The sequence below is a fragment of the Taurulus bubalis genome (genome assembly GCF_910589615.1).
Source record: "Taurulus bubalis genome assembly, chromosome: 5".
Lineage (NCBI taxonomy): Eukaryota > Metazoa > Chordata > Actinopteri > Perciformes > Cottidae > Taurulus > Taurulus bubalis.
In genome coordinates this window covers 23,178,814-23,322,992 of record NC_136593.1, presented here as the reverse complement: position 1 = coordinate 23,322,992, position 144,179 = coordinate 23,178,814, and the positions used below count along the sequence as shown (strand labels likewise).

The window sequence follows — 144,179 nt, the reverse complement described above, 5'->3', positions numbered from 1 at the left end:
AAACACACACAAAAAAATAGTTTTTATTTAGTTCTGACCTTGAAGTTATGTATCTACCCACTTTGAAGTAGCGTGTTCACACGATGTTGTTCTCTGTTACCGTTTTCTGCATTAGTCAAATATAAAAAAAATAATTGCATAAAAATCTTTTGATGATCACCTCTTTTTATAGCTGAAAGCATCGCGCTCGAGCCTCTGATTAAGAACCGTCAAACCAGTAATGGTCTGAGTTTGACTTCAGCGCTGCTTTCACTCTTTTACTCCTGCACCAAAATCATTGTTTAGCATTTTGACTCGTTGCATCTTTCATTAGTGATCAGATAAATCCCCAAATCAGATTTTAAATGGGTTACCTTCTATGTGAGTTGATCAGTTTCTCCCTAACTCATGGATCGTGAATAGAATGAACTGCTGTCGGGTCCGACTGAACACTGATGGATGGATTGTGTGTTTTGGAGGCTACAACGCTTAATAAAACTCTATTATTTTAGTACAAGTTGTTTCTCGTTTGTTTATTTATCCCTCATCACACTGTACCACATGGAGGCATTAATATTTCACCCCCCCTCGCTCGCTGACTTGACTCTGCATATTTAAGGCTCTGCATTCATTTTTTAAGAGTTAGCAAATCTGCTCCAAATGCAAAACAGGCCAAATTACAAAATGATGGCTTGTAAGGGTTTTATTTTTTCCCTTGTGGAAAACTGATCCTCTGATCTGAACCAGTTCAGACTGAAGAAGATAATTACTCCAAAAAAAATGTATGAAACAATCCCAACTATCTTTTTCCAGAGCTTTCGACCACATTAGAAGAGTTGTCAAATTCTAAAGTGATGTGTGTGGGTGACCTTTGACCTGCAGCAGTACATATGAGAACAGTCTCCACATACGGACACGTAGCCTTCCTGCTGCCGGCTCTCTTCTCAAACAAAAACATTCAGAGACTAGTCGTAGGATTTCTTTGAATCTAGTGATGGGTTTATTATGATACAGGTGTAAGGCAGAATATTACGTTTTAGAATCTAATTTTGCGAAAACTCAAAGAACACACCACCGTTAGGCAAATATAGATTTGATGCATGTCAGTAAAGAAAAGAAAAAAAGTGCTCAAAAAGGTATATTTCATGAGGTAAACATGAAATATATATAATATGTAAACAGACATATGCACTCACTGGCCACTTTATTAGGCACACTTGTTCAATTGCTTGTTAACTCAAATAGCTAATCAGCCAATCACATGGCAGCAACTTGGTGCATTTAGGTATCTAGATGTGGTGAAGATGACTTGCTGAAGTTCAAACCGAGCATCAGAATGGGGAAGAAAGGGAATTTAAGTGACTTTGAATGTGGCATGGTTGAGGTGCCAGACAGGCTGGTCTGAGTATTTCAAAACTGCAGATCTACTGGGATTTTAATGCACAATCATCTCTACGGTTTATAGAAAATGGTCCAAAAAAGGGAAAATATCCAGTGAGTGGCGTGGACAAAAAACCTCATCTAACTCGGTACTAGCAAGGTGTACCTAATAAAGTGGCCGGTGTGTATGTACACAAACTGTATACGTATATATTTTTAAGATATCATGAATTAGAATTCATAGTGTTTATTGAGGACCGGGATCAGGACCAGGATCAGAACCAGAACCCCACCAACCAAAGATATTTGAGACTAGCAGAGTACTTAAAACAACATCTAACATTTAATTTATTAATTTTGGATAAATATCCTAGGTGTAAAACCAGCCTCATACTCAGCCATAAAAAAACATGTATAATGTGTGTGTAATTGATGACCCTTAAATGTCCAAACGGTACTGATCCATGATCTGTTTCCTCAGAGTTAACTAAGACCCCGCCCCCCAAAAAGTCACACAAAAAAATGACATCTTACATTTTATTATGTCATGATATTTGGCAAAAATGGCAAAAAAAAAAATTAAGCCTCTGTAATTACATAATGCATTTATTTAAAGGCTCAATAAAATAAACCTTTATTGTGATTCAAGCGTTACAGCAGCGCAAAGACGGAATAAGTACATTTAAATAGAAAAGTAAACATTCAAATAAGAATGAATAAAACATGTTTTACACACATATATTATTATTTATATACTGCATGTATACTTATATATAATATATATGTATATAGCTATATATATATATATATTATATATATATATATGTATCATTATATAAGTATATATATATATATATATATATATATATATATATATATATATATATATATATATTACATATATATGTATTATTGTATACATATTATAATAGTATATTATTAGTAACATTATCATTACACTTTGTAAATATCGTTATTTAATTGGATTATATATTGTTCTCAATTACGTAATGGTAAAATAATCTACAATTATCTGACGGGCGAATGTGATTTTTTTTAAATGTCTATTCATTGTAATAAAAGGCATTTTATTATGCCTGCGTTGATTCGCAGGATGCTGCTGAGAGGAAATAAAACCCGCTAAAAAAAACAAAACAAAAAAACAATCCGCAGTGTTGATGGATCCGGACATTCATTCATCTGATTTGATCATTTAAAACCTGCTCCCTGACGTAACTTTCACATTTCTGTTTTTATTATTTATTTATCTCGCCGCGGCGGCATCGAGGCTACATCTTTTCTCGCTGGCTCCTTAACGTGACCGCCTCGGTGCCGAGCAGTCACCAGGGGGCATGCACATAGTAATAATAATAATAATGCATTTCAGGAAAGCCCGCTAACACGACGAGCCTCCATCGTTCCCAGCACACGGCCGCGGTGTGATGGAGATGTGCGCCTAGGCTTCATGTGTCCGGCGGGTCTGCCCCTGGCTTTTTTTTTTCTTGGGGAAGATCATATTGGATCATATTGTTTGCAGGACGCCGTTCCTCCTGCAGCCCCCCCAGTCCATCCCGGCGTAGTTGTGAATTGAACATGGCGACTGTACCAGTATATTGCATCTGCAGATTACCTTACGACGTGACCCAGTTTATGATCGAGTGCGATGAATGCAAGGACTGGTTCCACGGCAGGTAAGACCGGGTCGCTCGCTCGCGGTTGGCGGCGAGCGGATTTTGTGTGGTTGTGTGTGGCGGTTTGCATTTTGTTTTAAACAAACAAAAATGGCGAGGTCTCGGCGCCGTTTGACAGCTTTGTGGCTCTCGGTCGCCCGTCTACATCTGAAGAGAGGCCGCTCGGAGAAGAAGAAGAAGAAGAAGGCGGAGTTAAAAGCATAGCAGACCGGGGTTGTGACATTTTTTCGAGAATAATACGAAACGTATTCCTCTTTTTAAAAAGTTCCGCTGGTTTATCGAGGGACGTCGGTGCGGGCTTCGTCTAATAACTGCAGTTAACGGTTATTAACGTCCCTGCATAGCCGCGAACTAATCCGCTCGCGCTGCAGCGGCAGCGGGGGGAAGCCTCCGCGGACTCGCCGCTCGTTTTCTCTCCCGTTTTACACCCTCCATAACCGCTTTCGTGGCCGACATTTCCTCCATATTGTCTGTAAAATATCACATTCAGAGCTTTCGCCGAGTGTTTTTTTTAATTTTTAAAATGTTTATTTAACAGAGCGTGGCTGGAAATCACGACCCGAGTCTGAGCTCAGCCCGCCGTCCCAGCCTTCGTTCCTGGCGGCAGCTATGGCTGACAATAGCCCGTACTGGATGCCCTTTAAGCTTCAGCGGGCGGCCGGGGGACGACACCAATATTCACATTATCGTATGCTTTGTCTGCACTTTGAGCTTCAGCGTGTTGCTATTTGTGTTTCACTGCGATTTAAAGGGGGGACGCATCGTCACTTTCCCCGCCGCACATAAGCTGCAGTGATCTCGGTGGAAACCGTGTTTTCTCTCCGCGCTACGTAACGTTTCCCTCCCGCCGTCGCAGTTGTGTCGCTGCACAAGTCTGTCCCTGCTCTCGGTCTTTGTGTTTGTCATGTTTCACGCTGTTCGGCTGCACTCTGCTTGTCTTTTTTTTATGTGTGGGTAGGGGGGGTCGTTTTGTTAATCGTGTTTTTTTTTCCTCTTCTCGTTTGGTGAACGAGCCCTTCAGAGCCATGAACAGTATTTACGCGCCTGAACGTTAACCCTTTGATGCTCCCAGCTGCAGGTCACTTCATCACATTACAGGATGTAATGTGATAAAGCGTCAGCATAAACCAGACATACCAGTATAATTACGAAAATCCCCATCTTCAAATTGAGACCGTAATTGTTCCCACATCTGCTTACTGCTGCTTACTGTATCATCTACAATACACAGTCAGACTTTCTATCCGTTCCAGTGGAAGGTTTATGTCCCCGATACGTTGCCGAAACCTGTGTTTTGTTAAAAAAAAAGTGTGTTACGATGGATCTCTCACTTCTCTTACTTCTACTCCAATCCAGTCATTCAGGATCCTGAGCTTGACCTCTATCAAGGGTTAAATGAGTAGTCCTGTTGGGCCGCAGTGGTGTGGTGGCCAGCACTGTGGCCACAGCAAGAAGGGGCCCCCGGGGGTTTTATTTTTTTCCGGGCTGGACGGGCCCCGCCGTGTGGAGTTTGCATGTTCTCCCCGGGTCAGCGTGGGGTCCCCTCCGGCTTCTCCGGCTTCCTCCCGCAGTCCAAAGACATGCAGCTTAGGTTAATTGATGAATGAATTCATATTTAATTCAGTTCATTGTTCGGTTATTTGCCCGTCGGTGTGAATATGAGCGTGAATGGTTGTCTGTGTGATAGTCTGGTGTTAAGCGGTTAAAAATAACGGATGGACTAAGTCATTTAACTCAAATACAAATGATCATAGTTTTAAAAAACTAACTGTAATAGCTGTGTAGTTTTGTGAAAAAAACAACAATGATGAGATTAGAGGATGTAATGGAGATACAGCACATATTTTTGTTACTGTAGTCCGATATCTGACGTGTGCATGTGGCAAGAGGAGGTCATAACTGGTAATAACATTGTCAAGTTCTCGAAAAAATCTAGTGGGTAGTTTGTGTGGTGTGGAAATATGACAAGATATAATATATAAGGTATTCGGTTGTGAGCATGCGTTACTTATGTAGCCAGAAGGAGGGAAAGGTCGCATTTTGGGGAACAAGCTTATTTGCTGTCATAGATAAGAAGACTGGTATCAGTTTATTTTTCCGTGTTAAGCTTCAAAAAGACACACAGCGGGGACCAGCTCCTTTAAAACTGGATAACAAAAAAGACACTTTCCCACAACTCCTAAGCTGTTATTGAGGAGTCGCCTCGGTTTCCACCACATTTGAGTCACGGCCGCGTTCAGGAGAGCTTCTTTTTTGCCCATCTGTTGTTGATCAGGAAATAGTTCAAACTCTTAACGGCTCCTAAAACCGCAAAGACTTGTTTTTACTGCACATTTCTGCTTTGAGTGAACACTCCACGACGAGGCCAAGGTTTTGTTTTCTGTGATCAGATGGATGCGCCAGACCAGAACGTGGCACGTGTCTGTGTGGGTGTGTCCTGTTGACACTTCAAGGCGACCTGACTGATCGGATGGTGATCGTGGTCAAAAGAGAGGCTTTAAAAACGATGGATCAACACGTTTAATTTCCTCTAAATCTTTCACAATAAAGGTCCCTTTTATTTTTGCTGCTTGTTCTTCATCCCTGCGGTATTAGTAGACTTGTTTTATTGAAGAAAAGCTGCAAACAAAGTTCTGAACGCAACAGGACTCAGACAGTTTAGCTGCTAGCAAAGCTCTGCTAATTGGGTGATGGTCACACTTTCCAATTTGCACTTCACTATAAAAGTCTCCCCGGTGACCGCGGGTCTCAGCTGTGCTCCAGCCCCGGTTTTCCTTCCCTATTCCCTTTGCTCTCCTCTGGAGAGGAACTCCCGTGGGGGGGGGGAAGGTGATGGAGACCTACGTTTGATGAATTGTTCTCATTGTATCCACATGCTGCCCACATCCCACTGAGATCAGAACTCAATGAGAGCCAGGCCACTACGGGGTCTGGCTCCCAGTGGGATCTCAATGCCAACGAGATCTGATCCTGGAGCGTACAGACTTGATAGTCGATGCGTTCTGACCTGATTGGATGACAAAAGACATTGTTGTTTTTTTTGGTATATATTTTGGTCACAATTCTTTAATAACAGAACAGTAAATACTTTTTTTATTTTAGCGTTAACGTAAATTAATAAACATTTGCTGATCTATAATTAACTAAAATGTCAATCTTCGTATCAGCCTCATTATCTGTCGAGGTCACCTTATTGCACATTTAAGCATGGGCTGGAAACATGACTCCAATGGGGCGATAATGTTGTTATTTAATGTGTAAAACATAACCTTTAAGGCCTTTACACACCAGGGATGTTTTTTTTCCTTTTTTCTTTTGCAAGATTAACTCCCATGTCAATATGTAATGTATGTGCAAACTGTTGTTCTTGTCATGAGTACTTTCACACGGATATTGTTGGACCAAAAAGCTGTGGAATCTTTTCCTTAACAAGGTTGATTTTTCTGACTTTTCTCACCGCAAATAAAGGCATCAACCCATCATGTTGTGTGGAACATGGATATTCCCAAAGTTACGCCTATACCTTCGGAGGATTTGAAAACTACACAAAGGCTAAAATTAAAATAGCATGTGCTGCGGGAGACAGTCTATTCTGCTAGATAATACACCCGGGGATCCTGGGCAGCTCCACCCAAGACAGATGAAATAAATGCTCTCTAAGAGGTTGCTTTGAGTTATAGAAGCTAGTGGCACTTTGACTATATTTTCACCGTTTAAAGTTGCAGAGGTTAGCGTGTTAGCCAAGAGTGGCCCACTCACACCTCCAGCAGACACAGAGCAAGATTATCATCCTACTGACATGCTTCTGGCCACCAGACAAATGGATTTCCAATATTCACATTTCTTTTATCTGTGTTTTGGTCTCCAGGAGCCCCATTGGGATGTCTTCCTAGCCACTGTGGGAGACAGCGATAGTAAATGTACCTTAAAAACAAACAGAATGAGCTAAAACTGCTTATTCTCTGTGTTACTCTGAGCAACCTTTTTAACACACACAGTGTTATTATATAATATTGGTTATTGCTGCTTAGCCTAATTTAATTTCACTTACTGTAACCGCAGGGTAACAGTGCACATGAGACAGATGTAGTATCTTCAATTGAGAAATAATTGTCAAAGAGTAGGGAGCTGCCAAGCATAAAATAAGTCAACGCTTCCCGTAGTTGCTTCAAAATAAAAGCCTTCTGGTAGTTCACCATAAAAAGGGAACCACAGGAAGGGCTGAGTGTCCAATGGCAGGGTATTAGGACTTTACCGTAGCTCTGAAAGCACAGAACAGAACTGCTGATCAAGAAATGGTGAATGAAGTGAGAAACTGGAAAGTAGGACAGAAAATTCCAACCAACATTAACCGCTACGTTGCATATAGGAGCTACAAAAGTGCTGCAAAAATGGGTTCTCTGTGCTTTATTTACGTAACCCGGTCAAGCCGAGAGTCCCAGCACCTCGTCGCTAGCTAATCGCTGAAGCTCTGCACGTAATACGGCCGAGCAGAACCCACAGCGTTGTTGAGAAAACGTAGCACCCGCCCTCCATTTCCCCTCCCAGGTTAGCACTGTTAGCTCTGTCAGCACCGTTGCTGTAGTTTGCACTTTTAGCACTGTTAGCCGCTAACCACCAGCTGTCAACTGTCGTCATGTTGAGCACCGCTCAGAGGCATGCTCCTCATTTGGAATTTAGCATCTGTAAAAACATCTTCTGGATTACCATATATATATATATATATTAAAAAAAATGTAAACAAATTCTTCCAGATTGATCTTTTGTAACACATACAGTAGCTTAAATATGTGAAGGTTTTTTGTCCCCCAAAAGCTACATTTTTTAAGGTTGATAGACACGTTTCTAAAAATCTATGTTTGGCCTTTAAAAAAAAAAAACACCAATAAATATCAGAAGGACCCTAATTGCATCAGTATCAGTCACAATGGAAAGCCAGTAGCCTGCACCCATCACTGCAGCTCTGGCACTCACCTGGGTAGACTATCTTGGAGATTGATAGATAGATACTGGAAATACAGACATAGTCCATATGAGGCAACTACAAAATGTTCCTTTCATATCTGTTCCTGTTTTTTAAAAGCACTGCTGAATCTGTCTTGACTTGACTGGAGGTCCACAAAGCCTGCCTGTCAGTGGATTATCTCTGGGCTTTCACCGCACTGACATTGCAGTGTTTGGGTTCTGGCAGTTAATCAGCTACTGTATTGATAGTGTGTCGTGTTAATGGTTACAGCTTAGTGGTGTCAGGCTACTTAGTTTTATTTTGAGGTATCTGGATATATTTGGAGACGAGCTAGATTTCTCCTGCCGCACCAATACAATGGAGGCAAACGGAATATCACTGGTTGCGCCGTCGGCATTTATGTATAATAAGTCTTTCCAGAAAAAAAGGGGAAACGCTGTTAACAGATTTCCATTGGAGCTTCTGTCTATAACTATCTCTTCTCATCCTTAATACAGTCATTCCTTCAGCTCCAAGTAATACGCTTTAATAGAAATGATCCGTATGGGACCTCACAGGCCAGCTATGTAATGTACATGTTGGCTGTCCTGATAGTATTGATCCTATTCTTGTACAGACATGTCTAGAGCAATGTTCCCTCTAATTTTTTTCAGCACTGAGCAAATCTTTTTTTTTCTGAGCGCACATTTCAGCACTGTGAGCAATTCACAACCACGCGACCTGCCGAAAATGACCACAAGCCTGCGTTAGCCATAGGGGATTCAAAGAGATGACAGCAAATGCATCAATATGTATACAAGGTTGATATTTATTCAATATCCTTTGTAATGGCTGGACTTTGGGAACATTTTAATGATGGTGTTTTACCAGTCAGTTTAGTTGAACTTAAAGGATCTTTGTTGAACTTCAATAAGGGGAGGTTATGACTGGTTCACTGGTTATGACTGATAATGATATATATATAAAAAAATAAAAGTATCAAAGGTGTTTAGTCATTTCGCAGGTACAACATTTAAGTGGAACTTCATTGAAAGAAACATGCTAATGCAGTGCTTAACAATAATTATAGGCATATTAAATTGACATGGTGTCATTTTTCCTAAAGGTAGCCTATATAAACAATTTAATAACTTCATATTTAAATATGTCTGAAAGTTTCATCCTACCCGTGTCAGTTTGGACTATTTCATCTAGCCACTCATGTTTGAACGTTAGGCAGACCTTTTTCTGGGGCGCCTGCTCTGCCTTTCTTTTCGCCATGGAGGCCTATAGCTGCTGGAGCAGGGCCCGCCAAGAGGAGCCTAAACAGCGCCGGCCCGAGCTCATGTGGCGCTTTGGGCGAGCTTCACTCCTGGCGCCCGGAGGAGGACAGCGGGGGTTGAGGGTGCTAACGGAGGCAGAGCGCTAGCAGAGGCACAGAGAGCGCATGTCGAGAAACGGGACGCTGATTGGCCAAGAAGACTCGACACGTCAAAGATCTTATTATTGCGGAGATGGCTCACTCCTATCTCAGAAACACTGGCGCAAAAAAGATTTTTAACCCCTGAAAAAAAATTGTTTGTGCGGTCTGACAAATGTGCGCGGTCTGAAAAATCTATTGCGCGGCCACTTCGACTGGCCACACGCTCAGCTTAGAGGGAACACTGGTCTAGAGCCCCTCTCACACTGGACTAAAAACCAACTAACCCCACTAACATCTGGCTTTTTTTTACAGTGGGAAAGGTTACAATAGGGACCAATGACTTGGGTGATTTGCAATACTTTATCCATAATATACACAATCATTTTAGTGGAAAAGGGTATAAAGTATTTCTTGTTTCGACAACTTAGTGACAACTCTTTTATCTAACGATATAGCTTGTTTAATGTTAATTGTAGTGTGTGTGTGTGTGTGTGTGTGTGTATGTGTGTGTGTGTGTGCGTGCATAATAGCTGACATTACTCGGTGTGCCTTAAATGACATACATTTTACAGACTTGTTGTAGCTAACGAATAACTAGCGACTAGCTAGCGCTCCTATCGGACTTCCTGACTTCTCTCTAAAGAGGCTAAAGAGACGACTTGTTTTGAAACAGCATCTCTTTCATGACATCATTCACTTTGAAATGCAGTAGAACATGACAACATTCACCGTTCTGTAACAGCACAGGTGGCTAACACTAGCAAACAACCTTCCAAAATGGCGCTAGGGGCGCCTCTATGGACTGTGAGGTACAGCAGGCGGTTCATGAGACTGACAGAGGTCACTGAGCTAGCGCTAGCTAAAAGCTCGACGGTGCTGTTGGAGCTACAACTGCACTGCTACCTTATAGATCATCGTTGAGTGTGGGTTCAGAAATGACAAAATTCTGTTATTGTTGAACTGACAAAGTCGATTTTAGTGTTTGCACGAGTCACATTTTCACAAGCTAGTGACCGATCTTTACTGAACTTTACATTTTTTTTATAATGATCACATTTGAACCCCAGAAACAGTATTTGTGTCAATGGTGTTTTTCCATTTCATTTGTATGTGCAGTTTTGCAATTGACATTGCACGTGCACATTTTTAGATGATGCTCATTTTAGTCATACAGATATAGCACAAGAGGGGGGAAACATAGAATAAACAACGAAAAAGAAACAGAATGAAACGAAGAACAAAAATATAAACAATGTATAACTAGGGAGTGATCTATTCTCTATTGTACATTCATTGATTTATGAAAATAAAATCAGGTCTATGGGGTGTTACGTATGTAACCCATTTTTCTCAATATAGCAAAGATTGTTCCAGTTTGTAGTTGACAGACACTGTTATCTTCTCCATGTTGTAAATACCCATTGTAATGTCCATCCATGTATTCAGAGTGGGACTCGTGTGATAACCATTTCCTAGATAGAGTCTTTTTGCAGGCCACCAGAAGTACATTTATTAAATATTTGTCTTTTTTCAAAAATGTTCTGTAGGCGGTGTGTATCCCTCTCCAATAGTCTGTGATAGCAGGGCAATCCCAGAAAAAATGATAATGGTTTGCATTTTGATTTCCACATCCTCTCCAGCAAACAGGAGGGTTACTATCATAGTGGCGGTTCTGAGAGGATGTAATAAAATACCGTATCACATTTTCCACCCCAACTCTCCCCATGTCTGCAATCTGGTGCACTTCCATTGAACTTTACATATTACTTTCCATTCTTCCTCAGATAGTTATTCCTCCCTCCTTCTCCCAGTTTGTTTTAATATAAGAGGTTGAATGTGTTTTTAAATTCAACAGACATTTATATATACATGAGATGATTTTACTGCCTATATCTGAGTTATATGCGTTTCTAAACAGTTTGATCCAGATATGTACTCTTTGTCATATTTTTCATCTTCGTATTCACAAAGAGTCACATCTGCAAGTATTGATAGAAGTCCTGTTTTTCTAGTGAGTGTTTTATGTGCATTTTAAAGTAACACCTTAGAAAAGCTGGATGGAATCTTAAAATACAATTACATTTCCTCAATTGCTCAAAAAGTTTAAACGTTTTTACACATGGTTTTTACCTCTTTTTTTTCAAAGTTGGTGCACTAAATTGGATATGGAAGTGACTTTGCTGAATACATTCTGATGTAGCAAATGTTTAACTCGCATGACCGGTCGGCTGTGTCTGGTTGTCGGCTTCCTGGATATTCCCACGACACTCACATGTTTGTCTTTGTCTTCAGCGTAACACATGCAAGCTGACATTGAGGAACAATTCAAACTTATTTGGGACTATTGCAAATGTAATGACATACTATTGACCTGTATGGTGTTCAATTGTACTCAGACACATGTCAATCAAATAAGCACAAGTATTAGATGTCCCTGGGGATATCACACCGCTGTCCAGTGTTTTGGTTTTGCATCAGCTTCCATTGCATTTGATTTTACATGCTTGTGTTTTGGAATGCAAACACAAATTATTCTTAAAGGACGATGAAAACCTTTATAAAGGGTGCATGTCTGATGTTAACATGGTATTGATGGGTTGTAGTTGGTATTACATGGACTTTATCATTTGTTTGACAATATTTGTGGTTTTATAGCATTTCATATTTATCAGTATGAATTCTTAACTCCTGCTTACTCTGACTAAAACACAAAAACCTAACACTGAATCAAATTGAGCATTATTTCCTCAATGGTTTAATGAAGAATTGAAAGTTTCAAGCAAGAATGAAGTGAATGGTCTTTGATTCGTCTTTGATTCATTGGATAGTGACACAGAAAGAGGAGTAACAGTAGTAAGGAAGGCCCCATAGCTCAATGTATTACTGTTTAGGGTGTCCATCTCAGTTTGGTGAAGGCCTTTGAATTCCCCTCCTATAGCACGTTACGATCACAGTATGTCATGTCGTCTGACCTTTAGTACTTACTGAGCAGCAGATATGGCAGTAAATCTCTTAAAGAGAGAGAGAGAGAGAAAGAGAGAGAGAGAGAGAGACTTTTAGTATGGACGATGCTCCAAAACAACTGAAACTTACACTTCCCATAATGCATCTCATTTGGGTTTGTTACACGAACGTTGTGTTCAAAATGTGTAGAATCAGAACCCAAACTGAGATAAGCACGATGACATCATCATGACATCTTCATCAGTGTATATTCTCCTACTTGAGAAAGCTCCACAGAAGATATTATACAACCATTTTCACATACTGAATAGTACTAACTGCGACATAACTGATCCTGAGTGTAACATTTAAATAGCATTGTCGACCTGTCTTCACTGCAGTGTATGTAGACTGTCTTTACTACGACAGCACAGCACTTCAGAGTGTATGACCCCCACACGTGTAGATCTTTACGAACATTAATGGCATAACAGTGATAAACATACGTTTTGTATTATCCAATAAAAAGAGTGCAGCAACGTATCGCATGACATTGAATCAGTCTCTGCAGAGGAGAAGTCATCTCTCTTGCACCCCGCAGAGGAAGGTAAAAGGTTGAAGTCAGTTCCTGAAGTGTTCAAGGACGACACGGCGGAGCTCACGAAGTGATGAAAGAACTCCGATGTGGTTCAGACCTGGCCTCGGTTAAAAAATACGTCCTACAACGATGAAATCAATTCTGAAACCAACTCAGCAGCAGCAATGTGGCGAAGTTGAAGCGGCGGGAACCTGATCTTATGATGTGCGTTTCACCTCAAACCAGAAACTTGTCAGCACAATTAGTCTGGAGCGGTGCCATGCTTTACTGTCGTCAAGGCGATATGTTTATATAGTTCTCAGTGTTACTGAAACTCAAACTTAGTTGGAAAAAAAAGAACATGCCCCAACCAAGTACCATGCACTTTGTCCTGCTACTTAGCAGAAACATTGACGTGACCACACCTCTCAAAACTCTCAATGGACTCTTTGATACCACAAAACGCTGTCAGGGAAAGAGTCTCAACATCTGGTTTTTATGTACATTTCATATTTAGTGAGAATTGTAGCAGTTGTCCTCAGGGCCACCACGTCAAGGTTCAGGAACAAGTATTTCCACGATGTCCAGACCCGCCCACTCCTGTATCTGCAGTTCACAAGGGTGGTTGAGGAGGGGTGTGTGAATGATGCATTCTGGGGGAAACTCCCAGCTCATTTGAGTTTGAGAGCAGCGGCTCCAAATGGGAGGAATTTGCTTGTGCAAAAAAAAAAAAAAAAAAAAGGCATCGACAGCTGCTGTTTGGAACAGAGCGGTGCATTCACTGTCATCATTTCTAACACTTGATTTCAAATGAATGGACTGGACCGGTCCTGTGTTTGCCTCAGTGCAGTTTTCTATTTCTTTCTGTCTTTTTTTTAAAGGAGACTTTTACATTTGAGTCACAAAATAAGCTTTTCTGAAATAAAAACCAAATTCTCCAATAATAAACTCTCAAATGTAGAGAGGATTATTACATCAAAGGCACAAACGGAGGCAATCTGACTCGCGCCAATTCAACCGGCACTTCCTTTCCCAGCCGCCGTTAACCACAGTGTTCAAATATAGAATGCGTCTGCAGTGAAGAGGCCTTTAAAGTCTGCTGGGTGGCGTATTGTCCCGTCCTCCACTGTCCTGTCCCCTTTGGTTCGGCGCTGTACTGCAGATGAGGACCCGGTCAAATTACGAACGCTTGAAGTTGGACGAACTGTAGAAAGTGAGATTTCCCATGTCCTCTTTTTCAAATAGTTTTTTTTATTGTAAAGCAGATCTAAGAGCCATCAATGCTGCGGAATATGAACGTGTTTCGTCCACACAGCCCGCATTCAGAAACCTTTAAACGAGCCGAAGGGACTAACGTGAGGTTGTGATGTCACCGGGAGAAGTGCTGCTATACTCTGTTCAGTTGACACACACAGTGAAGCTTAGTTTGTACTCTGTATAGACTAAGTTTAAACTAAACTCCAGTCTCCGGTTGATGCAGAGGAGCGGGAAATGCTGACCAATTAGAACAGACTGGGCTTTTTTATAGGAGGGGTTTCTTAAAGAGACAGGTCGCTAAAAGGGAGCGTTTCAGAGAGAGGTACAGGTACATTCAAACAGACAGTATGAGAAAAATAGTGTTTTGTTGAACATTAAAGCAAGAAAAACTTTTTGAGTAGAAACACCAAGTACAAGTATGAACCTGAAAATGAGCATCTCTCCGTTAAAGTTGCTCAAGGCCTTTGTGTGTTTTCTCTCCCTGGCCACCACTTATATCTGATCATGTCGCTTCACTGCAAATATCAGCTCTATACAGATGCTTTTTTTAATTTTATTTTTAGAAAGAGCTGAAATTCTATCTTTTGTAACGTTTCGGTGGAAACACTGCGACATCTCGACAACGCCTTGAGTGAACCATATTCACATTTGGCACGAACATCCACATTCAAGGATGAACTGATTGGAATTTTAAGGGTCAAAGGGCAAGGGCACATGTCGTCTTTGGCCATAACTCAAACATTCATATGCCCGTCTTGGAGAGGCATGGGTGTGAACTGGGCAGGCGGTACCTCTAGTTTATACTGCAGGGGAGTCGAGAGAGAGAACGTCCACACGCTTTGGGAAAAACGGGGTCCTTTAAGGTCACATTCCTTGACGTTAAAATGTGTTTCTCGTGTTGTTTCAGCTGTGTTGACGTGGATGAAGATGACGCTCCAAATATCGACATATATCACTGCCCAAACTGCGAGAAGACCCACGGTATATCCACACGTAAGTAGCGACTGAAATGTTGTTGTTTTCTCTCAGCGGAGACGGACGCGAAACACCTGCCGTGGCAAAGTGATCACTTCCCTGCTTCCTCGACCTTCTGTCACGGGATATAAAACTCTCTGAACAGATCAAACCGTTTTAAGAATAACACGATTTTTCTTTGAAACTCAATTATTATCGTCTTTTGTTTAATTTGTTTTTCTTTCTGCTCCTCAGTGAAGAAGAAAAAGAACTGGAACAAACATGACACGGGGCAAAGCACGGACATCAAAGCTGTTCAGAACGGCAGTCAGGTGTTCATAAAGGAGCTGCGCAGCAGGACCTTTCCCAGGTAAAGACACTGCAGACACCCCCACTGTGTTGGTACTACTCCCTGGGGAACTGTCCAGCTGTTAACATATGTTGAAATCATGTGACATCAAGCGGTAAACCCTCTCTAACAATTAAAATAGTCCCACTTAACTAACCGGGATCACCTTTAATGGATCCAATTATAACCACATTAAATGATTCGTCATGATGGTTTGGCCTCTTGTCAATATTATTCCTCACATTAGTAATACCTCCACTAGGGGGCACTGTCTAATAACGTTTTAAAGGTCGGCCTTCAGTTGCTGGCGCTGTACTCAGCCCGTTGCATTGGTTCTTCTGGGGAAAGCCCTTAACACACTCCCTCTGCGTGGGTTCCAGCGCTGACGATGTGGTGGTGAAGCTGAGCGGAGGTCAGCTGACCATGGACTACCTGGAGGAGGGCGGCTTCAACGAGCCAATCCTGGTGCAGAAGAAGGACGGCCTGGGCATGTCCCTGCCCGCTCCCACCTTCTACATCAGCGACGTGGAGAACTATGTTGGTAAGGGCCACAGCGTGACTATCTGACTACTACTCACGGCTACAAGGCTATGACATCACTGCTGTTGATACTGCTATTACTGCAGTGCTACCACTACTGCACTATAACTACTACTACTGTGAATACTATTACTACTACTGCTGCTGCTGGCTCTGTTATGGCAATAATCAGCTCTAATAATTCCACTATTGCTGCTAGTGTACTTGTACTACTTTTGTTTTGCCGTTTTATTCGCTGTGGCCTCGTATTCCTGTCCTCTATCTTCTAAGGAAGCAGCACTAACATGGCTAAAAGTGGAGAGAACTCAGAAAAGTCTTAAAAACAGTATAACACAGTTATAATAGTGCAAATCATTTAAAGAAAAAAAAAAAACTTCCATTTTACAACCTGTACTTACAAACCCTCCCTTGGCCTCGTGACTGTGGAGCTCAGCTGTAAATGTTTTTCAGAGGATGTGGTTTTTGCTAATTATTTATTTTTAGCAATATTCTTAATGAGACACTTTATTGAAATATCACTATTTTAAGCATATATTTGGTTGCTTTTCCGGAATGAAGAGTTTTGTCACAGATGATGCATTCATGGGCCGCTGGGAATTTGAAAATCCGACCATAGATTCTGTGTTTACAGACAAACAAAAAACAAAAAAAACAATATGCTTTTCGAACCTGCCAACTGGTTGTGGGGATCAGAGGGTTAACTAATACTATCACTGCTACTATTACCACAGGAACTGTTACTATTAATATTACAGGAATTAGTGGTATGAGTAAAACTATCACTACTACTACTTATGCCACTACTAACAACACTACTGATGCTAATACGGTTTCTTATTCGACTACTGCTGTTGCCACTTCTAATTAAGTAATTACGTGTACATTAACACTATAGCTAGTACTACTGTGGCCACTACTAGTGCTGTACAGTACTATTGCACTACCACTACTGTTGCTGCAACCGTTGTACTGCTTGCACTGTACTAGTACTAAAACTGGTCTCCTGAAGTACTACTTTACATCTACTACAATTACTGCTGTACTCACAGTATTAGGTGCAGTATTATGTATTAACAACTTTTACTACTTTACTTTACTACTGCTCCAGTATAACTATGTCTGCTATAAATACACAGCTAATGCTGCTATACTACTAAATATCCATATGAATATCTTCATTTATTAAGCAGGTCATTTGGAGCAGTGCTTTCAAAATAAGAGCATGAGCAATAGAACAGGGAACATCATCAATTTTTTTTTTTATTATACTTTTTTACTTTTTATGTTACTATAAAAATATTCTATAATTTTGTACAGTTAGAGTTTAATTTATTATTGACAACCAATAATAAAAAAGCCTTTGAAAGAAGGGAAATAAGCACAAGACAAACACTGAGCTATACCGCTTCTTATCAGTAGAGGGCGCCTCTGTCCTATATTGCCTCTGTGCTCAGTGATGAGATCACTTGTTACACATCAACAGCTCACTGCTGCTGCAGACATGTGTTGTTCCCCAGTTTCCTGTTTAAGGAGAGTGTTTAGCTTGTCGGCGGTTAGTGTTTCTCCAGCTTGTTTGACAGTCACTCCATCACTGTCTCCAGGTCCCGACGTCGGCGTGGACGTCGTTGACGTCACCAAACAGTCGGACAGCAAGATGAAGCTCAAGGAGTTTGTCGACTATTACTACAGCACAAACAGGAAGAAAGTGTTAAACGTCATCAACCTGGAGTTCTCTGACGCGAGGTAAAGTGGTGGCGTTTGAAACGGAGTCCGATTTTGGCGTTTGAAGTCTGGAACCCTCCCCGTACTGATTGACTTTTTTCTGGCACAGGATGAACTCGATAGTGGAGAGTCCGCAGATCGTGCGGCGGTTGTCTTGGGTGGGAAACTACTGGCCCGACGACGCCCTGCTCGGGAAGCCAAAAGTCACCAAATACTGTCTCATCTGTGTGAAAGACAGCTACACAGACTTCCATATTGAGTGCGGCGGCGCCTCCGTCTGGTACCACGTCCTGAAGGTCCGTCACACGTATGGTCGAATGTCATCAGAAATATGAGTTTATATAAAGCTGTGTGTTGGCAAGGACCTGGCGATACGACACATATCGTGATATCGGGGTTACGATTCTATATCAGAATCAGAATCAGCTTTATTGACCATGTGGGTTTACACTACATGGAATTTGACTCCGGTTTCACGCAGCTCTTCGTACTTATATACAAACACAATATACAATAAACAAGATAAATATAAAAAAAGACATTAAAGACAACAGTAGTCAGAGTAGTGCAGATGGAGGAGTCTGGGTAATTGTTCATCAGAGTGACGACCAGTGGAAAGAAGCTGTATATATTGATACTGTAAGGAAGGGGATATATATTGCATTTTTTATTTTATTTAGGAGAACTGTTAAAGTATAAAGAACACCCCCCCCATATGCATGAAAATCTAAGTTACAAAAAATACTTTTTGATGCAATCAGAACAGTTTGCATTCATCACGGTTCCTGTAGCATCCACATTTTATAGCATGCACCTTTTGTGCAATCTGAACTAAGGAATTAACAATTTTCCATCAGTAAAAGAAAACAGAATACGAGTGCTTTAGGCACACAAATTAAGTAAATAAAAAATGGACCAAGTATGGAATATAAATCAACGGTGTGTTTGATAATCGATTCATTATCACGCGACAAAATACTCAAGTGTATCAGTATTTTCTTACACCCCTAGTTTATACGACTGTTTCATTTCAAGACGTAATGTGGAATTCATTCAACTCCATCTCTCATACAATGATGATGATGATGATGATGATGATTACGAGGCCAGAAAACGTGACGGTGTCTGTGCTTGCAGGGGGAAAAGATCTTCTTCCTCATCAAGCCCACCTCCGCCAACCTGTCTCTGTACGAGCGCTGGAGATCATCGTCCAATCACAGCGAGATGTTCTTCGCCGACCAGGTGGACAAGTGTTACAAATGCACTCTGAAGCAAGGCCAGACGCTCTTCATCCCATCAGGTCAGAACACCCAGCAATGTAGACGACACCGCCGCCGCAACCCCGCGCCCGTTAGAGCCCGCCAATCGGAACGGTTTGCAATTGTAGCGGAGATCCCAAAGAGTCCAAACACAGAGCGCTGTGTGTGTACAACATGGCAGAGGAAACATTTACAATATGTCCATTGGATATGAGAGAATGTTTAGTTCTTAACAAAATAGCTGATTCCTCAGAATTGAATCATCGTTGAAGTCGTTATTTCAAGCAAAGAAAATGCTAAACATCCAGCTTTCTTTTCAGTTTTTTTAAACCACTGTGAATTGGATATCTTTAGGCTTTAGACGGTTGCTCCGGCACCATCATTATTCTAAAGTCTCCACTTTGGACATTTATTCACTATACACAAAGTAATTTATTAAAAACAGTTCGGAAAGAGATTTAAAGAGATTACAATACTTTACTTATCTTGTTAGTTGGTAGATTTTCACAATTATTTATTCATACTTAACAAAATGGAAATAACGTGCAGGTTTCTTTTTCTTTTTAGATTTATGAAACTATTAAGGTGTGGGAGCTATGTATCACATTACATGCCATTCTATGTCAAAGTAGTAATATATTGTACGTTGTGAAAATCAGGTGAGAGATTTGTTTATGGATTAAATAGCAAGACAATAGCAAGGAATATCGCAAACAAATGGCAAATTAATCTCTGTGGAATCTCTGCTGAGAGCATCCCCTACTGTCCGTCACCACGCGCTCCCATGTGGTGCAGAGACACGAGATGAATCAATGAATCAATCAAAAATAAATCTTCCATTATGTTGTTGCCCCTCTCTTGGTCACTGGTGGAAACGCTTCACGTTTGGCTGGAGATGAACTCTCATCTATCGTGAGGAAGAAAGCCTCTGGAGTTTTACGCCATCTGGGAAATGTTTTTGAGAATTTTTAAAAGGAAGAGGAATGTTTTCTGTCCTCTGTTCTATGTTTGAGACTGGATCCTTAATCTTTAGTTGTTGTTTTTTATTTACTTAATTTTTACTTTTTGTAGTTTTTTAGTTTTTGTTGTGGCTATTTATTTATTTCCAGGTTTATTTCCATTGAACATATGGCATTGTATAACATTATACTAATGATAATTATTATTGTTATTATTATGTTCAATTTAGGGGAAGTTTCAGTAAAAATGCACAATGTGTTACATTTATAAAATCATTAAATATATGTAAAACAAATAGCATGATGATGAGAATAGTATAAAAGTGTTTTCAAAAAAGTGTTAAATAATAAATGCTGGTATCGAACGATGTAGCGTGTAAGGGAAATATTGCATTAATGAATATAACTCTATTAAGTACAGTCACTGGGGTTGATCTGATTTTGCTTGTTGAAATGTGATTGGCTCCTCAGGTTGGATCAACGCCATCCTGACTCCGGTGGACTGCCTGGCGTTCTCGGGACACTTCATCCACAACCTGAGTGTGGAGATGCAGATGAGGTTTGGACACCTGTCTTAATTAACACACACACACATCCTTTATATGCTGTGTTTTATTTATTTTTTGCTCTTTTTATTTCATTTTATTCGCTGTGATCCACCATGCCTCCCTCGTCCTAATTTGGGGGATTAAGTGTGACTTGAGGATGTTGCATATTTGTCCTTGGCGGATCTTCCACAGTCGTTTCCACTGGATTCTCCGTTCAGGACGTTGTTTTTTGCTCCAGAGTCCACCCATCTGTTTAGGAATCATCCACGTTTGGAAAATACCTCGTGAATTGCATAGTTTGTTGCAGTAAACCTGTTGGTTTGTAGCTGAAACACCTCGGTGTATTCCTCCTCAGGGCTTATGAAATCGAGAAGCGGCTAAAGGTCAGAACTCTCAACCCCTTCCCCAACTTCGAGACGGCGTGCTGGTATGTGGGACGACATCTCCTCGAGCGATTCAAAGGTAAACTCTTAAATCAGTCGGATGCATTTGTAGATTCTTTTTTCAATATATTTTTTTTATTTGTGGTATTTCAATGTAAACGTAAACCCTCATTTAACTCGCGCTGCCCACAGAAGAATGCGTGAAAGCAGAGAAAGCACAAACACTGTCAGAAGCATGGCTGCATATCTGCTGCACAGATGAGGAGCTGGATGCTCTTAATATTATTTCAGTCATTAAATCGTTGAAATTGCCGAGTTCACAGATGATTAGCTTCAAACGGTTTGGCCCAGCTAGAATCACTTGCTCCATTACAAGCCTGTGTTTAAACTCCCCTCAGCTGGCTCGGGCCGATCTGTTTATGTTTCCACGGCTCTCTCTGTGTGTGTGTGCGTGTTAGAGCCAGATTGCCATTGTGTGCGATGCACAATATAACGTTATTTCCTCTTCACTTCGAGGTCAGCTCATTCAGCACATGGAGTTATGATGTTATGAATAATTTCCTGTTTTTGGTCCGAAATCCACTTGAGTTGATGGAGCTACTTAGACGTTTGGTGCTTTTAAACTGAAATTAAAGAAGAAATCCACATCAGCAGGAAAGCTGAATTTGCATACTTTCACATAGATTTTGACTGGTGAGTCTTTGCCAAAGGTTACAATTAAAATAGTCAATTGAAAGTTGCTATTGATAACATTAAGCCACTAGATCAGGGGTCGGCAACCTGCGGCTCCGGAGCCGCATGCGGCTCTTTAGCCCGTCTGTTGCGGCTCCCTGAGGCCTTGACAAAAAAAAAAAAGACAACTTTTTTTTTTTTTTTTGCCCAGTGGAAAAACTTTTAAAGGGAAGTCCTCTTATCTTGGAGTTTTAGGTGATATTGTGTCACTGAAAATAAAAATAAATGTTTAAATATTTATTATATTTATATATTTATTTTTTTTAAAATGTGCGTCACGTCGCTGTCAAGCCTCCGCCCTGCAGCTGCTACTCGTGATTCAGAGCCCCGCCCTCGCGCGCAGATGAGTGCAGAAGAGCGATTCCTCAACTGCTGCAGCAAACTAAACTGAGTAAAGTAGATCTACTTTCAGGAAGTGGATCACGTCTCCAAACTCCACTACTGCTGCTGGTTCTGTGTCAGCTCGTGAAACACTGAGGATCCGTCCTCCGTTTGCGGTGCTCTAGTGAGGAGGACGCTCAGTGTGAACGTAGCAAAAGATATGCGTTTAAAATGTAAAACTCACTAAAGAGGACAGCTATTGAACCTGCTACCTTGCAGTTTCAGGGCAAACACTCTACCACATGAGCCACAAATATAGATAGTAATGAAGGTCTGCATAGTTATGTTTTTAATTAATCTTAATGTAGCCGACACATGACTATTTTTTGTTTGATAGTTATAAACAGGTAAAATAGCAATACAATGTAAAAAAAAAAAGTCTTTATTCTTGTTCTATATTTTCATAAATACAACAAACTATAGTTTTTTGTATATATAATATGACTATATATAAAACTTCAGAAGCTGTGATATCAAATAATTTTTGCGGCTCCAGACAATTTTTTTTTGGTGGAAAATTGGTTTGGTCAAATGGTGGTCAAAATGGCTCTTTGGATACGAAAGGTTGCTGACCCCTGCACTAGATATTACCCCCCCTCCTTTGCATTCTCACCAGTCAGCGTAATCTATGGTAATCTTTGGGATATGGCTAGCTAACGTTTAGCTTGTTATCTAAGCAGTGGTGTAGTGCACTTGTATACTGTCATTGTTAGGTTCCATTTGTCGAACAGGGAAAATGCAGAAAGAATATAAACCTTTAATGTACACGGTTTTTGCCAATTGCTATTTTCCGATTCAAAATAGGAAGAATATGTAGACATGAATGTGTCACAGTCGGCAACACACAAATACCTTGAGTTTTTAAAGGTATCTGGTCATTATATTTCAGCAATGCAATCCTATTTCACTCGTGTTATTATACAGTTTTCAAATAAAACGTGGTTTGGTGGGTTTTGGGAGACAAAGCATACTTTTACGTCTGCGGTCCGTGGTGTGCAAAGGTGCGATCTGTGGGTGTGCTAAGTGCTGAAATACTTGTCCCCCATCTTGTTGAAAAGGCCTGTGGTGTATCAGTAAGTGCATACATGTGTGCGTTAATGAGAGTACCGTGCACACACTTAAGGCTCCCGGTTTGTGGTCAACCTGAGCTAGCTTAACTTGAAAGGGGCATACGTATTTCATATTCACTGAAATATTAATTTGGATGCAAAAAAGGCTTGTTTGTAATTTACTTTTCACAAAAAAGGAACAGCAGACTCCTCAGAGTGTCTTTTAGTGCAACGTGCTAAGCCAACAAGTCAGGTATGTTGAGCACAGACACCGATACCCGCTAATTAGTACTAATATATAGAATTAAATAATTAAAAAATGTCACTCACCAAAAGAACCTGGAGCACAGACTTCTTGGCAGCAACACCACAAACATGGCTAAGCTAGCAGCTAGCATGTGACTACACCACCCTGTTGCTCAAAGCAGCCACGCCTTAAATTATGTACAACTTTATATATATATATATATATATATATATATATATATATATATATATATATATATATATATATATATATAAAGATTAACTGACCTTTTGTACCAGTCTGAAAACATGTTTATTTCTGCTTTAAAGTTGGCCATTTTAACACGGCGGTCTATGAGGATTGCCTCTCTTATGGAGCCAAACCCAACTGGCTCTTTGAGGAACTCCAATTTTTGGCACTTGAGCGTTGGCAACATTTTTCATCCGCAGACGTTGCAGCTTGCTGCTGACAATTAAATACAGAAAGCAGTCAGGAAGTCAACGTGTATCTATTTTTCCTGCACTTTCAGTGCAATAAATCACTGAACAAAGGGACATTATCATTGTGTTGTTTGAACTTTATAGAAAGTCTGACACAAAACATACAAAACCACATACATAGTGTACACTCTACTAGAGTAGAAGTATGTTGTATAGTATACTGTGTATTTCTTTAAATAAGCTTCATTTCACACAGGAAAACTCACTTATTGTAGCTTCATATGACATTTTAGTAAGGAGCGGATGCACAGTGATCCAGAGTGAGTGAGTGAGTGAGCAGGGAGATGTTGATTGTGTAGCTCAAGAACGTGTACATGTCACTGTGTATGAGTGGTGCTCTGGCAGGACAGTTTGTCCAAACAGTCACCGAGTTGACAGAATCCAACAACTTCCCTTGCTGTTTCTTTTCTTCGTCAGCTCATCTGTTCTCGTGTTCGCGAGCGGCTCGTTCAGTTACATCTCGTAAATCTCCCACGTGCTCTGTGCATGTACATAACTTAATGGCTTTGACTTTTTCAAAGTTCAAAAGTCCAGATACATTCAACTCGATGTTAATGTTTGAATTTATTTTTGTCTGCAGGTTTACACAAAGCAAATAAGCAGCCAGCCCCGTACCTGATCCATGGTGCCAAAATCATCAATGGAGCCTTCAGGGCTTGGACTAAAAAACAGGTTCGGACACGTTGGGTTGCGTTTGTGTGTGTCAGCCGTCCATCTAAGCGGCTATGAAAAGCAATGACAGCTTTGTTTGTTTTCCTCGGATCAGGCCCTCTTGGAACATGAAGACGAGCTTCCAGAGAACATGAAACCATCTCAGCTCATCAAGGATCTTGCCAAAGAGATCAGACTGTCAGAGGTATTGGGATTTCATTTTTGTTAATATATGATCAACTGCAAGACGGCGATGTTGGCCGGATGTGCAACATGAGAGTCTCTCAATCACTGCTGTTGAGCTGCAACAACGGCATCCATCTACTGTGGATATTCATGGTCGCCAATGACTCTGATGAGTCCGCCGCCTTTTGTTGTAGTACCAAAGTCAAGTAAAGAACATTTCTTGATATTGGTCCATGCAGGGGTTAAAGTGGGATTTGACTAACATCACATAATCCAGTGGTTCTCAAACTTTTTTTGTCACGCCCCACTTTGGAGGAAGAAAAATGTTCAGGCCCCACAGCCCCAACAAAATTCTAACAAAATGGTCCATGCTGAATTTTGATTGAAATAACTTTTTGTGACTCCTCCATCCGTGCTTTTTCAAATAATAGAATAAAGAAAATTGAAATCACTTTCAAGTAAAACAGATTGCTCCATCAAACAAAAACTAATAACATGTGCAAATGTTCAAATAAAGTTCTATCGGTGCAAAAAATAACTAACATTTGGCAAACAAATTGCCTATTGTGGTTGCAATTAATAAAGGATTATAAAAATAAGTATTAAAAAAGAATGATACAAAAAACAGTTTGAGAACCACTGACATAATCCATGTAATTTGCAAGAACATTCGTGCTCCCCAGAGCAGAATCCTTTAACGTTTGCTTCTCCAGTCGGCGAACATAACGCACCCCTTATCCAAAGTCAACCAGGTTAGCCTCACCTTTAGTTAGCTCATTTAGCTAGCATTTCTTTCACACTGAAAACACGACAAGAAGCATCACTGAGACTGAAATGCTTCCTGACTGTTATCACAACACTTCTTAAAGGCAATGGAGTTGTTCTGACGTGAGGTCTGCTGCTGGACACCAATTTAACACCTTAAACTTAAATTGGCAAAAATAAGAAAAACAGAGGGGTCTTGTGAAATAAATGAAGTATTGATTAATCAAATTAAATAAATAATGTCTTTATTAATTGATTAATACATTTGTATGTATTTTGTAACTAATGATATACTAATTCCAGTGGTAATACAGTGGGGCTTCAATTGTCTCCGTTGGGGTTTGATTGCCGATGACAAAACTATAGTTCACTTTTTCCCATTTCCGTGCTTTATTTTCTAGAATGCAACAAAAGCCATTAAGAGTGAGCCCAGCATTAAGGTACCGGTGGAGGAGGCCCCGTCCACGCACTCGGAGCCTGAAGAGCCCGTCTCCCCGGCCCACGTCCCGTCGCCCAGCAGAGAGAAGGCCAGGAAGAAAGCTACCAAACCCCCGAAGCCTCCCAAGCCGCCCAAGCCCCCGAAGATACCCAAGGCCCCCAAGCCTCCGAAGGTGCCCAAGGTCAAGGAAGGAGGGAAGAAGAAAGCGAAGAAAGCAAAAGAATCGTCGCCGCCTCCGAAACCCTCCAGCTTCGCCGCACTTGAGTCCCATGCGAAAGACATCTTGAGTAAAATGGACCAGCCCAAAAAGACAAAGGTGAGCGCACGGCAACGCTAACGGAAAATGACATCGTTATTATTTTGTGTAACGATTATTTGTATCCATATGTTTCACTTTACGCGAGCCATTTTGCATCCCCTCCAAGCATTGTCAGAATAGTAAAAGCCACCCACACCCCGTCTGTCTGCTAATCACTGCGTCTTTCTTCAGGCTGTAAAGAACGTCCTGAGTATATCGGAGAAGGAAATGTCAAAGCAGAACAACATGGAGAAGTTTGACATCAGAGAGCAGAATAAAAACAAGACTGAAGCGAAATGGAAGTATAAGGTAAGAGCGTTTCAGCCGAGTCAATGGAATGACCGCTTGTTCCAGGCCAAAGTAAATAATATCACAATCCTTCACATGTTCAAATAAACCTTCGGTAAAGACGACTCAAACAGTTGTGAAGGTTACGAGCCGAAGAAAAGGAAAAAGAAAAAGCCGGATCATCCAGAAGTGATTTGCACACTTCACTTCAAAGCAATCAGGAAAAATAATGATGCGGCCCCCGAGTCGCACATTCGAGGCCTGCAGCTCATCAAGAGCTGCTCCAGAAAGAAATCCTCAATCCCAGAGTTTATCTAATGGAATTAGGCCACGTCCGAATCCTCTGCCTTCCATCTAAGTATTTACACATGCCCTCATCTTTATTACAAATAAAAAGACCCCTGTGAGGTGTTTACCGAGGTCACCGGGGGCCGCGTTGTCTCGGTGATCGTCGTCCAATCACGTGGAAGAGTTCACAGCTTCCCTGTTAAGGCCCGCGTCGCCGTCGGTTACCAAGAGCGCGCGCTCGAACGTTTACTGTCGGCTTCGGGTTACGCGGCGGCGGCGCACGCCTCGAGTTTGGAAGTCGAAACGGTTGCGGGAGTGAATATTTGAAAAATGCATATTCTTGGGTTTCAGTTAATTACACAGTCGGCTCAGTGGTGATTTTCTTTCATGGCAGCGGCGTTGCTTTCCTCTCCGTAACTTTGGTTCACTTTAAATTGGGTCAGAAAATGTCACCGGAGAATATCATCTGTGGAGATTTACGTCATGATGATTTCAGTCTTTAAAACAAATTATTAACAGCAATGGTTTTACTTTAATCAAATGGCTCCCTTCTACTATTCTACAGGGCAGTGTTTGTGTTGTGTGTTTTAAAATGAATTGAATAGAAAGTTACTGATGATACATTTTTTATCATTTCATTTTCGAGTCAAATAACATAAAATGACATCAGTGTTTACTTGATATGTTACATTTCTGACACTTGAGGTGAAAAGGTTAAAAACTAAAAGACATCACCATGAAACCTCCCCAGTTTATAACTTACTTTAAGAAAATATTATTTGTCGTGTAAATTAGTCTATGAATGATAATTAAACAATCCCCTTAAATAAAGAATATAGAGAGGAATGAAAGTGTAAAGTTTGGTGAATGTAAGGACTCAAAGTCTGAGAACAAACTACTTCAGTAAAAAACAACCTTTAAAGATGTGTTTTACAAATTAAAAACATTTTAAAGACACTTAGTGAAGAGCATAAAAAAATTAAGACAATAATCTTTTGCAACTGTTCTGTTTAAATAAGCAAATGAGGCATTATCTAGCGGTCACTTATGATGAATTTAAGAGAAATCTACAGAAGCAAACAGACAAAGCATTAAATGAAACACTTGAAGTGTATTTTGGATGTTTTCTATCCACTCCTTTGAAAGGAACCATGTTATGGAAGCAAAATAGACTCAAAATAAATGTAAGAAATGCATGAAAAAACATGTTTTTGCCTTAAGTGAATCTTTAATCGTGGATCCTTTGATCTCGTCACTAAATACTCTGTGATGTCATACGTGAGCGTGGCGATTTCATTTGTCGTGCGTGCTCCTCTGACATCGTTCCCTCTTTACTGTCTCTTTTTACAGAACAGTAAACCAGATTCCCTGCTGAAGATGGAGGAGGAGTGCAAGTTCGACAGGACACCGCTGTCGGGCAATAAAGACAGATTCAGCTTCACCATGTCGCACAAGAAGACGCTCGGGTACGTATGACGGGCCTCCTCTAGGCCTCCGGAGCGGACAGCGTGTTAACCGTCCTGTGGCGTGTTCCGGTGATTATAGAGCTATGTGGCGATCAGCACCACAGCCATTAGAGCCAATCCAAGGACTTCTCACGGCGAGTGCCCGGCTGAGCCTCGCATCAACTCCCTCATTGTCCTGTGGTTTTCCTTTTCAGCTCCAAGACGCTGAAACCTCAGACCAACTCAAGTGTTTTTGGATCATTACAAAACCTAAAAGAGGACAAATCCAAGCCGGTGAGAGACGAGTACGAGTACGTCTCCGACGAGGGGGAGCTGAAGATTGACGAGTTCCCCATCAGGCGGAAAAAGAACACCGTCAAGAGAGATCTGTCCTGTGAGTACTCCGTGTCGTGTTTCAGTTTATTTAAACCAGCGTCTCGGGCTGGGTAGAAACCTCAACACTTTATTTTTATTGGTGGCTGAAATGTATTACATTTAGAAAAGTGTTGAAAATCAGCATTAAATGATTGGTCAGATTATTAGAGTTGTTTATTCTTTGATCTGATATTTCCTGTTTTAAATTAGGGAATTTATCTAACTTAAGTATATATTTTATTTAGGTTTATTGTTTATTTTTTTACTAAAGCATTAAGCATTTTTGCACATTTGGGTTTAAAAAAACTCTTCCACTGATTTGAATAGGTCTGTTGTTGTGCTCATTGGTTGCTCATTTTCCCGGTTGGAGAAATAAATTGACCAATCAAAGCTTTGTAGGCGGAATTAAGAGTTCCTACACAGCTAGCTAGCTACGTAGCTACACACACGACAAATAGGAAAAGAAAGATGGGAGAGATTGTCGCAGCCCTACAGGTCGTTACGGAAATAGCAACTTCTAAATCAACAGGAGTCCTTGATCAGCATGAAAAAGCAGCTCCTAGCTACCGTAGCTTCACACAGCACACATGCATTTGTGTCGGTATTATATTAGCACTGATACCCAGCCAGACTAGTAATAATGAAAAGATATAACTTTAATCAACAGCTTTTGTTTTAGCTATTGCTTATTGGTGAATGCATTTTCTTCCAGTTTTGTCAGACATCAAAGAACCCATTCAGCCAGCCAAGAAACCAAAGTTCCAGCCCTCGGTGACAAAGGTGCGTACCATACGACACTTCTACTACTCTTTCTACACGAAGAGACGAAACAGAGGACAGCTTTGTCCACTTATGAGCTTCAGCACTTTACATCGGAACTTATCTAATAAACAATCGCGTTCCAGAGGATTTCATGTACAAGAACATGCAAAACACCTTTAAAACTCAGATATAAACCAAAGGAAAAACGATTGTAAAAAGTGAATTCTAGGTGAATCAGAAGAAGAAGCTCCCTCACTGATGAAGGAAATACCTGTGGCATGTACGGAGGAAGAAAAAGAAACAGACTCATAGCAGATTTTATTGTGTTGACTAGTGAGGTTACTGAAAATCATAACACAGTCTTATAGTTTACTTCAGATCCTCTGGGGTCTCAGAAGCCCCAAATTTATTGTGTATCTATTATTTTGTGGTCGATCAAATTGTTACCCCTTTTGTCTACATTTGTCAAAATTGACATGGTGCAAATTTCTAAAATTTCTAAAAACATTTGTGTGAAACTAAATAACCACAAAGTGTTGGTCGGGTCCACAGCACATGTTTGCCCCTGAGGCCCACAAGTGGGTCATTTTGTCCATGTTCACATAACAAACAATGAATCTGCAGGAAAAGAAATCAGTGGTTATCGTCCTGGTGACTATTTCCACTCCGTGTACAGACAGTCTATGAGAGAAAACAGTCAACGTTAATACCCAGAGATCCAACCCAGTCTAGAACCATCCCATTGGAAACGGGAACATTGGCTGCCCATGTCTGGTGTCTCTCAGGTCCACATTGTTCTGCTCTTCCTCCACTTTTTCCCAGAAGCCGACGGCGGACTCGTCAGACGAAGAGACTCTGCACATCGACACGGAGACCAAGCCGGAGGCGAAGAGTCGCAACTCTAAGGCCAAGAAAAAGGGCGGAAGCGCCGCCGGGATCCTCGACCTGCTGCAGGCGAGCAAGCAAGTGGGAGGGATCGACTACAGCGCCAACAGGTAGACCTCCGAGCCCATGATGTCACTCGGTTCCTTCAGCACCGATCTAAACACACTTTGGGTTGCGGCACATGCGCAGCGCTACTCTCTGAACGGCCCCCGCGGGGCCCTTTTTTTTCACCCCTCTCTCAGCAGATGAATTTTAGTGACAAACGGCACGCTCTTCCCCTTCGCCTTCTGCTTATTCGCTGCTGAGTCTTGATGGTCTGTTTCCACCACTTTGAGAGCTACAAATGAGCAGTGAAAGAAAGGCAGAAACATCGGCTGAAGCGATATTCATTTCTCAAATTGTTCGGCGGGGCTTTGAGCGAAGCGACCGTGGTTCATCACGGCGGCGTTTGACAGCCGCTTTCGCTCGTTGCTGCAGCTCGGCGGCTAACAACGTGTGTGAAGATATTTACGCAAGCGCTTACTTGGATTTTTTTAATTTGACAGTTTTGCGCTACAATCTCCCAAATGATAACGACACTCAATAAAGCACGACTGCTGACTTCAAAAGCCTTTTTTTTTTCTCACTCTACACCTCTCGCCAGCGTGCCGACTGCTGTGTAATGGCTGTGTTGTTGTGTATTCTTTATTGACGTACTTACAGTCAGCCACCTGCATCTCCCAGCACACAGGAGGCCATTCAGGGCATGCTGTCCATGGCCAACCTGTCGTCTTCAGACAGCTTGCAGCAGCCGTGGAGCAACAGCCAGTCCAAGAGCAACTCGCACGGCGCGCAGGCCGGCAAGAAGGCCGGCGGCGGCGGCGGCGGCAGCAAGCGGCCCACCAAGCGGCTCCCGAAGAAACCCAGGAAGAGCAGCAGCATCGAGAGTCTGGATTACGACGACGACCAGGACCACATTGACGCGTGCTTCAAGGACTCCGACTACGGTGAGCAGCAGCAGCCGACTCCTTCCTCCCTCTTGATTTGAATGAGAAAATAATGATTTTGCTACGCCCGATTCTCACCGCTGCTAGCAGGTGCTGTTAAAAACAGATTGACCCTTGATGGATCAACATGTGGGTCTTTAGTTCTAACTTTGGCCTTGTACTTTCCACCAGGAGAAGATGATAGGGTTTGTGTTTATTTTTCATGCCTCTTTTTCCAAATCCGCCCTTTATTTTTTTCTTTGAAACGTTTTCTTTGTGATTCCCGTCCAAACCCAGCTGAGTGGTTCCACCCAGCTTGTTAATAAGCCATTAAAGAGTTGCAAATTGTTATTTTACATGCTTTTTGAGCTTCTAATTAGTCTAATTAGTTGTTCGTAGCACGAACATTCCCGAGCTGCAGTCTTTGGGCCAGTGTGAAGCTTTTCTCACACACTGGCCCTCTTTTCTTCTTTCTTTTTATTTTTTTGTGTTAATCTTGATTATCCAATTATCCGATATTAAACGTCTTAGATGGAATTTGGGCTGTGAGCAGGCAGAGGGAGGGCGGGTAGTCAACAGCTGTCTCACAGCTGTCCCGCATGCTGTCACTGGAAACTTTTTACATGCACGGAAATCAGAAACGAGTGCACTTGAGTCACATTCCATGCTTTACATATGTGACAATAATTGGCCGGTGATGTTTAATGTCCTACATCCTCTCGCGTTAGTAATCGGTCGCATCTTTACGATTCTAGTCTACCCCTCGTTGGAGTCCGAAGAGGATAATCCCGTTTTCAAATCCAGATCGAAAAAACGGAAAAGCAGTGACGACACTCCGTACAGCCCGACAGGTAAAGACCTGCCTTTGTAACGCCAGTTTAACACTTTACATATTTAGGGAGTAAATGTGTTCCTAACCGTTACGTGGATGTCATCACAGCGCGCGTGGGACCCTCGGTTCCTCGACAGGAGCGGCCGGCGAGAGACGGAGCCCGAGTGGCCTCCGTAGAAACGGGTCTGGCTGCCGCCGCGGCGAAGCTTTCTCATCAGGTACGTCGTGACACTATTATGATGTGATGATGGTAGTGAGCGTACCTGTGAGCAGAGCCCAACAAAACACCTATCTGTCCTCAGGAGGAGCAGCAGAAAACTAAGAAGAAGAAGAAAAGCACCAAAAAGAAGGCAATAGTAGTAGTCGAGGAGCCCCCGAAACTCTCTCAGGACAGTAGCTCGCCGGAGCACAATCTGGACTCCCAAGATGGCAGCCTGACGGACCACGAGTTCAACACTGGAACAGTCAAGTCGCCGGGCGGCCCGCAGCCCATGGCGCCCGGGGTTTTCCTTAGCCAGAGGCGGCCGTCGATGTCTTCTCCCAACAACAGCACCAACACAACGAGCACCAACAGCAGCAGCGCGGCGAAGGGGGATCGCGCCGTGGCAGCAGACGCCAAAGGTGAGTCGTAAAAAGAAAGCGCCGTTCGTCTGTTATGCTGCGTTCACAACAATAGCGTTGAGAATTTTTTTCACGCGACAGTAGATGTCATGAAAGTCGATGCACAGACGGGAACAACGAGAATTTTCGTCTGATGTTCCGGCGTTTGTGGAATTTACACAACAAGTATAAAGCAGAAATAGTGGTTATTTCAATGGTGGATGGTGGAAATGGTAACTGTTTTTGCGGAGATAAGCCACGCCCCCTTTCCATCGCGAATGACGCTAATTAACCACATATAGCCGAGCGAGTAAACTCACGCGAGTAAAGTGTTTTGCGAAAATTCGCTTCACTTTTGGTGTGACTGCAGCATTAGCCGGCTTTCCTTATAAGGATCCAAACCATTTATTATTTATTGAGACGGGTGAGAACCAAAAGGCGAAAGCGGTGGATCTGGTCTGCGCTGCCGTGGCGACGCTTGAGAGGAGCAGTCAAATGTTCCGTCTTGGTTTTGAACCGCGGAGCCTCTGTGCTGTTGTCTACGAAGGTCGATGCCTTCATGAGCTTTATTGACGTTCAGATCAATTAAAGAAAAAGCATTGCATCACTTATTTTGACATGTTATATATTGTTTTGCCAAAGTATAATGAAGTATTACTTGGGATCAAATGGAGCGGCTCATTCAAGGAACATATTTATTCCTCTTATTTTCCCTTTAGAACGACATTCTTCTCAGGGAATTCTTCGGAAATCACAGGCTTGTAAAATACAGCACTTCTTGAATGGAATGAGTAATAAACAGTATGGCTTAGCAGCTGCTGCCTTTTATGCATGCAAAGCATATTCATCCCGTTAGACAGTTATATGAACTGCAGATGTGAACATGATTGGATGCAGAAAACACAAGCCTTCAGATAAATGCACCTTGTTTTCAAGGTTGGTACTCTGAGAAAGCCTCTGATCCTCAACTAAATGTGCATGGACTGACTGGTTGAAGCGTTTATTGAACGCATTTCAATATTACATGTAATCTGTATTCATAATCAAACATGAAATGAGCAAAAATAACAACATTCCTCTTAATTCAAAGGAACATGAACTAATCTGTGAAATCTCAGAAAGGAATTACAACACGAATGCTGTTGTGTTAGCGGTTCTACGGTAACAAGGTTATTAAATACACACTCCTACCCATTTAGACGTTATTCCACTGACCGCATTATTGAGCTAATTAACAAACCCGTGCTCCAGTATGACGGCGGGGGACAAGAAGACTCCGAACTAGCAACCTCCTAAAAATGACATTCCCATCCAGCGAAACAGCACAGTTACGTTTCGAGGGAACATATTTTCTCCTGCATTACATTTGTTTTTGACGTATCGCAAATACATTTTTGTCGGTCAAAACAAACTCAGGACGTTCACCCAGGAGGCCGCCGTTCGTGTCCCGGATAATTCGACGCTGACTTATTTTAATTTACGCCCGTAAATTCTATACATAACAAATAGAGGTGTAGAAAATATCAATGCACTTATATCGCAATATTATGTCATGTGATGTCGCCCTAAAAAAACAAATAGATTGTTGTCATGCAAAGATTTGTGGCAACGTGGTTCATTTTGTGATTGCATAAAAAAGTAAACTTATGTTACTCCGATGTTATGCAGATGACGATGTGTTCTTAATCAAAAAATTCTAAAATGAGATATTTTTTATTTTAATATATAACCTTGCTTACAGAATTGCAATATATTGAATCATAACCCCTATATTATGATACTTATCGTACCGTCAGATTCTTGCCAATACACAGTAACAAACGTACGTTATCTATTTTAAGCCAAACTATGATGTTTTTCTAAACATAACCAAGTAGATTAGTTGCGTTTTGGTTTCATTTAGTTTTCATTTCTAAGTCATGAGTTCAAAACTGCAACTGGAGAAAATGTTTCCCTCAAAAACGTAATTTAAAATGCAGTTAAGTTGTATCGGGAGGTCATTTAGTGGGAGGCGGGGCTTGTCGGCTGTAGCTCATGGGGGGAGAGTGGCCGTCCTGTCACCACAAGGTCGCCGGCTCGATCCCTGGTCTCCCCCCAGTTTGCATGTCGAAGTGTCCTTGAGCCACTGAAGACACTGATTGAGCAAGCAGGAGCACTAACTCTCCTTTCTTGTTCTCTTCGCAGCTAAGCGGCTAAAGAAAGGCATGGCGACGGCCAAACAGAGACTTGGAAAGATTTTAAAGATCCATCGAAACGGAAAGCTCCTCCTGTAGCATGCAGCAGCAGCAGACTGCTGTCGGACTGGGAATTCATGAGCTGGGTCACATCCCAACCTCACCCCCTGTTCACTGATTAAAACCAATAATGGAGAGAAAGAAGAAAAAAAACATCAAGAAAATCATGCATTTTTCAATTTCTAAGAAGAACATCACTCAAATAGGTTTTTGCCTCTACTTATACTTTATAACTTTCAGATATTAAAGTGTACAGAACCTACTATAAATATTTTTTAAGAGAACATGTCTCATTTTACTACAGCTGTCAGTTTATCAGGAGTCGCTAAAACATGAAGTAGAAGTACATTGCAGTCATTCCAAGATTTGTGAAAGTATCCCTTGCATGTATTCAGTTGCATGCTCCGCTTGGGTCAGGGTGGGGGGGTTTTACACGTTATTCCTTCCACATGGATGCAGCTTATCATCGCCACGGGTTGAATAAAAATAATTAATAATCCTTTCCTCCCAGTCCAGATCTCTTTGCGTGAACACTTTGCAGAGTATCAGCGCCGGAATTTATTTATTCGTGTCGAGTTCATAGATAGGAAGTGAGACTTGGAGGAGCAACTGTGAAGCACAAAGTGAAGCGCGAGGCTCGCTTAGGACTGAATGTGGTTGGGACTTGAACACGTGATGGGACCTGTGGCCGATGATAAGCCTCATCCATGTGAGGTCTGCATTACATGGGGATACTTTCTCTCTTCCTTTGCTTTCACAGGCAGCACCGACACCCTTCACACAGTGCAGTATATAGAATGTAGCTTGTACATAGCCTTTTAAATTACCACTTTTTGTATCCTTTCGCCTTATGGCTTAATTCTAAATTTTTACAGTTTTTTGCTAATTATGAATACATGAATACAAATATGTATATATATATATGGATATACATTATAGTCCGGATTTTTCAACTTTTGTTATAGTTTTCTTTCTTTTTTTAAACAGCAGAGATTAATTTCAACTTTTATTCGTTATTTTATTTTTTCGATTTTAAAGGTGTTGCCTGGAAAACAACTGAAGAAATGATACATGTTATTGTCATATGGCCTTACATACACAAAGCTAATTGTATTGTGATTCTGTTTGAACAAGAGACGGAGCTTTGAGGGGGAAAATTATATAAAAGAAAAAAGAAGAAAAAAAAACACTTAAAGTTTCTCTGACCAGCCTCTTGTTCGAGTTCTAGTATCCTGAAGGGTTTTCGGAATTATTTTACTAGCACCTTGTGAAGTGTTTCTGTGTCAGTGATGTAATTTATTAATGTTTGTAGCTTTTTTATACTTGTACAATTCTTAAAGAGTTTTTTCTTTTGTTTTGGAATATTTCATCAACTTCTTTTCTTGGGATGTGTGTGTGTTTGGAACATTTTACACACTAAGAACCTACATTAGCAAAACATTTTTTTTATCTCCATTCAGTCTTCACTCAATGTCAATGTTGTCATGGGAAACATTCCCAATGTGTTATTATAATTATAATTATCATTGTTAATATTATAGTTCTAAGCAGCTGCCATCACAACGTTTTATTTCGGTCAGGACATTTTGAGCCGCGGTGTTCGCGTCATCATGGGTTCGCTTCCCGCGAGGGACATGCGCTCCGATCAAACTGTCAGTGGGACATTTTCAGGTTTTAATTTTGTACAATATACGTGTGTTGCTTTGTGGTGGTTTATTTTTCTATGTCCGACCTATAAAAACGCGTCCACTGTGCCAGGGCAGGGATGCGACCTGTCGTAGCCGTCTTCCCTCGCTGTTACTCGCAGTACTAGTAAGTATCTACAACCCTTTCTGACCCGGATCTATATTTTTCTGTATTTAGATGATTCTGTTCGAGGTCACGGCTCATCTTCTTCTTTTTTTTAAAGACATGGAAAGAAATGGTAAAATTCCGAGGAACGAGCATATTGTTGTTGATGATATGACTGTCCGCCTTGTTTACTTTTTGCAATACAGATGTGGAAAAAACAGCAGCCCTATTGTAATGTGTTCCTCTCCCACTCTGCGATGTGACGTCAGGCTTCTGGTGACGACTAAACTGTTTGTTTTTTTCTGCCCGGCTTCACATGTTGTCTGCTTTCAGCATCACACTCATTACAAACTGCTTTTACTTTGTATTTTATTATTTACCCCCCCAAAAAAGCTAGACTCACTTTGGAGCTTCAGAGCAGCGGCTCAGCCAAGTCATTAATTAAAAGTAAGCCAAAGTCAACACCATTAAAAATGTATTCACGGTAAAAGGTCTCTCAAGTAGTCAGACTCTTTTTACTCGAGGACGCAGCAGGGCTCAGTCAGGGGAACAATATGCATATAAACATATATATACATATATATTTAAAAATATTAATTAAGTATTTTTGATATATACAATATATACTGAAAAACGGCCAATCTTTGCCACTAGATGGAGGCCAGAAATATATTAATATGTATATATTTATGTATAGTATATATTTGTATTTATATACATAATATACATTTATATATAAAATATATATTGTATTAATTCATATATTTTTTTATATGTATTATATATATTGTATTAATTTATATATAATATATACATACACTTTATATGTATTATATACATCTTTTTTATATGTATTATATATTTGTATTTATTTATATAGTGTATATATATATACTATATATTTAGCCAAGTCATTAATTAAAACTAATTAAAAATGTATGAACGTTAAACATGCTCTCAAGCATATATATTTACATTTATATATATATTCTTTTATTCTAAAGATTCATATCGAAGCAACAGCAAGCCTCTGCCACTAGATGGAGTCCAGAAATATATGAATATGGAAACAGATGCATGTTTTCAAATCATCTTCACGTTGTGTTTCAGTTCGATCTGCATGTTCAGGCTCTATACTTTTATATAATATGTATAATTACAGAAGAGGGATAATTGTATGAACATAAATGAGATTATCAGACCAGGAGATCTTAAATTGGAGCCCCACAATAAGGCAATTAAGAGTGTAATTAGAGAGGATGGGGTTCTGTGCTCGTTTGGTTCTAATGACACATCTGGACACGCGCACACAAGTGAAACGCGTGCACGACCTTCACGACTGCGCACGTTTCATCTCGCCTCTCGGTCGCATCCCCGGCTGTGTGAAGGAGATGTGGGCGTGCGGTGAAGGCGCGCGGCTGTTTAAGGGGTCGCGACCCCGCTTCCATCCTGGTTAGCATCAAAGTGAGTTGTTATTGTTGGCTAATTGTTAACACAAGAACGCGAAGTGCTGCGACTTCAGCGAAATGAAACAATCACATAATTTGTCCTCTCAGGATCATTTTCACACGCCGACTCTCACTGATGGATTTACTGTTTTCAGAGGAGCGAACATAAAAGATCTGGAACTGCAGGAAGATAAACGAAAAGCTGCAGGGACCATTGTAGTGACACAAATAATTATTCAGGTAATATTCAGGAATTTCCCAGTTTAAAATTGTAAATGAAAACTCTAATATTCTCTGAGATTAAAATGGTAAATTATACAAAATAAAAAATAAACTCATATATTCTCTGAGATTAAAGTGGAAAATGTACAAGAAAAAGAATCACAAATTTTCACAAAAAATAGATCAGTATGTGGTTTTCTTTTTAATGTGAAATGTATATAGGTCATAACACTGCAGGCATAAAACACAGTATGGGTTGGATCCAACCTTGCAGAGTGAAGCTATGTGGTTCCTTCATCCACTTTTTTTTAAAAATATAATTTAATAATCTCTGAGGATAATAGTTTTTTTCTTGTAAATTTGTGATATTTTTTAATGTAAATTTATCTCTTTAAGTTTTGTGTTTTAGTTTTTTATCAGAAAATGACCCTTCCCTGTCTTAACCTACAATGGCCCTATGACGTATTATATAGCGGCGCAGGAAATCTCAATACAAATTTATTTGCAGCAACGTTGCTGCAACAAGTTGATTTGAATTGTATTAAATTCAAAATATCTTCAAAATAATAATAATAACATTCTTACTTGAAAATCGGACCACATCTAAAAACAAAAACAAAAAAACAAGAGCCCTACATATCTTCTTTACTTATCAAATATCTGGTCCCTGAACGCCCCGTCCTGGTTTCTTTGTCAGTCGTGCAGTTGGTCCCCCTCGAAAGGGCAAGTGGGATCACAATTTAAATGTCAGTGTATTAAAAACAATGCCTGCGGAGTGTTACAGTCTAACTGCATTCAGGGCCGCGCTGCACCGGCTTAGCGATGGCAGATGTGAATGAGCCGCCCTCGGTTGCTTTGAAACCCCCTCCGGTCCTGTGAGAGGGTCCCCAGTGGTCAAGAGAAACGTGCCATGTGAGAGATGTCTTAATTACACAGGAATGTCAGGTTAAGCTTTGCCTTTGTGTGGCCGTGCAGCGACGCCCCCCCTCTGCTCTGCCTTTTATCCGTCCCATTCTCCCGAGTTCAGGGCTGTCATTAGCAATAATGCCACGGTGAATCCTCCGCCAACAGATCGGTAAAGCTTCAGAGATCCTTCAAACTGGGCGCGGGCCCCCGGGAGCGCCGGCCTCTTAAAGAAGGCCGCCTGTTTTGTGTGGCAGTTGTTGGGAAGTGGCGAGACCCGGGGAGCTGCACGGTGTTCCTCGGATCAACCGCTGCGTCAGCCGACAGGAAGCCCTCTGCTGGCGTCGCACTGGGAACGCGGAAGTGCAGAGAGACGTTTGGCTTCTGCCAAAACACACACACACACACACACACACACACACACACACACACACACACACACACACGTTGGTTTGGTTTGCGTCCCAAGAAAAACAAGAATGAAATCCCTCTTCAAAGGACTGATAATATCATTTGCCGGGTTATTACCATGGTGCACGTTGACATTCGGGACAGTAGGTAGAGTTTTGGAGGCTACCCGGACAGCACAGGTGGCTTTTTTTTTTGGGGCCTTCCAAGACACACCGCTGCCCCAGCGAGTGTATACCAAGGGTTAATTTTCTGCTAGTTTTCCATTCGAGGGCTTAAGGATCCTTCAGTAATGGAGCGGGAGGAAGCTCGAGCTCAAAAAGCGTTGCCTCGGCGTACAAGTGAACGTCCGACAGCTTGAGGAGTGCAAGTGAACGCTGCCCGGTCTCAAGGCAAACACAGGGGCTCTGTTTTTTACGGCGGCGTGTTTCCTTAACCTTTGGCAGGCCCGAGAGTTTGGACCTGGAAAACAACACTCCACCGTTAATTTTTTGACGCCCGTCAAGGAAACGAGTGTCACGAGTGAAGTGAGAGCCCACCCAACAGAGAGTATTATTAATGTGAGCGTGATCGAGGCCTCGTGGAAAGGTTGTTTTACTCACGGGACAGCTGCAGGAGGACGGGACGTTTGAAGTACTTGGTGTACCAACAGCACGGCAGCGTTTTGTTACGACTTCATCACGCGTTTAGACGTTCACGTTGGTGTGTAATAAATAAAGGCTACGTACTTACATATTCATGTTCAAATACATGATCATGACCAAGTACATTTGTACTGGTTCCTACCAGACAATAAATATCAAACTATAGAAGTGCATCATTTCCATTTGCAAATACAGACGCCGCATCGAACGGGAATTTTGTTTAATTCACGATTTAGCAGCAAAACAAAGTGTGGTTTTAGTGGTTTTGATATACATTTCTGAGCATCTAAGAAATCAATATTATTGTGGATTAATGTGTCGCATAAAAGTCCCTTAGTGTCGTCATTATTCATCATAATCCTACAGTTTAAGGTCAGTGGCAGATGGAATAGTTGTAAGAGGCCAAGAGTTGTGTCTCTCATTCTGCTCTTTATTTATAAAGGCCTAATGGACAATAGTTGTATTCACAGACTGCTTGTGTTGGTTGGAACAGCATGAAGTGTATTTATTAATTTATTGTCTATTCAGAGTCAAATAGATCATAAAGCAGGGTATGCTTTAGGGCGTGGCTACTGTGATTGACAGGTCTCTACCACAGTCATATACAGCGTCTCTACGTAACTCCGCATTCCAAATATTCGTAACCTCTGTTCTTTGGCTGCAAAAGAAACAACATGGCGACGGCCGTAATCCAAGATGGCGACCATGAAATCTCCGAACTCAAGGCTTCTAAACATCAGTACACAAACCAACGGGGGACGTCTCCATGACTACGTCCACTTATTATATTCAGTCTATGTAATTAGCAGCTAAATCAAATCATGAAAACCAAACACCCGATCAGCTAGTCCTGCTAGCTTAGCTAGTCCTGCTAGCTTAGCTAGTCCTGCTAGCTTAGCTAGTCCTGCTATTTTAGCTAGCTGACAGGAACTGCAATCTCATCGTTTTGAATCCTGTGGAATTTAAACTACATGTGGTGACTGTGATTCAGTGAGCAGGGTCCTCCTTCAATCAGAGGATCGGCGGTTTGATCCCTGGCTCCCTTGGTCATGATGTGTCCTTGGGAAATACACTTTCCCCCAAAAGTGTCCCCGTAGCTGCGCCTACAGTGTGTGAATGTGTGTGAATGTTAGTTAGTCCTGATGGGCAGGTGGCACCTCCAATCAGTGTATGAATGGGTGTGAATGGGTGAATGATGTCATGTAGTGTGAAAGAGCTTTGAGTGGTCGGAAGACTGGAAAAGCGCTCTACAAGTACAGGTCCATTTACCAGATTCAAAGGCATTACCATGAAGATTGTTTTTTGTTTTCGTCCGTATTAGAAATGTGAGATGGACAGACGGATACAACAAAACAAAGATAAGTTTAATCAACATGAAGGTTCGTTAAACAAACTAGTACAAAAGGCCCATTCGCAGCGTTCTCTGAAGATTGTCCAGTTTTCTTCTCAGCATGTGTTTTAAAATTCATGTTTTTATAGCTGCAGCACATTAACATCTTTCCACAGAACCCCGACTGCAAATGACTCTTTCATTTCCTTTTCTTATTAGCAAACCTCCTGCACATTATTTGTGTTTTGCTATCCAACTCCAGCCGCTGGCTCCAGCTCAGGACACATGTAGCTGCACGCCGTAAATAAACGTGTTCTGAGCTTTTTGTTTTCCAGTGTTTTTACAGCGTCATTGCGCCGAGGCCTTGTGCCGCAAACATCTATGATCGGCACTTTGTGCTCGAGCTCTGCAAACAGAGCCAACCGACAGATGCAACAATGCAAACATCTGTTACAGTTGAGCGGTTATTTTTAGAGGATCTTTGTTTATGAGAGCCAGCTCAAGCAGAATACAGTAGATTGGGAACAGCAAATCTGTTAGAACTGACTTTAGTGGTCGTTTGAGATTTACTTTACATAAGTTACTGCCCTGACTACTTTTAAAAAAAGTGATTGTACTAAAGTTTAGTTGGGATATTGTCATATTTTTTATTATTAATAGTTTGTTAATGAGGTTGTAGTTAATGAACTGTTATTTTTACGGTCAGCGTCATTTATGTTTCATTTGTAAAATGTCTTGCTGTGGATTGAGACTCAAAAAAACAAAGTCAAGAGATTCCTATCAAAACTGTAAACAAAAACCAAAGAAAAATAAATCACTGTAAATATGCCATTATCTCATTTTTGTAAATCAAATATCATTACATTTGCCTCAACATTAAGTATCAGTCGGGCTGCAATAACAGCAGTATTATTTGAGAGAAATGTTACTTGTATTGCTGTCATAACAGTTATCATAGTGGCTCTGATTGTGGATGACGTGGAAATAAATTACCCTCAGCTGGCACTGGGAGTCTCCCAAGTACAATTACTCTGTTTACATGCAGTAGTAGGGGAGGGAAATTGCTTTTGAAAGCGCTCTTTAAGGTCATGCTTTTGTTGCTGTGCGTAAGCCCAATGTTTACCCGAGTATTTTAAGGCAACTGAGAGCCACGCCACGCATCAACAAGTGTCTTAAACGACTGCACAAAGGGCCCGTTTTCAGACCGACTGAGGCAAAAGAAACGCTCGCCTAATCCTCTGGAAGAGGCTCCCGCCGCCGAGCACCCCGGCGAGGCCCCTTTAACAAGGTGCCGAAGTCTTTTAAGCGCCGAGCAAACAAACAAACAATCATTCGCTGCACTTCCTGGACTCGGTTCCCTAAACAACTGCACGCAAGAAGCATCTGCCCGGCGGCACGTCCAAAGCTGCCGCGCGGTCATCTGTGTGTGATTATTCCTTCTGCACGGGAATTCCAATGACGTGCTGCGCTGGCGAGGCAGTGCTACCCCTCTCTGAAACAAGCGGGGGTTTATTTTCGAGCCTCTGCCTTTTCTCCACGGCCAGATTGCCCGGAGAGATTGGCTTTCTCCGGGCTGTGTAACAGATACCACCTAAATCATTAGGGCTCATTCATTGCCATGTGCCACTCTGCGGCTCAGGTTCCTGCGACCCCGAGGTCAAGCGGCTGAGAGCTCCCTGACCTCCAGCACTTCCTCCGAATATTAACAGGGTAGTTATGTAGTCAAAAGCCCTGATATAGAACATTGGTTCATTTAGATAATAGCCAATCAGGCGGAGCGGCGAGGAGTGCAGTGATCTCCACAGGATGGCTGGGCCTTCATGTGGCTTACTGAGGGCATAATGACAGCAAACAGAGGAAGCGTAGGCCTCTCTGGCTGAAATTATGTGGTCACATGCCTGCTGGCTGTAATGCTTTCCTTTAACCCAGCTAAGTTGGGCTCCTGATGGGGGGACCAATCCAGCCAGGCGCTATTATGAAGATGAATGTTGTGCAGTTTAAGGGCCACCGTGGTGAAAAAGACATTTACCGTGAGCCTCCGCACACGGTGCTATTCCGAAACTAAAACTTTAAAGGACATTTGCGTGAGTTGAAACTTGAAATGATTACATTGTGGTGAGAGAAGTCTGTGTGTGCTTCATCAGCACGGCCCTGTTCCACTCATGGCAAATTACAACTCTCTGGTGTCGAAGCCTCTCGGAGGCGCTATGCCTCGCTAAAAGGAAATGGTCCCTTTTGAAATCGCAATGAAATGCAATCAGCGAAGCGTCTTTTAATAGTTTGATTGTGGCAATTCAGTTGGAAGTTATCTAAAGCAATCCTGTCCTGTTTGACTGCCAGCTGTTCACGCACCGCCACGCTATCGGGCCTTTAATCAGGGAAACATGGCTGTGTGTATGTGGAGCTGAAATGGAGCGTGGCGGCCGCTCGAGGCTCTCGGGAGACGGACAGCAACCACATTGTCACCCCTTTTGTGCTCAATCGTCCGTGTGCCGCAGGAGCAGAGATGTGAGGGGAGGGTGAGAAGTTGTCGGACAGCCGAAGAAAAGATAAGAAGTTGTTTTCTTTTAACTCACAAGCCAGTTAGAGAGAAACTGCGGGTTGATCACTACGAGTGACAACCATCCCCTCGCACATAGTCCATTAGGAGGCGACTTCTCTGGTTGTCTATAAAATAATGACCCTACTTTTCACTTGATTTATTACCTCAGTAGAAATTGTAAAGATCAGTTTATGTCTCAATCTCTAGTTTCAAGTCTTCTTCAATGCAGCATGATGTTCATTTAGTAAATTATAGTCCATAGAGTCAAATAGACCATAAAGCAGGGTACGCTTTAAGGCGAGGCTACCTTGTATTTTTCCTATCAGAGAAGTACACGGTGTATTTACCACAACATCATTCCTCTGCAGTCCAAAAATGGTCAACTCTGTTCACTGGTTGCAAAAAAAACAAGATGGCAACGGCCAAAATGCCGAATCAGGTCTTCGAAAGGCCAGTCCAGAACCCAAGACAACGACCTTGACCACTTCTTACACCCAGTCTTTGCTGTAGGCCTGGCTTTGTATTACGGTCTTACTAGGAAAAGAAATGGTGGAAAGCAACAGACTCAATGAGCTGTGAAGATATTTCTACAGCGAAGGACGACAGGTTCCAAAAGCGTTACTAGACTCTTTCCTTCTTGACGCCGTTGGTCACTGCCGAGCGGTTAACACCTACTCTGTGTGCGAAATGTTCCACTGGTTTGGGTTCATGCACCACAGTCACATCGGACATTCCAACTGCAGCAGAAAACAAAGGGAAGCAGTCATTCTGCAGAGAACGTGAGATAACGAGCCTCCCTCGTCGCCGTCGGACGCTCCCACACGGAGCCCGAGGGATCGCCATCCTGAGCCTGAATGCACGACAATTACAGCCCCATTCTCCCCCGACCTCAGTGAGTAAATAAACACCAAGAAAACCAGTGGATAATCATCGCGGCCACTTTTGTCTCATTGCGGAATCGAGAGAACGCACAGAGGCGGCCCTCCACTATAAATAGTCGGCGGCAATCAAAGAAAATAAATGAACTGTCAGAGCACAAGTATTCACAAGCACGACAAAATGTTAAGTAATTATAAGTAAATTTGTTGCATTTCTGAGTAAGTGGTAGCAGATAGGCCTCTGACAGGGAGGCAGTTGTGTGTGACGGGCTGATTTAGAACGCTAAGGCTGCCCGGCTCTGTGTAAACCCTCAACCCCAGCAACAACAACAGCAAAGAAAGAAGAAGAAAAAAGCCCCACTCCACATCCCACACTGACCACATCTCAACGGGGAGGAACGCTAAAGACCTCTGCATGGCCATTACACACACTTAGCCGCACATCAAGGAGCGCTCGGCAGCTGTGCCACTCCAGCTACCCCCCCAAACCCGCACAAATGGCTATTTGTTTGTCTGTTAACGACCTCGGGGCGTTTTTTTTTTTTTAGACATCTTCCACTTTGCTTTTCTTCGCCCACGTCTCCACGCTGACTTTCTTCAAAGTTGTTTACGGAAACGAATTTTGACTGACTGCGCAGAAAAAAAAAGAAATGCGTAATGGAAAATTGACAAGCATAACATTATCCGCGCTCATTTGAGAGGTCTGAAGAAAATGTAGCATTCGGGTGACTCGAGACGCTCCCCACGTTACCATATTTGTGCACCATATGACATGATTTATAGACAATCATGTGATGATTTACATCTTGTTGTTGGCCTCATTCATGTGGCTTACTGAGCAGGATTTGCAGAGCCCGCCTCGCTGATTACAGAGAGCATTGCGCTGTTAAAACAATGCAATGCACTGAGAAACTCTTTATAATCAAGGACTATTTTTAGCTATTTTGAATCTGAGAGTAATTGTGGCATTTGTTCAAAGTCGTTGTCAGAAATCTTAAACAAGACAGATACACAGTGAGTGACTGGAGCAGAGAACAGCAGTTGTGTTTAACCAGCCCAGTCACCAGAATAAGAATTTCTGCAAACCACAGATACAGTGAATGTGAATTTGTATTTTTTTTTTATGTGGACGTTTTGGCATTCTGGCAGAGCGAGTGATGTAGTATTATGGAGAGGCCATTATCGAGAGTTGCATGGTAAAGTGACGAGTATAAAGGGCGAGAACGTCCACAATGATAGGAGGGACTTTCACCCAGGAGAATATAAACCAAAAGTAAACGTTGACTTTATGCTTGTTACGAAACATTACGTAAGAAGGTCCGCTGAGGTCGGTTGGTATTTATTCACTTTGTTAGGTAGCTACCTTGTTACGCTACCATGTAAGGCAAAACTTTTTAGGCTACCTTGTTATGCTACCTTTTGAAGTTACTTTGTTTAGCTACGTTGTTATGCTACCTTTTTATGCTACCTTTTTTTGCTACTTTGTTAGGCTGTGTTGTTATGCTACCTTTTTAGGCTACATTGTTGGTCTATACATTACCTTGTTACGCTACCTTGTTACGCTACCTTGTTACGCTACCTTGTTACGCTACCTTGTTACGCTACCTTGTTACGCTACCTTACGTTATTCTCGCTACTCAAACCATAATGTTTTTTCAAACCTTAACCTAACGAGTGGTTTCACAATGTCAACCACATGTTGTTGTGCATATCTGCTATGTGAAACATATTAACAAAATGATTGTTTGCTTTAGAAACGTCCCCATTCTTCATGGTTTGCAGAAACAAACACTGCCAACATTCTTTTTGGACTGGTTTGGTTCACCTAAAGAGTGTAAAGGTGGGACTTTCCAGAGCCATGTGGCGGCAACCTCCTCCTCCCCACAACTCCTTTTTGGAGCTACTCAATGGGACAATAAGCAAATGACAGATAAGGAATGATTTGCTAAAAGCAAAACCTCAAAAATAAACAAACCATTACGCTGTGCCATGGGAGAGCTGGGTTAGCGCTTCTAATTCAGGTGAATTGCAGACAAATTTCCCCCGGCTGGCACGCTTACAGCTGTAATAATACAGAGCGGGCTGCAGAGTGTCCGGGCCGCAGACCGGCCTGCACAGTGTCCACACATGGCCAGAGTCTGGCAGCAACACCTCCCATGGCAGACCAGGGTGCATATTATTAACATATGTTATGTTCAAATGTAATTAAGGTACTTTTTTATATTACAGGTAACCTTTTTTCATTTATTTTTTACATAATGTCAATCCTAAAAACACGTGTAAATAATACACTACTTGGATTGTATGCGTGTGTGAGTGTTGCGCAAAGCATGGGCCGAACCCAGATCAGAAAGAATCAGCGGGGTTAATTTGTCCCGTGTGTTGTCTTTACCAGGAGCGGCGTGTTTATTTTCTGTTTCTTCGGTTTCAAAGCATGGGCACAAAACTGCAAAGGAAACACGACCGATTAAAAGTAAAGCGCTTTGATTGAACGTTGTGTTCCAGCCTGTGGCACAAACATCTGCAGTCTTTTGTCCTTTTATAGGGATCGTAATGACCTGTTGGGATCACTCGGCCTTAAATGATGTGTCGCAGGAATTACACTTCAGAGACATGTATGCCTCACCGTTACCCGGAGTCGCATTATGTAAAGCACATTTAACGGTTTGGATGTTTACAACTGCTAGTATTTGAAGCTTTGATCGCTTAAAAAAAAAGAAGAAAAAGCAGCTCTCACTTCTGATTAAGCTGAATGTGAACAGCGAAGTGGGAGTTCTGCAAAGATGCCAGATCATCCAGGACATGTTCACTTTGAATACCCCCCTCCCCAGTCAGCGGGGTCACACACTCTGATGCATATTTTTCACCCGTGGTGGACACAGTTCGGAGTCCGAGGAGCACTCCGCTCATCAGCGGGCCCCCGGACCGGCCCGGTGTGTGCGCCGCGCGCGGCGGCGGCGAGCAGAGCAATGACACGGTCCCAAGCGCCTTGATTGCAGGCATCTTGAAAAGATCTGTCCGGCTCGGGCTCACCACAGGTCCCCCTTTCAGTGGGCTGTCATTACCGCCGAGGTGAGCTCTCACACGCCGACCCACACACACACACACACACTGACGCACACTGGAGGATGAATGAGCGCACTGAGGCCTGGGCCTGATCAAGCGAGCGGCGGCTCGGGAGTTGGTGTAAGGAAATCCTCTGGTGGGACTCTCGGAGCACATTAGAGCGATCGGGCCCCGGCCCCGGCTCCGGAGCCGCGCAGCTGCAGGGGGAGCACACTGGGCCAGTATTTCAGCCGCTGCTAAACGCCCCGCCGCTTTCTTCCCAACATAAATACGTTAGCCAAATTGGTAGAGAGAAGAGAAAAAAAGAGGCTTCATTTACTCATTTCACAAATATTCTGTGTATCGGGGATTAATTACTTATGCAGACGTTCATCATCAAATAGCAAATGTGAGGCGGAAGCAAACAAGGACCCACCGCCTTCATCCAGGAGGCCGGCGGAGCGGATAAAGCTGCCCTTTCATTCAGTGTCACTATGTCATTCACTCGGTAGAGATCGTTATTAACGTCTGCGTACTTTCAGTGTGTGTGTGTGTGTCTGTCTGACAGGTGTGCTGCACCTCTCCCTCATAGACTTAACACATGCAATCAGAGACTGTTTGTAAACAGTCTGTCCTTTCTCAAAAGGGCCTCGGAGATTTGCTCAAGGAAGTGAAATTGCTGCAAAACGACCTCATTTGGCACCGGGCTTCAACTCGTATGCTTGAGTGAGCGTAATTGCTGGTGCTGGTGGTGGGGGTGGAGGTCCAGCTTTAGGTTTGCTATCTCTGGGCATTCCTTCCCCTAATAACAACTGCGAGTGAAATCCAAACCCGCTCCGTGTTTTGCTCCGAGAGAGGTGATTAGCCCGGGGGAAGTGAGGATTTCAGATGCCCCTCATCGGGCCGCTCTATTTACGCTCGCTGGAGATTTATCATAGAGTTTTGCCATTTCACTCTAAATGGATTAGGCCCCGCGCGTTCTGTTTCGGAGCAATTGCGCTCAAGTGGAGCGTGCGCGCAGCTCTCGGAAACGTGGTTTCATTATTGGACATTATCTTTTTCCGTTTGCACAACAAGCACGCACGGGTGTAACCGGCCTCCTCTGGTGGTCGGCGAGAGAAAAAGACAACGTTACCGTTGGCTCAAAACCGACCTCACTGTGGAGGCCGAGGGCTGAGCCTGAGCTTTCGTGTCTACTACTGGTGGAGTGGTTGTGTGTGTGCGTGTGTGTGTGTGTGTGTTAGCAGACGTGACCCGGGGCCAGGCGCTTCATGTCGGGGGTGTCAGGCCGCCCCAGCCGTAGCTGTCAACGGCGATGCTTTATGGGAGCATTTCCTCCGCCGCCCTGACATGTGCTGTCACCTCGGTGTGGTAGACACTTCCATCTGCCCGCTAACAGCCACCGCTGTCAGTAAACACACACACGCTCAGGAGAACACCCACTATCAGGTATCCCCCAACACACACACACACACACACACACACTCACACACACTCACCCCTGTTGTCTGCCAAGAAAACGATCAGGATATACGGGATTAGGACTATTTCAGCCGTTGACAGCTTTTCACCGGAATAATTTAACGACTTGGCTCTGAAGTCGGAGACATTTTTCATCACATATCATTTTGAAGTGTGTGTTGTCTTTGCTGCTTCGCAGAGTGCATTCACTGATAAGGGGGCATGAGGGCCAATATGGATGTTATTACTGAGAGAACTAGCACACGATATCAGCAACTGACAACTTCAGTCCGTCTTTATGTGTTCAAGGTTCTGTTTGGGGGGTTTTGCGCAGACACCTCCCTGATATCACTAAAGCACTGTGAATGGGTACCAATGCTGTTCTGTGTTTAATCAAGCCCTCCTGTCCTGGGCCATTCACAAACCACAGCAGGTTGTAATGTCTCCAGCCAGGAGGCACTTTCTCTTGCAACTTGTCTTTCTTAAGTTTCCATGAGAATCTGCTTTTGAGCACCTTTTACCAGGGTGGAGATGTGAGATGACATTTTTAAGGTGCTCTGTGAACATAAAGAACATAAAACGATAGACACCCCTTGTCCACACACCAGTGCAGCTCTTCTCTGAACTCAACGATCCCTCTTCGGTTCGGTTGGCGTCGAGCAGTAAGACGTCAGCACCGTACTGTGAGAATGTTGATGTCCTCATTGTTGATGTCTCATTGTTATTAGAAATCCGTCCGATGATGGTTTACATCTTCAAAAGCCTTTAAAGTTTTTCTTTGAAATGCTGTAGTTAACCAGGTGGGAAAGACTTTAGCCATTTTATTAGTGTAGCTTTAAGTGTGACAATGTTTGTCCACTAGCTTGACAGATTGTTCCAAACATCATTGAAAGGATTGAAATTGATCAAAACAAAAAGGTTACCCTGATCTATCAAAATAGGACGAGAGTCCCATCAGCTTCAGATTTGGCATTAATGCCAATATAGCCACATGATAAACTATAGAAAATGCAGTTAAAAGGAAATTTGAGAAATGTTTCTTCTGGATCAAACTGATCAAATGTAAGACAAAAAACAAAACCTAGGAAAGTGCAGAAGAGACGTATAGTAGAGTAAATATCTGCATGTAAACATTAATGTAACATTTAGTATTTTACTCTAACATAAAGTATAGCCTAGCATGATAACGGTACATAAGTACACAATAGGATGAACATACATTAATACATACACACAATATATTTAATTCAAGTGGATAAAAGAAAGTGCACAGCCCAAACACGAAATAAAAAAACCAAGAAATAATCCGTAAACTGTATTTGCTTTATGCCATACAGTATCTCAGCAAAGTGATGAATCCGGCTAACGGTGTTCTGAATGTGTTGAGTAGCAAACACCGGGATTTCAGTCTTTTCCACTTCCTGTTACAAGGGTCACCTCCCCGCCCCGGGAGGACCACCCCTCTGTCAGGGCCCCGGGAGGACCACCCCTCTGTCAGGGCCCCGGGAGGACCACCCCTCTGTCAAGGCCCCGGGAGGACCACCCCCCTGGAGCGGCAGGACACGCTGTTTGTAGAGGCGTGATGAATTGGCCGCATGCTTGAACCCAAAGGTTGGCAAATTAACAGTTAATTAGCGCTTGATAAATGACAGATCGACACAAGCCCTCCACCGCTGCGGTCCGCTCTCTCTCCCGCTATCTCGCCGAGGCAAGTGTTTATGTGCTGGTAACAAGTGTCGGGGCAGACTGTTATGTCTGCGTTTTGTCACACGCCGCGATTGCTCTCAGATGTGGCCCCCTCCTCCGTCCCCTTCACAGCCACCCACCGACCGACCCCCACCACCCAGACCCTTGTTCAGCCCTGCACCCATATACCTCTGGTACACCCCAATGGCGTGGACCTGCTCACCCTTTCACCTGGCTATGAACTAAATATTGTCAAAATGGTACAGTTCTATCAAGTTAAAGTTCCTCTCATGGCATTGATTAAACCCAGAAGAACTGCTGATTAAAATTAACATATTTAGCAATTGAATAATTCCATCCAAAATGGCTGAGATGTAACTCTACACCCAAGCTACTTGGGAACTGTAGTGTGCTAAGCTATAATATAAAATAATATAAAGTGATGAATCCGTCTTACGTTGTTCTAAATGTGTTGAGTCGCAGTAATCAACAAACACCAGGATATCAGTATTTTCCACTTCCTGTTAAAGGGTCACATCCATCTTTGGAAAGATCACGGTGCAGCCAAACAAAGGGAGCAGACGATCCATGATATAAATTATAATATATATTGTATATCCAACAACAAAAACAAATCATTGCACACTTAATTCTCTTAATTCCATTGACTAAAATGCTCCTAACTACCATGGTAGCACATCCAAATGACCTGCACTTGTGTACAGTGTACTGCACTGTAGAATCTAATATATGTAAACATTGTTACGTGTTGCGGACACGGCGACTCTGTCATCTAACCATCAAGTAAACACAAGCTGGCGGGTCGGCCTCACGGATGTCGAACGAGCAAATCCCCGCAGCAGAGATGTTGAAGGCACCGGTCCAAGGATCGGTTGGATGATGTGATCGTCGTACGGGAGCGGACGCAACAGTGCCAAGCTTCAATAAATGTGATGTGGAAAATGCATCTGTTTTTTCGGTGGGATATTTCTAAAGCATTGCTTTTGAAAACCTGACTTTCCTCTGGAAGATTGGCTGGAACGTTGCGATTTGAATATCCTCTCACACTCTTTGTCACCCTTATCGTGTTTGAGACTCATTGTCTTTGGTTACCAGCTAGCGGAAATGCTCGGCCATGGCGTTGATCGTTTATTTCGCTCACGTTATGTCTCGTAGCATAAAACCCACCATGTGGACATGTTAACAAGGTTAAAAACCTGATTTTCATTGGACGTCAACACGTCTGACGTTCTCTTTCCCTCCACGAGGAATGATTCTGGGCATGATAATTGCATTTCTGCTGCTGGATCGTGTTCCCACCATGAGTGAAGGAAGCCATAATTCCAGGCCTAATGATGTAAAATTGGAGGCACGTCCTGTGCTCTTGACATACACATGTGAGTGCAGAGGAAGACCTATTTAACCCAACAATGCTAGCATATAATAGTCGCTGGCAATGGGCTGGAAATGGCCTCGTATTTAGAGTCGTCGTGGCAGAAGTGAATAAGTAGAAAGACCTATTAATGTTAGCGGTCCCAAGAATTCATCTCCCTTTAAACTTCGCCTTGTGTATTTTTCCTTTCACGAAGAATTTATATGAACAAGACGGCCTTTCTTGCTTGTCCCTGTGAAAAAAAAGGAAAAAAGAAATGCTGGATATTTTGTTATTAGGTGCAAATTAGTGTCAGTTAAAGTCTGTTTCCTCCCCCGATGTGTTCTTTACTCAAGGGCGGGGAAGGTCACTTCCAAATGAGAAGCAAGCGAAATTACACAATAACACTGCGTTGGCCTCCCCATCTGTCACCTTAAATGGCGTTTGATTGAGTGCTTCTGAGGGGAGAAGACAGTATTGTGAAATACGTCTCAAACTGCTTTTGAGTCATTCATGTTTCAGCGCGGGGGGGGAGGGGGCATGTATGAACATTCATTACTGCGGACTTGGCACGGGAGGGGGAGAAATAATGTGTTTCAGCTCGGTGAGTGACTGCCAGAACAAAGTACACACACAGAGCACCTCCTGGAGAGGGCCGTGGCTATTCGCTGAATTCATGCGTCTTTGACGGCCTTGTTTTCCAATTCTAATAAAAACAGTTGGTGGGAAATCGACGCGGCCACACCTGATTTCAGCAAAACCTGATTTGTTTCAGGCTTTATTTCCCCCTCCTCGGATCATTTCTTTTGAAAAGGCTTATCGGGGACATAGCATTCATCACCTTTGAATTAACGGCAGCGAGAAAGCGGGAAGAAAAAAAAAAAGCAGCCTTCCAGCGAGCAGAGACCCAACAGACCTGGAAGGTGATCATCATCGTTATCCCAGAGTCCCTGACTCGTATCGCTCAACCTCGGCGAGCGGACACCGCCAGACTCCCGAGCCAAGCGTCCGCCAATGTTTGGGCCCCGCCCCCTTTTTACCCATCCGAAACGGAAACAATCTGGTTCTGTCCTGGACAGCGAGGCAAAAAAAAGGCCCCTGCTTGTGTGTTCTAGTTTCTGGGTGCCATTTTATGTTTGCTGAGCGCCGGCCGCCATGCGTCGCCAACCTCAGCAGCATTACTCTCATTGTTTCATGGTTAGTTTGACACGCGGCTAATATTCAGATGGCAGGAGTTGGAGCCAGCAGGCCGTGGAATATGAAGTGAAAATATGGGAGGTCTGCAAGTGTGTGTGTGTGTGTGTGTGTGTGTGTGTGTGTGTGTGTGTGTGTGTAAGAGAGTAGGGGAGGGGCATCTGGAGTCTGCCAAACAGTTCCTGACAGAACAGTGCCTCTCTTGGCCGTTTCCTTCAAACAGCAATCAGGCAGAATCAAAGCAGCTGCTCTGCTCTTGAATACTCCAATTGCGCTAATCAACTCCGTTTAGCAGCTCCTCGACCCGAGGGGGGTTCACCACACCGCCTGCTGAACACACACACACACACACACACACACTGGGTGCAGTGGGACTCAGGCCACCATTCCAGAGGCCGGTCAGAAATAATAACACTTATTTTATTAGGGCCTGTTGGAACACATGTTGAAGAGAAGGCGGGGAAACGGTGACTGTTACAGGTTCTCACAAATCATCCTGCTCACCTCTGGTAGAACGCAGCAAGGGGAGAGAAAATTGCCACATTATTCTCCTTGGGTCTGTTTCTCTGCAGCAGCTGTTGTGTCTATTGTACATGGCAATTCCAGTCCAAACAACATGGCACTAATCCGCCCAATTTCCATCCGCTCAGACGACACCAATTCAGGTTAATCTTGCTTGTTGAAAGCTGCGCCGCGGTGATCCAAACAAACGTCTGCTGCAGGTTTTTTCTCCCGTTCCTCTGGGATGCTCTGGTTAAAAAACAAAAAAAAACAAAAGAAAAACAGCGCTAATTGTTTGGACTTGCCGGGGCGATTTCAGCCTGCAAATTCATTTTGCGACTCGCTGTGATCACCGTTACATACATCCTAACATTTAGCAACGGCGGAGGAAGTGAAAATCGCACAGAAAGTGTTTCAATGTGGTCTGGCGGCGTAGCCTTGGCCCTGCGAGAGACTTCCTCTGTGAAGTATTTAATGTTGGAAGCGCTCTCCTCTCTCTCCAAACACAGAGCACCTGGGACAACAGCGGGCCGTTCCAGAGCCGGTGTTAATCAGCAGCAATGCAGGCTGGCAATCAGCGGCACCCACAAGAATACAATTAATACGCTATGCTGGCTCTCGGTACAGCCCTGCCGCCTCAGTTGTGCAAACAAGAAATTACAGCGTTAAACTGCGCTAAGAATTTGGGAGAATCTGTGTGGCACATCCAGAGAAAATCATCTTGATTGCTGCGAGGATTTCAAAGAGTTTGCATGGGAACTGGATGAAAGAGAGAGAGAAAGAAAGAAAGAACAAACACAGGCAGCTTTAAAAGCATTCTTTTGCTCCGCTGCAGTCAATTATTTTCTTCTGTTTCAGTCAGACAAAACACGTCCTCTGGAATTTGTTCAGTGTCACTCCACATTGCTCGATTTCAGGCAGAGGTATTTCTGACTCATTTCACTTTGAGGTGCCAGCGAGTTACAGGATCATTCTGGTTTATTGCCTTGTAACTTATTGTTTTATAGGTTGTGATCATTTCTGTCAATCATCATATTCTCCCCACAGTAATTCCTGAGATCCGGGGAAACGACGACATCGCTACGTTCACTGACTTGAAAGTAGTCGACAAAATTACAAGTTGAATGACTTACTATGGGATATAATGTTATGGCTAACGTGCTAGCAAGCAGTTGCCTATTTACACATATCCAGCAGACAGCAGCATTAGTCACAGACAGCAGCTTGGTGAGAGGCCCAGGCTTCAAACTATGACGCTTTACGTGCCCCTCTAGCGCCATTTTTGCATTACTCGTTACATATATACACTCTTTTAAAAATAAACTTAATAACAAAAAATATTGGTTTAGGTTAAGGAAAAGATTGTGGCTTGGGTTAAACTTTGTAAGTTTGTTATAGTTAAGTAGACTATGTTACGTAAGCAACATACTAACGTCATATAGCTAAAACTTAGTCAACTTAGACCAATGGTTTCACACGGGACATAAACACCTGGGTGAAAGTCCTGTGTTATCTAAGAACGTGGTTATGCTTAGGATTAAAATTAGTACATTGGTTACGTTGCAAGGCTACCTTATAGCGTAATTATAGCTTAAAATAAGTCAACATTATATTTTAGGTTCACACGGGACATGAACACCAGTCTCCTTGGTGAAAGTCCTGTGTTACCTAAGTAGACGGTTAGTTTTAGGTAACGATGGTGGTTTGGGTTAAAATAAGTCCATTTGTTTCATAGCTAAGTAGGCTGTGTTATGTAAGTGACATAGTACCATAACATAAATAAAATAAGTCATTGACCTTTGGTTTCCCACAGGACACAAACAGAGGTCTCCAGGGTGACAGTCCTTTGACAGTCCAGCCATCCACTCCAACCTCCTTTCAGCACAGATTTGATCCCTCTTTATACCACATCATCAAACTTCCTCCTTTAGCATGAGGAGCAGGGCTACTGACCAAGCTGCCGAGTTGTTTTTTGGAGCTGTAGGTGGCGTACTGCTGGTTTGAAGCCGCACGCTGGGGCTGCTGGGAACAAAGCTGATGAGAGCGGGGAGACAAGTTGTAGTTCGTAAAGCCGACACGATGAGCCAAAAGAGGCTAACACGCTCTACAGAGTGGAGGGGAACTGCATTAATCAGCTCTCTGTGGGTTCATCCCCACAAGTGACCCCTCTCCCATGACAGATGTTAAATAAAAAATATTGATTAGTGCAGCTTTAAAGGGACTCAGTGGCGTAACAGTTCTCACGCGTCTTATCACTTCGGTAAAATATTCCCTCTGTTTACCCTAACCTCATTATCGCTTGAGACCAATTTAATTGACCGTTACATTATGAAGAGAAATGAAGCGTAACATGACCTCAGAACCAGCTAAACTGCTGGGGATACCGCGGAGAGAGCACTTCTCAACACTGCACTACCCAAAAAGCTGCAGACTAATAGCCTGCTTCACAAAAAAAAGGAAAGAAAAAAGAAAAGTGCACACCGGCAGCGTTTTAGAGTGGTCAGTCTCGTCATTAAGTTAATGCTCGTCCACAGTTTGGTCTAAACACAGCTCCTTTCATGGAATTATCCTAATTAGTGTGACCATTAGCCTTAATGGGGAGTAATGGCCAGTTAGATGTTATTTGGTAAAACAACACGCCTGGAGGCTGGAGGTGTTTTATTACAGCGCTATATCGGGCTCATTTCTGAAAGGTAAAGAATGTTTCCAGATCGCAGGGCGAAAAGAAATTGGCCGGGCGCTAATTCAGTTTCCACATCCAGCAGAGCGGGGACCACCCACCGGGGAGAGCAAGGCGCTCGCCGCACGCTAATAATTGAGCCTGCAGTGACGGTTTCACTCAGGTTTAAGTTTGACGGATGTGATTCATAAACTCGATCCGTCTTCTCTCACACAACCACATTCTTGGATCTGGCCTCCACGGATTATTCTTTAAAACAAACCATTGCAGATATAACGCTAATTGAGTTAGATGAAACATGTGTCTCATACGATTTGATGAAATTACACAAAACGTGTGGCGGGTCTACAGAGCGCCTTCAGGGGAACCGTTTTCCCATTAGCTTCACAGGAGCAAACTTCACCGAGGATTTGCAGCTTCTTAAGCTAAACTCTTGGTGACAAAATGTTTTACAGCTTATAGTTTAGCAGCAGTTTGGAAAGCGAAGCCTGGGAACACTATAACCTCTGGCACCGCTCACACGGCGGGACCACGGTCTGCAATGTTGATCCTCTGTGTTTGCACGGCTCTCCCAGAGGGGTGCCACGCAGGCTGAAGCCGCATAGGAAATGTTTTGCGTATCTGCAGGGCTGCTGAAATCACACACGGGCAAGAAAGAAAGAAGAAGAAAATATCGCATTGTGAGACAATTGAACTCAAGTGTCTTCAAATGATTTCCAGATCGGGGCAGTAATCACCATTTCCAGGGGAATTCCTTCACACCAGAGCTTCTGTAAACACAGCCAATAACGAGTTAATTGCTTTTACGGGGTGAATGATAAGCAGCTATTCAGCGGCGGCGAAGTCCCGAGTGTGAAATGTGGATACAGTGTCACCACGTGCGGCGTCTCGGAGATTTATGACACATCCACAAACTAGTTTATTTCCAGCGTCGGTGTTTGAACGTCGCCACGGACCATTTGCCTCCCACGAGCCGCCATCATTCTTGAGCTGACTGCTTATTGTCTGTCTTTATGAATCATGTCCCGTGAACAGGACGTGTCCTCCCCTTAGATCAACCTCTCACGCCCGTGATGAATGGGGATTTAACTACATTTCAATCACAGATCTGTTACGAACACGCTTTATTGTGTTTGTCGTTGAGGTCAGTGGGTAAAATAAATCACTTAGGTGTTTTTACTCTTGATGCACAAATAAAGGTGATGCTATTGTGTGACTATTATTTTGAGCTTCTTTCTCTTGCTAAATAATGTTTAAAACAATATCGAACACAGCCTTTAATGAAAAATTAAGACGTGAACCTTGGCTTGAAGGGAGTTTCATGCTCATGTGGAGGGGCTCATTGGTGAACCTTTTCTCCAATTCGTTTTTTTTGCAACCGATGAATATCCAGAAAATTCCACATTGGCTTCACTCGGCAGAACGGGAGGTTGCCGCTGGCCTCCGGTGCTGAGAAAGGGATGCAGTTCCTCAAACGGCCACTTGAGGCTGACTCTAAAAGGGAGTCAATCCCCATAGACCCCCGTGTTAGAATGCCCAACTTAACAGCAGAAATAAATACGTATACATGTTTGGAATTGCTACTTGTGGCCACAAACTCGGCTGAATCTGAGGTTTTGAGCCTGGAACCGAGCAATCGGCCGGCTCCAAAGATTACATTACATTTCATTTAGCTGACGCTTTTATCCAAAGCGACTTACAATTAGTGCAATTCAACCATGAGTACAAACTCAGAACAACAAGTACCATTTCTTCAATAAAGTTAAACCACAAAATGCTATCAGTAAGTGCCATTTAAGTGCTACTAAAGTGCTACTACGGTGCTACCTTCCTTATTCAAGGTGTAGTTGAAAAAGATGTGTTTTGCAGCCATTCCCTCAACAGCTCTGTAAGTAACACCTCAATAGCGAGGGCCGAGCAAAAGGCCAGTTCCGAACACACATAGAGAATGTGAGATGTCAATGACATTTGCAAAATCTCTGAACTTCTGCGTCTCCTGAATCCTGTAAACTGCACCCCGCGTGCCTCTTTCCATCAATCCAGCAGGTCTGTGCTGATCTAATCACAGACACAGAACAAGAAGAGCGTCCATAATCTGACATCATTATTTATTTAACCCGGGTTGATGCTGGAAACCCTTTTCACAAATGGGACTCAAACTGAGGGTCCATGTGAAACTGGAAGAATGAGATCACGTTGACCACATGTTGAGCCTAACACACTTCTCATCAGGCCTCAAACTCCACCCAGCTCCACTCAACAGAAACTCACATGTGGTGATTTCAGTCGTCGGACAATCAGAGACACGCCGGTGCCCATCGGACATGTGCTGGCTTATCAATTTCAATCGTTCTGCTTTTTCAAACGTATGACCCAAAGTCAACTGGAGAATCATGTGGATGCTCTGTGATTGTCAGGATACTTCATTGAGCGTGACTAGAGTTTCTGCACACTCTGATTCAAGAGGTGCACTTAGAGCCTCTGTGGGTTCTTTGGCTACTCATCATCATTAAGAAGAAGATCTGCTTCGCACTAAACATGCTTACATATTCTTTCATTCAAAATCTGCATAAACAAGTAGGCTTTATGGCCGGTTAGCCAATACTTTCCCAAGAAGTGCACTTCCTTACGATTGATCTCCGATCAGGCATCTTTGTTTGCCTAAACCAAACGTTGTTTTGTTTCAATTCACGATGTTAAGTTTCACTCGTGAATCCAAAGCCCACCTTTTTGCGTGGCGCCTCAGCGTACGACGTCAATGCAAAGACGCGAATAGACGCTAATCTGAGCCGGGCGGCGGGAAATGGCGTCACCCGAGCATCGGCGTGTTGCGATTTCACTAAAGGCCGCCGGGCGTTGAGATTCTCCTCCTGTCGTCCTGCCGTTGTTGGTTCAGAACGGCTGGGGGAAAGGCATCCGTCGGCACCCGGCAATAGCGTTAACCACTGAAAGCGCCCATTCAGTGGGCTCATAACATTCAAAATGGCTGGATTTGAGGGTGCGTGTAGTTTCCCTTCAACAAAATTCATGTGAGACACAATTGTTCATGGTGAGAAGTTGAGTGAGAACAGGGGCTTGAAGAGTACATGACAGTTCAAATTAAACAAACTAAGAAAAATATATTCTCTAACTAGCCCGGTGGAAAGTTTAGATTTTAATTATTGAGGTTTTGAGATATCCGAGCTCTGTGGAGTATCATGTTCAGTTATTTATCAAAATACCATTCCAAATTGTCTTGAGAGGGAACCGAAGATTTTAGAAATACATATCTCAAAACCTAGACAAAGAAAAATGTATTGTTTCTATGAATATATATATATATATATATATATATATATATATATATATATATATATATATATATATTGGCACATTTGAATAAACTAACCCTTCATCAATTTAACAAGAATGAATTCACGACTACTGACTGAAGTTTGTGTTTATTGCACACTGAAGAAGAGCTTGTGTGACTTCAAGTGTTTGATGCACAAAGACTCATCTCACTGTGAAGGACTGACGCTTCATTTGATTTCATGACAGTTATCTTGACATGAAAAGAAGATCAAAAGCTCATTAGGTACACCTGTCTGCTCGTGTTGAAAGCTTTTCTTCAGAAGTTGATCACTCATTATCTCTTCTTCTACTGTCGCTTCCACCTGAGTGACTTTAGCCTTCGGCGCCGTTATTGGCCTTTTTGCGCTCGTCTTAAAAAAAAAAGGCAAATATGTTTTGTGTCATGAGAGCAGGATGATGAATTTGTGATTGTGAGACGACAGCAGGCAAAGTTACGCAAGCTGAAACTGAACCGTGTTACCTTATCACCTACTTAAGTAAGACGCTTGATCTTAAAGGGGCTTTCCCTAATTTAAATTGGCAGTCTCCATGTAAACGGTTGACTAAACATTGATTCAGTTCTATTTTTTACGTTGAAAATTGAATTAAAGAGCAATTGTGTGTATGTATATAAACTGTATATATATATATATATTAGTTTTTTTTAATAATGTTTTTTGGGGGATCTTTTTCAAAACCTAAAGCATTTTTTATACTTTCGGAAAATCCATTGCTCAAAATCCCATGAATTAATTAGTTTTAGTTGTGCCAATGACACAATGTAAATAAATAAAAAATGAGAAAAATGTAATACCTGATAAATTACTTTCCAGTACATTTCTCAAAACACTTTTTATGGGCTATTCCAGCCCTTCGATAGTAACATAACACATTCGATAGCAACATAACTTGAAACCCAGCGCTGGCTGATCAGTTAGAGCTCAACAAATCCTCAGGAGCGTGTGCGTCGGTCAGCTTTACATCCGTGTGGAACGCTCATGTTTCAGACTGGAGCTGGCAGGCACACATTTGTTTTTCATTTCTGGGCGTAAGTGGAGGAGAATTAATGGCTGCACAGTGATAAGTAACTCTTGTAATGAAATGCTCAGTATTTCACACAAACTCAAATAATTTGAGACAAAATATTACAAAACATGTCATACATCTGTATGCCACACAGACTGGACACTGCAGTATAATTATTTTTGATTTCATGTTTTTGTAGAAAATTTTGAAAATGTGTGTACTTATTATTTAAAATTCGGCTTTAAATAGTTCTAGTTCATGTAGAATTTCTTGATCCACTATACATCGTCCCAGTAATATTGTAGATTAAGAATTTACAATATAAGATTGTATAAAGTATGATGCATTATTTATTGGAGCTAATAGCTATTGTAGATATATATTTAATATATTTTATATTAAAGGCAGTTGTACACCTCAGTTACACAAATGCTGTATACAATATTATAAAACTCTGCAAGCAGCCATGAGTATTTAATACTTAAACAAACACAGGACTTTAACAAAGGAGACCGTGTTCAAGTCCTGTGTGTCACCAAAAGCCAACGTTGAGTTTAAGCCTGTATGTGAGAGTGAGATATTGTTATTTATTTATGCTATTTACCGTTGTAACATTACATTGTTACGTTGCGTTGTTCAGTTATTTTAAAACAAATGATTTTCTACCTCCTGGACAGTAGGACCCTAATTTTTGCTATTTTTACTTTAATAAAAGATAATGAATGATAATGATAAATAATACAGCCTCCTCTGTTAGACAGCATATGCATCATTTATGTTTCTAATGTTTCCACTTCCTTCTTTCTTTAAAATTAGTTTGAAACCACTTTTCATTGCGATCTATTCATGTAGACAAAATGACATCCATGAAAAGGATAATGATAAACTTTATAAACCGCATTTAGATTCTTCTTTAATGACTCCCGTGAGGAGAAGGGGTCGTTGCAGTAACAGGATAAACACTGAATGTACACAGCGGAAACAAATGCTGTAAATAAACATAAACCACTTTAAACTTGTATATAATTTGCGGTTCGATGGCATTATTCAAAGTAACATCAGAATGCAGGATACGCAGTAAAACACGTCATAATAATGTGACACAATGAAGAAATAATGTCACATCATCCAGTATCACAAAGTAGAAACATATGTGATGGCTGATCTAAAGGCGAGGATAGGATTTGTAAATATTTCACTGTGATATTTAATAAAATTAAAACATTGATATCATGTTAATAATACACATCTGATAATATGTTGGAAATAATCCAGGCCTCCTAAATCACACTTCTAGTTGTACAGACTCTCCCGACACTTTGAGTCTAATTTATTTTCCAAAAAAGAGACAAAACACACTAAATACAAAGATGAATTTGACTGATAGCATTATTTATTTTTAAATCTCCAAATGTTCTGTAGATATTAGGAAAACATTGTTTTTGTGATTTATTTTGGCCACAATAAAGCTGAATCTGATATTGTTACAGCCACAAAAGACACGTTACGAATAACATAAAACAAATAAAATACAAATAACTAAGATAAGATAAGATACCACCAATACATTTAAAAAATATAGTTATCATTAGATCATCTCTATCGTTAGATAGTTAACCGCTCCAATCTGTTTTATCTATTTTAACTGTGAGATTCGGCAGGAATCTGGAGCATCAGCTCCAGTTGCTGTCTCTGCATGCGTCTGAGGTAATGCCTGACGTCCACGTGCCGCAGCGAGGCCGAGCGGGGTCCATCTGGGATTGGTCAAAAGTCCCTCCAGTTCCCCCTGGAGACGTTTCTGATCTTCCCTGATTACATGTGGCAGCCTCTGACCTGCATGAAGGCCCCTCTCCTGACATGGGGGATTGACGATTATCGATGCAGAAACCTCTGTTAATGCAGCAAACTGCTGCAGCTGGGTAACTGTTCTTAACCTCACTCTGACTGAATCAAGTTTATTTTGGGATAGAAAATGAGCAACAATGGTTGTGAGGTATGATTTTTAGTTCATTTAATATTTGTATGCTCCACAGCTCCAGTGTTGAGCTTGTAGCTCTCTGATGCTGCGTGTAATTCCAGATTTAGTGCAGGGCCTGTGGAAACTGGAGCTCCCGCTTTGATTGAGTGAATCACCTGCTGTGGAAATTATAAACACCGAGCAGGAATTTACATTAGGCACCCAGTGGAAAAGTGCACTGTGCTGATGGCTTTGTCTGAGCGACGGAGTAATAAAATCTCTTTTGTATACAAGACATATTTCATCAAGGTATCTGCACTTCTTCACTCCGACTCTTTAAAAGCCATTTCATCCATCTTCAAACAGAGCTGCGAGAGCCGAGTGTGATGATGTCGAAACATTTGAACCGCGAGGACACGGCGCCTTTTTGTGCTGAGCTTTTTAAAAGGGAAAATTGCCGCCCTTCAATCTCTTTCTCGTCGTAGTGGAGAGCTGAGAGTGGACACGATGAAACGTCTTCAATTAAACTGTGAGTGATTGGAGGCTCAGTTCAACTGAGACCAGGCACCGAGGAGCACGTAGGCAGTGGGGGAAAAAAAAGTGTTTGGGCTGTGTGGTCATGGAAGCCTGTCGAAAACTTCCTCCTGATGCAAAAGTGACTCTGCACGTTAAAACACTTACAAATAGCAGAATAATCAGTTTGTTGGAAATCATGTGAGCAAAAGGAATCAAACTAAAGTGGATATTTTGTCGATTCTTAGTGTGATATTGGAGTCTATGAGCGGCTCTCTTTCGCCCCAACCAGCCAGAGGCCTTCTGCCCTTCTACCTCTGTGACTCAACTCATGGCGGCTCAGTTCACCAGAGGGAATTCCACCAAGTTTATTTTGCAGTTTTTTAGCCAAAAGCAACTGAAAGAAACCCTGGGAGCGCACAGAGCTAAAGTGTTGCAAGGTCTAATGGCGAAAATGAATGTTGTGAGTCTTTTCCCTCACTGCTATCGGGGAGTTATATGTTGATTATGTGGGTTGTCTGCAAAAACAAAAATAAGCACCATTTGAAAAGGCTTTTGTATGACTCTGATTGGTTTTACTCTCAACAGTTCCATCATCAATCACTAGATTGAGCCCTTTTAGCTTGTTAGCTTGGTGCTCAGAATAAGTGATGCGTTCATCCGCTAGTTAACTGTCCGGACCCACTCCCTGTAAGATAGCCAACACGCTCGCCCCATTGTCAAAGTAACGGAGTGTTTTTACTAACTCTAATGTAATGATTGATTTTCAAATAGTAATCCCTGAAATATATTTTTTCTGCTTTAAAGTGGTTTGTATCCGTCTGCTTGGATTTGAAAGATCGGTTATGTCCCATTCTCTTGGCCCTCCCTAGCTGTGATGGAAAAGCTCCACCAGACTCCACCAGACATAGAGAGCGTCTTGTGGCTGGTGATCTCTGACCAGCAGGTCTACGTCTCCAAGTCTCCACAGTGTCCCCTTAAACACATGCAGGACTTTCACCAAGGAAACCACTGTTAGTGTCCTTTGTTAATCCAAGTCAACGTTGATTTATTTTACCCGACTTTTGTAATGTAACTTCCGTTATTCACTAATGCCAGTTATGTAACAGGCACATTTGACCTACAAGCATGCTTATTTTAACCCCAACAACAATGTTTTCCTTGGTCTAACCCAGTCGGTTTGTTTCCTAAACCTAACCCAGTTATTTTGTTGCCAAAGCCTAACCCAGTGCTTTTGTTGCCTAAACCTAACCCAGTGCTTTTGTTGCTGTAGCCTAACCCAGGGATTTTGTTGCCGAAGCCTAACCCAGTGCTTTTGTTGCTGAAGCCTAACCCAGAGCTTTAGTTGCCTAAACCTAAACCCCTAACAAAGTACTTTTTCTGCTTAACCCTAGCCAAGAGCTTTTGTTGCATAAACTTAACCAAGTAGTTGTGTTGCCTAACCACTGCCAAGAACATTTGTTGTCTAACTTTAACCAAATATTTTGTTGCCTAAGTAAAACTCAAGAACTATGTCGACCTACATAGGAAGACACTATGCATGACAAGCGGAAACAGACTTGACACGTCCAGAACCGACACAAGAGGAGTCGATAGAGCGTCATCCTTTGAAGCGTAGGGCCTTTGATCAAGCGTCAGCATTTGACGAGTTGAGAGTGAGAACGTGTTGGTTAAATGTCACTGGGAAGTAGGACGGTGATATAATCTGATACTCATCAACCTGAAGAGGTCCCACTAGTGTGTGGGCTTTTCATGAAAACAATGCGTTCTGACGCTTTCATTCACATCATTGGCCGGCCTCGCTGAAAAAAAGTAATAACATGAATGTAGCATGTCGGTCAGTAATGCTTTTCTACTCAATCACCTGTCCTTTTAAGCTTTACCCTGACAACATATTCACCAAACCAGCTTTTCATCGTGGTTTGAGTTTAAAAGTAATTTGTTGATACTGGTCTGTTGATACTGGTCCAGATCGAGGATTTAGCTCCACCATTAAGACTCCGTCTGAGCACGAGCTACAGTTGCCGTGTGCAGCTCCTCGGCAGCAACCCCCGGGCCCTGGAGTAAAGCGCAGACATTTAAATCCACACTTGCTGTCACTTTAAGTGCACTTGAGGCCTCATTTATTGCAGAGCACTTGTAAACTTTCCCATTTCCACAAGAACGAAGAAGAACTAAAAACAAAGTGTGCGTCGATTGAGGATGTTAAGTGTAGTTTTCCATTTGTCAACGGCTGGGGAAGCCGCCAGGCAGATGTGCGCGGCGTCCGGCCCCACCGGAGCCGGGCTTTTCCCTCTGAAGACATTAGCGCGCCACGGCGAGAGAGCACTCTCATCCTAAAGAATTTCAATGCTGCGATTAATTGCTGAGCTGCTTCAGCATTTTGACGGATTTCCGACGAAATCCGGTGTCCGTGAACATCTCACGGAGACCACCAGACACAAGTGGAGAGTGCGGGAAGAGGCTGACAACATAAATGGGCATAACAATGTTCTAAATATGGCATTATGGTTTGAAAATCTTCCTAATTAAACGGCTTTGGCTTTCACTCTGAGGGGTTACTACTAAAACGGTTTCCAGTGTGGTGAAGGCCGGGGGCAACTTGATAACATAAGAAAGAAATAGTCGAGGTTCAGTTGGATTGAAATGGCAGAAGATGGGTGAGAGGGAGCGGAGTACACTCCCTTCCGCGAGAGAACACATGGATTTGGGTCTGCTAAACGTCAACATGAGTAAGCCATGTATCACTTAGTTTCCATGATTCCTACACAATTAAATCATTAAATGTCATTAAGGGACTTGTGTAATAGCCCCTCTGGTGCTGGCGGAGGACTGCAGAGAGATCTAGCTCAGCGCCTGCTGCTATGCCCATACTATACTTTACTTGTTAATCTGCAGGTTATTACAACATCGTATCTCCGTTATGAAGCCACGTTAAAGCCACACACTCGCTCCCATTGTGGTCCTTGTGAAAATCTGAACTCGGCACAATCACTGGGGAAGTACGAAGTTTTACTGTAAATGTTGTGACGGCCGGGAGAGAGAGAGAGAGAGAGAGAGAGAGAGAGAGAGAGAGAGAGAGAGAGAGAGGGGGAAAAATGTTTTTTAAAAAAGGAGGAAAAAGGGGTTTAATGTTCTGCATCCACTTTGGCAAAAGACCCGAGAGCTGCCGAGGCCAGGTCAACATTCTGGAAAAATGAAAGAGTGGTTATGACTGGAACCACTTGTATTTAGATCATTACTTCACACGGCAATTATTACATATGGAGCGTAGTAATGAGTCATTGCGAGAAGATTAGCTCACTAATCTCCAGGAAACATAGTACCTGGAGGACGCCGAGCGTGCAGAAAAACATCCAGGATTATCGAATAATGTTTCACGATCGCTATTGTAATCGAGTAACCGATACTAGTCTGTTTTTAAAAAAAAATGTTTTTATAAAAAACTAAACGCCGATGAGGGCCTCGTCCGTGCCAAAGCTCTGGAGAACATTTGCTGAGGAGGAAACGTAAGCTATGTTCCGTCCTGGCTCATTTTGACATTAAAGACACTAACGGGAAGCATTACGAGCTGCAGTGTCTCGCCTCATACCTCTGCTAATGAATAGAACTCTTCGATTACACCCTATTGGGGAACAAATGGCTTTTATTCCAACGCAGCATTATGCGCGTCCATGCAAAATGCCTTGTGTACTCGCTGCTTGGGTAACAAATTGCCATATCATGTGTTACAATTACCTCCCCAGTTAGGCCAGCCAATACATCTTCCCCAATGGAATGAGTTGAAAGCTATGAATTATGGCCATATTTCAGTCTAAAAGAAACAAACCACTAATTGCGACGTGGCCTCTCGGTAATTTTCAACAAGGAGGGCCCAGAAAAGGCACTCCGGCATTGGGGAAATCATTTGCTGCTGCTCCTGCTTTATTTTGGTTTCAAATAACAGACACTACTAATTTGGTGTGGGCCTGACCCCTGCACCCAACCCCCTCATGCCCCGTGGGGGAAACTCCAATCAGCCCACAACTCCACCAACTTTTTCCCCCCCTCCTCCCTCTTCTTTTTCACAACTGGTGAACTGAGGACCGCCTTTCTGAAATGTTTCTGCTAATTCCCATTTCCTTTATAATCACAGGCTTTCATGTGAGTGGCTGTACGGGCCCCCGACTGGGGAGTGAGGGGGAGACGGAGGGGAGTGGTAATTACTCCGGGGTCCCGGGCATTAACCCGGCCAGGTGTCACTGGATGGCCTGTTTACCTCAGTGATTAATGAATGGACCGCCAGTCTCTCGCCCACCCCCCAGCCCGCCGCTCTTTTATTCGGCGCGGAGCGTGCCACTGAATCAATTTGCCGAGCACTGACAGGCCTGAGCCACATCAGGCCTCCGAGGCCAGCCGGTCCACCCGGGGGCCACGTCTCTCCTTACCGGACCGGCTCATCTGTTAGCGGCGCTTAGCTAATTAGGACAGAGTTTCATGGATCGGCAAACGGAGGCCCGCGCGCGCCCTGAGATAACATTTGTGTACAGCGGTTTGACGCAACAGCGTTGAAGAAGTGTATTTCTCCCATGAACAACAGAGCCAAGCGGATACCAATGAAGCAGTACACAAACAATGAAGCATGGGAGAAGAAAAAGGAAAGACAGACCTATATACGTTTTTATAATTCATAATAAAGTATGTTCTATCCTTCTGTCGTGTAGTGGCAGAGGAAAAGCTCATGAGCCACTTCAGGTTCAGGACCCGGAGCCGATAATAAGCCTCTACCTGGCTTGCATTAAAAGATTAACTTTTCATCGTTACTGTTTTTTTTCCTTCTACCCCACGTCGACTGTACAATAGACCAGGCCAGACCTCACCTGTCGAGACGGTAAATATGTTTTACCAGCTCGCAGGCCTGCAGCAAAGCTATTATCCACAGAGCGATGAAAAGGGGTGTGAAAGCAGAACCGTGTCGTCCCGCTCATGTCTGTCAGAGAGGATGTGGAGGGAGAGGAGCGCGCAGGGCTTTGTGTACACAGGTGATTACCTAATCAGCATGTCCTCTCTTAAGAGGGGCCAACGAGGGTTCACGTCACTCAGCCGCCACGAGTGAGCCTCCCGAAAGCCGAATGCGGCCTCATTGCAATGATACTGACACAATAACACACAGACACAGGGGGAGCTTATTGCCAACCAATGTGCATCTTGTGCTGCACAGTGGTGGGAAGCAAGTAGGTAGGATTTTGTGCAACAGATTGTCAGGGTACGTTGTTGCACTAACCACAAATGTTCTCATTATTCAAATGATATACATAGATATGGAATTTTCTCATTTACTTACAGCAAAAATGTAATTGGGAGAAGGAGGTGGAAGAACGGCTGAGGTCGTTGCCTTCAGTAAAAGTAGTAAAACCACAACGTATTATCAGAAAAAAGTGTATATTACGATTGGATTATTATTTACATGCATGAACAAGTTAGCAACATTAAATAGCCTACTGCTGGGTCATTTCCTCTATAACAAATTAGCATATTTTACCCGGACTAACAGGCTGAGGAACAGCTTTTTCCCTAGAGCGGTTTCCTCCACCACCCCACCCAGCTCACTGTGCTGCGGGGGGACAAAAATAGACAATAACACAACACTTTTTCACTTTTCAAGCCATTAATGCCTGCATTTTATGTTTTATTTATTTTGAAATGTCTTGTTTTAAATTAGAATGTCCTGTCTTAATATTTGTATACATGTTTTTACCTGTTCCTGCTGTACTGACTGATGAGTCACCAACTTCATTTTGTTGTATGTTTTTACAATGACAATAAATATCCTTTCCGCACCTTACCATGTTCTTTATATGTAAAATTGAAATACAAAAAGGAACCATAATCCATAGTTGTCAAATATATGTAGTATAGTGAAAAGTACAATTACATTACTACATTACATTACTACATTGCAGAGGGCAGTAGAAGTATATTGCAGCAGTGGAGTTGTATGGGAACAACAGATTGTATCGGCTCATGCGTCGCCTGGAGTGCCGCTACAGGTCGCTCGGTTTCTAGCTGTTAGCTACGAGCAAAAGAAATAAAACAATTCAAACTCTATTGTTATTTTGCCAAGTCAAAGAATGATTAATGGCATACATTTCAAATTAATATTGAATGACATTTAATTGATTTAATTATGTTCTCAACCTCATGGCCATGAGAGATATTTCCCAGTAAGATGTTATGTCGGCTTCCTTTTCAGCTCTTTTAAAAAACCACTTTTAATAACACCAATAATTACATTCCTTATCTTCAATCAGAAAAACCGTGAGTGGAAATTAGTTTCGGTGTTTCCCGAGCGGCGTAGAAGCACTTTAGCGGTGCCAGTCCTTTCATCCGAGTTGTCACTTCTCACTCCAAACCTTTATGAGGCACATTCAAGTGAGTCATTGAGACGTGATAATAAAACGATCCTGCGTGTTGTAATCACTGCATGTCACGACAGAACGCATTCCTGCTTGTGCATTGAGGCTCAACTGGCGTGCCATGACATCAGCTCACAGTGAACATTAAGACAGACCATTAACAAAGCTGCTGAGTTACAAACCGCCGCTGCTATCATCCCAGAGCTCCTAATGGATTGCGTTTTGATTGTATCCGCCAACACTTGGGCGACCTTCCTTTCGGGGCGGTTGGAGCTTTGCCGTACACTTCCAGCAGCTGTTTTTTTACACACCGTCTGTCAAAACAACGCGGCTGAGTCGGGCGGAGGTGGGCTGTTTGGGCCGGAGAAGCTGGGGGTGGAGGGGTAAAAATGTTGTGACTACCACAGGTGGGGACGTGGAGACGGAGAGGCGTGACAAGTGGAGCTGTCACTGAGGAATGCTCCAGTGTAGAGGAACGCGTCCCGGGTTCACAGCACAGGTGTACTGGACGCTCAGATGGATTAATACAGTGTTAATGAAACAAAAACATGTCAAAATTACCCCCGCGCTCAATGCAGTGTTTTAACACCTGCGGTCGGCTCCCCTGTTTGCACTCGCATGTCAGCTTATGCTGCGTTTCACAGGCCCTGGGCGGACCGGAGGAATTAGGCTATCATAACATCGCTGTGAAATATTACATTTTGTTCCCGATGACTGCGACGCGCACAATTACAATTACAAAGGGATCACGGTGGTGATTAGTGCGCGAGACAAAACACACTGTTTCAGACGCAAAGTATGCGTGGTGTCTGTGTGTGGCCTTGTGTTATTTTGTTTTTTAAACTGTAGCCTGATATTTATTCCATTACCTAAATGCCGTTGTGATTAACAAAGTGACATTCTGCAGAAAATACTGAGGAGTGATTACATTGGACTAAACTGAGGCTCTTAGCACACACATGGCAATCGGGTTTCTTTCACGGTGCAATTGTTTTCAGTCCAGAAATCTAATGAGTCACATTTACGATTAATAATCACTGTGTGTATTAATCAGTGGTGGAGGAAGTATTATTATCCTTTACTTTAAGGACAGTTCAGCTTTGTTACTTTCTGTTATTTTCCAAATGGAAATCAGTCGTTAGCAAGAAATTGTGACGTAGGTTACCAAAGCAAGCTAATCTATAAGGTAATGAATAATGTGAACGCCACACTAGCTGAGTCAACGCTTGTTTGGAAATCGCTGAAAGGGTGAGTTTGGATTGTTTGTCAATGGAGTCGTGTTGCTTTGAAGAGAAGCAATATAACTGCTTCAGTTTCCCGTCTGGTGGTAATGCAGCTGTGGACGGCGGCAGCAGGAAAATGTATTTTAGACACCTAAAAAAAGACCCACCTAAAGGAAAATCTCTTTCAGTTTAAGTGTATGCAATATTTTTTACATTTTCATGGCTTTACCTTGCCATCAGACAGCTCATCCCAACCTGAAACTGTTATATCAGTCTTCAAAGTCACTAGACTCCTTTGATAAACAGTATGTTTTCTTCACATAACACATAAGTACCTGGTCTCCTGCTGCATTGATCAGTTTTGACTTTCGGATTTGAACTGACGTCCACATTAGTATGAGGCTTAGCTTCCGTACCGCGACTCCTGTCTGCTGCCAACTGGGAACATGCCGGCCACCATCTAAGTTCCTGTATGTAGTACAGTGATTATGGATGTATATGTTTATATCTGTATATGTAGAACTTCATCATGCAGAAACCTAGAAGGACTTGGGGGAAAAGTATTTTTGCCGCAAAAAAATATGGACTTCCACCAAAATTTGAATGTTCGGATTTGAATACACCACTGGGAAGCTACAAAATGATATAAAACCCTCAAAAACTAGTGGACCTGCCCTTAAATAAAGTACAGAGGTGTGTTGGCATAATGCACTTATTATGGTCAAATTAAAAGTACTCATTGGGCAACAATCAAGGAGGAGCTGATTTAACATTTTGACCTACGATAGCTGTCAGATAAATGTAGTGGATTAAAAAGTACCATATTCCCTTTTAAAATGTAATTAATTGGCATAAAGTGAAGGTTCAGCAAAGTTCAAGTACTTCAACATTTAACTAAAGTACAGTGCATAGTTCCATTCAATCAATGTAATGAAATATTTTTTAAATGTTGTTCTCTACCCTCCTTCCTTTGAGTGCCCTGGCTGTGACGCTAATCCTCCGGGTGTTCGAGTCGAAGACGTGGAAAATGTCTCAGCGTATGACTTTGACAGATGGTGACAAATGTCTTATTGAAAGGTATGAATTTCTGACGAATTACGCCACGGATCCATTTGGTGAAACCTGATGAGGCAGAGCCAACCCTGGCTGGATTTATTGTTTGAGAATGCGGCTTTGCCATCTTGAATGGACATTAACAACTCTCAACATTGTGGCGAGAAACGGCCTCGTCTCTGCGGTGGAAATATTAGACGGTTAATGAAAAGTTTTAGGTGAAAAAAAAATCATGTCCTTTTCTCAATTATGTCTCCCATTTTCTTTTCCACACAACCTTTCAGTGAGTTTCCTTCATAAGATGCAATTTGTCACACTTCTGTGTGCCATTTGACGAAAAATGTGAACTACTCTTGAAAGCCGACCTGGACCTCCGTCTGCAGTAGAACGTTGCAAAAAATAAATAAAAATCAGCACTCGTTAATTCCAGTTTGACAGAAAGAGGGGGTTGCTTTAAGAGCTGTGACATTAACTTGACACCCAGCTGACACTGTCACTCTAAACTCAAACACTAAGAGGTGTTCTGTTCAAATACATTTCTCAATCTGAGAAATTAGCTTAGACAATAATAGCATGGTGGGTAACATCATTAGCCTGCTGCCCGGTCCCCACTGGGCTAACGTTGTCTTTGCTAACGGATCATCACAAAACTAAGAAGTAATGTGTGGAAGCCATTTCGATCCAACAGCACACGCAGAAGAATCATAGCTAAATGTACGGCTAATGCTAGCGGCTAATAATGTTAGCTTGCCACTTAGCAGAGGCCCTGTGAATGAACAAAACTATTTAGCATTTCTGGATTCAACCACAATTAATTTGCATGGAGCCCTCGCGGGTTTTAATTTGTTTCGAACTGGAAAAACCTTCAGTTGCTGCGTACTTAGAAGGCGAGAAGCAGCTGGGAAACTCTTATATACAAACATGCGGCGAGAGCAATCTTCTACCGCCATCCATCAGAGGCTTCCTTTGTAGGTGCAGGTAGTTTGGCAGGAGGGTCATCGGTCAGCGTCTGGTTTACGCCTCCCTCTCCCTGTTCCAGGCCGGAGTAGGCTGGCTGGGAGGGGGGTCACGGTATAGATCGGGGGGCCCTTGGATGGGAGCCCTTGACCTGCGCCTCCATTTAAAAGCTATAAAGGAAGCCCTGCTCCGATCTAATGTTTTCCACCGAGGTGCCAGGGGAGGCAGCGGCGGACACCTGCACTATATCATCGTGTTTAGATTGGGAGCTGAGGCTGATAGGGCCAGCTGAACCTCTCTATCATTACATCCAACAGCGCTTACAATAACAGACGAAGAAGGCAACACAGAAACACATTAGATTTCGCCGTATTTACGGCATTCGATGACAAGAGCGCGGCTCACAATCCAACTTGGACATTAGCTGGCTAAATTGATGCAGAGCACTTACGGAGCTCATCCAGCGCTCTAGTGTCCAGCGCGAAGATGCTTGTCTGCTGTAAATATTAGGCTGGAGGAACATTTTTAGCTTGTCAAAACAAAGCCCCGCAATGGCTTTTAACGTCCTTAATCTTTTGGATGATTGTTCAAAACAGATTCCTGACTCACTCCGCCTTACATCTGTTCGAACAGCTCCCTCCACAGTTTCCTAAAACTGTGCGGGCGTGGAGGCCAAGGCAACGGCATTTCAGTTCAACGGTCCCCGGCTCAACTTAAATAACACATATATTCTACACAGTTATTGGATTACCCATGTGTATTAGCTTGCATATGAAGGTCTTGTGAAAACATTTACTAAGTGCAGCTTAGTAAAAATTTGTAATGAAATCTGATTAACAGGAACATGTTTCCTTCTTGTTTTTTTCCGAGAATAAATTACCTGATAATATATTAATTTGTAAGACTAAGCCTCACAAATAGTCCGATGAGTGAACTTAAATAACGAGCCTATAGAGCTCTACATTCATATTTCAGCTTATGAATAAATCTTGGAGCTTGTCGGCCATTATGAGTAAAGTCTACCACCATTTTGGCTTCAACATTTACTAATACAGTCAAAGTCAAACATTTTTAATGGACAATATCAGTGTTTTGCATGTTTTTAGTTTTTTTATGTATACGATTTATTTTTTAGTTTTTGTATGTATTTTTCTACAGTCTTAATTCACCATTGGTTTTAATCAATTTCATTTTTATTGGAGGTGGAGTTTTATTGCACAGAAGAATATGATATATCAGGGATTGAATAATTACATTAAAGCTACAGTCAGTAACTATAATAAAAAATAACCTTTAGTCATATTTGCTCAAAGTCTATATCCTTTCACATATATTCTGTGAAAAAAAAGCAGGTTCCTCTGCTTCCTTTTAGTGCTATTAATGGCATTCACAAGAGTCACTATATCCTGTTGTACTGTAAGTTAACCACTGTAACTTTAAGTCAAACATGGAACATCACCAGACTTTTTCTTAAAGTTGTGTTATCCAATTATACAGTGAACATGAAGCCGGCATTCATTTCTGTGATTGTCATTTTATTTACATTACACAACAATAAAGTACCTTTAACACACAATAATAAACTTGATGTTTACTTTAGTAAGTTTCCGAAATTATTTGTATTTGATGGTACATTAATTAATGGGAAATGTTCGGAAAAAGGACATTAATCAAACACAACACTAAGGTATGCTAATGAGCAATAATGCAGCTGTAGTGAATAAGTTAAAACATTAAAGAAAGAACACTAGTAAAAGACCAACTTTGTCTTTCTATTAAAAAAACATTGCGATGGATAAAATATTTCCATTCTCTGTGAAATCTTTTGAATCTTTTCCCCCCATGCAGGCGAGGTGACAAGCATGTAGAGAGGCTGAGCTGCTTTCTTTCAGTGTGTGTGTGTGTGTGTGTGTGTGTGTGTGTGTGTGTGTGTGTGTGTGTGTGTGTGTGTGTCCCGTTGCTAAATCTAAATTGCAGCTAATTACCGGGTTTGTTTTCTGTCAAGGTTTCCCCCTCCCTGTTTCCATAAACATTAACACCCTACATAACTTAGTTTATAGTGGGACATCTGTGTGCCACTGCTTCGTGGCCGCGAAACTTTTAACGCCGCTGCGTTGCCGCTCGTCCGCAGTCACGAGAACTTTCATTCACATTGAAAGCATGCCGCTTTCATTTAAAAGAAAATTATCATCGGTGGCCCCTTTTTTTTTTGACAGAGCTGGCGGTGCTTAGGAGGGAAACGGAAAGAGAGGGAAGCGGCGGAGAGGAAAAAGAAGAGAGCGATAGGGAGGGTGGAAACACTGTGTGGCGGAGCAGCCTTGGGCAAGGTTAGCAGAAAGGCACCCATCTGGCAGTGGGAAGTTTGACTGGCACATAGTTAAACAGTGATGCAGTTTGACAAATTTCAAACAGAGCTTATGAAAAAGATAACATAAACACAATAGTCGGTCCGGGGCTCGCCGTCCACCTGTGTGTGTCACCCGGGAGTGTGAGCTAAAGGCCACCGCTAATGAGCAGAGCCGCGGCGTGCTCTCGGATTAAGGTCTCCGTAAAGTAAATCACTGTCAGATAGAGGCACGGTGTTTACAGCACACCATTAATATTTTGATCGGTATGTTTAAGAGAGCCGGCTCCTTAATGCACACTGTCCCGGGGCTTTTAATGGGATGCGCTGGCATATCTGCCTCTGCCCCCCCAGAGTGTGTTAACAGGTCATGAATCTTTTGCCAATTTTAGCGCCAAACTGTTAGACAGGTTTTTTTCCCTTCTTCGTTGAGACATGAGTCCGTGTATGGCTCGGTGAGATATTCTTGGCGGCTGCAGTGGTATTTGGTCAATCTTGCGGCTGAGTAGAAGGGGAGGGGTATTGATTGAATGCACATCTTTGATATGACTGTAGCAAAGTAACACTTGAATAATGTGTCGTTGTGGCCTGGGTGGCCTTGGAACAAGACTTTTTTTTATGTGTCATGACGAAAGTTTTTAAATTTGATTTGGCAGCCAGAACCTTCAACTTTCATTCCTTCATTTTCTGCAGTAAAAATATTTTGCTTCTGCAGTCACCCGAGAAGTACTACATTAAAGAACAGTTGGCCTTATCCCATCAGGAAAGTTTTTCTAAAACTCAAATTTAACCCAGTCTTCAAATGTAGACATTCATGTGTGTGTGTGTGTGTGTGTGTGTGTGTGTGTGTGTGTGTGTGTGTGTGTGTGTGTGTGTGTGTGTGTCTATTAAGCATGTTTATGTAGCAATTGAAAGCTACTAATACTTAATAGTGAGACCAATGCAAGCTTTTGTTCAACAACTAAATGAATCCATAATACCAGATCACGAAAGAAAATGCACTATGATTTGTACATAAGTCAAATAATGAATACATCATTGTTTCTAATGTAATCGTGAGTCATGTCACCTGTCATGACTCACGATATATAATATAACATAATATAAAGAATGTCAAAGTCCACACAGGGTGGTGGTCAGAGTCTAAAAACCTTCACCCAGGAGACCACTGTGTGTGTCCCATGTGAAACCAGAAGGCAATGTTTGCTCATTTGTAACTTCCGTACTCAAGTGACGGCACTCATGTAGTGACTTATGTGTTACGTAACTGTCATACTTCAGTAAAACCCCTTCTGTACTTAGTTATCCTTCAACCATGATCTTTTCCTAAAAGTAGCCTACACTCTGGAAGGGCTTGTGGTTTTCTGTAGTAGGTATAAAGAGCCAGTGGAGAAAGGAGGACGGGCTGGATGGAAGGGTCAAACAAACACAGGACAAGAGGCTGCTGTTGGCGTGCCGGGGAAAACTAAAAGTCACCGGTTGACTTTAAGTTTAAGTTTGGTAAATACTTTATGTAGAGTACATATTCTACCCCAAATCTAGGCAGGGGGTAACTAGTGACGCCAAAGGGTCCTGACCAAGCGTCCACATGTGACGAGCTGGGAAAGACAACAGCTTTGAAACAGAAACAAACCGCAGTGTCCGGTGTTCCAGTCTAAATGTTTGTTGACCCAGACATCGACCTCTCCTTCCTCCCGATGTGGACTTTTTGGCTCTAATGGGGTCACCTAACTTCCTCCTTCGCTTCTGGCACAATGACGCGGCCACCAGAGGGCGCTGTCCCTCGATCGTAAACACATGTTATTGTACATTTGCTGTCGCTCGTCTCGGCACGACGGCCTCACTAAATCTGTTGTACTGAGGAATAAATCATGAAGCTTGAGCAGATAGGAGGATGGATAGGAGATTAGGTCCTCCAGCGCCGTCCAAGTCATGTCCAACATGTTTTCCATGCACATCTTTTACATCCATGTTAAGGAATCCTTTCCACATATCTTGCCACCAGTCACGGCTATACAACTGTGATTATAACTGTCACCTCTTGTTACCGTCTCCAAGGCCATCATAGAATTACTTACAGTCCCTGTGCCAGGAGTTTCTGATTGTCTTCTCTGAAATCCACATTCACTGGAAGCCTCTCCAGTGATTCCAGAGCCATGTGAGGCACATCTGGGAGATTACTACCAGTCGACAAACACCGAAGGCCTTCTGCTATTTTAATCCACGCTGAATATTCCAACAGCCCGCAATCAATCCAAATGAGAGAGGATTGGACACACCACAGAAGGTTGTAACATTAAAAGCAATTGCCGGAAATTATGGAGTATAATTGTATTGTGCATGTCTTGTTCAAATAAATATCCAGACAACATGGATTCGGAAACTGCAGCGATGCACACTTTTTAATCCTCTGCGACCGGGCCGACATTACTGTGTGGAAGGCTGAGACGTATGTGGACTCATTGAGCCCAGTTGTATTCATGTGTGGTGATGTTAGTCCCCATAGAAGCCATTTCACATATTGAGACCATTTTTTGAAGCTAGACGTCACTGTATAAAATGACCTGTTGTGACCTCAAGGATAATCGCAGCCTCATGAAACTTTACAACCACAAAAAGAACAAAAATGGATCCATGTTTGTCTCTAAGAGTTAAAGATGTCACTTGTTTGTGATGTATTGTAGTGCTACGGCTGAAACAATACCCTGAACAAAACGTCATTGTGTTTTCTTGACAATTTTCTGCTTTCTGCTTCGCCTTTGATCTTCGTTTAATGGATTTAGAATTACTGATAATTGCAATAATATGATGCAGCTGTCATCATTTCGTAAACGGTAAAAACATTTGTTGCACTCGTTTGTAATCGGTCTAAGGGGAATCATTTGTCCATTCATACACATTTCCTCCAACAATGTATTAATGACCACGGTTTTCCGATGCAGAGAGGAAAAACAGAAAAGGAAAAAAGTGCAAAGTTCAAGGAGCAATGGAGACTTTCACAAACAAACAATCTTTCATACACTTTCCTATAAAGTTAAAAGACATTTAGATAACAAAAAAGAAAAAAAAAGAAATAAGATTTCCACTTGGGATGGGACTTTTCTTTTTTGTCTAATCGATATAGTGCACTCATTTGACTGTCTGATAGTGCCACAAAACGATGAATAGTAAGTGTCTGAAATTGCAATTCACTTCTCAATACAGATTAAACTATGTCTATAAGAAAATGACCCTACTTCTCAATTGTTGCCCCAATAAACATTCTCAATCATTAGTTTCAGGTCTCGTTCATCGTGCATATCTGGACACAAACACGATTCCAAACTGAAGCAGTTGTTGATGACTCACCGACCAGTTAAAGGAGTGAGGAGTCAGCAGTCAATAAAACATGTCTTTCAAGAAGTGTAAATCACTGCAACCACAAGAGGTCTTTGAGCATACAGTCATGAATGAGACAAAACAGATATTAGGCTGATGGGTCCAGTATTATGCAAGTTTAGCTGTGGACAGACAGACAGACGCACACAGACACGTGGACACATAATCTCCTCCCAGGATCCCTGCCGGAGATGCGGTGATAATAAGTGGAACCAGGAAGTCGTTCTTTAAACTGTTTACAGTTTCAGTAATAATCTTACCGCTTGCCTTTGTTTTCTCTTCCAAATAAGTTTGACTAACCTGGAGGTTTCTCTCAAATTGGTGTGTTTATTATCATAGTCATGTAGCAACAACACAAAACATTTTGTAATAATCCAGAGGAGTTAAATATTTAAAGCGTCTAGCTTCTCAGATGTGAGGGATTTTCACCATTGATCAATGTACATTTTTGGACAAAAACCAGCAATTGATGTTTGTATACTTAGTCGAACAGTCCAAAAATAATCACATTGTCAGTTACAGCCCTAACACCAAACTCAAACTGCTTTCTTATTCATAATGTCAGAGCCACGTGGAACTGTGACTGATTCTGAAACTAGAAAACAACCCTTCAGAGGATCAAGTGGTGCTTTAAAGCAGCTTCTCCAAAGACCCTCTGCTGATTCCCCTGTTTGTACAGAGCACACCAACCTCAACTGCCAATACTTCACGTAATAACATAACTTCAGATAATAACCTCTGAACTAAACAAAGTTCTCTTTGGGAGTCACCTGGTGAGTCATGTTAAATGATAAGAATCAGTCAGTAGCTCCAAAGGCCCTAATGTTTCTCACAGTGTTTCTTTGCTGTTCAAACTAAGTTTCCGCTCCTTGAGTTTCATCTGTTTTCATAATCTCCATCACTTAAGGCCCAGTGTGCGCAGCCCCAGCCCAGCTGCTCTCCACCCTCTAGCCAGGGCAGAAATGCTTAAGGCTATCAGTCACATCTAAATAAGAAGACAAATATGAACACGGAGCACATCCGCAATGAGTCATGGAGGGCTTCCGTGAGAAATGAAGCTGTTTCCACACAGTCGTGCGGCGATAAGAAGTCCGGAGTGAAGGATCTGTCCAAACAGCTCTTTTGGAAGCATGCGAAGGGGGCGTGGCTAACTGTCATGACTTTTATTCTGTTTAAAGTGTTGAGAAGAAGCCTCAGTGTTTTAGGGAGATTTGTGGAAGAGAAAGAATTGTTGGCTTTTGTTTCACGAATACGTTTTCTATCAGCCTTGTGTCACTCGTGCAGAAACGTCAACGTGTTAAATGTTGTGAAATTAGGCAACACATAATGGTTTGTGTTCAAATATGGTCGCAACAGTATACAGCAGTATACAGTATTACAATTTCCATACCCTGTATTTGCTTATATACATGAGTTTAAGGTACAGACGGGAGCAGTACATGTTGAATGTTATTAATCATAGGACGTAATTTTAAAAGTTCACAGTTAATGTTATTTTATAGTTTGTAGGTCATTTCACATGCTATAGCGCTGGTAACATGTAAACGAACATGCTTCAGTTATATAACATGTTATAGGTCTGTTTATCATGATTCTGTGTATTTCTGTTCTCAATCCTGTAAGGATCATTGTCATCACTGATTATACAAATAATAATAATGATAATGATAGTTCAATACCGTGAAATCGTGATATTTTCTTAGCTGGTTATGGTTCTGTGAAGATCTCAGACCGCTAGAACCCGAGTGAAAATCACACATGTCAATTTCCACTCGTTACATGCAATACAGTCTCTTCAAGTTAAACTTCCGTATCGGTGCTAGGGTTAAAATAACTTACTAAAGTTACTTAAGTAGGGAAGTCACATGACAAATAAATCAATGTTGTCTCGTTTCACACCTCCTGAGTGAAATATCAGGGTCAATCCACGCCAACCTCCTCCCTATGCAAACAACTGGCACAGTCAGGGGTGAAAGACCCTCACTCACTCTCAGTTTGGGATGTTTTGTGGCCTTTATACTTCCTGGTTTGTGATTTCATGGATTACATATACATGTACAGTACGTTGTGGGATATCCACCTAAAACAGCAAACTCATTTTCATAGTTATAGCTACGAACGTCAATGTTTACTTCTGGTTTCACATAGGACAAGAACAACTGTCTCCTGGGTGAAAGTCCTGTGTGTGTTTGACCCACTTGTACTTTCTGCTTGCCATAGTTGTTATTAAACTGTGGCAACTGTGGCTCAGTGGTAGAGCCGGCCGTCCTTCAATTAGTCCCTGGCTCCGCTCGTCCATCTCCTCAGGCAAGACACTTAAACCCAAATTGCTCCCGCTGGCTGTTCCTGCGGTGTTTAATAGGTATGCATGGTTAGATAGTCCTGATGGGCAGGTGGCATCATACGCCCTGTTAGTATGAATGGGTGACTGAACAAGTAGTGTTAACGTGCATTGAGGGGTCAGAACAAGCGGTACAAGTACAAGTCCATTCACCATTTAAACCACATCGCTCAAAATACTGCATCACTCGCTCTGACTGAAAGCAAAGCGTCCTCATGGAACGTATCGCGGGTTTCGCAGAAACGTGCAATGAAAATAATATTCATGGCGCAAAACCATGTGGAAAAAGAAACAATGTGCATGGCTGACTACCACAAATGTTAAGTGAGAAAGTATATATTTGGGGGCTGAAGAGGTAAAAGATTTGGTTGTGTTCTGAAGAGTAAGCTGAAGAGGAATCTTTCACTAAAATGAATGAAGGACTGGATAAATCCTTTAGCTATGCACCCCGGGTAACATGAGTCTTGAAGTCGTTACCGACGATAGATGGCCGCCTTGTCATGTCTTACTTTTGAAAAGCCAGAAAAAGTGGAATTGCCTTTCAAGTAGGATTTTGAAAGGGAAAGGGGGTTTTGTGCTGTAATTGCTATATAATGAGGGTATTCACTGACCTCCTGCCACATCTTGGCCATGTTTTTATTATTTACTCGTCCAACGAAAGGCAACGACTCCGTTAAACAGATGGAAAAAACATGTCTCTCCAGCTCCTGCAGGAATTTGATTTCTCCCCAACAGCTGTCTTGCTTTATACAAGCATGAAGTCAGGGAATCGGCCATCTCAAATCAATCACGCCGGCTGACATTTCCTGCAAACTGTGCTCTCGGAGGGGCGGAGGGGCGGAGGGGGAGCATCGGGACGCTGCAGGAAACCGCCGGGCTGATGCGCTCTTGTTTACGTCCTCTAATGCCTTCTCCCATTAGCCGCGAGACGGAGAGCCGTGATCTGAGCCCCAGGAAATCACCTGACACCTGCGGGAGGAAACTTGACTTTAGCACTATCTCCATTATCTGGAAATGAGTCTGAGTGCATTGTGATGATGATGGACCGGTTCGCGACTATGAAAAGTCCCATTTATTTTTGTTGACTGTAAACAGCGTTAGAGGGTAAATCCCATGATATTTCATGTGTAAAAATGTTGTTTTACTACTAAGCTGTTTCATCACTGATGAAAAACAACTATCTCACTGGTCAATTTAGAGATTTTGGGCTATTTGCTTCCATGTTTTCTATCGATTTGTGAAAAGAAAACATCAAATTTTAAGTGTTTATATGACCAATTTGTCTATTTGCGTCTGTAGATTTCTGCTAAATTCACCATTTTCTTTTTTTAGATAATGCTTTGTTTGCATATATAACCATAAAATGTAGGGAAACTTGTAATATTAATAATAATTGTCTTAATGTCAGTAATCAACTGGGAAAAGTTTCATGGTGATATCAATGAGTTTTCTGAAGGTTTTTACAGGGGGTTGTTCGTGTATCATTAATAACCTGAGTTACACAACATTGTATTTCAGTTTTTTCCTGTTTATAGACTGATACAAAGAAATATCCCAAACAGCCCTCTGTAACACCTGACTCTTATATGTCAACAAAATGAAACACTTTTTTTTAAGCTGGCTTTATCTAATAATCAGATATCTGTTTTGGAAATGAAGGTATATTTGTACATATTTGATAAAGTATGCTCATTTGCATATTTCAACATAAATGTTCAGAAAAGATGGTGATATCTATTATTAAGTGTTACACCTTATTCACCTCATCTTCCCTTATAAACAAACCCAGAGAAGTTCGGACAGTGCCGTCTCTTAAAATGAGAATCTTGAAAGACTGAGATTGCTGAATATAACATTTCCCTTCAAAATGTTCTTGTAAGAATTAGTTTATATTATGTGAAAGTGAAAAGCATTTTGGGACTCAAGAATATATCAAATTGTTATATGTTGGTTTACCCTGGGGAAAATGTATCCAAGTTGTCGAGGAAGCAATGTGAAAACACCTGGTTTTTATGATTATGAGTTGAAACTTGGATTTCCTTCTTCTGATGAGGAAGAAAAACAGTAAAGCGACCTCTTAATGACTTTATATTATGTATATATGATATATATCCTTTGCATTTCTTTCAAATGATTCAGATGTACTTGGAAGAAAAGTCAAAGAAACCTCCTCTCAGCGTCATCTCAACGTTCCCTTGTCGGATCCAGTGTCTTCTGATTAGACGACCACCTGAGGGTTCTGGGTTCTGGTCTCCTGACCTCAGAAGAGCAGCAGCTTCCCTGAAATGGCTTTATGCTGCTGGCCGTGTTGGACGTACCCTTGTGTTTGCCATGCGAGCTCCATTTCATTTCATCATCAGCAGAACAATGCTGTCAAAGGGCCCAGTGGGGGTCCGTTGTAAAGCAGTGCGTGGATAAATACCCCAAAGGGCAAGAAATAAAATATGTTGTTGGTGAACGGACCCTTTAAACGCCATCATGAGAAAAGAATAAAGAATACAATGTCATGATACTGAGTACAATGCCAGACAAAACGGGGACTTATGGGAAATGTAGTGCAGTGAAGAGACTGCTGGATGCCATATATATATATATATATATATATATATATATATATATATATATATATATATATATGTATATATATATATATGTGTATATATATATATATATATATATATATATGTATATATATATATATATATATATACATATATATATATATATATATATATATATATATATATATATATATGTGTATATATATATATATATATATATATATATATATATATATATATATATATATATATATATATATATATATATATATATATATATATGCCAAATATATATATATAAAAAGCTGTAATCTTTAATGGTTCATAATGGTTCCCATGATGACCATTACAATGATAATATTACCAGTGTTATCACTATAATATTACATTTCAGACAAACTTTGCATGTGTGAGAATAGGTTTTATAAAGCGGTGTCTTTTTTTTGAATGAAAGAAACATAAACCAATGATATAAATGATATATATGGCAGCTAGAATGTTCATTTTGGTCCTTCTGAATTATAAAACGTGACTATGAAGTCTGAGTACACATAGAAAAGGTATTTATTTGAACTGCAGCCCTGGGTGAGTGCCCACTCACTGGCACAGGTTGTCGCAGGGAGGGAAACAGTGAGGGCTTTTATTCCCCGTCGCTCCAAACTGCAAGCGCTGCTCCGCGGTTCACTTCACGTCCCGTCAGAGCGCTGAGAGTTCAGGCCGTAATGAATGGGAGTCTCACTAAACTATTTATAAAGCAGTCTGTGAACGTGTCATGGGTTAATGTGGCTGCAGCTGATTGCCGGGATAATTGATTATCACGCTAAATGGAGAATTACTCTGGAAATGAATCATTCAATGATTTTGAGTTGCAGTGCATATTTACATCATGACCGTTGCATCAGTCAGATAATCTAATTGGTTGGCTTGCTTGATGCTTTCGGGTTTCTTTAGTCTTGGATAAAATGCTCAGTTGAAAAAAATATACCTTCCTCACATAATGTCTGTGGTATTTAACCATTTTTGAACGTTTTTGCAACACAGGCGGCAGAAAGCTTGGCCTCGTGTCACACCGGCAGCAACGCACTGACCACGTGGTTATGGTGAGCTGTGATTGGTTGGGCAAGAAAATGGATGAAAGTTGATTGAAGATAGTAAAAAAATACCAAATAACAACTCTGACAACGTAACTACCATAAATAAATATCAATCAACTCTGACGTAAAAAAACTGAAAAGTTAACATTATTGTAACGCTTAACTTTCATATCACCTAACTATTGATAACGGCGTCACGACTTTAGGTTCTGCGTGTAGCTCTTTTTTCTTCGTCACTTCATGCGCTGTCCGAATGCAAAAACTAGTCGTAGTTTACAGAAACTTATACTGCCGTTTCCTCTTTACACCCCAAAACCTTTTTAACTGGAACTACTTTCTACTGAATACATAGTCCCTATTCACACGATTTACAGTGAGGTGCGGATATTACAGAGTAATGAGGACGTTGTTTCTAAACAGAGGCGATGCTGCTGTCATTTTTACATGTAATTTTGTACACTTTTGAGCACCATTGCCAGAGCACCTGCTCTGGCCTTCTGGTTAAATATAGGCTGCTGGGCCCTTGTGTGTGATTTAGCTCTGCTTTGGTCTCCTCCAAGTCCGGACTCCAGGAAGAATGGGACACTTTGGGCATCTGCTTTAGTTTTTAACTGCTTCTGTCTGTTGTTCGGTGCTGAGCTGGTAGCGCACAGCTTTGTGCATTAATCAGCTGCCTGCTGTTGGTTAAAGAGAAGCAGGAGGGAACCAAAACAGTAAAGTCGAGGGTCAAAAAAACTAAACAATGAGCCGGACACCAAATGGCTCCGTAGGGCTGAGGTTCATTATGAATCCACATAGTCATTGTTAATATAAGAATAATGTTTAGCGCAGCTTTAGGGCCCTCCGGTCAGTTGATGCTGCGCTCGAGTAGTAAAGGCTCCCAAATGCTCAATAAAATAGCACCAACTTTGGCACCGCAGAACAACATTCTGTTCATCCAGTGGTGAAGAAAGTAGTTCCTTTACTTCAGTAAAAGTAGTAATACCACAATGTCAAAATATTCTGTTAGAATGTATAATCAGAAAAATGTAGCCTATAAAAGTATGAAAAGCAAAAACTCCATGTGGCTGTTATATATTGATCATACAGTATATACAGCAACTCATTATTATTGACATTAAGTAATATGTTGAGGATTTTCTCCATTGATTGTTAAGTTTGTAATGGTGAGAAATTACGTCACAAAGTGACACCTTCACAATGCTTGTTTAAAAAAAAAACTGAACACAACATCTGTCCCAATTATTAAAATGCAACAATAACCTTCACATCAGTGCAGCTGAAACCGTTAAATGTTTTTTTGCATTAAAACAATATTTAAACTACTATCAGTCTGCTAATTTTTTAATCGACTAATCATTTCAAACTGTATAACCTATTTGGTTGTATAAGTTTTATTTGCAAAGTAAGTTCCTCAAATGTGTATACAACTTATTTACACCTTGGGCAGAAATCTTGCAGCCAAATATCTTCAAATCTTTATGTATAAAACCGAAAATATCGATATGCTTACATGCCAGAAGATGAGTAAATATGTTTTTTTTAAAATAAGTTGTCCACATGTCACACCAACAGTATCTGTGACACTGGCTTTAGTAATGCACGTTATGTCTTCTTCTGTGAATGGACGCATAGACCGTTTTGCTATTACTTCCATCAGAGGCTATTGAACGATAATAACATAGACACATAATATTAATCATAATAATAATAATAATAGTAATAATAATAATTCAGAACAGAGGCCTGTTGTCTGGCAGCGCCCGGTGGATAAGAGAGAGGAGCCCCCAGGGCCCATGTGGAGCCGGGCGGCCTGCAGCGTTGGGTTTCAGTCTAATTGGGATCATACAGCCGCATGTGCAGTTTTGGCGCATGCGTTCGATTAATCAGGGGCTCTTTAATCGAGGAGAACCTAGAACCAGCAGAACCCCAGCCTGGGCTCTGTCTGCGCGTGGACCTTTTGACTCCACAAACACCCGCTCTCTAAAATAAAAAGATTGGGGTCAAGCTGTCAGAGCTCGCGCGCATGCAGCGACATGTCGTGACGCGGCCTCCCCTTTAATGATGACATTGCTGCGCGTGAGTGTGACTGCTGGGGAAGCTGCGGATTCCTGTCGGCTGACTCTTCCCTCTGATTGCAATTTATGTCGGAAGTCGTTTGCTGTACCGATTCCCAGCAGGCCAGGAGGGAGGATGTCACACACACACACACACACACACACACACACACACACACACACACACACACACACACACACACACACACACACTCACACGCACACGCACACGCACACACCACCGCTTAAAAAAAAGAGGTGCACTTTGAACCAAAAGGAGAAGAAGGTATTTCAGATTAGAAGGAATTTTAAGAATCTGGATCCTCATGATTTTTCACAGAGAGAGAAACATTATATAGAGAGTTCATTAAGCCTCGCAGGTATCGGCTCACTTCAACTGGATGCTGCTATAAATATAACGAGCTCATAATTTGGATTAATACATCTAAGAATTCCCCAAAACGTGCCGCTTTTTCATCATCATGATGTATATCATATACAATATATCGGCATATACATTTGTATAATAACTAATAATAAAATACTTTTGTGTAGATATGATGCTGACACCCTGCTGATAGCACGTGCGGATGTTTTGAATAGGATTCAGCCTGTAAGTCAGACCGTTAATTGTTGGTGTTTTTTTTAAAAGACTCTTTATAATACATTATATATTAATAATATATTATAATATTATAACCCTTCTTGTTCCCGCGCGCTGCCGGCGTCAAAAGGCCCTCATCAAGGTCACCAAAGTAAAAGCTCAAAAAAGCTTCAAAGGTTTAAGACCCGATGTCTGCAGGGTGTTGGTCTCAAGCCGCCGACACCTTCAACAAACTGCTGCGTTCATTGCATGTCTGTCTGATGCAACACGGAATGAGGGGTTCAAATCTCTCCAGGTATCGATTTTTTTTTTACAAATATTTTGTCTATACAAAGTATTGACTGAGTAGTTATTTTTGTTCTAATTATCAATACTTTGTTGTTATTATTTTATTTGACATACTTGTTTTCTCCACCAGTGTGGCGAACGATGCTGTTGATGATGGGTGATTTTAATAGTATTATAATTAGGTGGGTTCTATGTTCCATCTTCTCTTATGCATAATCTTTTTTTTTTTAATATTATTTGAATTTGACTTTATTTTAATCTTTTTTCATCAAGTGTGTTTTATTCCCCATCATATTCTACATGCCTCTCTGCATGTTTTTCGGTTCATTCTCAGCCAATTTCCCCTTATTGTAAAGCAATTAAGTTAATTTATCTTATTACAATTATTAAAATATATAATGCAAGCTTCAGCACATTCGCAGTAAACTGTGACATGATGGACATTTTATTATAACACGCATTTACTTATTGGACTTTTGACAGTGTGTTGAACAAACAGGTGTGTGTAACACTTTTCTCAATCAGTTTGATGCCATAATAACAGCTGATTTATATGAATATGAAACACCGTGTCATCCTCAGCTGTTCATAAATCAATCGGCCGCTTTAATAGCAGGAAGAGCTCGAGACCACGAGTCCGTTAAATGAAACGTGCTCGTGACCTGATATAAAGCCACGTGACTCATCCACTTGTTTGTTTTACGCAGCGAGCCCAAATACATATTCATGTTTCCTTTGAGAGCTGAGCTTTATGTTAATATGACTAAGCAACAATATTCATATTCATGTAAAAAGAGAAGTCAAACCCGTAGCGACGACGTGAGGCCTACATGGTGGCTTCATGATCTCATTTAAATAACAGTGACAGGTTGTTTTTAGAAGCATATTAATATATTCTAGAAAACAAGAAATATATCCTCTGGTATAGAAATATAACGATGACGTAAAAAAAAAACAATTACGAGAAAAAACGGATTCGTATTATTTTAGAAAAGTAGGAAATGCGTGTGATACTTTAAGTTAAGTTATTTGATATATAAAATAAAATAAAACAGAGGTCATTACCAATTGCCAATTGATGGATTTAAAATTGGAATGCTGGAATACATGTGAAGACAAGCTCTGGTCAGCTTTTAAATATAAAACACAAAAACATTTAAATGAATGAAATCGCGTATTTTTAGAAGCAAAGACGACCTAACGGGTTCACAGGGAATGTTTCGGCCGCATTAATTATGTGGAGACGCATAGATGTTTATAAATAGAGAGTTATTCTAGTTATTAAGACTGTTCCATGGTCTTCAAAACTCGATGTGACGTTCAATGTAACCTCGTAAAAAAACAAATAAAGTGAAAATAAAAGCAATCTGATCTCTGTCCGGTGCGTCCTCCGATACAACCAACACCCCGAGACAATGTGTCCGTTGGCACAAAACAAAAAGAAATATTAAAAGAACAAAGTAAATTAAAAAGGGAAGTTTCCTCTGCTTACGCATAAACACACAGCTGTAGGAATAGATACATGTAATGTAATGATGCGAATATAACCAGGGGACCTGAAGTGGGAACATGCATTAAAGCAAAGCCACAACTTTAACAGAGGATGTGTTTGCTCCACCTGCAGCAGAAAATGATTTTCAGAATGAATTAAGAAGTCCATTCTTCATCACTTCCTCTCTTAACAAGACAGCAATTAAACCACAAAATAAGCCCGGCCGTTATTGTCTCTGCGTGGGCAGCGAAAATGCGACATGGAGCTACGTGACCATATTAGGCCCTGAGCACGTGAACACAACTGACTGATGAGTCTGGAAGCTTCATCATCATCCTCATCATCATCACCATCACATGCACTGGTTCTCATAAGGCTGCCTCTTATATAATAAACAGAGATCAGTGTAATTGTGAAAATATATTTAATAATTAAACATGGCATAGTTACACAAAGAGGGAATGCAAAACAACCGTTTCTCCTTAGAATATAAAGTAGACCTACTGCGAAGGCTCGAGCTCCTCCTCAACAGCAGCACCTTCACCACGAGGGGAGCGCGTGGTGACAACAACAACAACAACAACAACAACAACAACAACAACAACAACAGCACGCGGCTGCTCGAGGAAGCCGGCTCGTGTTAACAGTCCAGGCCATCCTGCAAGAGGGCGCGAGACGGCCCCGCCCTCCCGCTCCACCCGGAAGACGAAAAATAACCTTTAAAAAAAAAAAAGGTGCCGAGCGCGCGTGTGAGCCGGAAGTGTCCGCGCGGCCTCGGGCCGGAGGAGGAGAAGAAGAAGGACGGTCACTCCTCCTGCGCGGTCTCCGAGTGGGAGCTCGAGCTTTCGGACTGGCGGTCCGCGTCCGCCGCGGTGCGCTCCTGTTCGGAGAGCTGCTCGCTGCTGGGGATGGAGTTCTTCTTCGGGCGGCCCTTCGGCTTCGTGGGAGACTCCAGGCCTCCACCTTGTAACACCTGCGGCGGGAACACGAGCAGAGAGGTTAGCTGTGACGTCATACAAGTGACTCATACAACACACACAACACATATAGTTTTAGACAGCTGCGTGACCCCTCCCCCCCTCCCTCCTGAATTCTCCATACCAAATTTAAAGATATGACAAATCCCATGTGATCTCCTAAAGAGGTCTCTTTAACTCTCCACCATTGTGCACGCGCCGAACTACGTTTCCCATCAACATCTGTTGCAACAACATAAAACAGACTGTTTCCTATACTTTTTTGTTGCTGTTGCAGGGACTAACCTCATAAAAAAATGACCACTACCGCATCATCATCATCATTATCATCACATTGAGGAATAGCTTACAATTTTCTTCCATTTCATCCGTCTGTTCTGGTACCATGTCTTCACTTGCAGCTGACTGAGGCCCAAAGACTCCGCCAGGTCTATTCTGAGGGACAAATACATAAACGATCAACAACTGCGCATCACGTGATGCTGTTTGTCTGTTTTGGACACGTTATTGGTTGCTTATAATAACCCGGATTACAACATTCTTTAACGTATAGTATCTTTTTTTATAACATCGTCTGTTTCTGTGAAAATGTTGGCAACATAATGTACAAATGGCGGGTCGTTTCATATTTGTTATGGTCATATTCATTTTTTTACTCTACATTGTACTTTTAGAGGAACGCAATACAATGATTTAAGCTTTGCAAATAAGACTTTGAAGCATGATTGTAGTGGGGAAGCGTTCACAAAAGGTTTAGGTCTACAGTTGAACGGCTTATGGGGAACATTAATAAATGAATAATGCAGAAATGTGATTTTAAAAAAGCGCCCGTTATGTCGGCTCAACCCGTCTCGTGGACCCACCTGTCGGGCGTCGACAGATACTTCTGCTTCTCGAAGCGCTTCTCCAGCCCCATGAGCTGCAGCTCGGTGAACACGGTGCGGCTCCGGCGGCCCTTCTTGCTCTTCCCGCCCGCGTCGTGCTCCAGCTTCCCGCGGAGGTGCAGGTCCAGCGGCAGGTGGTGGGACGCCGCGCCGAGCTGCAGGCCCGACGCCGCGGACAGCAGCTGGGCGCCGAGCGGGGAGCCGAGCGAGCAGGACAGCGGCGACATGGGGAACTTGAGGAGGCTCTGGTCGGCTTTTAGGACTGGAAGGACACGGACACGGGGGTTGTTTTAGAAACTAGCTCCAGGTACAGCTAGCTAGTCTAGGTTAGCGTCACGCGAGCGGCCTGATGGCTGCTATAACATCTCTATACACAAGGTCAGAGTTCAGGGCCGATCCGTAATCTCACAGTTGCAGCTATACATTTCATAAATGAATATATATATACATATCATAAAAAATAATATATATATATATATATATATATATATATATATATATATATATATATATATATATACATACATGTGTGTATATATATACACACATCATAAATTCATATTTTCCTGAACATGCAGTTTGGTTAAACCATTAACAATTGGGCTTTGAATGGCCTGAAACGTTATAATAGGACCTCTTGTTATGCTTTTTTGCTCATTATTGTGTTGTATTAAAAAGAATAAACAGATGTATGCATCTGTATTTTTCATAAGGCGGGAACTAAACTATGTCAGCTGTTTACGTGTAGATTACTGTCAGTTCAATAGGAAAAGGTCCACATGCTTTTATTTGTTTCATGATAAAATCAGGACACAATAATAAATATAGATGAGCAATATCGATCTAATAGATACACATACAAATGCTTATGTCTTATTATTGCACGTGGACACGTCACATGTTTAAAGTATTATAATTTTTAAACAGGAATATTAGTAAATAATTCATCTCCTGATAATTTGTTTTCTTTTTATCCTTGCTGAGCACTGATTACTAAAACCTGAGAGAGAATCCACTTATTACGTATGTAACTCTAAAATATACTAATATATAATATTGTATTACGTATTATTTAAGCTTGTTTTTTTCCTTAGTACAAACAAAATTAGACATTTCCTCTACTTTTCAAAACATTTGAACTATCTTTAAGACATTTACCCGATCATGTCGATATATATGCCACGTTTGCTTAATTGCAAATCATTAGCTGAAATCAATTCTAAAAATAAGAATTACCATACTAATTCAAATACTGCATGTGTCAGAAGTAACATTATTTCCCCTCGAAAGACACTTTAAACGCACTTTATCATCAAGTCAAAATAAGTAATAGTAATAATTTAAAATATTCGTTATGCATATACATTATGAACTATTATCTTCCGTTTTCCAGCGTGAACCGCCTGCCACCTGGTCTGGTTCTGCAGCCTCTTACCCAGCTGGTTGTGGAAGGGCCGCGCGGACAGCAGCGCCTGAACCCCGAACTTCAGCAGCTCCCCGGCCGGAGCCGACGCTTTGTGCTCTGGGTGCTCGGTGAGGATCTCCTCGATCATGAAGCTCCGGTAGCGATGAGTCCTGTGGTCGTGCGGCAGCATCTCCGGAGCGTAGAAATGCGCCATGTCCAAAGGATGCTGCATAGTCTGGCCGAGTGGTCACCCCCAAAAAACAGACACCGAGTACCGCTCCCTTCAGTGGCCCGAGCCAGCTGTCATATTCCCGCTGCACAGCCTCTGTAGTCCGGTATTCGAGACTGCGGATGGAAGTTATCCTCCAGGGCGGGGCGGGGATATCACACACCGGCAGCACGGCTTCTCTGCGGGGTCCCGGGCCTTTAACCGCCTCACTTCTGTCCAGGCTCGGTTCTTCTTGGAGTGCGGAACCGGGAGCGAACCTGTGACCGAAAACTCCAGAACCCGGCCGCGTTCATGCCCACTCCGCTGTGTGTGTGTGCGTGTGTGTGTGTGTGCGTGTGTGTGTGTGTGTGTGTGTGTGTGTGTGTGTGTGTGTGTGTGTGTGTGAGAGAGAGAGTGAGTGCGCGCGAGCCACGGAAGTCGGAGCTCTTCGTCAGCCGCTGAGCGCGTCACCTTGGCAGTGAGCGCAGGAACACAGATTTGGGTTTTTATGTCTCGTCGCGTAGCTCCGCCCCCTCGGGCTCGTCTGCTCGCAGCCAAAGTTACATGCAAAGCCGCTCTGGCCCTGCATGGGTTCATATGCAAACGGAAAGGAAATAAAGATGGACACTAGAAACAACTTGCGGGGGACTTTTAGGAGCTCTGTGGCATTTTGGCGAGGCTGGAGTAGATGAAGAAGAAGAAGAAGAAGAAGAAGAAGAAGAAGAAGAAGAAGAAGAAGAAGAAGAAGGTTGCATTAACATGCCTGTAGTTCAAGTTCGTTGCACAATTAGCATAACGTTTATTTTCTATAATTAACACTTGAAACAATGCAAATTAAGTTAGTGTTTGGTGTTTTATTTTTTTTAACTCTTTACTGAAGATTTCAGGAAGAAAAAAGTCCCCCAAATGAGCCAAAACATTGACAATGAGGAAGATCTTGGGAAGATGATAATAATAATTAATACAGATAATACAGAAACAACATGTCAATGTTCGGTCCGTAAGCTGAGGCAGTAAAACATTTCATTCTGGAGGTTAAATAAAACACACCAGAGCACCTCTGAGATGTTTTTTCCTCCCTTGGTGGTTATTTGCCTCAAAAGATTGTGAAACATCTCCCGCAGAATATGTTTAGCATTGCTCAGAGCTGCTGTGAGAAAAGCTGAACACCTTAAATAACCCTTGAATGCTTCACAGCTAGTGGTCTATTGAAATGTGTTTGTTTTTAAACTTTTAAAATCAAATTTTGTGGAACCCTTTCATTCACACAGGACACAGTACAACAGACAACAGACATTACACGCATCACTGAACACGTTGGAAACAAAGAAAACAACAATCAGATGTTCCAAAAATAGTTTCAAATATGAGAAGAATAAAATACCAATTGCTGTTTGAAGTAGAGAAGTGCATGCATGATGCATTATAAAGTATTGTTCTCAAATGAGTAACACTCTGGAGAACAGCATTTACTAAAAAGAACAACTAGTTTCATAGCCATACGATATCCAATAAAGGAAAGAGCAACATGAAATATTAATATAAGATGTTACACTAACATGACTAAAGAGAGGCACACATTTTAAAGCTGCTACAAGGAACTTTCATTTTGTGTTGATTTTGGCGCTCCATGTGGACAAATGTGGTAGTGTTCCCTCACACCAGATCCCATTTATTTAGGAAACCTCTCATGTTACCTCAACAGGGTCAGACAGTCTGCAGCGCTCAGTCCTGGGTCTGGTTCTCCCGTGCCTCCCTTCCCTCCAACAGGGCCCAGCTATACGTCCTGGTCTCAGTGGTGTCGGTGTGGCCTCCCAGAGAGGAGAAGCTCTGCTCTGGAGGAGGAGGAGGAGACGCTGCTGCTGCAGGGAGCTGAACCCTCCTCGTCCCACCGGAGCCGGATCTGGGTCTGTCCACGGTGGACCGGTCTCTGCTGGAGTCTGAGCTGAAGGAGTTTAGTGAACCTGTATGATGTCATCTGGTTTTGCACATTATCTGACCCGGTGGCACCGATGAGGAGCTTTAAGAATTAAGAAACTGACCATCTTCTCTCTAGTGGTCTCGTTTACTGATGGAGGTCATAGAGACTTCAGTAATTCACCGATGCTGTTTCATAACCAGTTAAGTGTTACTCACAGAAACCTTATACAGAACAGGAGAATCAGGAGATAAGAGTCTTATTGATGTCTTAGCTCTTAGATTACGCTTCATGTCCTGGAAATTCAGTTTTGTATCATGTCAAATCACAAATCCTCCAAAAGAATGTATGATGTCATTTTGGCTGACAAAGTCAGGTTAGGTTTATTGGGAAAAAATTAATCAATAAGAAAGTAATCTGTAGTTTAGAATGGTTTCGCCCTTGTTCAAATCATTGGTCATAACATATCAGCAAATGATCTAGATGTTCCCGAATCATCAGTATTCTTCATAACACATTGTAAAAGAAGCTGTTCTTCATCTGCCAAGTCAATCCAGCATGTGTGAGGCAAACACCTCCTCCTCATCCTCCTCAGGAACAAGTGGTGCATCATGGATTCGCTCAAGTTGTTCATATCACATCAGATACAAGTAACAGGGGAGTTTTCCTCTCCAGCTGCTTTCTTTGGACACGTCTTCCCCTGCTGGTCACTCGTGAGACTGCAGGGAGAGTTTCCGGAGTGTCCGCCTTCTGTACTGCAGTAGAGGACAGGAGAGCAGCATGTTTTACACCAACAGCTATCTGCAGCTCGCTCCACAGCTCCCTTCTCGAGGACATCGCTCTTCCTGCCATCTTTGACAGAAAGTCCATGCGATATCTTGAGGCCGATTCTGTGGATGTAACGTGCTCATTATTTTCCTGCACACCTGAGTTCACAGCTCATCCCTGCAGTCTGTGTTCTCTGCAATAGCTGCGTTCCTACAATAGCTGCACGTGTGCAGCAAATGACATAGTGGACTTCCATTCTATTTGAGTGAGGGGGAGAGAAAGTAACTACATTTGCATTAGTTTATTTTTTTCTTCTTTTAAACAATTCTGTTTATTTATTTTCCCACCTTCATAACGTGACCTCTCGCAACAAATAACCAGTGCCAATGTCAGATATTTTTCCAGCAATATCTATCCTAGATCCACAACACCTCTTTACCCTTTGGGGACATTCACATTGGTTAAGTTCCCTTCCCTTAAGTAAAACTTATATTCCCCCCCATATTTTCCTTGATAAAACATATATTCCCCTTAATAAACTTATATTCCCCCTTAAAAAAACCTATATTTCCCTTAATTTCCCATATTTCCCTTCATAAACCTATATCTACCTTGATGCAATTTATATTCCCCTTAATAAACCTATATTTCCCTTCATAAACTTATATTTCCCTTCATAAAACGTTTATTTCACTTAATAAAACTTATATTCCAATCATTCCCCCTAAGAAAACATATATTCCCTGAATAAAACGTGTATATATATATATGCAATATATATAAATAACAGTATCTGTTTAATATAAATATACATGTCCTTTCTTTGCAACTCAATCGCATTATCTTAATAAAATAGCCACTAGGTGGCATCAGAGGACCTCAGAAAAAAGACACTCAGTTGTCGCCTGTTTTTGGGGGATCTTTATCTTGTCAGCTTGTGACTACAGACCGGGCTCTGCTCGTTTTAAAGATGAGGAAGGAATTATTTTCTTAGAGAGATATTTACCTCAGCGTGGAATTCAATTATCCCCCCCCCCCCCCCCCCCACACACACACAAAAACAAATGACATTTATTCCCTACCTAATGTGTCTTGACACATTAAGGAACAGATAATTTGCTCGTAATAGGACCACTTCTACAGCACGATATTTAGTCAGTGAACGGGTTGCAGTGTTTTCTTTTTAAATCACTGGGATAAAAAAAAATATTGGAGTAAAATAATAATAAAAAAGAACGGACACAAAAACATACGCGTCATTACAGGCTGTGTGCCAGAGGTTTGCTGAGTGAATAAGCTTGCACCAGCAGCAACATGTTCTGTTTTAACTTCCCCGTGGAAGGAAAGTATAATACAAAACACAGAACCCTCCAGTACTGCTTTCATAAGATAGTCTACAGAACCACCATTATTCCACCAACGCGAACTGAGCTCCGTCTCTGGTCACGTGACGTAACGGGACCGTCCCATGACAACATGTCAGGTGGCTAAGTTAGCTAGGAAGCTAGCTGCACTTAGCGGACCAAATGATGTGGCTCGAGAGAAAAAGAAAAAAATCCCGGTTTGCTACGTGCCAGCGACGAAACAACCGCGGAGTCAGAAAGATGAATCGGATACTGTGAAGACAACCCCCCGGGCTCAGACGACAGGAGAACGGTAAGTCGTGGCCCTCTCCAGCTAGCTACCATGCTAGCGCCAGTTAACGCACAGACAGAGAAACGTTAGCTAATGAGCTAATGAGCTAACGTTAGCGTCGCGGCTCGCGGGCTCTCAGCATCAGCACCCGACACGAACGTTAGCGCGACATCCCAACGAGCTAGCGTTAGCCGAGCGATAGCCTTTTCTGCGCTAAAAGACACGATATAACCTCGACTAGCAATAATGTCGGGGAGTCTCAACGTTCAGCGTGGTCGACGTTAATTTAGTGGATGTTTAGTGCGGCTTTGTTCGCCGCCTCGAGCGGCCAAACGATGACTCGCGTCCGCCGGCTCACCACTCTGCTACCGCCACATTACCGCCACTCGCTCTCAGGTGTTACACCTGTCACGGTAGTCAGAGGATGGGGCATGTGACATGTGGAGTATCCGTTTAAATGGCTCTAATATCGGCGTGTAGGAGACGTGCTGCACCGGCGCGTTATCCCCTCACCGTCATCTCACAGCTAGAAGGGAATAAGTAGCCCTGCATCCAAGGATGTGCGACCTTTCGCTCCTGTCATAACCCTTTGTCATCATAAAAGCACGGGTGTAATAACACCGTGATTAATGTTTTTAATTACACCTGTGCCATGACAAGTCAGAGCCCTGTTTCACTGCACAGTGCATCATATTCACTGCCTGCCATTTGGTTTGTTGAGTCTAGAGCCTTCTGGTGCGAAAAAGGTCAGTTATTATGTCAAAGTCTCCATTCACTTCTCAATGTTGCCTGTTTAATATGACAATTCCTGTAGTTTGCCTCGTTTAGGATTATTATTATTAATATTTACTCTGTTTTTCCTCTTCCTCTTGACTTGACTTCCTCGTGAAGCAGTCACTGGCCTTTATCCTCTGTGCTGGGATGCCTTCATGTACTGAGGAAAATACACGCTTGAAACAATTTCACTGCATTTTTTGCACTATTTGTCTAAATATCACTTCCTTAATACTTCCCACTACATTTCCTTGAATTTCCAAGGCACGCTTTGCACCTACATATAGACATTTGAAAAGTAGCATTTAATTAAAAAAACTATTTTGCGACATTTTCTTTTCTCTATTTTTCTATGGCTCTAATTCTGCCATGTATCATTCTCCATGATGAGGCCCACTCACAGGTCTTCTTTACTCACTGGTGGCTGCTTGTGTGACGGACGATGCTAAAAGGTGGTGATGGGAAGTGACATTGGACTGCTGAGCTGAGTGGCCACACATATACACACCTCCATGGTGTATTGTGAAAGCTGGGTATTCTAGGGTTGTGAAGGCTCGGAATATTTCTGGAAAATGTCATTAGAAGTTTAGAATTTTTTGCACAATTTTGATTAAAAAATTTACTTTTTTTTAACATTGAACTTTATTTGGGAGGAACTACACTGAACAAAGGAATATTAGGTCTTATTGCATGTTTTGGTTCAAAATGCTCCCCGTTTATTTGAATCGTGACTTACACTACATTTAGCAGCACTCCTTCATCCCAGATGAGCTCAACAGGCCAAAATGAGCCAGGAATGGTCTCATATTGTATGTATTTGTCAAATTAGTTGATTTATTTGCCAAATTATTGGACGATGTCTGTTTATCATGTGGTAGAAGGTTTGTTTTCATCTATTGCCCGGTTGCTTTTTATTCCTATAAATTCCTGTAAAGTCCCATGGCAAGTTTCCACTCTGAATATTCCCGGCATTTTCCTGGTACAGACCGATTTAGATGAAACATGGTGTGAGGAGGAGCATCATGTTTCTTTATCAACACACCCGGTGGAAATGACTCTCACATCCCACGCTCGTCAGCAACGTCCCGGAGCGACTTGTCTCAGCCTTCCCACTATCTCTCTCATGTCCGCCAACACACGCTGGCTTCCCACCGGACGTGAGCGTATGGATCCACCGCCAACGCGTGAAGGGTTTCGGTGAATCTGCTCTCGATCAGCGGCCCGAGTGAAGAGATTTATTTGCGGCCCCTACATTAGCTCGGTGTCATATCATTGTTAATATTTGATGCGCATACGTCACACTTGTCATAGAGAGCGCCTTCTCATTCACCAGCTTGTTATCAAGAGCTTCCTATAAACGATGCCAAGCGGTGTCGGGCTCCGGCAGGACGGGCCGGCGATTGGATTGGGCTTCTTTCCACCTGTAATGTTGGAAACGCTTCAACCAGCGTCACACTAGGCTTTGGTGCCATATTAGCTGGTGGCAAGACGTGTGGATTGCAGTGTAAAAGAAGTCCCCAAATCAGTTGTGGATGTTGAAGAGAACTAACTTTACACCATCAATATTCAGAGACGACAGAAGTCTTCCAGTGACATAAATGTGACTTGTTTTTGAAGCTGGAAAATATGTTTTTCACAAACAAGGTGGCACCTTGCATGGTCAAATCTGCCACCGGGCTGCAAAAACGCTCTCTGTCCCATCAGTGTCCCATCTCTGTAATCAAGCCGACCAAATTAACTTCATCAAAGAGGAAGGGAAAAGCAAAAGATCAGGGAATCATCGAGAAGTCAGCATGTAGGGTGCAGCGACCTCGCTCAATTGTTAATGGACCACAGCGAGGAGCTGCGAGGGTGCCGAGTTGGGCGTAACGTGAGAAACCCTCGGCCTCCGGAGTTATACTGATACGCTAGGAGGCCCTTTTGTGACACAACCCTGATATCAGGCTACACAAATCAGATGTGCAAGTCAAGGAGTGCGGCCCCGAAGCGGCACAGTAGCGGGGTGGATGTGTTCTCGTTTGAATAATTGATGAGCTTGGCACCAGCCTAGTGAAACGAGGAGGGATTACAACCCAATCTCTCACACGCAGTTCAAAGTGCTGGTGTGTAACTCGGCACCTCCTCGCTCACCGTTGCCACCGGGTCCTTCCCACCGGGCCCTTCCCACCTGCCTCCCAGAGGTGCAGCCGTCAGACTGACACGTGAGCCGCTGACAGTTGGCACATCCTCCCCCTCTCTCCCCTGGGTCGTCTTTGCCGGGCAACGCCGCTCCTCGCATCTCATTTGTGTGTGCACCTTGTTACCGTTTGCGTTATCAGCACAACCAACAAAGCTTTCGCTCGCGAGGCTTTTTTTAATTTAATTTTCTTTTCTTTTTTTTTATTTCCTCCATCCGCCTTTGACACGCAATGTTTATCCTCCCGTTTCAGCGCCTGCCATGGCAGCCGGCGTCAGCATACTGAGCGACCTGCCAGCTCACAAGGGACAGATCGGCGCGGAGATGGAGACAGGTAGGAGAGCTCAGCACCACACACACACACACAAGAGCTTCATTTGTATTATGTTATGCAGCGCAATGGCACAGGACGGTCGACTTGAAATGGTTTCAGTGAAGATAATATACATTTTTGAACATGTTGACGTGATGAAGAAGATATTGAAATTGAGGCGTAATTTTATTTGTGATTTATTTGTGATGTGAAGAAAAAGTAGACTTTAAATGATGGGGACAGCGAACATATTATCTCACAAGGATTGTTGGCAAATGATAATTTTACAGTTAAAGAAACACCCGTCCTCTTTATCAACATTCAGTCAAAGAAAAACACCAGGATTGGTGTTGTGAATGAGACATCTGTCATCATGGATGTGACAGATCACGTCTCGGGACATGGTGATAATGAATTGATTTCTGATGCAGTCGGAGCTGGAGTTGTTTTTACAGATATCGTTCTGATATCTCTGCATCAGGAAAAGATTAAAAATAGGTTTGCTGTGACCTCTGACTCCTCTGGAGTCACTGTGTGGAACTTTTTACGGGATACGATCTCAGTTTAATCCTGATCCTCTATGTGGCCTACATCAGTAAACAAGACCATCAGCCAGAAGATTGGCTGTTTCTATTTCTATATAGTTATTGTTAACGCTCGTCATCGGTGCCACCAGGAACTCCTTCAGCTCAGACTCCAGCAGCAACAGGTCCGACTCTGCTGCCTTCCCATCAACACAAAAGGACCGTTCCTCGTAGTTAATGGATGAAAAAACTCAATACACAATAAACCTGTCGACGACCGTTCTAGTTTTTTTTATTATTTGACTAAAAACAAACAAAAGGAAAACCTGACCATATATATAGGTCATTTATGGTCAGGTTTTCAATATAGATTCTTTAAATTATAATTGAAAATCAATCGACAACCTAAGAACTCTTTAATAGTAAGATTTGTAAGTGATAAGTTTCGGTGATGAATACAATGTATTAAATATACAACAGATGTTTCAGACTCCATCACATTATACTGCACAAAATAAATTGGTGTTATTGCCAAAAAAGGCCTTTTTAGGGGGAATTTGGGTTCACAATTAAGACTGGGATTACCGTAAACAGATGTTCTTCCTTACATCTATGTAATGTTCTGTAAATATATGTAGCAATTTGTCAGCTATTACCAACTGATATTCCCTCTTCTGAAATATAAAGCGAGGAGTTATCCTCCCGTTAGCTTATAACAATAATAATAGTTCCTCTGGTCCTGATTGTAAGACCAGGTAATAGGCGGAGAGAAATGCGGCTACGTTATGTGACCATAACCGGTGCAGCCAGTCATCTCTGTGCTCTCTCTCTGATCTGGGCTGTTTGTCGGCCCGCCTGCTGCTCCCTCACTGAGAGCAGCATCACCTTCTGCTGCAGCTTGATGGAGACGGCAGCTGATTGGTTGAGCTTCAAGCACAATGCCAGTGGAACAATCACATAGTCTTATCCTAAACGATACAAGTTAGCTCATTGTTACAGCTCTTCTGTTATTGATATTCAAGTTTAACAAATATAAAGGGGAACTACGCCAATTTTTTTAAATTCCTACATGTTATTCTTATGATCTAAGACTGTCCAAAACAAATATTAGTAAACATGAGCGACTCTCTCCCAAATCCAAAAACTACAGCGCAAACAAATTCTAATTTGTGATGCTCTTTGATCAGGCGACAGTCAGGCGTTTCCCATCATGCACTGGGTCTTGCAGTTGGAGGAGGAAAATTGCCCTCTGGCTCTAACAACTGCAGTCGCCTCAATTTCGTTGGTTCTTCGTTGGTCGTGTGTGTGTGTGTGTGTGTGTGTGTGTGTGTGTGTGTGTGTGTGTGTGTGTGTGTGTGTGTGTGTGTGTGTGTGTGATGACAGAGCAAGTCTGCTCCTCTCAAGCGAGTATGTGGAGCATCTCCGGATTTTATACTTGATGACATCACAATTTTGAGACTGGAGATTAATAGTAAAAATTTATTAAACTTTCCTCAGCCGAGGATACAACACATTTCCATTCTTAATTTAGGGGGTGTTCCCTTTAATTGCTGTTTTACAATATATGTGCTCCATGGAACAATCCAGTATCTCCAGCTGGTTCCAGCTTTATATGTGAGGACTTTCTGAACCAAAACAATCAATTGGAAACTTTCAACGAGACATTTTCTACACAAAAAAGATAGTTTTCTTCGTAGAAGTGTTGTGTCATGTGACCCGTTTGGCTATCGTGGGTTCAGTGCTTCACTCGTGCACGCTGTGTGTACAGTTTCCTCTTTCATCAACAAGCCGGCCCTCAGATCTGTGTGCGCCCGAGTGTGTAATCTGTGTGCGTCCGGGTGTGTAATCTGTGTGTGCGCGCAACATTCGGCCCCGTCCCCCTCCCAGCCGGCGACTTTGGAGACGGTCGTCATGGTGACACATCAAATGCTGCTGATGAAACCAATCGGCCGCCTCTCTTTGCCGACGGGGTGATTGCCGTGCGATGATGATTCACCGTTGGCACAGAGCCGCCGAGTCGGTGGCTTTTCTGTTAGTGCAGAAAGGTCAGCAGCAGCGACATGCAGCCTCAACGCGGACGCCGCTCCGCAGCCGGGGAGACGGCGGGAAGCTCGCGGAGGCACGACCGCCGCCACTCGGCCTCGGACGTCCTGCTGAAGGTCCTGCAGCGCCGACGCAGCTCCGCCCTGGAGACGCTCACCTCCTCCTTCCACAGAGTCATGGTGGCCGTCAGCACGGCGCAGCCTCCGCCTCCCGCTGAACCCGGGACCAGAAGATGTAACGCCACACTTATGAAATTGTTTTGCATTCAGGGCTTTTGCGATGACTTCAGCTGCAAGGAGAGCAACTAAAGAGCTTAGAGCTTATGAGTATTGTTGAATTATTCTTATGTTTCTTTGTTGTTGTTGTCTGTCCTCTCCCACCAGCCAATGCCAGGGTCCCTACTGCAAAGTACACCAAGATGGGGGAGACCCTGAGGCACGTCATCCCCGGTCACATGCAGTGCTCCATGGCCTGCGGAGGGAAAGCCTGCAAATATGAGAACCCCTCTCGCTGGAGCGACGAGGAGCAAGCCGTCAAAGGACTCTACTCGTCCTGGTACGCTGGCCGGACTCATGCATCCTCTCTGCTGTCGTGCTTCCCTGTGGGGAACACATCAATAGTTACATGAAAAATCAATACGTTTGTTCTGGTTTTTGTTTTGCAGTATGGACTGTTTTTTCTTTTCATAGAAACATTGAACTAGTGAGAGCTTTCGTTTCAGTGCATGAGGATGTTTAAAGGGGAACATGCACTGGCCAATTTAGAGAGTTTCCCTAACATTATTCCAGACTAGTGGAAAGAAAACATCCAGAAATGCACGTTTGTTTTACTTATTTGTGTATCTCATCTGTAGATTTCTCAAAAGTTACGAGGGAACAGCTTTATCCTATTGACCTGTAGCATCTCCAAAAATAATTTTACAAAATATCTCTTTAAAGGCTGTTTTCTCTAAATTAGTTTTGAGTCAGAAATATCCACTACAGTATCTCTTACATCTGCCAACCTTTCCAGTTTCATTCCTCGCTATATTCTGAGGGTTTTAACGGAGGGGTTTGTTCATATATCGTTCATAGCCTGATTTATACAACATGTCATTCCCGAAAACACGGCAGTTTTTGTTTGTTTATGGCTGATACAAAGAGATATCTAAAATCTGTAAAAACCTTTGACTCTAATGTCAACAAAATGAAACAATAATTTAGAACCTGGCTTCATCCAATGTTTCTGATATTTATAGTTAGTTAGGAAATAATATGCTAATGCTTCATTTGCGTATTTTAAGATAACATTTCAGAAAACATATTAATACATACTAGAAACTGGGGTTGTTTCTTGGTGATATCTATTAGTTCAATTAGTTAGGTTCTTTGTCATTTAACATAATAAGTAGTCCTTTTTCACCCTTATTTCTTTCTTTCATTCTCCCCCTAACTTGTCATATTCTCCACTTCCAGGATTACTGACAACTTGCTAGCTATGGCAAGGCCTTCCACTGAAATCATAGAGAAATATAATGTAATTGAACAGTTTCAAAGGTACAGTAGTCTCCTTCTTTCTTAAATCTGAGCTTTGCATTTGATTTATTGCATTCATCACTAACATTTAGATTAGCAGTGAGCCGGAGGCTGGTTGCTGTCGTTGCTCTGTAATGTTTGTGTTGTGTTGCCCTGCGGCGACCTGCTGCGGTGCTCAGGTGTGGTTTGAAGACGGTCATCAACCTGCAGCGGCCCGGAGAACACGCCAGCTGCGGCAACCCGCTGGAGCAGCAGAGCGGTTTCACGTATCGACCCGAAGCCTTCATGGAGGCAGGAAGTGAGTGTCCAACCCACCAGAGACACACATGAACCAGGTTCTGGTGTCAGAAACTCTGAGCAGTTTGATGACAGACAGATGTATAATCATGTGGATACTGACCAGCTCTCACTCCTTCTGGCTTTGTGTGTCTCAGTTTATTACTACAACTTTGGGTGGAAGGATTATGGAGTGGCTTCTCTGACTACAATCCTCGACATGGTGAAAGTCATGTCGTTTGCCGTCCAAGAGGGGAAAATGGCTGTCCACTGCCACGCCGGTCTTGGAAGAACAGGTTCGTAGCACCGGTCAATTTGGCATATGGCTTAACGGCTGGGTCCATTCTTTTGTTGCGGTTGAGGTTTTTATATCTTTCTTTCCAGTATCCAAATCCAAACATCCACATTTTGGTCTGTATGTATGTTTTAGCGTCGTAATGCTATTTTCTCTAGCGCTTTTTAAAAGTTTCCCCACGTGACCTGATGGTATACGACACATCCTTAAAGTCACTGTACTCCATATAGTAGCAGACTTGAGTACCATCACAGACGCTATGTCCCACTGTGGACAAACTAAAGCTATCGATGCAGGTTGGACCACCAACTCCTGTGTTCTGTGATCAAATGACTGTTTTTGTCAAAAGAGTCTGACTTTGAAGCGATAATGGCTTTAGTTTCCGAGCGGAAAAGGAAAAGCTGTGAAAATATCCAAAATTTAGGAAACAACGCTCTCTTCAATGCCACTAGACTCATTGTTTATCTGCAGAATACATACGACCCTATGTCAAAATATCAAACTTAGTGCAGCTAATATCGTCACATTATTCCTAACCTTATTGATTAGCTTACTTTGGTAACCTACGTCACTCCTTTTTGCTAACAGCAAAACCCCGAAAAGAATGCAGATGGACCCGCCCTTTAAATCCTCATCTATTGTTAAAATATCAGTCTTGTATTTCTTTTCCATCATGCAGGTGTGTTGTTGGCTTGTTACGTGGTTTTCACGTCCCGGATGAGCGCCGACCAAGCCATCCTGTTCGTGCGAGCCAAGAGGCCCAACTCCATCCAGACCAGAGGCCAGCTGCTGTGCGTCAGGGAGTTCGCCCAGTTCCTGGTTCCCCTCCGAAGCGTCTTCTCCTGCGCAGAACCCAAAGCCAGTGCCGTCACCCTGTCGCAGTACCTCATCCGCCAGCACCACCTGCTGCACGGCTACGAGGCCCGGCAGATGAAGAACGTGCCAAAGGTCGTCCAGCTGGTGTGCGGGCTCCTCGTGGACATCGCGGCCGACAGACAGGTGGTGATCGAGGAGGAGTGGCTGGAGATCCCCGACCTGACGGCCGAGGTGGAGAAGACCGTGTCCCAGCAGGCCCTCCAGCAGCTCGGCAAGGAGATGAGAGGGAAGGGGATCCCCGTCCCTCCTTTTTGGTCTCATCCCCTCGGCCCCGCCGCTACGCAGCCCGGACCCTCTGACGATCCGCCCCTCGCCAGTGATACTGGGCTCAACCCTCTGTGGAGGCAGCCGAATGCAGCCAGCCCTCTGACCAACAACAGGAGTTACAGCGATTCCGTCCTTCACAAAGTTGGACAGCGGCAGCACCTTTTTGGGAATTGGAAGAGCAACAAGCCAATCAGCCACCTGATCAAACACTCCTTGTCTCACAGCAGCCTCACAGCCTGCATCCCCGACACATTTCAGGACCCCTCTCCTCACGACATCACCCGCATCCTTCAGTGCCTCGATACAGACGACAAGCAAAACGCGGGATCCCCCTTATTAAAAAAGCAGCTCCGCCAAGGGCATCAGAGTTTGCCTTTCGACCTGTGCGAGCGGGGAACGCCTCACCGTGACGCCACGCCGCCAGCCGTACCAGGCAGGAGCCTGCTGACCGGCGAGGACGTGTCAGTGAGAGGAGGAGACAGAGGGAAAGTCAGAGAGGTTCCCTTCTTCACCTTCCGGTCTGAGCTGTCCCCAGAGGGCCGACGCCTGCTGGTGGCCAAAGCTCTGGCCATGGACCTGACGGACAAGGATTTCACCTCCAAGGTCTCAATGTGGCAGGTAGTGTACCCAGAAAATACTCTCAGATATACCGTGTAGTAGGGCTGGGCGATGTTTTAGGCGATATACGATATATATATCTCTATATTTTTCTCTAAAATAACAAACCTGTTTGATGCATATGATCATACCTGCGTATTCATTCTACTGTAGGATTTAGCTTACAGCATGTATGGCATTTTAGAGGGCTTTTCATTTTTTTCATATAGAACAATCCGTAATACATTGAGTATATTCAATCGGTCTTCTCTACTATGTCAAAGCATGTACCAATACACAAATACTCCTGTCCCTCTTGTCAGGGGGCGACTCCTCTGGTTGCAAAAAGAAGTCTGGTTGTATAAATGACTCTACTTCTCTCTTGATTTATTCCCTCAGTAAACATTGTAAACTGGAGTTTATGTCCAAATCCCGAGTTTCAAGTCTTCTTCAATACATCATGATGTTTATTTAGTTACTTTAGAGTCAAATAGAGTTAATAGACCAGAGAGCAGGGTATGCTTTAAGGCGGGCCTACTGTGATTGACAGGTCGCTGCTGCTACCAGCACCCAGTAGACTTCTATACAACCAGAGTCGCTCCCTGATGGACATGAGAAACATTCAGGTTTAAGACACTTCCTCCATGGCTCCACTTTTCAGAACCGAACGTTGCCGCCTGATTTTAAACCTGCATTTTAATTAATTTGTTTTTCTTTGTGTCGCTTTGTTTTCAATCCTGCTTTTTGTTGCGATGTGCAGACAGAGCTGAACTCCAGAGAGGGAGGGTGGGAGAGGCTGTGCATGGAGAGAGATCCTCTGGTCCTCTCCGGGCTGATGTGGTCCTGGCTGGAGCAGCTGAAGGATCCCGTCATCAGCACCAAGGATGTATACGCTCTCAGCGAGAAGAACGTCAGCCCACAAAACGCCCTGGACTCGCTGGAGAAGGTAGCTGGGTTGAACATCCTCCACAGCGTCGCGGTCTGAAGCCGTTTAGCGGCTCTGTTCCAGGCAGATGTTTAACGGTTACACTGGCAAGCTAATTATAATCCTGGTTATGTCTGTAAAATAGAAGTCCTGTTTTCATTGTGAATGTATTAGTCCACACCAACAACATTTGCTGGAGAGATGCACGTCTTACAAATGTCGAACAGGAAATGGCGACGCGTGCAGAGTCAGCAGACTGCCCGTTCGGAGCTCAGCTGTCAAATTGGAAACGTTGTAAAAGGTTGTAAAAACTCAAGGCTTTTCAAAACGGCAGTCCACAAGCCATTTGGTGACGTCACGGCGAATCCGTCCACTCATAGTACACAGGCCACGGTTTGAAGACACGGTTAGAAGCACACTTGGCTCGTCGTGAAACTGCCTTACATTCATATGATTTATGTGATGCTGCGGCTGCTTTTTATTATAACCTGATGGTATCATACCTGCTTGTCCTTCCCGCCTCCAGGGCCACCGACTCACTCTGCTCTGCGTCCTCGACTGTGCTGCTCATCTCCTGCCGATGCCGGAGGAAGTGGAGGCCAGTTTTCTCAACCAAACAATAAAAGTGTTTACTAAGGTGAGCGTTAGAATGATTATATGAAGACGCTTTGTTTGCCATGCAGGAAATTATTCATGTTTTTCCTCCTTTTCTCTCTCCAGATCGACCCCACCTCAGAGAAGAGCGAGCCTCTGTACGCGTCACTCAAAGAAACCCTGACCCCCGTCCTTCATGATCTGCGCGACAAAGCCGTGGAGGAGAACAAGGACTCCTGATCCGAGCCTCAACGGGGACTTTTGGGCATTCTTGTATTTTAAGCCAGTTCAGATACCGCTGAGATCTGCCAATCTTTAGTCTCTCAAGGTTTAGCGTTCTTTTGTGTTCTTCCTTTTGGAAGCTCTTAATAGTCTCTAAGCACTGCCATCCTCTCTGTTAATGTGCCACCGTGCTCAGATTTTTGTTTGCCATCTCCTCTCAGTGTAATATTCGTGTGGGGACTAGACGTCGCTTTTATTGTCAAACTTTTAAGTCGGTAGGAAGATGACCGAGAATCGTCCTCACGACGTTAACGTGACGCTATTTAAACGAGTGACTCGGGCTGTCAAAAAAGCTTTTGACGAAAAGGCCTTTGACTTCTTATTTAAACCAAAACGTTTTTACACTGTGCAGACGCTACAAACGTGTCTTATTTATTCAGATCTCCCGATTTAAAACATGCAGCGATCGTTTCGCTCTGCTCAGCTCACGTAGAATGTCAAGTGTACCTCTTAAGAGTCAAATGCAAACTGTGGCTCCTGTTGTGGCGATGCAAACTCGACAGGCCACACTGTGCTTTTTTTCCAATCGATTTTTATGTCCTCAACACCGCGAGCACCAAAAAAAAAACCTCTCGTACTGTTCTGTTGTTCATGTATTTGTCAAACATCGATCTGCCTCCGCTGTTGCGTTTAGCACAGCGCTGCCTGCCTCGACTCCACCGGCCTCCTGCCCGTGTCCTGCTGCTGTGTGTCACGTCGCCTCGCCTGTGTGTGTGAGTGTGTGTGTGTGTGTGTGTGCGTGTGTGTCTCGCCTCAAATGTCTCGTATGTGGATACAATGTCATGTTGATCTGCTGACACGTTCTGAATGTGGAACACTGATGGTTATATTAATAATAATAACACGAAGGACATGAGACGTCGTACTGTGGGCAATTTTTCCGACAAGCACTATTTTTTCATTGTTACAACGGGCTACTTCTTACAGAATTAAACTCAACTTACTGCAAGCCGTGTGTGAATCTTTTTACAGCCGTTTGACTCGTTTTAGGATGAGCAGCTTTTATTGTTGGCACTCAGCTCGGAGGGAAAGGAAAGAGCGCCTCCTGGTGTTGAACATTGTCGAGCATCTGACACGCGACGAAGTCGTGCTAGACATTCAGTCGTTGCTGTAAAGGGGTTATAGTTCTCACGCCTCGGCCCAGTAGATCCAGAGTTCCCACATGTTCTGGAAAACCTGGATACACTTGTCTAATTTCACAAAAACACATGAGAAATTAGAGAGGGAAAAAAGTAGAATCTCCTAGAAGATCTTCTGGGTCTTCGGAAATTATTTCCACATTCTCGTGTTGTCCTTTTAGCCTCGAATGAACGACTGGAGCAAAACGATGAAAGGGAGCCCACAACACCAGCTAAATACTGGCTCACGGTAGTTTTTTTTATTGCGAGAATTATCTCTTTATGTTGTAATAAACTGATAAGAGTCGGAGGCAGTAAGTTATCCGAGCTCACTCGACTCGGGTCACTCGACTTGAGTCAGTTTGTCATGATTTCTTCAGCATCTAAGTCTTTTAAATCAGACTTCAGAGAGTGTCTCTCATAACAGCGACTACAGATGTCCCGTCCTGGTACTGTGACCTGACTAATGATTGAGATCAGAGCATTTTCAGTGTGTCTCTGTTTTAAAATCTACTTTCTAATTGTATTGAGATTTAAGTTCTTACCAATAAACAAAGAATTTGGTCGGAAATCCAACATCCTTATATAAATATTGTCATCTTGATATCAACTGCAGGGAATATTGAGTCTATCATTCCATGTAAACAAATAAAAACCTTCCCAAATAAACCTTGGGTGAGATCAAAGCTCCTAATTATAGGGAGAAAACTGCTTTTTCTCAGCGGCGACAAAGGAAAGGGTTGAAGGACAGATGTCCAATAATAACACAAGAGGCCTTTGGGACGGCATGAAATCTATTACTGGTTATTGCACCAGTAATCCCAGCTTGGTGCTGGGATCAATGTAATGAGTTCTTTGCAAGGTTTGATGAATTTGATTGCTCTGCATCTCCTGAGAGCATCCTCTCTTCTCTTACACGGAGTAGTCCTGAGCCCTGAAGCCAGCCATTCTAATACATGTTGAGGAGGTTTGACCGTTTAAGCGCCTTCAGGTTAAGGGTGCGTGTCCATCCACGCACCCTGAAGGTCTGTGCTCACCAGCTGTGCTCAGTCCTTCATTCTATCTTTTCCGTCTCCGTCTTCCTCAACAATTGCAGTAATGTAAAAAAACATCTTGTTTAGTTTCAATCCCAAAGACAAACAGTGTGAGGAAACATAGTCTTACTAACCTGAGCCCTGACGTCGCACATAGTGACATGTTTTGAGAGGGTTGTCCTGGGTCACCTGAGTAGACGGGTCTCAGTCTTACAAGACCCCTTGCAGTGTGCATATAGGGAGGGTGGAGGGGTATGATGCTACTTGATATACTTTTAATCCAAACCAACCACAATACAACTATTGCTTGGGTCTTGGATTACCTTTTGTCTTGATCAAAAACACTATCTTAACTCAAACTGGAGCACCACAGGGAACGGTTTTATCCCCCTTTTTATTCTCGGGTTTATACAGCTGATTATAGGTAGTGATGGTGAGATGAAGCTTCCTGAAGCATTGAAGCTTTCCATCCAATTGGTTCGCTCATGGGCCGAAGCTTCATGGAGCTTCATTTGCTCTACTGCGCCACCAAGTGGACAATACATGTAAAACAGGCAGAGTGATCATAACGACACCTTGGCTTTGTTGTGTGAAGCTTTAAATTGAATAAATTATGTTTGTGACGCCAATACATGAATTATTAATTTATTAATATTGTGTCTATCTTTATGATATAATGGCGGGATCAAAATCAAAACTCAAAACCAATTGGGAGAGGGTTGTGATGTAACTGTTGGTCAGTGGTTAGAATATCTGACTTTAAGTCAGAGGATCGGTGTTTCGAGCCTCGGCTCCGCTAGTCCATGTTGATGTGTCAAATTTTGTTAAAGTAAGAATAAGACCTTTTCCACAGTGCTGGGCTTTTTGAGACTATTTCGCCTGCTTTATAAAATGCCCTTTCACAGGCACAGATGAAGCTGGGTACAGAGAGGAAGGGGGGAAATCCATTGAGTTTCGCTGCCCCTTATATTTCAAATCGCACGACTTACCCGAGGCAATGATCTGGCCTATAAATGGTGGTTCAATCTTTTGTCAGCTGGGGTTTTTAAATTAAATGTTGGAAGCAAGAAGCATGAGGTCTCCCCAGTGATAATTGTGGGTCAGCAGATAGAAAATTGTGCAATCATATACATATATTTGGGTCTATCTGGGACAATAAGTTAAACTGGAAAAAGAATGATGCTGTATTTAAAAAGGCTCAGTCAAGACTTTTCTTCTTGAGGAAGCTTAGATCCTTTGATATCAGCAGAAAGATTCGTCATGTCTACCAGGGGATCTTAGCTAGTGTCCTCTTCTATGCTGTGCTCTGCTGGGGAGGAGGGGGGCATCAGTGCGGATGATAAAGACAGGATCAATAAGATGATCAGAAATGCTGGCTCAGTGATTGGCTTCACCCAGGACTCACAAAAATGGACTCACAAAAATGTAAATGTTTCTTAAATTGACTGTTACGTCACTGTCTCTTAGCTTTTAGTTTCTTATAACTTGTCTTGTTCTTTGTTTTCTGTCTGTAACTGTGTGCTTTTGATGCTGATGTCTACCTTGGCCAGATCTCCCTCAAAAAAGAGATTTTTCATCTCAATGGGACTTTCCTGGTTAAATAAAGGTTTAAAAAAAATAAAGAAAAGAAAACTAGAGCAGTGGTTCTCAACTGGTCTGACCCACCATCATCCCTGAATGACAAGTCGCAAAGAAAATGTTCAACTTCTCAAATGTATTTAATGAAAAGATGTTGCAGTTTGAACCTGAGATAGTACAGAATATCACAGTATGCCAGCACACAACAACTAGTTAGAAATATTTACTTTTACAGTAGATTATAAACCAAAAAAAATCCATTTTAAGGACACAAGGTAATACAACATACATAATTTCAGTAACTTCAGCCTTTTTTAACAGACTCAGTGCTTTCATGCACAAACATGAAATATAAAAGTCCAACTACTGAGAAATAGTTTAAAAAAGACTCAAATGATGTAACTTTAGCTGAGTATACTCACTCACTGAGTCTATGACAACCAACCAGTGGTGGGCCGTCAGGGCCAGCTAAGCCCTCTCTGCTGGCCTAATCAGAATCACAAAGTTATAGCTATTTTATAATTGAATTGTTTTTCACAAATACACTACATGTATTCTAATTATGTTTCCCTATTAGCTTATTTTCTCATTGCACAGCTCCTGTCTTCGTCTGTTCCTCAGCCTGCAGCGCTGCTTGCAGCTTGTTAAGGAGAGCTCTCATCCAATTAGATTTGACCTCTGTGTCTCTGTGGAAGAAGAGCAGATTCAAGTACATAGGGACGTTATCCTTGATTGTCACAGACTTCAACAAATCAGATCTTTAGTTTGACATGCTAGTCTGCTAGCTTGCTGGACGTGTGATTGGTCACAGGGCCAGGGTGACTTTAGTCAACAGAAAGCTACCTAGCTGCTAACAGAACTCAGTAGGAGCAAGAAGAACAAAGAGAGGAGAATGGACTTTGTCTTTAAGTGAACAGCATATGGTGAGTGAACTGCTTTTTTGTGTTACTGTTTTGTTTTTAAATCTGCAGTCGTATTTAATCATAAACAAGCCACGGCGCTGTTGCTGCTGCACGCGTCAGGCGTCGAGCCGGGGCTGGTCCCGCTACCCGGGAGCTAGCTGCTGCAGCTAACGTTGACAACACTTTTTATTTTTGTGCTGAATTTTCAGTGTTGTTTACTTGAGCTCAAATCGTGCAGCTATAGTCCGCCGGAGAGGTTAACAGCTAGCACCGTGGAGGCGGGGGGCAGGGATCCCTCGTCGTCAGCCTGTTTTCCATTGCGCCTCCTCGGGTGAGAGTGGTGGCAAATTTTACAGTAGTTAATATCGTTCCTTCTGGCTAGTTCTCTTGAGTGTGCTGTTTTGCAATTTTTTTGCGCGAGTAGATTACATGCGAAGTCAAAGCACAGACGCGTATGGATGCAAGTAACGCGCATTTCTGGAAGGAATGACGTGAATGGATGGCGCGACGCGAAAAAATTTGCCTCATTCACGGATAATATTATGAACCCAGACACGAGGGGGATTGATGTTCCGATGTTTGTGGGACTTCCACAACATGTACAAAGCAGAAATAGTGGTTATTTATTCCATGGTGGATGGTGGGAAATTGGCTTTGCTTTTGGTGTGAACTCAGCATGAAGGAGTGTAAATAGACGGCACTCCGCTGCTTAAAGGAACCCTTTCAAAAAGCACAGGATCTTTTTTTGCGCAGGCAAAGACCCACTGAAAACGGGTCCCACCACTTGAGAATCACTGCTCTAGATGAATGCAATGGAATTAATGAAACTTTAAAGCAGCGTTCGCTTTGTTTCTGATAGCTTTTGCTGCCATCTCTACTGCCTCCCTTGATGTTTCTGCTTTGTTGCCTTGTTACCAATGACACCACCTATTACTCCTCCTGCTGAAGCAAAGGCTGCGGCGCTCACTCCCAACACCACTCCACTGACTGCCAGTCCTGCTACTTGTCCTCCTGCTGCTGCTGCCACTGCAGCACCTCCTAGTTTCCGCAACCCTTCAACGCTTTGCAGAGCCTTGACAACTACTATAACCATCGCTGCCAAGCCAAGGAAAGCTCCCAACACTGCTCCTGTTGCTGTGCCTGCCAGTTGGATCAAGAGCCTCTTAGACACTCTGGTCTTTGCCTGTTTTCTGATCTCTTTTCGTGGCATGTTTCCTGACATATTTTGTTTTATGTCCTCTTCCTCTCTCCGTATTTCTTCCTCCACTACTTGAAAAACCTCGTTTGTGTAGTGGCCTCCATTGTTTTCCATCACCATCTTGTCTATTGTGTTGAGTAGCTCCGCCAACTGGACCTGGTTGCTGCTGTATTCTTCCTGCTGGTTGTTCTTCCAGTGCTTATTATCAACGACGTAGCAGCGGCCGCCGCACCTCTTCACCAGATCCCTCAGATCCTTATTCTTACTGCAAAACTTCTCAATGGTCTGTCCTTCCTCGAGCTGGTCTCCATGTGTGAAGACGATCACAGCGTATTTCAAAAGATCTTCAGAGAAACATTGGCATATTTCGCTGATGACCGCCTGCTCCTGCTTGGTGAATGTCTCCACTTTCAGCACGATGAGAAAAGCATAAGGCCCAAGAGCGCACTCTGTGATGCAGTTCACTATCTCAGACTTCAGCTCCTCCTCAGGCCTGTTAGTATCAAAGACACCAGGAGTGTCGATCAGGGTGATGCTTCTTCCGTTAACAGATTTGGTTTCAGCTTGACATTCAGTTGTTACAGAGTTGGGAGAATGATCTGTTTTGAACAATTGCTCTCCAAATATGGTGTTTGCTAGGTTGCTTTTCCCAGATCCAGTTTTCCCCAGCAGGACGATCCTCCTTGGAGTCGACACTAGAAAAGAGAGTAATGAGTCTGTTTAGTAAATGTGTCTCTTGCTTTTAAAGGAAGCCGCTTTTTTGGATTCTCCATTCACTGTGGAGGCATGCGAGAAAACTCAAGTTTTCTTTAGGAATTCAAGGGTGACACTGTTGTAATATTGTCTTATTCACCCATGCAACAAATGAAGCTCTAGCGTAAGTTCAGACAGGAAGAGAATCCCCTCACACCAGGCGTGGCCTCTCACTCATACTGTCCCTCACCAGCAGCACGCACGTCATACCGGACGTCCCTGTCAGAAGTGTCAGAAGCGTCAGACTCTACCAGCTGTGCAGAGTCACGCCCTCCTCACTATCCTATCAGCTTGCTGCCATCTCCTTTAAATGTTCTCTTTCTCTGCTTCTAGCGTCCTGCTGCTGTCACATGCGACCCGCCACCTCCCAAGCACCATCCACCTTCTCAGATCCAGCACCCCATCTGCATCGCCAGCAACTCCAGCAGAACCTCCAGCCACCACCACCAGTGTCTGGACTCCCCGGGGGATCTACAGATTGCTGCCGCTCAGGGCAAACACAATCTGTGCAACCATGGACACATCATCTGGCATAATAAACATTAACTACTAATCACTCACTGTCTCGCCTGATCGTGGCTGACTGGAACCGGTCCTGCCTGCTGCCATGGTCCTGCTGATGGAACCAGCCTGGAACCAGCTCTGCCAGCTGCCTTGGCCCTGCTGATGCCCCTCCTCTCTACCTCCTTCTGCTTAATGGATCGTGGCTATCTGGATCATGGACTATGCCTACTACTCATTATATGAATCATTTCTGTCACATTCATTGAATGTGCTGTAACTCCGTTACGTTATTCATTCTGGCCACATGACATCTATTGCTTCTGTCCATCCGGGGAGAGGGATCCTCCTCTGTTGCTCTCCCTCAGGTTTCTTCCCCTTTTTCCCTATGAAAGGGTTTTTACTGTCTTTATTGGGGGAGTTTTTCCTGATACCGATGTGAGGTCCCGGGACAGGGATGTCATGTGTACAGATTGTAAAGCCCTCCGAGGCAAACTTGTATTTGTGATGTTGGGCTATATAAAATAAACTGAATTGAATTGAAACATTTAAATACATATTGATGCTGACAAGATATACCTTACTGCAAATTAAAATACATCTGAATGTAAATAAGTGATGAATGCACTTAAAACCTATACCCACCTTGGTCTGGTTGGTGAACATCTTTTGTGAATCTTTTGATTTGGAAAGCTTCCTGGACACACCTGAAGGCCTGCAGAGACAAGGAAAGGGTTTAATACCAAGAATGTCCCGTAAAATGCGGATTATAAGCCGATACTTTTTTCCTTTTTTTCCCTCAGATTTGACCCGTGCAGTTTATATATTGGTGCGGCTGATTTGTGGATTTTTTCCGATTCTAAATTTAGCAGCAGTTGCAGAGACAAAGATCCTCTCAGCCGCAGCAGCAGCACCCTGAATCTGCACACTCCGGTACTCCGGTTCAAGTTGGTTGCGGTCCGCCATTCAAACTTTGTTTACAATTAGCAACTTGAGACGTTAGAAAGTTGGAGTTTAGAGATGGCGTCTGCGCCTGAATTGTTTAGCCATTTTCTAAGCTAATAAAAAGGTAATAAAAAGTAAAATAATTGCATTTATATGAAGATATTTGTTAATGGAGATTTATCATTTTGTATAAATGTGTCATTTGTAAAATAGCGTTATTTTTGACAAAAAATTAACTGCACTCAATATCATTAGCCATGGTATTTGAACCTCTTTTTTCACACAAAATAAATCTAAATGTTCTACCGCTTCAGTGCAGCTTGAGCACCTGAGTTTCATCGTGAGTAGACTGTGTTTATGGCAAAATGCATTTCCATTACCTCGCTGGACTCATCATCATTGGGTTGGATGACGACGCGGAGCAGGAACGGTGATCTGCCGGCTCGGTTCTGTTCAAACACATGCACTTCCTCCAGGAGAACCCTGGCAACCACGCTGTTAGGAAACCGCAGGGCAATCCCAGTACTGAGTACAGGCAGAGCAACTGATCTAAACCCTATGTGCTCACAGGAAGTGAGGATGTTGCTGATAGCCAGTTTCAGAACCTGGAAAATGTCAGAAATACACTATTTTTAAGGCTTGACAAAATAAATACTGCATTAAGGTGCAGAGAACAGAACATGCTCCACTATTGCACCTAAACTGCAGTTCGAACAGCATTTCATGTGAATTAACGTACAAATCCCCTCGACTTATTGCTCATGGTGTTTGCTTACTATAAATGAGCTGACACCCACAGGACAAAATAAAAATTCCCCCTTTAGGAGACTTAATTGCAACATAACGATGGCCGAAAAGCAAAACCTCTGAAAAATTCCCTTTTTTTTAGAATAAAAAAAAAAAAGTTTTTGTTTTACTGCAGAATGCTATTTGTTAAGGATACACAAAACATAATAATCATCATCATTTTGCAGATAGCAGGTTTTCGCACTTGGCCATCGATAAGCAAAGCCATTTACTATGCTATGGACTTATGCTGCGTTCACACCAAACGTGTCGCGAATATTCATATCTGAAAGGGGCCGTGGCTTATCTCTGTGGCTTATCTCCGTAAAAACAGTTACAGTTTCCGCCATCCACCATGGAAATAACCACTTGTTATACATACGTCGGAACATCAAACTCCGTCTGGGTTCATAATATTATCCGTAGTCCCACAACAGCGTCTGAATGACGACCGCCTCCATTCGGGCCTCGTTATTTGCGTCAGTCATGCCGCCCGGCGGAAATTCAAGTTATTCGTGTCTGTGCATTGATTTTGCATGTAATCTACTTGCGCGTCAAATTCGCAACTTTGCATTTGGTGTGAACGCAGCATTACCCTCCAATGAGTAAGTTTAATACATTTCTCACTTGCTGTGTCTGTATGGTTCCCTGAATGATCTCTACATGGACACCATCTTCAGGCGCTCCACCAGTGGCTCCTTCTTGGAACCCCAGATCTCTTGCTGCAGCGTTTCCGCTACTTCTCCCTCGGAGAAGCCGGTCACATGCTTCCTGCATGGCCCTCACCACCTCTCCTCTGTTATCAATCAGGATAACTCTGCTCAGACTTCGCCCTCCCTCACTGCCAAACTTCTTAACAGCAGTTACAATAGCGTGAGAGCACACAGCGACAGGAACACCAAACACACCTGAGCTGATACAGGGCATGGCTATCGACCTGAACTTCATTATCTCTGCAAAATCCAGAGCAGACTGGACAGTTTTTTCCAGTAAGATCCTCTCTGTGCCACCGGATTTTCCTCCTACAGGCCCAACAGCATGCAGCAGTTTCTTGCAGTTTAATTTCCCCCCTGTGGTCACTACCACATCACCAGTAGCAATCTTTCCAATCTGCTTTACTAGCTCTCTGCTCTCCTTCTGCACCTGAGAGCCGCCTGCTTTACTCAGTGCAGCAGCGACCCCACCACCGTGGTCCAGATCTTCGTTGGCAGCGTTCACCAGGGCATCAGCTTCCTGTTTGGTGATGTCACCCTGACACACCAGCACCTGGAACCCGTCACAAAGGCAATAGCTAGCAATTGTTGCGTTTACTTCACTCAAACTTAAGGACCCAAGATCACTTGCAACATTTAGGAATTCATCGTTCCCAGTGAGACTTTGGGAATATCTTACTGTCCCTAACTGGTCAGTGGTGACTCTATCCTCAAGACGGGAGTCCAGATATAGACGTAGCCTGTTTCTGACCTCAGCCACTTTGCCAGATGGACCTTCCAGCACCACCGTGGAACCAGAGGAAGATTTTTTGGGATGGAAGTTAACCCCTGAATAGTCAAAACCATGCCGCTGCAGCAATTCTGGCAACTCTTGTGCTAACGCTGTGAAAGGCAGATGGACTATGCTTTGAACAGTTGACTCGTCCAAAAACTGGATGACACCTTCCCTCAGCTCTTCAACCTCTTTGGTGTGGCCCAGTAGGCACATCGTGCTGCCTGGGCCAAACACAACCCGAGCTCTGTATTGGCCTTGGTTCATGTCATTTGTCTTGGACTTTAGCTCTTCACGAAGATCAGATGGCACAGAGGAGCAGTTAGGGACATCAATTTTGACTTCCTTGATCTTACCTTGCAGTGCTTTTACAGTTTCATCAAGATCATCAGAGGAAAGAGATAAGAAACGTACCTCTGTGTCTCGTAACTCTATTTCCACCTTGCCACCAACCCCTAAAAAGTCCCCTAGCACCCCTGGACTACCGTATGCTTTTCTCAAGAAGGCCATCAAATGGAGGCTCATGTCAGAAACTGTCCTTTCTAATACAGCATTCTCCTGCTCAGAGATAAAATCTTCCGCCTTGAGAATCTCCCCTGCAGAACCTTCCAAAACTAACTGACCTGCAGCTCCCTCCGCGACCTTCACTCCTGGAAAATCTTGTTGCAAACTGCGCTCCAAGTCTTTCCAGAGGAGGCGGAGCTTGGCTTAGCCCAGTCGATGGTTGCTTCTTTGCTTCTCGCTGTAACCTGATCGTCGTTTAACATACGAGTCCTCTACCGCCATCAACATGCCGTTCACTTGAGAACGTTCCCCAACCACAACGGCCATCCCAACCTCGTTGTACACATTCACCTCATCTGTGGTTTGACGAGAGCTGTAGGCCTGAAGTAAAGCTTTAACTTTGTGAGGGTCCACCTCATAGTGGCACATGTAGCCATCAAAGAGTTTGTCTACCTCGGCTTTCACATTTCTAACTGCAGCACCAGCCCCAGCTTGAGCCTCTGTGGCCTGCTGGGCAGAGCAGGCCACAGAGGTGAGTGCTTCCTCTAGTTCTTTCACAGCCTTTGGGCACTCCTTTAGATAATGTAGGCGGTGAGACTCAAGTCGTAGTTCATATTCTTCACTGCTTGGTAAAGGAGTTGAGGCAGGAATGCATTGTGGGCTCTGTGATCAAAGGAGACATCCAAAAAATGATAACAACATTTAACTGTGCACAATGTTTAAGATGCGGATCTCACGTGTGCATGCGGATACTATAAATGCTGTGCCAACCTGTAATGGAGCTGTAAGATCCTGGCTCGGAGAGGAGGACAGTTTTGAATCTTTTTTTTTTAGGTTCAAATCTTTTTTTCACTTTCAGATTGTTTTTTTTCAGGTTCAGACATTTGGCCCGGATGTGGCGCCGTGGGCGTGGTATCCACTAAAGGGGCGTGGTCTCATGAGTGACAGCATAACAAAGAAGGCTGAGGACCTGCCTCAACCATGTTGCCTTCAGGTAACGTGGGTACCGCGAGAGTTACGACTCACTATTTTCATACAGCATATTCACGGGATTGGCAGTAAACAAATTTGGCGGCAGTGACATAGTTATGTTTAGCAAGCTGTCGTAGCTGTCGTAGACCATGCGTGGCATGAATCGCAGTACAAGAGCAATAAACTATGCCGGGTTGTGCCGTTCAAAAACTACACTATAATATCGGACATTTCGCACACCACTGCAATGCCGTCTGGTGTGTGAGATGAACTGGTTTTGAATTAACTGGTTTATTATTTTTGTGTGAGGCTGATGTTCCGCTGAGCCTCTGTCACATTCTTATAAAGACTATGAACAGATCCGTTTGCTGAAAACTTCACTTCCCGTTCGTGAGGCTGTGGTTGAGACGCTGAGGACACTTAGCGAAGACAAGAGTGAAAGTGAAAGTTGGTGGTGGTTGCAAGTATTTCTGTTTTGAATCCAAATCCGCTCCTCCATGCCCTTCACTGGTTACTGTCGGCATCTGCTTCAAAACATGACACGCAATACGTGTGCCATGCTGCGAATAGATACAGTTACTGTATTGCATACCGAATTTACTCAGATATCAGACCTGTTAAACAGCTGATTGTAGTGCAGGTAGAAAATGCACGGCCCGCCACTGGTTCAGAAGACACGGTTTCAAACTGTTTTCTTTTGCATAGTGTGGTTTATGAACGGCACAACCTAGCATAGTTTATTGCTCTTATGGTCTACAACAGCTTGCTAAACATAACTGTGTCACTGGCGTCAATTTTGTTTACTGCCAATCCCGTGAATATGCTGTATGAAGGTAGTGAGTTAAAATTCTTGCAGTACCCACGCTTCCTGATGGCAATGTGGTTGAGGCCGGTCCTCAGCCTTCTTTGTTAAGCTGTCACTCATGAGACCACGCGCCTGTAGTTTGTCTTTATCCTATTCAACACATTTGACGACTTCTAAACCTCAGTCGTGGAAACATTGATTTTTAAGTTTCACTTTCTCCGGAAAAGTGGTTGCAAGTATTTCTGTTTTGAATCCAAATCCGCTCCTGCGCGCCCTTCACTGGTTACTGGTGGTCGCCCGCATCCGCTTCAAAACATTGGTATTGCGTGCCATGCTGCGAACAGATCGGGTCAAAGCCACATCCAGGACATCGTAAAACCGTACACCCCAGCTCGTTCACTTCTGCCAATCGGCTTGTAGCTCCGTCACTGCGAGCTAAACACTCAAAAGTCACGACTGTTTGCTGTCCTGGCTCCTCGATGGTGGAATGAGCTCCCCATTGGCATCAGGACAGCAGAACAGCTCTTCCTTTTCTCCCCATGAAAGGGTTTTCTCTAGTTTTTCCTGATCCGATGTGAGGTCCTGGGACAGGGATGTCGTATGTGTAAGGCACATTTTTATTTGTGATTTTGGGCTATACTTCTTTTTCTTTCTTTCTTGATTCTTGTTGTTCTGAGTTTGTACTCATGGTTGAATTCACTTATTGTAAGTTGATTTGGATAAAAGCGTTAGTTAAATGAAATGAAATGTAATGTAATGAGCCTTCTCCATAGCCGCCCCCTCCCTCTGGAACTCTCCCCAAACTCTTCAAATCACAAATCGCGCCTCCTTGTGAAGACACAGCGAGAAGAGTCATGAAGTAACTCCACGGGCTTTGATCTGGGAGGTGCATACTGTTAACCCTGAGAGGGAAGAGAAAACAACTGCATTGTGTATAAACAGTTGTGGTGCAACAAACCCCACTGCTGGAGCCATGCATATACTACTACTACTTCATATTTTAATTAATTAATATTATTATTATCATTATTGTGTGAGAATAGGCTATAATCAATTTTTTACATTCTTTTTCATTTTCATTTTTGACTGTATGAATAGCAGTAGGGTTGGTGGGTATTGAGTAGTAATAATAATCATAATTATTGTAATATCCATCCATCCATCCATCTATTATCAGCCGCTTATCCGGGGTCGGGTCGCGGTGGCAGCAGGTTCAGCAGGCCGACCCAGGCTTCCCTCTCACCCGCAACACTTTCCAGCTCATTCTGGGGGATCCCGAGGCATTCCAAGGCCAGCCGGGAGATATAATCCCTCCAGCGTGTCCTCGGTCTTCCCCGGGGTCTCCTACCAGTTGGACGTGCCTGGAAAACCTCTAATGGGAGGCGTCCAGGAGGCATCCTGACTAGATGCCCGAACCACCTCAGCTGACTCCTTTCGACACAAAGGAGCAGCGACTCGACTCCAAGCTCCCTCCTGATGTCCGAGCTCCTTACCCTATCTCTAAGGGTGAGCCCGGCCACCCTGCGGAGGAAGCTCATTTCGGCCGCTTGTATTCGAGATCTCGTTCTTTCGGTCACGACCCAGAGTTCGTGACCATAGGTGAGGGTTGGAACATAGACCGACCAGTAAATGGAGAGCTTCGCCTTCCGGCTCAGCTCCCTCTTCACCAGGACGGACCGGTACAGCGCCTGTTTTATTGCTGCAGCCGCACCGATCCGTCTGTCGATCTCCCGCTCCACCTTACCCTCACTCGTGAACAAGACCCCGAGATACTTGAACTCCTTCGCTTGGGGTAGGCAGTTTGTCCCCACCTGGAGGGAGCAATCCACCGGTTTCCGGCAGAGCACCATGGCCTCAGATTTGGAGGCGCTAACTCTCATCCCTGCCGCTTAACACTCGGCTGCAAAATGCCCCAGTGAATGCTGGAAGTCACGGTCCGAGGAGGCAAACAGGACCACATCATCCGCGAACAGCAGAGAGGCGATCCCGAGACTCCCGAACCGGATCCTCTCCGCCCCCTGGCTGCGCCTAGATATCCTGTCCATGAAGGTCACGAACAAGACCGGTGATAAAGGGCAGCCCTGGCGGAGGCCAACACCCACCGGGAACGTGTCTGACTTATTACCGAGGATACGAACACAGCTCCTACTGCAGGCGTACAAAGACCGGATAGCCCGTGCCAACGGGTCCGGCACCCCATATTCCCGCAGCACCCCCCACAAAAACCCCCGAGGGACCCGGTCGAAAGCCTTCTCCAAGTCCACAAAGCACATGTAGACTGGTTGGACAAACTCCCAGGACCCCTCCAGTAGTCTTGCGAGGGTAAAGAGCTGGTCCACTGTTCCACGACCGGGACGGAATCCGCACTGCTCGTCTTGAATCTGAGGTTCGACAAGCGGTCGGAGCCTCCTTTCCAGCACCCTGGCATAAGCTTTTCCCGGGAGGCTGAGCAGTGTGATGCCACGATAGTTTGAGCACACTCTCCGGTCCCCCTTCTTGAAGATGGGAACCACCACCCCGGTCTGCCAGTCCATGGGCACTGTTCCCGACCCCCATGCGACACTGAAAAGGCGTGTCAACCAAGACAGCCCAACAATGTCCAGCGCTTTCAGCATCTCAGGGCGGATCTCATCCACGCCTGGCGCCTTGCCACCAAGGAGCTTTTTGACTACCTTAGCGACCTCTGCCAGGGATATGGGAGAAACCACCCCAAAGACTTCCGGCGCTGCCCCCTCTCCGGGGGACATGTTGGCCGGGTTTAGGAGTTCCTCAAAGTGCTCTTTCCACCGCCCGACGATGTCCCCAGTCCGGGTCAGCAGTTCCCCCCCCCTGCTGAGAACAGCCTGGGGTAGGCCCTGCTTTCCCTTCCTGAGCCGTCGGATGGTTTGCCAGAACTTCCTTGAGGCCAACCGAAAGTCCTTCTCCATGGCCTCCCCGAACTCCTCCCATGCCCGAGTTTTAGCATCCGCGACCATCGCAGCTGCAGCCCTTCTGGCCTGCCGGTACCCGTCAGCTGCTTCAGGAGACCCCTGGGCCAGCCAGGCCCGAAAGGCCTCCTTCTTCAGTTTGACGGCTTCCCTCACCCCCCGTGTCCACCACCGGGTCCTCGGGTTGCCGCCACGACAGGCACCGATGACCTTCGGGCCACAGCTCCGAGCAGCCGCGTCCACAATAGAGGTTTTGAACATGGTCCACTCGGGTTCCATGTCCCCAGCCTCCCTCGTGATTTGTGAGAAGTTCTTCCGGAGGTGGGAGTTGAAGACCTCCCGGACAGGATCCTCCGCCAGATGTTCCCAGTTCACCCTCACTACACGTTTGGGCTTGCCAGGTCTTTCTAGCCGACTCCCCCGCCATCTGATCCAACTCACCACCAGGTGGTGATCAGTTGACAGCACCGCCCGGTCTGCATAGCACCCGACCCCGATAATTCTCCCCGCGGGTGGTGGGTCCACGGGGTGACTGCTGCTCCATGTTGTTTCTTCGGGCTGAACCCGACCGGGCCCCATGGGCGAAAGCCCGGCCACCAGACGCTCGCCGACGAGCTCCCCTCCTGGGTCTGGCTCCGGGAGGGTGCCCCGGTTTCCCTTGTCCGGGCGAGGTAGCTTTAGATCGTGGGCTGCTATTCATCAGGGTTTTTTGAACCGCTCTTAGTCTGGGCTCTCCCCCGAGACCTGTTTGCCTTGGGAGACCCTACCAGGGGCTGACGCCCCGGACAACATAGCTCCCAGGATCACTGAGCCACTCAAACTCCTCCACCACGTTAAGGTGGCGATTCATTGGAGGAGGATTATTGTAATATATATATATTGAATTATGTCTAAGTCTGTAGCATTGTGCACCCAAAATGAATCATAACAAGCTCAAAAATAAAGAAGTGCAGTACGGCGCACAGGAAACGGCGTTAATGTCTTTCAAGTCTGTGAGCTTGGACACTTTTCAGGCCTGACAGTTGTTGGCGAGAACATCTAGGAAAATATGAAAACTATACAAGTGTAAAAATATGATATAATATTGTAATGCAAAACATTTCAAGCTTTTAAATTGCGGCTGCACTTGATGCACCTCGTTTTTGCATGATGTGATTAAACAAAGCCTTTGTCTTGCTTTAGGGAGCTCCCTGTTGACCAGAGGTTGTAGGTGCAGGGTGAAAGACAGACTAGCAAAGAGGGAAATGAGAATACTTGTAATCAGTGCTTTTTTTGTTGAAAAACTGATTGTTGTAACAAATGTTGAAAATAGTCAATTCTAATCCAACATGTTGAAGTGATGGAGACATTCAAACCACCAGTCAGATAATGAAACATTTTCAATTGCTTTAATCATATATATATATATATATATATATATATATATATATATATATATATATATATATATATATATATATATATATATGTATATGTATATATATATATATATATATATATATATATATATATATATATATATATATATATATATATATATATATCCATGTATGGCACTGTTTTATATTCACAAAGGAGTCATTATAGAGATGTCTGAGGGAGAGCAACAGACACACCTGAGGGAGAGCAGCAACAGACACACCTGAGGGAGGGCAGCAACAGACACACCTGAGGGAGAGCAGCAACAGACACGCCTTAGGGAGAGCAGCAACAGACACATCTGAGGGAGGGCAGCAACAGACACACCTGAGGGAGAGCAACAACAGACACACCTGAGGGAGAGCAACAACAGACACACCTGAGGTAGAGCAACAACAGACACACCTGAGGGAGAGCAACAACAGACACACCTGAGGTAGAGCAGCAACAGACACGCCTGAGAGAGAGCAGCAACAGACACGCCTGAGGGAGAGCAACAGACACACCTGAGGTAGAGCAGCAACAGACACACCTGAGGTAGAGCAGCAACAGACACACCTGAGGGAGAGCAGCAACAGACACACCTGAGGTAGAGCAGCAACAGACACACCTAAGGGAGAGGAGCAACAGACACACCTGAGGTAGAGCAGCAACAGACACACCTAAGGGAGAGCAGCAACTCAAGGTTTGACTCTTTTTAAACTTTTTTTTGATTATGCTGTGATTCTATTCAATTCAGTTTATTTTGTATAGCCCAAAATCACAAATTAAAATTTGCCTCGGAGGGATTCTCAGCCCCAAACAGTTTCCCCTTTAGTTAAGGCTGCACCAATCCATTTTTGTTATATTAACAACGGATTAATTGTCCGTTCGACCAAGAAACAAGCAACCTGTTTGAAGTTAATCCAGTTTTCAATTAATCAGAAAAATGTACATGTTTATTCATAAACCGTGATAAACAAGCAATAATCCATAATGAATATAATGAGACATATTAAATAACATCCAAACAATATTTATTATTACAGATTTCCAATTGAACTGGATTGATTGTATAAATAATACATACTCTAATAAGAAATGCATTAAAACAGAAAGCTTTTGAAAAATGTGACTAAAATGAAGTACTTCCTTTTAGAACAATTCATTTAACTGAATTATCCTACAGCTTTAAATACAGTTCAGTTAAATTCAGTTTATTCGGGCATTAAGGCATTCTTGTCATCTAAAAAGAAATGTGTGTGCAGCGACTTTATCTGGTTATTAAACCACTTGTTTCAGCTATATGGCATTTTCTGGTGTTATGTATTCTTTGTTATGTGCGTTTTGTCTGTTGTGCACTGTGGACTATGTTGTCTACTATTGTTGTCTGTATGAGTCTATTGTTGTCTGTGTGAGTCTATTGTTGTCTGTGTGTTGTTTTTTTTGGTGGCAAATTAGTTTCCCCACTGATTAAAGACGTTTTCTAAAGTTATCTAATCTAAATAAGAAGTGGTGCAATGAGAGGAAATTGATTCCGTTTTGTGAAAAGAAAACGAATCAAACAGGTGACTTTGATTTTCTGCACGTGTTATATTCCCAGCATTTATTTATGTATTTGTGAGTAAATGATTGATTAATGTATTCATTATTGCTGTAGTGTACACTCCTAAACAGCAGGGGGTGATAATGGGCCCTTTACGGCCGCTGTACGCTGCGCCAACAGGCCGCGAAGAAGAAGCAGTTAGAGGGTGAGGAGGTGGAGGAGCGGTCCCGACATGGCAGTCAGGTGGGTAGACTGGAGTAGTTACACATTTTCGGATACACTATACCTTAGTGTCCGGCCACGTATTATTTAAAAAACTTTATAATAACAACTGGACTTGTTTAGTTGCGGACCCACCCGCTGCGGGGCTGCGAGCGGACGTGTTCCTGGTCAACCATGCGGGAACGTGCTGCTAGCTAACCGTTAGCTAGTTAGGGTTAGCTAGCGAGTTGTAAGGAGTGGTTCACTGACGTAGCTGGCAAAATGCGGCGCAGTGTGTTGAGCACATTGAAGATGCATTTCTTATCGCGTTTTATATGAGTTTCCTGACGGTGAAAATATCCCAAAAGGTGTTGTACTTCTTAAATGTCAACTCACGCTGGCTAGTAATTAGAACTAGCTAGCTAGCTAGCTAGCGTCCATTGCCTGTTGAAGGAGTGTCGGTCCAGGTCCTCCTCTCGGGCAGAGACGTTGAGGGGGACATCATTCCGTCGAATTAGTAAAATAACAGAGCAGCCCGACCATTGCACTCTAGAAGTATGAAGGTAATCCTTTCTCAAAGCAAGCAGAAGTGGTCTTAAGATGCCAAGGTGACGATACATTAAGTACCGAATGCAGCAATTTTTCAAGCTAAATATCCAAAGCTGCTTTAATTTCAAATCCTCAATTGAGGATTAGCTGCTTCCCTCTAATTAAGCAGTTTTAAACTAAAGATCCAATTTGCAATACAACAGAGTAAACCAGAAGTCATAGTGGAATATTCTTAGTTGAAACGAGGATTTGAAAGATATCCTTCATAACTGTTGACAGATTTTCAGATTCAGAATGTTAGTCCTCAAGCAGTCGCCTGCTCAGTTGAATCTCGTTTGATCCTGAAACATCTCATCTCGTTACCGATGAAGGAGCTTGAGAACATTTAAACGTCTCCTTGCTCAGGAAATGTGCGACCAATGTTGCCTTGAGTTGAATGAACCTAATTCCTTTCATTAAAATGATTGTCTACTGACGTTAGTAGAGGTCCTGTTTATTTAAATGAAGGCAGGAAACCCTGCTCTACTTGCGTCCTAACAGCTAAAACTTTAAATTATGTGTAGGCCGTTCCTACTTGTGAAATTGTTTCCAGCAAGAGCATTGAACTACATCGCAGAATTAACTACTGACATTCATCAAATGTTTAAACGTCCGTAACTCTGGATGCACTGAAGTTTGTTTGCTAATCTTTGGCGGAATCAACGTGAACAAACTATAAAAATGGGCTGTTCCAGCTGCATGTCCGGTTCATTTCGCGGCACAATATATTTGATGTGCTGCCAGTTGCTGTCCATGGTCCTGAACTTCAAATGAACATTCACATTGGCCTCCGTCATGTTGGTTCTGGCTCAGATTACAGTATCTTGTAGCCCCTTATGAACTACGTTGTGTTCTAGCTTTATTAATTGGACTGAATGTATGTTTGTAATCACTCCAGAGTTGAAATGCCCTGTTTGGTCCCACCTGTTGAGAACCTTCCTCAGCTGTAATATTGTCGAGGTAGAGCCTAACTTCTCTCCACCCGTGTGACCTTTTCTCCAAACAGGTCTCGGCCATCTGCCCGTGTCAGAAGACCTGAATTCAGCTGGTGGTTATCCTTCGGCCGGCGAGTCTGATCATCATTAAATCGGCCACGGTCTCCACTTCCCCTGCAGAAATCCGCTCTGTTTGCACTGTGGGATGAGGTAGTAGGTTGTATAGTTTTAGGGTCACACCCGCACTGGGAGATAACTATTCAACCTACTGGCTTTCTCAAAGTGCCAAGTACACGTCTCTGTGGATCCTCCGTCTTCAGAAGGTCACTTTTCAATCGTGGTTGCTCTGGAAAAAATATGTTTTATCGCAGTTGCTCACACAGTGTGAGGTAGTAGATTGTATAGTTTTAGGGTTGTGATTTTGCCCTGTTTGGTAGATAACTATACAATTTATTGCCTTCCCTGCGGAGTGGCATGTCTTCAGTGTATAATATTTAGTATTCATAAAGGCTCATTAAGCTTTTTTTAACACCGACCGGAGTGATTTGTTTCCAGAAACCCGGTTTTTCGCTTCTTACGTTTTGGGCTTGTAATGTGTGCGCCGTTTCTTCTTTTGTGAAGCCCCGCTAATGAGGCGACATGTGATCGGCTGACCTACTAACAGGCTTTCTTACATGTCACGCATATTTACACAAACCCCACCTCCAACATTAAAGGCCCTATACACCCACACAGGTGTCCTCACCTATTCTGTCACACTTGTGTTGTGAGAGTGATTACGGTATAATTAGTCTCACTTTACCAGGTGCCACAGAACTGACTGAAAAATGATAGAGATGTCAACCAAGCTCAGTCTGTAAACGCCCACTTACAGCAAACACAAAATGTGTGTGTACGTGTACCACTGCATGTATGGGCTTTAAGAACGATACTAGAGTACACTTATGTCACATTGAAACACGGCCCGTCTCACCATTTTTGTTTTTGGATTTTCACTCAAATTTACTTCATTTATAAAAATAATAAAATAAAAGGTAAATAATGGAAGACGGAATACCTTTAATTTATTTGATGTGGTGGCCCTGCCCCTCAGACAGCCGGGGGTAAACTGGTTAAACTCTGACCCAGTCAGTTTCGCAATTCTGGATTCCTAACTGGGCCGAGTAGGGAATGCCTCAGGGCCCCAACTCTGCATTTATCTTTGATTGGACCGACCAGGGTACAATACCAACGACATCACATTATTATGTGTCCTGTGCTTGTAGCCCTGTGTCCAGATTCAATTGTAAATGTTTTAACTTCTATTGCATACAGCACATTCTCCTGAATAAAGTTGTTTCATCAAATAATCACAAACTGATGCAGAAAACCGTCTATTGTTGTATCATGCCAGCGTAAGAGTCGCTTGCTCAGTGTGTACTGTACAAACACAATCAGGCCATGCACTTTGCACCATGGGGAGTAGTTACACAGTTTTGTCAATAGATGGCGCTATAGTCCTTTAACTCAGTCTGAACCATTCAAGAAAAGATGAGATTCTTTTTTTTGCCCTCTGATATGTTTCATGGTGGAAGTCGGTATTTTCCATTTATTACATACGACCTGAACTCGCTTTGGTTATACATGAATAATGATAAAGATGTGATCTGGTAGTGATCATTACTTCAGTAAAAGTAGGAAGTATATACATACACACAAATATTTAACCCCATTGCAAATTAGGTTTATTGTCAAAGCTTCCAAACTTTGAGACGTTTTCAATAAACAACTCAAACCAGGACAATTGAGGCAAATTATTTCTCCTAATTCAACACAAAATGCCACTTTAATTACTGCAGACTCAACATTATTCAACCCTTTAATAAATGAATAGAATCCCTCAGAGCACACATTTGCAAATCAGGAGTATCAGGCACATGATGCAACTACTCAAAGGCCTCATTCATGTCATCAGTTGTGCTCGAGATTGAACACATGAACTACCGGGACTGGCAGTGACGTTTGATTGCATATTAGAAATATGTGTAAATTAAGAGAAGAGATCATTGCCTTGCACAAAAGGCTCTTGATGTTCCTAGAGATCCTGTTGGAAGCATAGTTTGCACGTTTAAAGTTGAAGGAACACCGGCTACTTCCTGGACGTGGCAGAAAGAGGAAGCTCTCAACGGGCAGCCGGCTCTGAGGTTTCAGTTTCCACAGCTGAAGGTACGAACTCCAAGACTACACCACTACTGACCCAAGAGCACAAGAAGTCAACTCCAGTATGCTCAAAAATAATAAGCCCCAGAAGATTTGGGGTTCTGTGGAGTGATGAAACCAAACTGGAACTTTTCGGGCCTCTGGACCAGCAGCATGTCTGGAGGAGGAAGAATTTAGCGTGATGCTCTGGGATTGCTTTGCTTCTTCTAGCGCTGGAAACCTGCAGCGTTTGGAGGGCAAGATGGACTCAATCAAGTATCAGGAAATGCTCTGAGAAAACGTCACGCCGTCTGAGAGGAAGCCGAAGCTTGTGCCTCATTGGACCGTCCAACAAGACAATGATCCCGAGCTCACCTCAAAGTCCACCAAGGCTTAGTTTCAGGAAAGATCCTGGAGAATTCTAGAGTGGCCGTCGCAGTCGCCTGACTTGAACCCCGTGGAAAATCTCCGGTGGGATGTGAAGAAGGCGGCTGCGGCACACAAACCCACGACTATCGGAGAGCTGGAGGCCATTGCCCTCGAGGATTGGACTCAGATTCTTCAGAACCTGGCATCTGGCTATGCATCACGTTAGCTTCATGTCATAACAGCTGAAGGGTGCTCTACTACTAAAGATGAAGGGGTCATGAAGGAGTTGAATCATTTTGAGACTGCAGTAATCATTAAATGTTACATTTTGGGTTGAGTTAGGAGAAAACACTTGTAATATTAGTTGTGTTGAGCTATTTAAATTGTCCTTGTTTGAGTTATTTATTGAAAACAGCTTAAAGTTTGCACATTTTTCCAATAAACCTAATTTGCAATAAGGGTTGAATTGCAAATTTCAACTGTGTGTGATATGTGAGTGTGTATGTATATATATATATATATGTGTATATATGTATGTTTATGTAAATATATATATGTATGTGTATATATGTATGTTTATGTAAATATATATATATATGATACAAGTACTGCATTCCTTTTTTACGTAAGTAACAGTTCAGAAGTATTATCAATCAAATGTACTGAAAGTATCAAAATTCAAAGTGCTCATGCAAAGTAGATCCTTTTGCTTTTGATTAGATTGTTTAATTAGATTATTAATGATTTGTTACAATGTAAGAAGCATGTTAGAGTTGCAGCTGGTCGAGACGAAGCATGTTGAACTACTTTAGTGTTTTGATCTAAATCACTGCATCATATTTGATAAGATATGTTTGGTACACAATACATTATTCTGTCAAATCTGCAGCAACTAGTTTATAGTAGTCAGGTAAATGCAGTAGAGTAAAATACACAATATGTCCTTTTGAAATATGGTGGAAGCATTAAGTAGTACAACATGGACAACTAAGTATGGAGACGGGGTTGGTTGGCACACGGCTGTAGTCTGGTCCTTTTGAAGGTCACAGACAGAATGACAGGTTTCTCTTGCACTGCTACGTTAAAAGCTGCCACCATTTATCGATTGTCAATATCGGATGAATCACCAACTAAAAGTCAAAATTCTCCGATAACCAGCTTCCAACAAGTGAATATTTCATCTTGGACTTTTGGAAATAAGACAATTTACATATTTAAAAAAAATTCTGACATTTTGCAGAGCATTTAAGTTTAGTATTAGTATTTTAGTGTTTTCTGGACTAATGTATTATAAAACTGTGTTAGGATTTTGGGAAATGTTATTCCTGGTCAATAGATATAGATAATAATTACATCACAAAGGTGGGTCAAGAATGAGCAACCCTGTGATGGGGCTGGTTGGCACAAATGCACAACTTTAATCATAATTTCAGAATCCGTTTGTGATGAGGAAGTGGCCATATTTGGATGTAGAAGTGATGTAGAGACACTGTAAAGCCTGAAAGCATATACCCTTCTTTATGGTCCATTTTTACTGTGAATATAACCTATAATTGACTTAATGAAACTAGAGATTGAGACCATAACCTCATGTTTACAATGTTTACTGAGGGAATAAATCAAGAGAGACGTAGAGCCATTTTCTCATAGACTTCTATACAAGCAGACTTATTTTTTAAACCAGAGGAGTCGCCCCCTGCTGGTCAGCAGAGAGAATGCAAGTTGAAGGCACTTGACACTTCACTTGGCTTGCATTTACACTAACAAAGAGTCTTCCATCTTTACATTGTGTATGTCAAGGAACTTCTAACGTGTGTTATGCCAGTATAACATGGTAGGAACCGAAAAATTGCCTCAAAATTGCACTTGAGTCCATCAAAATGGGACGCACGTGCCATGTGGTCTGATAGGAGATGCGGGGTCCCAGAACTTTCCGAGACAACAGGCAGGCAGTGGGAGGGGCGTTCATTGTGGAGGGTGGTGGGAGGGAGGGTGGGATAAAAAAAAGAAGGTGCTGTAAAGCGGGTTGTCTTGTCAGACGTGAAGTGAGCGCAGAGGATGCGGCGCCGCGGAGAGAGCGCATGACCCGCAACAAGTGCGACATTTGCCCCCTGAGCTGGACCCGGGTTCTTCCGCGCGGAGGGACCGATGAGCTGAGCGTGTACCTGCAGGCTGCTCAGAGGAACACGCCCTGGTAGAGAGAGAGAGAGAGAGAGAGAGAGAGAGAGAGAGAGAGAGAGAGAGAGAGACACACACGCGCGCGCGCGCTCTCGAGCCGAATCACGGAGGAGCCGAGCTGCGCTGCGCACCTGGAGAAAAAAAAAGAAACAGCCCCAATGCTCCACCGCAGGCTCGCACCGCCGGACACCGACCACCGCCAGATGAAACCAGGACCAGGAGTCGGCCTCCACCTTTGGTTCGTCCCGAGGAGCCCTCTCGTTCACGCGGCGCGCGGCAGCTCAGAGCACCTGGACGCCCCGCGGGACTCGGCGGAGGAGTAGAGGCCGGTTCGTCGCACCGAATCCACCGGCTGTTCTGGGGCCGAGCGAGCACCATGAGCAGGAAGACGCGGCGCTGGATCTTCCACTTTTTCCTGTGCCTCGGAGTGTTGTATCTGAAGATAGGGTGAGTTATTGCGGGCAGTTGCAGGGAAGAAGAAGAAGAAGAAAAAATGTGCAGATTATTTTAAGAGTTCCCCCAAAAAGTGAGGATATAGGGCGCTTTCTGGCTACGCATCAAGTGCAGTTCTATGCATGTGTGATAAGTCAAGTCAAGTGTCTGTAATTACTATGATATTAAAACACCTGCAGCACTAAAGCCACATTGTAACCTCTCCCCCGCAGGGGTCTGTCCTCGGTGGTCGCACTGGGAGCCAGCATCATCTGCAACAAGATCCCCGGCTTGGCCCCCCGGCAGAGGACGATCTGTCAGAGCAGACCCGACGCCATCATCGTGATCGGGGAGGGGGTCCAGATGGGGATCAACGAGTGCCAGTTCCAGTTCAGACACGGCCGCTGGAACTGCTCGGCCCTGGCGGAGAGGACGGTGTTCGGGAAAGAGCTCAAAGTGGGTATGTTGCACTTTTCATTTCATTTCAGCAAGAACAAAAAAAACACACAAAAAAACAGGGTTCTTATGGTCATGGAAAACCTGGAAAAAGTCATGGCATTTTAAAATGGTTATTTCCAGGCCTGGAAGTCATGGAAAAAAATGAAATCCCAAAAGTTTTGGAAAAGTCTTGGAAATGTGTTATGTTCATGTGTTCATGACGTTCATTTACGCTGAGTTTGAAATAATGAATATGCTTTTAAAAGAAAGACGCTCAAAATATAAGCAGGCATCTATAAATGTGTATTCTTTTAATCAAACTATTGTCTCTCATTTGTGTCATTTAAGGTTTACTGTATGCTTTGGAATTGTCATTGTTAGTTTAAATACTACATGTTCTCACTTTTTCATGAGATTTCACAAAATGTTTGGTCATGGAAATTTGGTTTAAAGTCATGGAAATCCATTGGTCAAAATATGTGAACCCTGCCAAAAACTAAGCCTATAAATATTTTAATCGAATTTATTCGGTTGTTTTGCTCAAGCAAAGCTTTTTTTCTCATCATATTTGTTTCTGTGGGCTTCTGTGATAGTTTATTAAAGTAACTCTATGGCTTTGTATATATTACAATATATATTGTTCATATGACACGCACTGCTATGCAGGACTGATGTTCCTAAATCTATACAATTGCGGTGCAGTTGAGAATACATATAAATATTACGACTACATTACCATTGCTGCTGTTTCTGAAGGAGAGAAAGCCGCTAACTGCTTATTAAGCCGAGAGCTCCACTTCATCGCTGGGTTCCATATTGTTGAAACATGTCAACAGGTACAGTGCTCCCAAGATGCGTTTCAACCATTAAAGTGTGGTTATTACGTAGAATGGTTTTAATTGCAGCATAGTATTAAACCACAGCTTGTTTTCCTTCATGTACGGAGTCGTGTGTTATCTTTACTGTTTAGGAAGTCATCAAAAATAGTTTAGAAAATTGCTATAATTTGTCAGACACACACACAAAAAAAGAAAACCAGTCCTGACAGGGCATTCCTCCCACTTTGACCTCTGACCCTTTGACAAATGTCTGTGCGTCTGAAAGCTCAGACTTGGTGCATCTGCTCCTGGTGAAAAAAAAAAAAGCCACAGATTTTTCATCCCGTGTGTGTGGAACAAGGCTCGAGGCGATGTTCTCTCCTAAGAGAAGGACTGCGGAAATAAGTGGGGAGAATCACGTTTAGCGCGCTGGTGTTCAGTCTGTTATATTTGTCTGTTATATTATAATGAAATATGATGAATCATCAGCAGCAACAGTCTGGTGGACTCGGCTCGCTTTGGCACTTTAATCCACTCTTAAACACCTCAAGATGTATTTCTAGTGTGACGTGTGGCTGTAGCTCAGTGAATACGGGGATCAAGCCTCCTAATGACGTCTGATAGGGATGGGATGTCTGATCGTTACCATGACTACGTACTGTAACCACGTGCACGTCCATGCTCTCCTATAGCTGGTAACACACAGAGAGCCACATGCTCTTCATCGGCTCTCAGCTAAACCTCTGTCATGTATGTTCATAAATTACCCTCCTCCTCCTCCTCCTCCTCCTCTAAAAAAAGAAAGCTTCAAGTTCAGACAAGTACTCTCTTCTAGGTTTACAAAATGTACCTCCAGGTTCTGCAGCTTTTGGCAGGGGATGTTTTAGGTGGAATGATTTTAAGACCACTTACAATATTATAATTTTTTTTTTTAAATGCACATCCTCAGTTTTGAAAAATCATTTCCACGTTTGCTGGAAGCAATTTCGACCCAAATTCAGATGAAGTTCTTCCAGCTTGGGTCCAGCTGCCCTGCACACAGCCTGTCTGAGTCTGAGTCCATTGTTCTGTCTCAGCCGGCTGGAACACTGATAACTTGACAAGAGCACATCAATTTGGGATTGCGGTTGGCAGCAATGCAGCAATGTACAGTATTTGGCATTATGATCAAGTATTTTTTCTTCCCCTCACCCACAAAGTCAGCTACTTGAAGTAACTCACTGTGGGCAGCGGCTGCTCCTCTACCGGCTTTAAAGGCTTAGTTTGACGACTGGATGCCTCTGTTTAATTATTGAAGATGATGACATATTTACAGCTTTTTTCTCGCAATTCATGGTCTTTTTGGATGCTTTTTACATGTGCTTCAACAGGTATTATCTACATTTTTATAGTAGTTTTAAAAAAATGCAGAAATTCATCCATGCGGGGAGGCTCCGCATGCCTCCCAGATGCATCTTGCAGGTTGAATCCCACGTGAGACGGCGGTTGGGAAGAAGACCACAAAGGATGCCTAAACATTTAAACATTGGAACACATCTGAATGATCAAAAAAACAACAACAAAATGTACCACTCAAATATACTCTGCACATTGACTGGTAATCGGTGAATGTATTAAAGCATACAGACTAGCAGGAACTCTTAGATTAATAACTCATCCCAAAGACAAATGTCTCCTATTCCATTCCGAACTGCATTATGTTTTCTGCACGCTTCAGAGCTTCCTCCGGTGTCTGCTTTACCGAGCTTGTTTGAGCAATTGCACTTGGCACTTGTGTTTTATGATTTGGTCTGAGGCAGCAGCTATGCCAGGTATGCAAGGAGTCTTGACAGATCCTGAAATAGTGAATCCTGTTGTTGGCAATTGTGATTAAAATATGCTTTTTTTTCCTTCTCTCTCTCCCAAATCGCAGGCAGCAAGGAGGCCGCGTTCACCTACGCCATCATCGCAGCCGGGGTCGCCCACGCGGTCACCGCCGCCTGCACCCAGGGGAGCCTGAGCGGCTGTGGCTGCGACAAGGAGAAGCAGGGCTTCTACAACCAGGAGGAGGGCTGGAAGTGGGGCGGCTGCTCTGCAGATGTGCTCTACGGCCTGGGCTTCTCCAAGGTGTTTGTGGACGCGCGCGAGATCAAGCAGAACGCCAGGACTCTCATGAATTTACACAACAACGAAGTGGGACGCAAGGTACGGCTCGTGTTATTCTGGAGTCTGACCTTGTTGATTTATTTCAACAGATCAGACAATAAGTCGTTTACTGTAGAGGCTCTTAAGAACATTAAAGGGATAGTTTGGGTGTTTTGAAGTGGGGTTTTGTGAGGTTCTTTTCCATAGCAAGGTTCTGGTGTGGACTTATCATGCTATATTTAGAATATTATATACTAGGGTACACCTTTGAGTACTTGGAGGGACATGGGGACAGCCTGTCTCATGGTTGATGCGAGCGATGCACCAACTTTCTCTCCTCTGATATCTCAACTCAGGATATCTGCCGGTACCGAGTATCTGTCCCTGTCCGGTCAGCGCTTCAGACTGAGACTAGGAAATATATTTAAATAATCAAACTTTCATTTGGAATCTCTTGCTGGCCAAAAATGTCTTCATACCACAATTTCTTTAATCACTACTATTGACACGGATGGCTGGCTTTTGTAGGTAAACAGCCCAAAAATGAGAGGTAACTTTTCGTGAGATATCATACGAACCGTCATTGACTGCTGACCCCTCTCTCCTCCTAATCGGCCCGTCAGGATCGCGAGTGATCAGCTGCTTCAGTAGCAAAAGTTGTTTCGGGCTAGATATTAGACATTTATCTACCATTTTATTCATATATTCCACTGCTTTTGTGAACCTGAAACCTTTGGTAAACCAATTTCAAGCACCAAAACAGTTTGTCCACATGAGTAAAGGTATGTTTTTACAAGAGATATGAAGAATTTCAAAAAACGAGCTTCAATTTTTCAGCTTTAGGGCCATATTATCTCTTTACACTTTACACAAAAACAAGCCTAAATTAGACTGTTGCAGGCCAGATAAAACTGACATCATAGAACAGTTTGGTCTCAGTTTTAACCAAAGCATCTGCAGATTAATTCCATACCCAATAGGTTATGATCCACAAACATTAGGCACAATACGAGATGACTAAATCCTCGTTTTTGTTATCATGTTGAGTGAAATTAAACTGCTTTGTTCGGGAGTGGAGAAGGAGACACACCTGGTGGAGATCTGCACTACTGAGTGCACGTTTCTTGTTGTACATTTGAGGTCATCTCATTCAGCCATGCTTTAGTCTATACAAGTTTGTGTCTATAATCTACTCACTTTGGGCCATTTATAATTTTCCTTTTAGACATTTGTTAATATATGTACAAGGTTTACATCTTTGTTGATCAGCTGAGAGGTAGGATTTCGGTAGGGGTCTGAGATTGGCAGCACACTTGTTTTAATGACACAGTGAGAAAGAACATCACCAGCGCAACTGAGTGTTCATGCTTGGTTTTAAATAAGGCAAAATAATAATAATAAAGGCAAAATCGGAGGCCACAGAGTACAAAGTGTGGTCAGATCCTACTGGTATTTAAGATGCCCAGTGAGGTGAACCCAGGACCATATTAGAGTGCATTAGCCAGACTGATGTTGTTTACCAGTAGACAGACGTCGGGAGCTGTGCACAAAGTGGCCCCATAAGAAAGCAATATATTGGGAACAAAAGTCCCAGAAGACTCATGATGATCAGTGGAAGACTGAGAACAACTTCTAAGAATAGCCAGGATACCGCCCTCATCCTTGATAACCCAAAGTGTTACGCTTTGCCGGCTAAGGTCTGTAAATCTGTACGGTATATATGAAGCTACAGCCTGTTAGCTTAGCATAAAGACGGGCAACAGGAGGACATCTGCTACCCTGGCTCTCATGAGACAAAACAGTCAATGTGGGCTCTGGGAAATTGTGATGACCAATATTAAACCTTCGCTTACATTTGAGTAATGAATTGGTTTATTTGAAAACAATACTCTTCAGAACTACTAGTTTAAGCTAGCGAGGTAGCGCACGGTCAAAACATATCTAACAACCAAATCCCAGGTGCTGTCCATCTTGTCTCATTATCTGTTGATTATTATAGAGAGGCGAAATTCCAGCCTTTACCTTGTATTGCTAGCTAGCTAGCTAGCTTCCTCGGCTATGTTCCGAGCACAAATGTTACGTTTTCTTACCAGCGACTTTCTTTTTATTAACCGCGAAGAGAAATAACGAGTAAGACCTGTTGTTGGTGTGATACCAGTACGAATACACACGGGCATCGGTAGCTTCCCAGAGACGTCAGTTACTCGACTTTCTGGTGTTTCGTCTTTCTAATCACGTATTTCTACAGAAACAGTTTTAAGACAAAATTAAACTTTCTTGACAGGCAAAGTAATATTTTGAATTGACAAACATCACATGTCTAATGTATGGTACAATTTAAACAGGATTAAACTGTATTTGTCTCTCGCCGTTGACAATTGTACAGATTTATTTTCCCGAATAAAGGTCCCATGGGTGGTCCATTGGAAAGAGGCGGGGGCTTCGCCTCTGTTTCCTTGCATAGATATGAGAGCGTATGAGCGAATGAAGCTGGGAGTTTCCATGCGATAAAAATAGAACTATCCGTAGCTGCAGCGCCTATTGTGATGCTGCAGATGTTACAGGTGTTTTCTGTTTGAGAGCGCCGAAAGTATATTCTGTTGTTTCTTCTCGTGGAAATTCCTCTAGATGCACTACTTTGTATTGAGAGGACTTTACATGAAAATGTGTATTTGGAGGAATGCATGTAAAGAGGTGAATATGCTGAGAGAGACATGGTGTTGGTGCCATAGTGACAGGGTTGTGGTTTCATTCAGGAGGAATGGACTTTAGTCTTTATGTTTGGCACCAGTCAGAATGTGATGCACTGTGTGAATCTCTTAATATACACTTGCTAAACGAATACCTCTGTAATTATTGTAGTATGGCTTTCATGTTTAATTAGCTATGATCACTGTGAGTGCCAACCTTTATATTTCTTGAGAAGGATAAACAAAAAGAATACATAGTGGAAAAGGTGCGGGTGAGGCTTACAGGGACTTACAGGGGTTCTTCTAGTCAAACAGTGGCAGCTCGTTGGCACTTCACCGAACGCCATGAATCAAGTGCTTGTCAGGTCTCGGGGGCATGACCACGCTAAGCTGTTTGCATCCAGGGCTTTTGACAATTACCCCGCGAGACTCCAGAGAGTCTGCGGCCACATCAGAGCAGAATGATTCAAAAGCAGGGTGAGGCTTTCTCTAACATCGGCGAGGGCACCCACTCTGTGAGAAAGCAAGAAGGGTGAGCCGATGTCGTTCACACGGATAACGGCGCGGCCGCTTCGCCTAACGCACCGAAACGCCTCCGCACTCTAACACTGGAAAAAAAGGCCTTTTGCAGCTGTAAACGCCTCCATGTCTCCATTCACCAAGAACTCGTGAAGCCAGCTTCTGTCTGGATTCATCGCCTCGTACAGATTCATTTTATTCTAACCTCTTAGAAAGAGAAGTTCTGTGGTTACGCTGCCTGTTTCTCCATTACTGTGGTCCCTCGTGAAGCAATGAATGATCTCTGAGGTTTAGAGATATTACATTTGGTTTATATAAAAAAGTATCACATGTACTATAGTTATTAAAACCAGATTAAAAAGAACACACTAATGTGAAAGTCTGGCCATTTTTTTTTGTGCAGCACAAATCTGTTATTGATTTTCTTACTGACTCACTTATTTCTCCCAATTTTCGTTAACCGGAAATATTTCCTGGGACGTTTACTGAAAACTGCAGTGGTGATTGTATGTTTGCAGCACGGAAAAACTAAATCTTCTGAGGGCATGGGTTTGTTAACTTCTGTTAGAATCGATCTGCTCATTTTCAAAACATCCAGAGATTCTTTGGGGTGAAAATCAGTCAAAGACAAAAAACGGATTCTTGTACAAACCCACTTCCCTAGTTTATGGTTTAAGCTGAGATTTCCCATAATGCAACTCAATAGCCCTGAATGATTTTGAATACGTTTGACTGATATTACAATTGCGATATGATTTGCAATATTAGAGGGAATGATGCATTTTTTACTGAAAAATTATTATGAACAAGGATGTTTTTTTTCTGTTTGTTGAATATGATGTTTATCTCAAATGGTATTTTGACGCACAACAAACCTGCAATTTGAAAATTGCACTGCATTTATTGCCATATTGCACTTTCAATTACATTTTAATTCATTCATCATCCCTAGTAAATGGTCACTTTTGTCAAACTCCACAGCTCCAGTTTGTAACGCAGGCTTTCCATCAAACAAAGTAGTCCCCGAGCACAAGCTGATATAACTCTGATGACGTCACTATGACATTAGCAGAGTGATTTACCTTGACTTGACTTATTCATGGCTTTTACTTGTAAGCAAGTATTTCTAAACTGTGGTATTACTACTTTTACTTGAGCTAAAGATCTCAGAACTTCTTCCACCACTTCCAAAAATGTACCTTTCAATTTCAGAAGTTTTATGTTCATCCATTATGATTCTTAATAACAGCACATACATGAGCTGAGAGGTGTTCCATGCTTTTGCATGAGTACGTTTCTTCTAGGAGTGTTTTCTGGCTCATCCTGTCTCGTAAAAGAAATGGCACACACACAGCTACCGGCCATAGGGCGACATACTGTAGCAGCTCTGAGATCTCTGGAATGCTTACATTCATTTGGAATGCTCGAAAACGTTTGTCTCAACCTGTTGAACTATTCATGCAATATGTTAGACTGGGTATTTCTGAGAACTCACATCTTTCTTACTTGCTCATTATGGGAAGACGGCTGTAGAAAATAATAATCATTCTCAACTTTGATCTTGTGATGCTAAAAAAACATCTAAAATCGACGCAATTTATCGGGCAAAGCTCGATTTAAACAAATGAAATAATGAATGTGACTTTCAGTTGGGCGGTTGCACCTCGGCACACCTTGAAACGCTCTGAAACCATTGCGCCATCTTAACTTTCCCCTCTTCGTTGTAGGTCCTGGAGAAGGGAATGCGTCTGGAGTGCAAGTGCCACGGCGTGTCGGGGTCCTGCACCACCAAGACGTGCTGGACGACGCTCCCCAAGTTCCGCCAGCTGGGATACGTCCTCAAGGACCGGTACAACCACGCCGTGCACGTGGAGCCGGTGCGGGCCAGCCGCAACAAGCGGCCCGTCTTCCTGAAGATCAAGAAACCCCACTCCTACCGCAAGCCCACGGACACGGAGCTGGTCTACATCGAGAGGTCGCCCAACTACTGCGAGGCTGACCCGCTGACGGGCAGCATGGGAACGCAGGCCCGCCTGTGCAACAAGACGGCCCTGCAGCCCAACAGCTGCGACCTGATGTGCTGCGGAAGGGGATACGACACGCACCAGTACTCGCGCGTTTGGCAGTGCAACTGCAAGTTCCTGTGGTGCTGCTACGTCAAATGCAACACGTGCAGCGAGAGGACAGAGGTGTACACCTGTAAATAGAAATATTTATTGGCCGTGCGTTTGGACTGACGGGGCCGATGCACGCGTGCGGAGTGACTTCCATTCTGTCAATAATCACGACTACCCGGTTCCTCCAATGTGTGTCGATTATACTGATGCCAATGGACATCTGCCTTGACACTGGACTCAACCTATGGGCTTATGAATTCCTTTTTTCATTTTTTATTTGAATGCCATTTCCTGGCCCAGGCTTGACTTCTCTGCAGGCAGCACTGGTTTGCTGGCATGACTCACCTTGAGCAGTTTTCGTTCTTTTTTCGGGACTAATAATTTATTAAATGAGAAAACTACTGATGGTATTTGAAAATTCACTGTTCACTAAATCTGGTAAGGTTTTTAAGTTGGTGTAGATGCATTCAAGTGCACGTAAAAGCAAACGTTTTTTTTTTTTAACAAGACAACTTACACACTGGAGCTCGACTGAATGACACTTCTGTGAGCCTGCAGCTCATGTGCTTTAAGCCTAGCAGAGGAACATTAAACTACTGATCCTGGGCTCGCTAAGATAGTATTGTTGTTCCACTTGTCTCTGTCCCCCACAGTTTGCTGCTAGTTGTCTGGAATGTTACGGAGTTTGTGACTGAGCAGCAATATTGACTCTTCAAGCCACCAGGAGCAAATGCGAGCTTCCAGACATGAATCCCCCTATTCCCTTGATGTTGGTTGATAGAATATATTTTGTAAGAGATTATTTTTATATAATATTTTTTTTATTTATTTTCTATCTCTATGTAAGATAGAGATCTCCCTTAGCATTTCTAACTGTTGAGTTACTGAGTTTGCCACTGAAGCACTGTTTTGAAAATGTGCCTTGTTCCTCGGCAGTGGAACATATAATAATGTTGAATGAAATGTGCAGCGTTGAGATTTGTAACCCAAACGTTATCTCACCTTGCTTTGCCACTTGTCCTGACGTCACCACCATGCTAGCTGCTAGCTGCTGTTCCGCTAACATTAGCTTATGAGGCTCAGCTTCTTTCATCTGCCTTCCTGGTTAAAGTAAAATGTTGTTTTATGGTTCATCCATAGCCTAAGTTAAACTAGTATCTGCTACAGCTTTTGCTATTCAAATTCGAACCCTTGTAAATTCAAACAAAATATTTGTTAGCATACAAAAACTACAGCTACTATGAATTGTTACAGTGCGTTGCGTCTGCGGTGACCATTGTAACTGTGGGTCTCTCCGTTATCTACGATATCCACCCGGTGTTTTTCTCATCTTTCCA

At 42.9% G+C, this 144,179-nt stretch overlaps 6 protein-coding genes across 6 annotated transcripts; 3 read left to right on the top strand and 3 right to left on the bottom strand.

Moving 5' to 3' along the window:
- Positions 1-2,952: 2,952 nt before the first annotated feature.
- phf2 (PHD finger protein 2) lies at positions 2,953-35,233 on the top strand (the record flags this gene model as incomplete). Its single annotated transcript, XM_079218579.1, has 22 exons — positions 2,953-3,050; positions 15,103-15,188; positions 15,405-15,519; positions 15,879-16,039; positions 17,640-17,781; positions 17,870-18,056; positions 18,898-19,060; positions 20,450-20,537; positions 20,882-20,988; positions 24,399-24,490; positions 24,585-24,674; positions 25,822-26,175; positions 26,350-26,466; positions 28,084-28,199; positions 28,394-28,572; positions 29,266-29,333; positions 30,138-30,310; positions 30,903-31,186; positions 31,921-32,016; positions 32,106-32,215; positions 32,303-32,618; positions 34,782-35,233. 22 exons carry the CDS (start codon positions 2,953-2,955, stop codon positions 34,868-34,870), a joined length of 3,231 nt encoding a protein of 1,076 aa, XP_079074705.1. The 3' UTR covers positions 34,871-35,233.
- A 54,764-nt stretch (positions 35,234-89,997) lies between these two features.
- barx1 (BARX homeobox 1) lies at positions 89,998-93,107 on the bottom strand. The gene is made up of 4 exons (XM_079217754.1): positions 92,849-93,107; positions 91,393-91,675; positions 90,880-90,964; positions 89,998-90,525 (listed from the first exon to the last, which is right to left on the bottom strand). Exons 1-4 carry the CDS (start codon positions 93,048-93,050, stop codon positions 90,358-90,360), a joined length of 738 nt encoding a protein of 245 aa, XP_079073880.1. The 5' UTR covers positions 93,051-93,107; the 3' UTR covers positions 89,998-90,357.
- A 4,154-nt stretch (positions 93,108-97,261) lies between these two features.
- ptpdc1a (protein tyrosine phosphatase domain containing 1a) lies at positions 97,262-108,844 on the top strand. The gene is made up of 10 exons (XM_079218607.1): positions 97,262-97,368; positions 100,551-100,631; positions 103,561-103,732; positions 104,632-104,712; positions 104,871-104,989; positions 105,126-105,263; positions 105,942-107,023; positions 107,763-107,948; positions 108,454-108,564; positions 108,648-108,844. Exons 2-10 carry the CDS (start codon positions 100,559-100,561, stop codon positions 108,759-108,761), a joined length of 2,076 nt encoding a protein of 691 aa, XP_079074733.1. The 5' UTR covers positions 97,262-97,368; positions 100,551-100,558; the 3' UTR covers positions 108,762-108,844.
- A 1,087-nt stretch (positions 108,845-109,931) lies between these two features.
- LOC306737091 (GTPase IMAP family member 7-like) lies at positions 109,932-115,594 on the bottom strand (the record flags this gene model as incomplete). The annotated part of the gene is made up of 3 exons (XM_079218794.1): positions 109,932-109,993; positions 114,351-115,328; positions 115,561-115,594. 3 exons carry the CDS (start codon positions 115,592-115,594, stop codon positions 109,932-109,934), a joined length of 1,074 nt encoding a protein of 357 aa, XP_079074920.1.
- Positions 115,595-115,772: 178 nt separating this feature from the next.
- On the bottom strand, positions 115,773-120,352 carry LOC306737090 (protein mono-ADP-ribosyltransferase PARP14-like; the record flags this gene model as incomplete). The annotated part of the gene is given in 6 exon segments (XM_079218793.1): positions 115,773-115,867; positions 116,533-116,602; positions 117,213-117,437; positions 118,246-119,811; positions 119,815-120,229; positions 120,345-120,352. Coding segments are annotated over 6 exon segments (2,379 nt in total).
- A 13,728-nt stretch (positions 120,353-134,080) lies between these two features.
- On the top strand, positions 134,081-142,932 carry wnt7aa (wingless-type MMTV integration site family, member 7Aa; the record flags this gene model as incomplete). The annotated part of the gene is made up of 4 exons (XM_079218934.1): positions 134,081-134,151; positions 134,370-134,596; positions 137,305-137,576; positions 142,453-142,932. The coding sequence occupies 4 exons, from the start codon at positions 134,081-134,083 to the stop codon at positions 142,930-142,932; spliced, it is 1,050 nt and encodes a 349-aa protein (XP_079075060.1).
- Positions 142,933-144,179: the final 1,247 nt, after the last annotated feature.

Bases quoted from the DNA above. Each gene is read 5' to 3' on its own strand.
- barx1 (XM_079217754.1), bottom strand. From the start codon at position 93,050: ATGCAGCATCCTTTGGACATGGCGCATTTCTACGCTCCGGAGATGCTG. The intron at 91,676-92,848 runs GTAAGAGGCTGC...GTGTCCTTCCAG, and splicing joins GCCCTTCCACAACCAGCTGG to TCCTAAAAGCCGACCAGAGC. The intron at 90,965-91,392 runs GTGGGTCCACGA...TTTGTCCCTCAG, and splicing joins TATCTGTCGACGCCCGACAG to AATAGACCTGGCGGAGTCTT.
- ptpdc1a (XM_079218607.1), top strand. From the start codon at position 100,559: ATGGCAGCCGGCGTCAGCATACTGAGCGACCTGCCAGCTCACAAGGGA. The intron at 100,632-103,560 runs GTAGGAGAGCTC...CTCTCCCACCAG, and splicing joins CGGCGCGGAGATGGAGACAG to CCAATGCCAGGGTCCCTACT. The intron at 105,264-105,941 runs GTTCGTAGCACC...TCCATCATGCAG, and splicing joins CGCCGGTCTTGGAAGAACAG to GTGTGTTGTTGGCTTGTTAC.